The sequence below is a fragment of the Pogoniulus pusillus genome, chromosome 41 (genome assembly GCF_015220805.1).
Source record: "Pogoniulus pusillus isolate bPogPus1 chromosome 41, bPogPus1.pri, whole genome shotgun sequence".
Classification (NCBI taxonomy): domain Eukaryota; kingdom Metazoa; phylum Chordata; class Aves; order Piciformes; family Lybiidae; genus Pogoniulus; species Pogoniulus pusillus.
In genome coordinates this window covers 598691-713546 of record NC_087304.1, presented here as the reverse complement: position 1 = coordinate 713546, position 114856 = coordinate 598691, and the positions used below count along the sequence as shown (strand labels likewise).

Here is a 114856-nt window from a genome sequence, read left to right as displayed (position 1 = left end):
CCAGGGGCAGGCTCAGGGCTCAGGGGACGGCTCAGGGCTCAGGGCACAGCTCAGGAGCAGGCTCAGGGCTCAGGGGACAGCCCAGGGGCAGGCTCAGCTGTCTCTTGCCTCCCCACTGCCACACGAGCACCACCTCCTCCGAGGCATTTCCCTGGTCCCTGCCCCCCCCAGTTCAGCACTGGCCCTTACTGGGCACACACAGGGAGGCGTCCACGTGGCCTGGGCAGTGCCAGCCCTCACTGTGCCAGTCAAGCTGCTTGTGCTTGGGTGTCGCAGGCACAAATGCAGGTCCTGCTGCTGGAACTCTCTGGAGGGGTCACAGGACCAAGCCCAGGGCTGCACGGGAGGCAGAGGCTGGCACACCTGGGCAGAGGGCATCGGAGCTGCGTCATGACTCCATGGACAGCTGCTGGCAGCTGCCTGCTCCAGGCACGGCTGGGCAGAGGCCCTGCTGCAGCATCAGGCCACAGGTTCAGCAGATCTCCTCCGGGACACATCCCCCGGGGCAGGGCAGTGCCTGCTTGCCACAGGCTGCCTCCGAGCACCTCCCTCCGTGCCAGTCCCAGCAGCAAGCAGGAGACTCCAGCAGTGGTGTCCTCCAGGCTGCCCAGTCCTTGCCACCTCCCTTCTCAGCTGCTCCCTCCCGAGAGCCTCACAGCTCCCCCGCGCTGGGGCACAGCTGCCTGCCTGTCCCCAGAGGCACACAGCAGCTTCCCCTCTGCTCCTCCAAAGCTTTGCTTCACCATGCCAGGGCTGGGGGGCACCTGTCTTGTCACACATGTCCCCTGCTGAGGATTCAGTCTCACACTTCTCTGGTGGCCACGGCCAGGGCCAGGCCCTCCAGAGGTCGATCCAGGCTAAGAGACTGCGCAGACCCCAGCAGGTGGCTGAGCCTTGGCAGTGCCAGAGCTCCGGCACGGCTCTGCTTTGGGCATCGAACAGCCACGCTGCAGAGCAGCGCAGGCCACCCCCTGCAGCCCTGCCCAGCTGCTTCGAGGCTGCGACCCACAGCGAAGCTTTTATTGAGGCCAGAGCCAGCTCCTCCGCGCATCACTGCCCGCCGCGGCGCTGCTGCCGGCCGGCAGGGCTCAGCCTGCTGCTGCTGCACTCGAGGAGCAGAACTGTCTCTGAGGAGGGTGGAGGGGCCCCAGCAGCTACCGCCCCTTGTGGTGGCCGTTGGGGAGCTGAGCTCTGCTGCCCAGCGCCTCAGAGCCGTTCCTCTGCCTGCAGGGGCTGCTCGGGAGGCTGCCGAAGTGGCTCAGCCCGTTCTGCTCCTTCTCCCTCACCTGCTCCTTCTCTTCATCCTTGTCACTCTCTTCTGTGTCACTTCTCATGTCCTTCTCCATCTACAGAGACAGAAAGGAGTAGCAAGACAAACACAGAAGTCTGCCAACGCCATCCTGGCTGCAGGTGGGCAGCAGGGGCAGGAGGTGCCCATCCCCTGTGCCCAGCGCTGCTGAGGCCACCCCTTGAGTGCTGTGCTCAGCTCTGGGCCCTTGCTGCAGGAAGGACACTGAGGGGCTGCAGCCTGTGCAGAGCAGGGCAGCGAGGCTGGAGCAGGGCCTGGAGCAGCTGGGGCTGAGGAGGGGCTGAGGGAGCTGTGGGGGGTCAGGCTGGAGGAGAGGAGGCTGAGGGCAGAGCTCACTGCTCTCTGCAGCCCCTGAAAGAGGCTGCAGGCAGGTGGGGGTTGGGCTCTGCTCCCTGGGACCAGGGGACAGGAGGAGAGGAAATGTCCTGGAATTGTGCCAGGGCAGGGTTAGGTTGGAGATGAAGAAAGATTTGTTTGCTGCCAGAGTGGTCAGGGCCTGGCAGAGGCTGCCCAGGGAGGTGGTGGAGTGCCCATCCCTGGAGGTCTTGCAGAGCCCTGTGGCCATGGCACTTGGGGCCATAGTTTGGTGCTCATGGTGGGGTTGGGTTGGTGTTGGACTGGATGAGCTCTTTCAACCCAAGCAGTTCTCTGGTTCCATTTCCAGACACATTAGGGCAGAATTTGGAGCTGCTTCAGTACTTTTCTCCCTGCTGGTTCCTGCTCATTGCCTCATCCCCTTCATCCCCTCACTGCTCCAGCTGCAGTGCTCAGCCCACAGCAGAACCAGCAAAGCCATCCAGGGGCACCTTCAGGGCAGTGCCTGCACTGCCTGCTTGCTGAAGTTCCTCCTTCCTAACTTGCGAGGGATTTGCTCTGCACTACCTCAAGGGGAGACAGACAAAGATCTCTGGGACAGCACAGCTGGAGATGAGCCTTGAGCAGCTGTGCTCAGCTCCTGTAAGGCCAAACTCCCCCACTGGTGCTAATGAAACAACTCCCCCTGGGCTAGGAGCTCAGCTCCCATGAGGCCCTGCCCGGCTACCTCTGGACTGTGTCCTTGGCACCTTGCCAGCCTAATGCCATCAGCTCACACCTTTGCCTTGGGGCATGGACCTGTGCCAGCTTGCTGAAGACAGAGCTGGAGGAGAGGCTGAGGCGCCACGGGATGGTGCTGCCACCCAAAGGGCATCTGATCAGAGCTCAGCAGGACCTAAAGGGGCAGTGCAGGGTGAGAGGCTGGGGCCGGGCTCTGCTCAGTGGTGCCCAGGGACTGGTCAAGGGGCAAAGGGTACAGACTGGAAGCCAGAAGGTTCCACTTCAGCACACAAAGCTGCTTTGGTGTGAGGGTGCTGGAGCCTGGAGCAGGCTGCCCAGAGAGGTTGTGGAATCTCCTTCTCCTCAGAGCTTCCAACCCCCTCTGGCCACTGTGTCCCTGGGCAAGCTGCTGTGGGTGCCCTGCTGGGGCAGGGGCTTGGAGTGGCTGCGCTCCAGAGGTGCCTCCCCAGCCCAGCAGCTGGGACACTGCGTGAGGAACAGGCAGGCACAACTCCCCCGGGGCAGGAAGGAGTCCAGCCCAGAGCTCTGCCTGCGTGGAACCTCCCAGCGTCATCTGCAGGAGACTACAAACTGGTGCAGTGATGCAGGGGGCACTGGAGACTGTGCAGTGATGTGGAGGGCACTGGGGACTGTGCAGTGATATGGAGGGCACTGGAGACTGTGCAGTGATGCAGAGGGCACTGGGGACTGTGCAGTGATATGGAGGGCACTGGAGACTGTGCAGTGATGCAGGGGGCACTGGGGACTGTGCAGTGATATGGAGGGCACTGGAGACTGTGCAGTGATGCGGAGGGCACTGGGGACTGTGCAGTGATGCAGAGGGCTCTGGAGACTGTGCAGTGATGCAGGGGGCACTGGAGACTGTGCAGTGATGCAGGGGGCACTGGAGACTGTGCAGTGATGCAGAGGGCACTGGGGACTGTGCAGTGATATGGAGGGCACTGGAGACTGTGCAGTGATGCAGGGGGCACTGGGGACTGTGCAGTGATATGGAGGGCACTGGAGACTGTGCAGTGATGCGGAGGGGACTGGGGACTGTGCAGTGATGCAGGGGGCACTGGGGACTGCAGTGATGCAGGGGGCTCTGGAGACTGTGCAGTGATGCAGAGGGCACTGGAGACTGTGCAGTGATGCAGAGGGCACTGGAGACTGCAGTGATGCAGGGAGCACTGGAGACTGTGCAGTGATGCAGAGGGCACTGGGGACTGCAGTGATGCAGGGGGCACTGGAGACTGTGCAGTGATGCAGGGGGCACTGGGGACTGTGCAGTGATGCAGCAGGACAAAGTGCTCTGTACCGTGCCATGGAGGATGAACTTGTAGACCATGCGAATGATGAGGCAGGACCAGAAGACGTGGAGCAGCTGCAGGATTACCAGGAGAGCATTCACGAAGTAGTATCCAAAGAAAGGCTGGAAGATCTCCATGGAGTAGTAGTAGGTGTTGTAGAGCACTCTGCAAGAGAGGGCATTGCAGGGCAGGGGCAGTGTGCTGTTAGCAGGGCCAGCACTCAGCCCCAGAGAGCTCTGGTCATAGGAGACTCCTGGAGTGCCTCAGGTTGGGAAGGCTCTCAGAGATCATCTGCTTCAGCCTCCTGCAGGCACACCTCCACCAGCCCAGATTTCCCAGGGCCTCATCCAGCCTGGCCTTCAACACCCGCTGGCAGGAGGCAGCCACAGCCTCCCTGGGCAGCCTGTGCCAGGCTCTCACCACCCTCACACTGCAGAACTTCCTCAGCTCCAGTTTCACCCTGCTCTGCCTCAGCTCCAAACCATTCCCCCTTGGCCTGTCTCTAGGCACCCTCAGCAGAAGTCCCTCTGCAGCCTCCCTGCAGGATGCCTTCAGGCACTGGCAGCAGCTCTGAGGTCCCCTGGACTGTGTCTAATTAGGACCTTTTAGGAAGTCTGGAAGTGGAGAAGTTTCCTATCAGCCATCTCCTGCCAGACACCACAGGACCCAACTCTTTGTTCCCAGCAGAAACAGGCAAGGCAGAGCCACAGGCCAAGGCCTCCTCCTCTGCAGTACTTTGGTGCCCCACGGCAGACCCCCGCAGCTACCCCTGCCTGCTGCAACAGCCTCCTGTCACCACAGCCTATGCAAAGGCAGGGGACTGAAAGCAAAGGCTGCAGGGGAAGGTTCAGTGCCCAGCTGAAGGAGCCAGTGCCTGAGGAGCAGCTGCCCAAGCAGACTCACGTGTAGGGGTAAACCAGCAGGCGGCTGATGAGGAACACAGCAGAGAAGATGATGAAGAGGCTGTCACAGGTTTTCTTCCACTTCATGTAGTTGAAGATCTTGGTTGGCTGGAAGGAGAGAGAACAATGAAAGGGCAGCCCAAGGCAGTGCAGCTGCAGGGGCTGCAGGAGATCCTGCGCCAGATGCATGCAGCTAACCACAGCTCTTCCTGGCTCTGCAGGACACCACAGGCTGGGTCTGCCAAAGCTGCACCTCCACTACTGTGTTCAGGCCTCTCAACTACTGGTTTGGGCCCCAAGAATGACATTGAGGGGCTGGAGCAGGTCCAGAGAAGGACAACCAAGGGTCTGGAGAACAAGGCTGGGGAGGAGCAGCTGAGGGAGCTGGGGGTGAGCAGTGCGGAGCAGAGGAGGCTGAGGGAGACCTCATTGCTCTCTGCAGCTCCCTCAGAGGAGGCTGCAGGCAGGTGGGGGTTGGGCTCTGCTGCCTGGGACCAGGGGACAGGAGGAGAGGAAATGTCCTGGAATTGTGCCAGGGCAGGGTCAGGTTGGAGAGGAGGAAAAATGTCTTTGGTGCCAGAGTGGTCAGGGCCTGGCAGAGGCTGCCCAGGGAGGTGATGGAGTGCCCCTGGCTGGAGATGCTGCAGAGCCCTGTGGCCATGGCAGCTGGGGCCACCCATTTCCATGGCTCCAGCTCAGCACTGACTTAGCTGTCAGACACCATAAGGCATGGCCCAGGCTGTGCTAGAGCAGAAGCCAGGCCAGGGCTGAGGGGCACCCTTGATGAGGAGACTGTGGCTGGCACAAGCTGTGAGCTCACCTCCAGGAAGCAGTCGGAGGCATCGTGGATCACCAGCACCAGCGTCCCGATGCGGATGTAGTTGGCACAGTAGGAGAAGCTGATGAGGAAGATGGTTGCAGCATGGTGAACTATCTGCTCCTTGAAATCCTGGGGAAGGGGCACAGCACAGGGTAAGGCAACTAATGCACCACTGAGGAGCCTGGGGAGGGGAGAGAGACTGGCAAGGAGGAAGAAACTGTTGGTAGCGAGGGTGAGGAGAGACTGGCACAGGCTGCCCAAGGAGGCTGTGGCTACCTCCTGCCTGGGGGGGATGAAGGCCAGGCTGGATGAGGCCTTGAGCAGCTGTGCTGGGGGAGGTGTCCCTGCCCATGGCAGCAGTTGGGGCTGGATAAGCTTTGAGGTCCCTTTCAACCCAACCCATTATGTGCATCTGTGAATCTGGCCTGGCTGGAGCAAGCCTCCTGCAGGCAGCACTGACACCTCCCGGCCAGGTGGCTGAGAAACTTCCCTCCCCAGAGCCTTGCCCAAAGCCTCCTCCAGAGACATCCCAGGAATGTGGGCAACCAAGAGAGCCAGGGATGGAGCTGATGGTGTCAGCAACGAACTCTCTCTCCCTCCACCAGCAATGGTCTGATGATGATGATGGTGCAAAGCAGGAGATGGAAGAGGCTGATCAGAGAGCTTCCTGAGTGTCCGTTTCTGCTCTGTGCCAATCTCTTTACACCATCACCTTACACCTCCAGGCTCACTGATGGAGCTCACAAGCACCTTGCACTTGTCAGGAGCTGCTCACAGCCTGGGTGCATGTGTCAGGTGTGGCAGGGCTCCGAGCAGCCTGGGCTGCTGGAGGATCTCCTGCTCCCTGCAGGGGCTTGGACTGCATCACCTCTGCAGGTCCCTTCCAACCCTACCCACTCTCTGACTCTGACTCTCTCACCAGCACCCTGGCTGGGGCATGGGCACCAGAGACACCTACAGCTGCACTGGCACAGAACAGCTCTTCTCTTGCCACTATCACCTGTGCAGCCCAGAGGAGGCTCAGAAGATTAACTTCAAGTTTGGATTGAGACATCTGCACAGGTTTGCAGCCTTCTGTGCTCTCCACCTCTCAGAGGAGAGAGCAGCCAGCGACAGGAGCAGGCCGAAGGACAGAGTGCTCCAAGCCCTCAGGCCAGCACCACCCCCCTGCTCTTGGAGATGCTCTCTTGAGTGCTCAGCTTGGGCCCTTTGTGCTGGGCTCTCCCCTGAGGCTGCCACTCACCTTCCTCTTCACGTCGAAGGGCAAGGTGAAGACCAGGGACCAGTAGAAGGAGAGCTCCAGCATGTAGTACCAGAAGAGGGAGGGCTGGAGAGGCTGTGAGAGGGAGAGAGAGTGCAAATCCCCCAGGGAAGGCAGAGCAGTGAAGCCTTCCTGGCCAGGGCAGTGCCAGTCAAACCACCCTGCCCAGCCCTTGCAGCTGGAGAACACTTGCCAAGGAGGTGAGGCACCAAATGCCACCTGTGCTGAGGTGACAGCAAAGAGCAGAGGGCATTTCCCTTTGCCACCCCAAACGCTGAGGGAACCCCTGGGGACCCATTGGATGTCTCAGGCTTTGCTCAACACATCTCTTGCCGGGGGAGAGCTGCAGAAGCTCCACTTCACCGTGGGACAGACAGGCAGGAGCTGAACAAATCATTCCCTTTCCAGGACTCAAGGAGGAGAAACTGCTTTGGTGTGAGGGTGCTGGAGCTGCTGCAAGACAGTGCTCAGACCATGGCCTCTGCTCTACAGATGCTCCCCTGAGGTCTTCACTTCTCCCCAGGGAACAAATCCTTCCGTGGCTCTCTGGAGAGCAAACAGCCCTGGAGCATTCCCAGCTGCACTTCCTCAGCTCACCTCTCACAGCTCTCCCTTTCTGCAGCCTTCTCCTTGCCCTGCTGGCTCCTCCTCGGCTGCCAAGGTGTCCTTCTGGCTTTGAACTCTCCACGCTCCGGAGTCTGACTTCACTTCAGTGCCCTCCCCCGGACCTGCTTTTCAGCAGGTATCTGCCTGCAGCCCTGGCTCAGAGCAGCAGCTGCCCTGCTGCAGCACTCACCTGCTGTGGATACCCTGTCCAGCACTCTCTGTGGTCCCAGAACCAAGGCTTCTGCAAAGGAACAGCACCACCGTAAGCATGCCAGGGGAATCCTCCTCTTGCCAGCTGCCAAACTCCTGCCCTTGGCTCCTCCTGAAGACTTTGCAGTGGCTGGTGCCAAGCAGAGCTGGCCACGCTGCCTGCAGTTCAGCTGCTGGGAGCTTCCCACTGCCAGCAGCTGCAGTTCCCTGGGACACTGCCAAGCTGTGGCTACTGCACTTGGATTTCATCTGCTGCTTAGCCCAGTTCCAAAGAAAAGCACTCAGAGAAGGTTTGCAGCAGCATGTGGCAGCCTTCTCCTGCCCGGGGAGGATGCTCTGAAGGCATTAACAGATTCTTACAACCCACTCATTGAGAACTTCTGTGCTCTGGACAACCACAGACGGGGAGAGGGCTGAGAACTGGCAGGAAGCTGCTCTCTGCCCTGCTGGTGAGGAGCATGCTGCAGTCACTCTAAGGAGCTCCTCAAAACTACCTGAATTGGTAGCTTAGGACGTGGCAGCCTCCAAGGTGTTGCAGAAAGAAGGCAGCTAAAATCCCCAGGAGCTCTGCCTCTCCCTGCTGTGATCAGCAGCAGCTTGCCCCAGAGCTGCTGCAGATGTGCCAAGCCTCACCTGTAAGGTGAATTTCCTCTTACCCAGAGCTGAGTGCATGAGGGAAGCACTGCCTGGCACATAGGGCCCTGGGGGTGTTGGCTGAGAGTGGCTGCAGGAGCAGGGCAGGGATTATGCCCCTGGACTGGGCACTGCTGAGGCCACAGCTCAAATACTGGGCTGAGTTTTCATAGAATCAACCAGGTTGGAAGAGACCTCCAAGCTCATCCAGTCCAACCTAGCACCCAGCCCTGGCCAGTCAACCAGACCATGGCACTAAGTGCCCCAGCCAGGCTTTTCCTGAACACCTCCAGGCACGGTGCCTCCACCACCTCCCTGGGCAGCCCATTCCAACGCCAATCACTCTCTCTGACAACAACTTCCTCCTAACATCCAGCCTAGACCTGCCCTGGCACAACTTGAGACTGTGTCCCCTTGTTCTATTGCTGGTTGCCTGGGAGAAGAGGCCAAACCCACCTGGCTACAACCTCCCTTCAGGCAGCTGCAGACAGCAATGAGCTCTGCCCTGAGCCTCCTCTTCTCCAGGCTGCACCCCCCCAGCTCCCTCAGCCTCTCCTCACAGGGCTCTGCTCCAGGCCCTTCCCCAGCTTTGTTGCCCTTCTCTGGACACCTTCCAGCACCTCAACATGTCTCTTGAGCTGAGGAGCCCAGAACTGGACACAGCACTCAAGGGGTGGCCTGAGCAGTGCTGAGCACAGGGGCAGAAGAACCTCCCTTGTCCTGCTGCCCACACTGCTCCTGATACAGCCCAGGATGCCATTGGCTCTGCTGCCCACCTGGGCACACTGCTGCCTCCTCTTCAGCTACTCTCTATCAGTACCCCCAGGTCCCTTTCCTCCTGGCTCCTTTCAGCCACTCAGTCCCCAGCCTGCAGCACTGCTTGGGGTTGTTGTGGCCAAAGTGCAGAGCCCTGCACTTGGCCTTGTTAAATCTCATCCCCTTGGCCTCTGCCCACCCAGTCAGCCTGGCCAGGTCCCTCTGCAGGGCTCTGCTACCCTCCAACAGCTCCACAGCTGCTCCTAGATTGGTGTCATCTGCAACCTTACTGCTGCTGGGCTCAATCCCCTCATCCAGGTCATCAATAAAGATATTGAACAGGACTGGGCCCAGCACTGATCCCTGGGGAACACCACCAGTGCCAGCTGCCAACTGCATGTGGCACCATTCACCACCACTCTCTGGGCTCTGCCACCCAGCCAGTTCTTGATCCAGCACAGAGTGAATCTGTCCAAGCCAGCAGCTGCCAGCTTGGCCAGGAGCTTCCTGTGGCACACAGTGCCAAAGGCTTTGCTGCAGTCCAGGCAGACTCCATCCACAGCCTGCCCCACAGTCACCAGGCAGGAACCTGATCATAAAAGGAGCTCAGGTTGGTCAGGCAGGACCTGCCCTTCCTAACCCCCTGCTGGCTGGGCCTGAGCCCTTGGCTATCCTGTAGGTGCTGTGTGATGGCACTCAAGGTGACCTGTTCCATGCCCTTGCCTGGCACTGAGGTCAGGCTGACAGGGCTGTAGTTTTCTGGCTCCTCCTTACGACCCTTCTGGTTGATGGGATCACATTGGCAGCTTCCAGTCTTCAGGGACCTCTCCAGTGAGCCACTTAGTCCAAGAAGGACATTGACAGGCTGGAGAGAGACAGACCTGAGGCCTCCCTCAGCCTCCTCTCCTCCACACTGCTCACTCCCAGCTCCCTCAGCTGCTCCTCCCCAGCCCTGCTCTGCAGACCCTGCCCCAGCTCTGTGCCCTGCTCTGGGCCTGCTCCTGCCTCTCAATGGCCTTCTGGGACCGAGGGGCACAGAACTGACCCCAGCACTCAAGCTGTGTCCTCACCAGTGCCCACTCCAGGGGCACCACAGTCACCTCCCCAGTTGCTGCAGCAAGGAGAAGTTCCCAGCTGCTCTGTGCCAGCTCTTTGGGCACCTCCAGCTTTTCCAGTACTTAACCCTCAGGAGGTGCCAGTGGAGAAGACTTCTGCAAAGCTGACCCAGAGAGCTGGCTTCAGCCAAAGAGCAGTGCCAGGGGAGGCCTGCAGCACTGCCGAGGGAACCCTTCAGCAGTGCCAGGGGAACCTCTCAGCAGTGCCAGGGGAACCCTTCAGCAGTGCCAGGGGAATGTTTCAGCAGTGCCAGGGGAACCTCTCAGCAGTGCCAGGGGAACCCTTCAGCAGTGTTAGGGGAAGGTCTCAGCAGTGCCAGGGGGCAGCTGGTACTCACATCGTGGAGGACAGCGAGGCCAGTGGAAAAGGAGATGATGTAGAAAAGAAACCTCCAGCTACAAAGACAACAAAGCAGGTTAGAAACCAGCCCTGAGCCACTGAGCTGCGACTCAGTCACAGAATGGGTTGGGTTGGAAGGGACCTTAAAGACCAAGGAGAGTTTTCATTGATTCATAGAATGGTTTAGGTTGGAAGGAACCTTAAAGACCGTCAAGTGCCAATGTCCCTGCCATGATAATGACTTCAGCAGACCTCATCCTCCACCTCCACCAGCACAGCTGCTCAAGGCCTCAGCAGCCTTCCCTTGAAGACCTCCAGGCAGGAGGCAGCCACAGCCTCCCTGGGCAGCCTCTGCCAGTTTCTCCCCAGCCTCACTGCCAACAATTTCTTCCTCCTCCCCACTCTCACTCTCTCCTCTCCCAGCTCAAAGCCATTGGCCCTTGGCCTGGCACTCCCAGCCCTTGTCCAAAGTCCCTCCACAGCTCTCCTGCAGCCCCTTCAGGCACTGCAAGGCTGCTCTGAGGTCTTCCTGCAGCCTTCCCTTCTCCAGGCTGCACAGCCCCAACTCTCCCAGCCTGTCCCCACAGCAGAGCTTCTCCAGCCTCTGAGCATCTCTGTGGTCTCCTCTGGAGCCTCTCCAGCAGCTCCAGGTCCTTGTGCTGGGTTCCCAGAGCTGGAGGCAGTGCTGCAGGTGAGGGCTGAGCAGAGCAGAGGGGCAGAATCCCCTCCCTGTGCTGCTGCTCTCCCTGCTCTGGCTGCAGCTCAGCGCTCAGCTGCCTCTGGGCTGTGACCAGTGCTGGCTCCTGGGCACTCTGGCACTGACTGACAGCTCCTGTGGAACTCAGCACCTCTCACAGGCCCCTTTTTTTCCTTACAGAAGGTGCTAGGTTTTGACTTTCAGGATGTTGAAGCCAACAGAGAGCAGAACACAACCTAGCCCTTTGCCTGTGACCTTTGGAGGCAACAGGATGCAAAGAGAAGCAGCAGAAGGAATCAGTTTGCAGTGAAGCAAAGAGAAGCTGTGGGAAAAGGCAACAGGAGGCTGAGTGCAGCAGCAAAGCAGTGAGGTGCAAACTGCAAAACCAAGGGAGCTTGTCAGGCACAGCTCTGCTCCCCAGCAGGGTGCCAGCCTTACAGAGGGCTGGGGGCCCCCAGCACAAGGAGGAGAGGGTCCAGAGGAGGCCACCATGATGATCAGAGGGCTGGAGAACCTCCCCTGTGGGGACAGGCTGGGAGAGTTGGGGCTGTGCAGCAGAGGCTCTGTGAGGAATGAATCACAGAATCAAGCAGGTTGGAAGAGAGCTCCAAGCTCCTCCAGCCCAACCCAGCACCCAGCCCTGCCCAACCAACCAGACCATGGCACTAAGTGCCCCAGCCAGGCTTGGCTTCAACACCTCCAGGCACAGCCACTCCACCACCTCCCTGAGCAGCCCATTCCAATGCCAATCACTCTCTCTGCCAACAACTTCCTCCTGACATCCAGCCTAGACCTGCCCTGGCACAACTTGAGGCTGTATCCCCTTGTTCTGTTGCTGCTTGCCTAGCAGCAGAACCCAGCCCCAGCTGGCTACAGCCTCCCTGCAGGTAGCTGTGGAGAGCAATGAGCTCTGCCCTGAGCCTCCTCTTCTCCAGGCTAAACGGAGGGCAGCCAGGAGTGAAAGGAAGCTTGGAAGCAGAAACCAAGGGGGAGAGCCAGGAGGGTTTCAGTCAGGGAGAAGCAGCAGAGAGTGGCAGAAGGACCCTGTGGGGCCGGGAAGGCTGAGACGCTGTCTGCGGAGGGCAGGAGGGCAGAGCTGGGCTGTGGGGAGAGGCTGCTGCCCTGCTGGGTGCGCTGCTGCTCACCAGGCCTCGCAGAACTTGGCGGAGAGGCAGGCTCTGTCCGCGTTCCTGCGGCGCCGGAACCAGCGCTCCACCGTGCGCGGTGCCAGCTCGCTCCGTGTCGCCAGCCGCAGCAGCTCCGCCTGCAAGAGACGCCAGGGTGGCACAGGGCACTGCCACGGCACTGCCAGGCACTGCGAGGCACAGGGCACTGCCACAGCACCGTGAGGCACAGGGCACTGCCAGGCACCGCCAGGCACAGGGCACTGCCACAGCACTGCCACGGCACTGCCAGGCACAGGGCACTGCCACGGCACTGTGAAGCACAGGGCACTGCCACGGCACTGCCAGGCACAGGGCACTGCCACGGCACCACCAGGCACAGGGCACTGCCACTGCACCACCAGGCACAGGGTACTGCCGTGGCACCACCAGGCACAAGGCACTGCCACTGCACCGCCAGGCACAGGGCACTGCTGCCCCACAGAGCCAGGGCATCCTGGAGCTTCTCCTGCCACCCTGCTGTGGCCCACTGAGGCCACCCCTGCAGTACTGTGCCCAGCTCAGGAGGGTGACTGAGGGACCTGAGCCTTCCCCCCGGGGAGAGACTGAGAGCCCTGCGGGGGTTAGTCTGGAGAGGAGAAGGCTGAGAGGGATTTGAGCAATGGACTCCTGCAGCAGGTCCCTGCCCCTCTCGAGCTGGGGAGCCCAGAGCTGGGCACAGCATTCCAGGTGTGGCCTCACCAGGGCAAAGCAGTGCAGGGACAGAAGCTCTCTAGCCCTGCTGGCCACACTGCTCTTGCTGCACCATCTGCCTCCTTGGCCACAAGGGCACTTTGCTGCCCCATGGACACCCTGTTGACCACCAGGACTGCCAGGTCCATGCCCCTGTGGCTGGCTGCTCTCCAGTGCCCGAGGTTCTGCTGCCTTGGTGGCTGCAGTACAGGTGGCATTAGCAAACCCCAGAATCCCAAAGGAGGTGCCCTTGGGCAGCAGACAAAAGGCTGCTCCGGGGAGAGCCAAGGCAGGAGGGACTCACCTCTTCGGGGTTCTTGCAGTGCCTGCTGTAGAAGGCTTCCAGCACAGGGTTGGGCTGAGCTTTGGGTCTCTGCTTGTCCTTCACACCCAGCCTGCTGCCGAGGGGCAGGGCCACAGCTCTGGAAAGGAAAGAATCACAGAATCATAGAATCAACCAGGTTGGAAGAGACCTCCTGGATGATCCAGTCCAACATAGCACCCAGCCCTAGCCAGTCAACCAGACCATGGCACTAAGTGCCCCAGCCAGGCTTTTCCTGAACACCTCCAGGCACGGTGCCTCCACCAGCTCCCTGGGCAGCCCATTCCAATGCCAATCACTCTCTCTGACAACAACTTCCTCCTAACACCCAGCCTAGACCTACCCCAGCACAACTTGAGACTGTGTCCCCTTGTTCTACTGCTGGTTGCCTGGAAGAAGAGGCCAACCCCCACCTGGCTACAACCTCCCTTCAGGTAGTTGCAGACAGCAATGAGCTCTGCCCTGAGCCTCCTCTTCTCCAGGCTGCGCACCCCCAGCTCCCTCAGCCTCTCCTCATAGGATTTGTGCTCCAGGCCCCTCCCCAGCTTTGTTGTCCTTCTCTCAACACCTTCCAGCACTTCAGCATCTCTCTTGAACTGAGGAGCCCAGAACTGGACGCAGCACTCAAGGGGTGGCCTGAGCAGTGCTGAGCACAGGGGCAGAAGAACCTCCCTTGTCCTGCTGCCCACACTGCTCCTGATACAGCCCAGGATGCCATTGGCTCTGCTGCCCACCTGGGCACACTGCTGCCTCCTCTTCAGCTACTCTCTATCAGTACCCCCAGGTCCCTTTCCTCCTGGCTCCTTTCAGCCACTCAGTCCCCAGCCTGCAGCACTGCTTGGGGTTGTTGTGGCCAAAGTGCAGAGCCCTGCACTTGGCCTTGTTAAATCTCATCCCCTTGGCCTCTGCCCACCCAGCCAGCCTGGCCAGGTCCCTCTGCAGGGCTCTGCTACCCTCCAACAGCTCCACAGCTGCTCCTAGATTGGTGTCATCTGCAACCTTACTGCTGCTGGGCTCAATCCCCTCATCCAGGTCATCAATAAAGATATTGAACAGGACTGGGCCCAGCACTGATCCCTGGGGAACACCACCAGTGCCAGCTGCCAACTGCATGTGGCACCATTCACCACCACTCTCTGGGCTCTGCCACCCAGCCAGTTCTTGATCCAGCACAGAGTGAATCTGTCCAAGCCAGCAGCTGCCAGCTTGGCCAGGAGCTTCCTGTGGCACACAGTGCCAAAGGCTTTGCTGCAGTCCAGGCAGACTCCATCCACAGCCTGCCCCACAGTCACCAGGCAGGAACCTGATCATAAAAGGAGCTCAGGTTGGTCAGGCAGGACCTGCCCTTCCTAACCCCCTGCTGGCTGGGCCTGAGCCCTTGGCTATCCTGTAGGTGCTGTGTGATGGCACTCAAGGTGACCTGTTCTGTGACCTGTTCCATGCCTTTGCCTGGCACTGAGGTCAGGCTGACAGGGCTGTAGTTTTCTGGCTCCTCCTTACGACCCTTCTGGTGGATGCTTCCCACAACCAGGGAAGAGACAACCCCCTCAGACCTGCAGCAGCAGTGAGCCTTGTGCTGCCCTGAGCCCTGCACTGCACAGCCCAGGGTACAGGAGCTGGGCAATGCTGTGCTCTGCTGCCACCTTCTGCAGCCACACTGCGGTGGCACCAGGAACGCACGGGCAGCAGCCAGCCACGGCCCCAGCACTGCTGCTTGGCTCACTGGCAGCCTGCATGGAGAACCACACTGCTGCTAGGGCCTGCGGAATGCTGCCTGCTGCACCCACTGCACTGACCTGCACCCATGGCACTGACCCGCACCCACTGCAATGACCTGCACCCACGGCACTGACCTGCACCCATGGCTCTGACCCTGCACCCACTGCAGTGACCTGCACCCACGGCACTGACCTGCACCCACTGCAATGACCTGCACCCACGGCACTGACCTGCACCCATGGCTCTGACCCTGCACCCACTGCAGTGACCTGCACCCACGGCACTGACCTGCACCTACGGCACTGACCTGCACTCACTGCACTGACCTGCACCCACGGCACTCAACTGCACCCACGGCACTGACCTGCATCCACTGCACTCAACTGCACCCACTGCACTGAACTGCACCCACATTACAGACGTGCACTCACTGCACAGACCTGCACCCACGGCACTGACCTGCACCCACGGCACTCACCTGCACCCACTGCACTGAACTGCACCCATGGTTCTGACCTGCACCCACTGCACTGACCTGCACCCACAGCACTGACCTGCATCCACTGCACTGAACTGTACCCACGGCACTGACCTGCACCCACTGCACTGAACTGCACCCACGTTACAGACGTGCACTCACTGCACAGACCTGCACCCACTGCACGGACCTGCACACACGGCACTGACCTGAACCCACGCACTGACCTGCACCCATGGCACTGACCTGCACCCACTGCACTGACCTGCACCCACGGCACTGACCTGCACCCATGGCACTGACCTGCACCCACTGCACTCAACTGCACCCACTGCACTGAACTGCACCCATGGCACTGACCTGCACCCACTGCACTGACCTGCACCCATGGCTCTGACCTGCACCCACTGCACTGACCTGCACCCACTGCACTGACCTGCACCCATGGCTCTAACCTGCACCCACGGCACTGACCTGCACCCACGGCACTGACCTGCATCCACTGCACTGACCTGCACACACGGCACTGACCTGCACCCACTGCACTCAACTGCACCCACTGCACTGACCTGCACCCATGGCACTGACCTGCACCCACTGCACTCAACTGCTCCCACTGCACTCAACTGCACCCATGGCTCTGACCTGCAGCCACTGCACTGACCTACAGCCATGGCTCTAACCTGCACCCACGGCACTGACCTGCACCCACTGCACTGACCTGCACCCACGGCACTGACCTGCACCCACTGCACTCAACTGCACCCACGGTTCTGACCTCCACCCACTGCATTCAACTGCACCCACTGCACTGAACTGCACCAACTGCACTGACCTGCACACACGGCACTGACCTGCACCCACGGCACTGACCTGCACCCACTGCACTGACCTGCACCCATGGCTCTGACCTGCACCCACTGCACTGACCTGCACCCACTGCACTCAACTGCACCCATGGCTCTGACCTCCACCCACTGCACTGACCTGCACCCACTGCACTGACCTGCACCCACTGCACTGGCCAGCACCCATGGCACTGACCTGCACCCACTGCACTGACCTGCATCCACTGCACTGACCTGCACCCATGGCTCTAACCTGCACCCACGGCACTGACCTGCACCCACTGCAATGACCTGCACCCACGGCACTGACCTGCACTCACTGCACTGACCTGCACCCATGGCACTGACCTGCACCCACTGCACTGACCTGCACCCACGGCACTGACCTGCACTCACTGCACTGACCTGCACCCATGGCACTGACCTGCACCCACTGCAATGACCTGCACCCACTGCACTGAACTGCACCCACGTTACAGACGTGCACTCACTGCACAGACCTGCACCCACTGCACTGACCTGCACACACGGCACTGACCTGAACCCACGCACTGACCTGCACCCATGGCACTGACCTGCACACACAGCACTGACCTGCACCCACGGCACTGACCTGCACCCATGGCACTGACCTGCACCCACTGCACTCAACTGCACCCAATGCACTGAACTGCACACACAGCACTGACCTGCACCCACGGCACTGACCTGCACCCACTGCACTCAACTGCACCCACTGCACTGAACTGCACACACAGCACTGACCTGCACCCACGGCACTGACCTGCACCCACGGCACTGACCTGCACCCATGGCTCTGACCTGCATCCACTGCACTGACCTTCACCCACGGCTCTGACCTGCACCCACTGCACTGACCTGCACCCATGGCACCGACCTGCACCCATGGCACTGACCTGCATCCACTGCACTGACCTTCACCCACGGCTCTGACCTGCACCCACAGCACTGACCTGCACCCACGGCACCGACCTGCACCCATGGCACTGACCTGCATCCACTGCACTGAACTGCACCCATGGCTCTAACCTGCACCCACTGCACTGACCTGCACCCACAGCACTGACCTGCACCCACTGCACTGACCTGCACCCACTGCACTGACCTGCACCCATGGCTCTAACCTGCACCCACGGCACTGACCTGCACTCACTGCACTGACCTGCACCCATGGCACTGACCTGCACCCACTGCAATGACCTGCACCCACTGCACTGAACTGCACCCACGTTACAGACGTGCACTCACTGCACAGACCTGCACCCACTGCACTGACCTGCACACACGGCACTGACCTGAACCCACGCACTGACCTGCACCCATGGCACTGACCTGCACCCACTGAACTGACCTGCACCCACGGCACTGACCTGCACCCATGGCACTGACCTGCACCCACTGCACTCAACTGCACCCACTGCACTGAACTGCACCCACGGCACTGACCTGCACCCACTGCACTGACCTGCACCCATGGCTCTGACCTGCACTCACTGCACTGACCTGCACCTACTGCACTGACCTGCACCCATGGCTCTAACCTGCACCCACGGCACTGACCTGCACCCACGGCACTGACCTGCATCCACTGCACTGACCTGCACACACGGCACTGACCTGCACCCACTGCACTCAACTGCACCCACTGCACTGACCTGCACCCACGGCACTGACCTGCACCCACTGCACTCAACTGCTCCCACTGCACTCAAGTGCACACACGGCACTGACCTGCACCCACTGCACTGACCTGCACCCATGGCTCTGACCTGCACCCACGGCACTGACCTGCACCCACTGCACTCAACTGCACCCATGGCTCTGACCTGCAGCCACTGCACTGACCTGCACCCATGGCTCTAACCTGCACCCACGGCACTGACCTGCACCCACGGCACTGACCTGCACCCACGGCACTGACCTGCACCCACTGCACTCAACTGCACCCACTGCACTCAACTGCACCCACGGTTCTGACCTCCACCCACTGCACTCAACTGCACCCACTGCACTGAACTGCACCAACTGCACTGACCTGCACCCACGGCACTGACCTGCACCCACGGCACTGACCTGCACCCACTGCACTCAACTGCACCCATGGCTCTGACCTGCACCCACTGCACTGACCTGCACCCACTGCACTCAACTGCACCCATGGCTCTAACCTGCACCCATGGCACTGACCTGCACCCACTGCACTCAACTGCACCCACTGCACTGAACTGCACACACAGCACTGACCTGCACCCACGGCACTGACCTGCACCCACGGCACTGACCTGCACCCATGGCTCTGACCTGCATCCACTGCACTGACCTTCACCCACGGCTCTGACCTGCACCCACTGCACTGACCTGCACCCATGGCACCGACCTGCACCCATGGCACTGACCTGCATCCACTGCACTGACCTTCACCCACGGCTCTGACCTGCACCCACAGCACTGACCTGCACCCACGGCACCGACCTGCACCCATGGCACTGACCTGCATCCACTGCACTGAACTGCACCCATGGCTCTAACCTGCACCCACTGCACTGACCTGCACCCACAGCACTGACCTGCACCCACTGCACTGACCTACACCCACTGCACTGACCTGCACCCATGGCTCTAACCTGCACCCACGGCACTGACCTGCACTCACTGCACTGACCTGCACCCATGGCACTGACCTGCACCCACTGCAATGACCTGCACCCACTGCACTGAACTGCACCCACGTTACAGACGTGCACTCACTGCACAGACCTGCACCCACTGCACTGACCTGCACACACGGCACTGACCTGAACCCACGCACTGACCTGCACCCATGGCACTGACCTGCACCCACTGAACTGACCTGCACCCACGGCACTGACCTGCACCCATGGCACTGACCTGCACCCACTGCACTCAACTGCACCCACTGCACTGAACTGCACCCACGGCACTGACCTGCACCCATGGCTCTGACCTGCACTCACTGCACTGACCTGCACCCACTGCACTGACCTGCACCCATGGCTCTAACCTGCACCCACGGCACTGACCTGCACCCACGGCACTGACCTGCATCCACTGCACTGACCTGCACACACGGCACTGACCTGCACCCACTGCACTCAACTGCACCCACTGCACTGACCTGCACCCACGGCACTGACCTGCACCCACTGCACTCAACTGCTCCCACTGCACTCAAGTGCACACACGGCACTGACCTGCACCCACTGCACTGACCTGCACCCATGGCTCTGACCTGCACCCACGGCACTGACCTGCACCCACTGCACTCAACTGCACCCATGGCTCTGACCTGCAGCCACTGCACTGACCTGCAGCCATGGCTCTAACCTGCACCCACGGCACTGACCTGCACCCACGGCACTGACCTGCACCCACTGCACTGACCTGCACCCACGGCACTGACCTGCACCCACTGCACTCAACTGCACCCACTGCACTGAACTGCACCAACTGCACTGACCTGCACCCACGGCACTGACCTGCACCCACGGCACTGACCTGCACCCACTGCACTCAACTGCACCCATGGCTCTGACCTGCACCCACTGCACTCAACTGCACCCATGGCTCTAACCTGCACCCATGGCACTGACCTGCACCCACTGCAATGACCTGCACTCACGGCACTGACCTGTACCCACAGCACTGACCTGCACCCACTGCACTGAACTGCACACACTGCACTGAACTGCACTCACGGCACTGACCTGCACTCACTGCACTGAACTGCACCCATGGCTCTGACCTGCACCCACGGCACTGAACTGCACCCACTGCAATGACCTGCACCCACTGCACTGAACTGCATCCACTGCACTGACCTGCACCCATGGCTCTAACCTGCACCCATGGCACTGACCTGCACCCACTGCAATGACCTGCACTCACGGCACTGACCTGTACCCACAGCACTGACCTGCACCCACTGCACTGAACTGCACACACTGCACTGAACTGCACTCACTGCACTGACCTGCACCCATGGCTCTGACCTGCACCCATGGCACTGAACTGCACCCACTGCACTGACCTGCACCCACTGCACTGAACTGTACCCACTGCACTGACCTGCACCCACTACACTGACCTGTACCCTCTGCACTGACCTGCACCCACGGCTCTGACCTGCACCCACTGCACTGACCTGCACCCACGGCTCTGACCTGCACCCACTGCACTCAACTGCACCCACTGCACTGACCTGCACCCATGGCTCTGACCTGCACCCACTGCACTGACCTGCACCCATGGCTCTGACCTGCACCCACTGCACTGACATGCATCCACGGCACTGACCTGCACTCACTGCACTGACCTGCACCCACAGCACTGACCTGCACCCACTGCACTGACCTGCACCCACGGCACTGACCTGTACCCACGGCACTGACCTGCATCCACTGCACTGACCTGCACCCACAGCACTGACCTGCACCCACTGCACTGACCTGCACCCACTGCACTGAACTGTACCCACTGCACTGACCTGCACCCATGGCACTGACCTGCAGCCACTGCACTGACCTGCACTCACTGCACTGACCTGCACCCACTGCACTCAACTGCACCCATGGCTCTAACCTGCAGCCACTGCACTGACCTGCACCCACGGCACTGACCTGCACCCACTGCACTGACCTGCACCCATGGCACTGACCTGCACCCACGGCAGTGACCTGCACCCACTGCACTGACCTGCACCCACTGCACTGAACTGCCTCCATGGCAGTGACCTGCACCCACTGCACTGACCTGCACCCATGGCTCTAACCTGCACCCATGGCACTGACCTGCATCCACTGCACTGACCTGTACCCACTGCACTGACCTGCACCCACTGCACTGACTTGTACCCACCGCACTGACCTGCATCCACTGCACTGACCTGCACCCATGGCTCTAACCTGCACCCATGGCACTGACCTGCACCCAGTGCACTGACCTGCACCCAGTGCACTGACCTGCATCCACGGCACTGACCTGCACCCATGGCTCTGATCTGCACCCATGGCATTGATCTGCACCCACTGCACTGACCCGCACCCAATGCACTGATCTCCACCCACGGCACTGATCTGCACCCACGGCACTGAACTGCATCCAGATGTCCTGCTGCAACAGGAGGCCACTTGGTCTCTAGTGGAGAACCTGACCCTGGGGTGGGGAGAGCCTGGCCCTGGTTGCCCAGAGAGCTGGGAGCTGCCTCATGCCTGCTCTGGTTGCAGGTGTCCCTGCTGGCTGCAGGGCACTGGATGAGCCTGGAAGCAGGCTGAGTCCATTAGTGTTTAACATTGATGCTGTGCTAAGAACAGCACAGAACTTCCATGAGTGCTGTAACTGCAGTGAAGCTGAGAACACATCAACCTCAGACTCTGCAGCAGGACTCAGGTCTGTGAAGCACTTCCTGCAGTTGGGCCTGGCCTTTCTTTTATAAAGACAAAGTCACTCAACACAAACTCCCTCAGGAGGAAGAAGGTGGTCAAGGAAGGGTACCAGCAGCCTGGCCTGGATCAGCACTGGTGTGGCCAGCAGGAGCAGGGCAGGGATTGTGCCTCTGGACTGGCACTGCTGAGGCCACAAATGGAATCCTGGGTTCAATTTTGGGTCACTCACTCCCAGAAGGACATTGAGCGGCAGGAGCAGGCCCAGAGAAGGGTACCAAAGGTGGGGCAGGGTCTGGAGGACAGGGCTAGGGAGGAGCAGCTGAGGGAGCTGGGGGTGAGCAGTGTGGAGCAGAGGAGGCTGAGGGAGACCTCATTGCTCTCTGCAGCTCCCTCAGAGGAGGCTGCAGGCAGGTAGGGGTTGGGCTCTGCTGCCTGGGATCAGGGGACAGGAGGAGAGGAAATGTCCTGGAATTGTGCCAGGGCAGGATCAGGTTGGAGAGGAGGAAAAATGTCTTTGGTGCCAGAGTGGTCAGGGCCTGGCAGAGGCTGCCAGGGAGGTGTTGGAGTGCCCCTGGCTGGAGGTGCTGCAGAGCCCTGTGGCCATGGCAGCTGGGGCCATGGTTTGGTGCCCATGGTGGGGCTGGGCTGGGGTTGGACTGGATGAGCTCAGAGAGCTTCTCCAAGCCAACCAAGCCTGTGATGCTGTGCAGTGGAGTCCTGCTGCTGAGGAAGAAACTCTCTGCAGCTTCTTTCAGCCCACGTCAGGCACTGAAGGCTTTGGAGTCTCACAGCACAGCCCAAGCCCAGAGGATTCTGTGCCCGGGGTCAGGGCCCCTTGCCAGGAGGTCTGGAATGAAAAACTCTCTGAATTCTCCTGACCGGTTCCTTCATTTTCTCTAACTGCTTTCTTCTGCTTCTTGCCTGCTGCTTTGCTATGGCCCTGGCACAGAACCCCTCCTGTCTCAGGGGGAAGCTGCTGAAGACAGACAGGCTGCAATTAATCACACTTTGTTGTTGGGATTCTGAACTGATCCAGCAAGGCTGGGACCAATCCTACTTTTATGAACATCTTGGGAAATCAAAGCCTGAAACCTTCCCCAGGAAGGTTTGTACATGTTGGATGTAAGCTCTGACTCAGGTTTCAGTTAAACCTTCCTCCAAGCACAGCCCTGGGAGGGTGATGATTGTCCTGATTGCCACATCCCAGACACCAGCTCAGGCTGCAGGGATGCTCTCATCAGACAGCTTATCAGATCCATGCAAGACAGAAGGAGGCTGAGGATGAACTCCACCACTCTCCACAGCCAGGCAAGGTAAGGCACAGGCAGTGAGATCATCCAGGCCCACAGCATGTCAGGGATTGGAAGGGACCCACAGAGCTCTTCCAGTCCAACCCCCTGCCAGAGCAGGACCACACAGTCTAGCTCAGGGCACACAGGAACACATCCAGACAGGCCTGGAAAGGCTCCACACAGGGAGACTCCATAACCTCTCTGGGCAGCCTGTGCCAGGGCTCTGGGACCCTTCCAGGCAAGAAGTTGCCCTTGTGCTGAGCTGGAACCTCCTGTGCTGCAGCTTCCATCCATTGCTGCTTGTCCTGTGCCAGGGAGCAGTGAGCAGAGCCTGTCCCCCCCTGCTGACCCCCAGCCCTCAGAGAGTTACAGACATTGATTCAATCCCCTCTCAGGCTTCTCTTCTCCAGAGTCTCAGCTCCAGGGCCCTCAGCCTCTCCTCACCAGGCAGGCTCCAGTCCCCTCAGCATCCTCACAGCCCTCCCTTGGACTCTCTCCAGCAGTTCCTGACCCTCTGCAACTGGGGAGCCCCAAACTGAAGGCAGTGCTCAAGATGAGGACTCAACAGGGCAGAGCAGAGGGGCAGGAGAACCTCCCTGGCTCTGCTGGGCACACTGCTCAATGCCCCCCAGGCTCCCACTGGCCTCTTGGCCCCCAGGGCACATTGCTGCCCATGGATGTTCTCCCCCAGCACTCCCAGGTCCCTCATTGTCTCCTCAAGCTGCCTTCTCCCACCGGTGAGCTCCTGTCCCATCACAGCTCATGCAGGGAGTTCACATCAAGACATTTTACTCAGTAACCACCACAGAACAAACTGCTGAGGCTGCACCTGGGACCCTGGGGTCAGTCCTGAAGGACACTGAGGAGCTGGAGCAGGTCCAGAGAAAGGCACAAAGCTGGGGCAGGGTCTGCAGAACAAGGCTGGGGAGGAGCAGCTGAGGGACCTGGGGGGGGGTCAGGCTGGAGGAGAGGAGGCTGAGGGAGACCTCATTGCTCTCTGCAGCTCCCTCAGAGGAGGCTGCAGGCAGGTGGGGGTTGGGCTCTGCTGCCTGGGACCAGGGAATAGGAGGAGAGGAAATGTCCTGGAATTGTGCCAGGGCAGGGTCAGGTTGGAGAGGAGGAAAAATGTCTTTGGTGCCAGAGTGGTCAGGGCCTGGCAGAGGCTGCCAGGGAGGTGGTGGAGTGCCCCTGGCTGGAGGTGCTGCAGAGCCCTGTGGCCATGGCAGCTGGGGACATGGTTTGGTGCCCATGGAGGAGTTGGGTTGGGGTTGGACTGGGTGAGCTCAGAGAGCTCTTCCCACTCAAATGATTCAGGTTCTATAGCTGCTAAGTTGAATCTAAATGGATTCATAGTGAAGGGCTCCAAACTGCAACTCCCCACCCTGCCGAGGGGCTGCAGACCTTTGGCAGAGGCTTCCAGAGCCAGAGACGAGAAGCAGCAACTTGGGAGGGGGTTGAGGTTTCTCTTCCCCAGGGTTGCCAACTCTCCCACTACCTCCTAGCACTAAGAAGTGCAGAAGAGTGAGGGCAGCACCTGGAACATCCACCCTGTGGACTCTGAGGAGGGCAGACTGAGGGTGGGGAGTAGGAAAAAGTTGTTGCCAGTGAGGGTGGGGAGAGCCTGGCACAGGCTGTCCAGGGAGGCTGTGGATGCCTCTGCCTGGACGTGTTCAGGGCCAGGCTGCATGAGGCCTTGAGCAGCTGTGCTGCTGGAGGTGTCCCTGCCCATGGCAGGGGCTGGAGCTGGATGAGCTTTGAGGTCCCTTCCAACCCAGCCCATTCTGTGACCATCAGCCTCAGCCTCTGCCCTCTGCTTGCCTCTGGCCGAGGGCGGTCCCTGGGCTCCCTTCTCGCTTACAGGAGGATGCTCCACACCACGGCTGAAGTCTGCTGCCAGGTGGCACAGTGCTGCTGCCCAGCCCCTGCCAACACTGCCTGGTGTCCACAGCCTGCACACTGCCTGCTACAGCCCGGACAGGAAGGTGCTTTGAGACCCTTCCTGGCTACTGATCAACCACAAAGGCCTCTGTGCAAAACGAATCACAGAATGGTTTAGGTGGGAAGGGACCCCCAGAGCTCAGCCAGCCCAAACCCTGCACTCAGCAGGGACATCCTCAGCCAGAGCAGGCTGCCCACAGCTCTGCCCAGCCTCACCTTGACCCTCTCCAGGCCTGGGGCCTCAGCCACCTCCCTGGGCAACCTCTGTAGTGTTGCAGCAGCCTCCTGGTGCAGAACGTGTCCCTCACAGCCTATCTCAGTCTGCTCTGCTCTCTTCTCAAATCATTGTCCCTTGCCCTGTCCCTGCAGGCCTTTGGGAACAGTCCCTTCCTGTAGCCCCTTCAGGCACTGGAAGGAGCTCTAAGGTCTCCCCAGAGCCTTCTCTTCTGCAAGGTCACAACAAACTCCCCAGGGCAGGCTGAGCCTCCTGGTGCAGAGCTGTTGCTCGCAGCCACTCTCAATCTGCCTCTCTCTGTTCTTGGTGCCAGGAAGCTACATTCCCCAGTCAGACACCTCCAAAGGCTCCTCTCTGCTGCCCTCCCTCTGCTCCCACGTTCAGGTGTCTGCTTCTTGAAGTTTAAAGCTCTTTCTTGAGGCACAACCCATGGATTGTCACAACGCTCCCCAGAAGAGCCCCAGATCAGACTGAAAGCCTCCCCCAGAGCCACCTGAGCACTCTCTGCATTCGGATTCACTGCCATTGGCTTTCAGCTGCCCTGCTCAAGCCCTGGAGCAGATGATTAAACTGTGTGGAGCTTCTGGTCCTCAACTTGCTCTTCTGCCCCTCAAAGTGCTGCAGCTGCCACATCTTCCTCACCAAACAGGCAAGAGACACTGCAGGAGAAGCTGTCGACTCCTCCAGCATCACAGCACTCCTGGACTGGGGCTCAAACAGCACAGAAGTTTGGAGAGGGCCCAGAGGAGGCCATGAGAATGCTCAGGGGGTTGGAGCAGCTCTGCTACACAGACAGGCTGAGGGAGCTGGGGGGGTGCAGACTGGAGAAGGCTCTGGGGACACATCAGAGCTGCCTTCCTCTGCCTAAAGTGGGCTGCAAGCAGGCTGCAGAGGGACTGCTTGCAAAGGCAGGGATGGGACCAGGGGCAATGGCTGCAAACTGGAGCAGAGCAGACTGAGATAGGCTGTGAGGGACAAGTTCTGCACCAGGAGGCTGCTGCAACACTGCAGAGGTTGCCCAGGGAGGTGGTTGAGGCCCCAGCCCTGGAGAGGGTCAAGGTGAGGCTGGGCAGGGCTGTGGGCAGCCTGCTCTGGCTGAGGATGTCCCTGCAGGGTGCAGGGCTTGGGCTGGCTGAGCTCTGGGGGTCCCTTCCAGCCCAGCCCACTCTGTGATTCTACAACACTAAGTAGCAGAGCAGTGAAAGCCTCTGCTGCCCCCCAGGAGAAGCTCTGCTGTGGTGCAGAGGTCCCTAAAAGAAGGCTCCAGGACACATCTCCTGCTCACACAAGCACGAGGTGGGACCATCAAAGGCAGAGGAGAGGCTCCCCCCTGCTGCCAGCCTCCCCCGGCGTGCCACAGCCTGGGATCACTGCTGGCTGCTCCCCAGCACTGCCTGCTCCAGCTCCCCACCCTCCCTGGGACTCAGCAGAGTTGCTTCACCAAGTGTGAGCTGTTTCTTCTCCCCCAGGGCTGCACCCACAACCTCCTGGGCACTCCCAGGCCCCACCCAGCCCCACATGTCCTCTTCCCACAGCCACCATCCCATCCACAGAGCTCCCAGCTTGGATCCAGCTCAGGCAGCAGGTGCCAAGGAGAAGCCAATCCATGCTCAGGGCTTCCTCTGCCAGGTTTCATCTCCAAACAGCTCCGACCATGGAGGGCGAATGAGAGGCTGAGGGAAATCCTCTGAGCTTCTCCTGTCTGTCAGCTTTTCCCTGGAGGGCTGGCACAGGGCAGTGGCATGGACATGCCACAGCTCCTCTGAACTCCCACAGCACAGCACCAGGAGCTCAGGGTGTGTCCAGAGGAGAGCTCTGCACTGGCTGCAAGGATCCAAAAGGGTAGAATCAGCTGTCAGGGACTAGGCTGAAGCCACCAACCCCACATCTATACCCCAGCTGAGACTCACAGAGTGCTTTGGGGTGAAAGGGACCTTCCAGATCATCCAATTCCAACCCCCTGCCATGGGCAGGGACACCTCCCACAAAACCTCATCCAGCCTGGCCTTGAACACCTCCAAGCAGGAGGCAGCCACAGCCTCCCTGTGCCACAACCTGTGCACAGCCCCAGCTCTCCCAGCCTCTGCCCCACAGCAGAGCTTCTCCAGCCTCTGAGCATCTTGGAGGCCTCCTCTGGACCTGCTCCAGCATCTCCAAGTCCTTCTTGAGCTGGGGGCACCAGAACTGGACACAGACTCCTGTTGATGCAGGGACCAGAAGTACAAAGCTACAAAGCCAAAGACATCTGCATGAAGCATGAGAAACCCCAAACACAGCCTCTGGGTCTGCAAGACTCCAACTTTGTGCACATTCACAGGGCCAGAGGATGTCAGGGCTGGAAGGGACCTCTGGAGATCTTCCAGTCCAACCCCTGCCAGAGCAGGGCAATAGAACCCAGTGCAGGTCACACAGGAACACATCCAGACAGGGCTGGAAAGGCTCCAGAGAAGGAGACTCCACAACCTCTCTGGGCAGCCTGGGCCCAGCTCTGGACCCTTACAGCCAAGAAGTTCTTCCTCATGCTGAGCTGGAACTTCCTGTGCTGCAGCTTCCATCCAGTGCCTCTTGTCCCATGGCAGGGCACAAGTGAGCAGAGGCTGTCCCTGTCCCTTCCTTCCCGACCCCAGCCCTCAGCTACTTGCAGACACTGCTCAGATCCCCACTCAGCCTTCTCCTCTGCAGGCTGAGCAGCCCCAGGACTCTCAGCCTCTGCTCACAGAGCAGTGCTGCAGTCCCTGCAGCCCCTTGCAGCCCTCCCTTGGGCTCTCTCCAGCAGATCCCTGTCCCTCCTGAGCTGGGGAGCCCAGACCTGGGTGCACTATTCCAGGTGGGGCCTCACTAGGGCAGAGCAGAGGGGGGGAACCTCCCTGGATCTTCTTAATTCTTCTCGGGGGAGGCAACAGCAGCAGCAGCATGCAGAGCAGGGGCAGCAGCAGTGTGCAGAGCAGGGGCAGCAGCAGCAGCATGCAGAGCAGGGGCAGCAGCAGTGTGCAGTGCAGGGCAGCAGCAGCAGCATGCAGAGCAGGGGCAGCAGCAGTGTGCAGTGCAGGGCAGCAGCAGCAGCATGCAGAGCAGGGGCAGCAGCAGCAGCATGCAGAGCAGGGGCAGCAGCAGTGTGCAGAGCAGGGGCAGCAGTGTACAGAGCAGGGGCAGCAGCAGCAGTGTGCAGAGCAGGGGCAGCAGCAGCAGTGTACAGAGCAGGGGCAGCAGCAGTGTGCAGAGCAGGGGCAGCAGCAGCAGTGTGCAGAGCAGGGGCAGCAGCAGTGTGCAGAGCAGGGGCAGCAGCAGCAGTGTACAGAGCAGGGGCAGCAGCAGTGTGCAGAGCAGGGGCAGCAGCAGCAGTGTACAGAGCAGGGGCAGCAGCTGCATGCAGAGCAGGGGCAGCAGCAGTGTGCAGAGCAGGGGCAGCAGCTGCATGCAGAGCAGGGGCAGCAGCCCAGGAGGACCTGGCTCACCCCTCCAGCGACCAGAGCAGCTTTCTGCTCCAGAATGCACTCGATGTGAAGCAGCAAGGCTGGAGCAAAGGCCATGCTGCAAGAAACGGCAGCAGGGAGGTGGGACAAGGAGCAGGCACTCAGAAGTGCTGTGACTGAGGAAGGCAGAGGCTGACTGCAGGCCTGGCCCTGGCAAATGGGCTGCAGATACTATCTTTTTGTCAGGGTGTGACCAGAAGCTTTCATTAGCGAAGTTTGTGAATCAAAACCGCTCCCAAGCAATGAGCAGAAGCAGAGCTGTGGGAGCTCTGCCAGCTGAGGCAGCACTTGGATGGAGAAGAAAAAACCATCACGATCCTTTACCTGCCATCAGCAGCTTAAATGGGCTGGGAAAGACACTGAGGTGCACTGGGGGTGGGGTGGCAGGGGGAGGAGGAACAAAGGGACAGCACCAGAAGCACTGAACTGATGCTGAAAGGGATCTCTGAGGTCCCCCAGCCCAGCTCTGCTGCCCAGACAGGGTCAGCTCCAGCAGGCTGCCAGGACAGTGTCCCCCTGGCTCTGCAGGGGCTCCAGACGAGACTCCACTCCCCCTCTGGGCAACCTGCTCCTATGCACCTGGAATGTTGTACAGTGGAGACCTGGAATACTGTGCCCAGTCCTGGACTCCCCAGTTCAAGAAGGACAGGGAACTGCTGGGGAGAGCCCAAAGAGGCAGTGAAGGTGCTGAAAGGCCTGGGACAGCTGTGGGAGTGGGCTGGGGACAGGCTGAGAGCCCTGGGGCTGGGCAGCCTGGGCAGAAGGCTGAGAGGGGTCTGAGCAGTGTCTGTAACCACCTGAGGGGTGGGTGTGAGGGTGCAGGTGCCAGGCTCTGCCTGGTGGTGCCCAGTGACAGGACAAACTGGAACCCAGGAGGTGCCTCCTGCACAGGAGAAGGTTCTTTGGTGTGAGGGTGCTGGAGGCCTGCAGCAGCCTGCCCAGGGGGGCTGTGGAGCCTCCTGCTCTGGAGACTTTCCAGCCCCACCTGCATGTGCTCTGTGTGCCCTGCCCTGGGTGCCCCTGCTCTGGGTGCCCCTGCCCTGGGGGTTCTCCAGAGGTCCCTCCCAACCCCAGACTTTCTGTGCTTGTGTGGCCTGAGCACCTGCACAGCACAGAGTGTCCTGTGCCCAGGTGGAGCACCACACACTTGGGCCTCCAGGAAGGCTGCAGAGGGACTGTGTGCAAAGGGCTGCAGGGGCAGGATGAGGGCAATGACTGCAAACCAGAGCAGAGCAGATTGGGACTGGCTGTGAGGGACAAGTTCTGCACCAGGAGGCTGCTGCAACACTGCAGAGGTTGCCCAGGGAGGTGGCTGAGGCCCCAGCCCTGGAGAGGGTCAAGGTGAGGCTGGGCAGAGCTGTGGGCAGCCTGCTCTGGCTGAGGATGTCCCTGCTGGGTGCAGGGCTTGGACTGGCTGAGCTCTGGGGGTCCCTTCCAGCCCAGCCCACCCTGTGGTTCCTGTCTGTGCCTGCTGCCCTGGCTCCTGGCTCTAGGCACCATGGAGCAGAGTTTGGCTCCAGTTCATCTCCTGTCCTGAGGATCCCAGAACTGGACAGCCTGAGCCAGAGCAGGCCCCAGGGGCTCATCTCCCACTTCGTGCTGCAGGTGAGCCCAGGGCACCCCCTGGCAGTCCCTGCTGGAGGAGTGCTGCATCCAGCCACATCCTGCAGAGCAGCAAGGAAGAGAAGTGCAGCAGCTGTGCTTTGACAGTGGCCTGCAAGCACCTTGGTGCCCACATCTGCAGAGCCAACCCAGGCAGCTGTGCCCTCGGGAAGCAGCAGAATAGAAGTGATGGGACTCATGGAATCCACAGCCACCACCTTGCTTTCAGGGAAGGGATCTGGGTTCCAGCTCTGAATCCTCACCAAAGCCTCACGTAAAGAATTAAGCACACCCGGGGGCCTCACTCAGAGAGCTCTGAAGCACTGCAGCTCCTACAGGCTCCCCTAAAGCCACAGAGGGGTTTAGGTTGGAAGGGACCTCAAAGCTCATCCAGCTCCATCCTGCCCACCCATGGGCAGGGACACCACCATCAGCCCAGGCTGCTCAAGGCCTCATCCAGCCTGGCCTTGAGCACCTCCAGGGAGGCTGTGGATCACATTCTGTGACTCTGTGCTCCACAGCCTCCCTGGGCAGTCTGTGCCAGTCTTTCCTCACCCTCACTCTCAACAGTTGCTTCCTCCTCTCCACTCTCAGTCTCCCCTCTCCCAGCTCAGAGCCACTGCCCCTCAGCCTGGCACTGCCAGCCCTTGTGAGAGGGCTCATCTACTGCAAGCCCCTGCCATGGGCAGGGGCACCTCCCAACAGCAAAGGCTGCTCAAGACCTCATCCAGCCTGGCCTTGAGCACCTCCCTGGGCAGCTGTTCCAGTGTCTCCTCACCCTGCTACTGAAGAACTTCTCCCCAAGCTGCAGGTTCAGTGCCCTGTAGCACAGAGGGGCTGCAGGACCCTCCCAGCCTGCAGTGACTCCATGTCCCTGTGCAGCCACTGCCCATCTCTCCAGCTGCCTTTGCCCCTCTTGCTGACCTGCAAAGCTCTGCAGGCTCTGCCCAGGCTGGCTCACACCAGCAGCCCTGCAGAGTGATCTCAGGCACTCAGAGCATGCCAGGGACTGCACTGGGCAGCCTGGGCAGGGCTGGCAGCGGTGAGGCTCAGCAGGTGTCTGGGAGCAGAGCACTGCTGCCTGTGGTGCCCACAGGAGCAGCACTGCTGGGACACAGCCCCGGGCAGCCTGCAGGGCCTGCAGCTCCTCCTGCCACAACCCCCAGGCTGCCTCTGCCAGAGGGCACTGAGCAGCACACTGCAGGGCCTCTGACCTGGGGCCACCAACTTCTCCTTGGCAAGGAACTTCTGGTGCCAGCCCTGCAGGATGGTAGCCCAGAGCCTGCAAAAAGCAGCAGCCAAAGCAAGTCTGGGAGCAGAAGGAGAAGGGGAGGAGAGATTTTGGCAACCCAGAACTGGAAGAGTCTTCAGCAGGCTTCAGAGGAGTCACAAAACGTTAGGGGCTGGAAGGGACCTCTGAAGATCACTGAGTCCAAACCCCGTGCCAGGGCAGGGGCACTCAGGCAGGGCACACAGGGCACATCCAGGTGGGGCTGGAAAGTCTCCAGAGCAGGAGATTCCACAGCCCCTCTGGGCAGGCTGCTGCAGGCCTCCAGCACCCTCACACCAAGGAAGCTTCTCCTGTGCAGGAGGCACCTCCTGGGTTCCAGTTTGCATCCACTGTTGTAAGTCCTTTTAGTGGGCACCTCTGGAAAGAGCCTGGCTCCAGCAGCAGAGCTAACCAAGCCTCTGCATGGCACTGCCAAGCAAAGGACACTGAAGCCAGAGCTGTGGTGCTGTGTGCTGCTGATCCTGACCTCAGAAGGCCCAGCCCAGCCCAAAGCATCTTCCTCAGGCTTTGCCAGAGGCAGTGCCTCAGACCAGCCCTCCCAGGCCAGCACAGGGGCTGAGCTCGGGCAGCCTGCACAGCATTGCTGCTGCACTCAGCCAGCAGCTCACAGGCAGAACCCAGAGCAGTAACTCTGCCTCCTGAAACAGGCAGAGAGCTCAGCTAGGACCTGCTGAAGCACAGGGAGTGGCTGATGGTGATGGCATGAGGGCAGAGGTTGTGTTCTGTGGTCACAGCTGCAGAGAATCCAGAGGATGACAGAGAGGGTTGGGTTGGAAAGGACCTTCGAGAGCATCCAGCTCCAAGCCCTGCCATGGGCAGGGACAGCTCCCCCAGCACAGCTGCTCAGGGCCTCAGCCAGCCTGGCCTTGGACAGCTCCAGGCAGGAGGCAGCCACAGCCTCCCTGGGCAGCCTCTGCCAGGCTCTCCCCACCCTCACTGCCAACAATTTCTTCCTCCACTCTCACTCTCTCCTCTCCCAGCTGAAAGCCATTGGCCCTTGGCCTGGCACTCCCAGCCCCTGCCCAAAGTCCCTCTCCAGCTCTCCTGCAGCCCCTTCAGGTCCTGGAAGGCTGCTCTGATGTCTCTCTGCAGCCTTCCCTTCTCCAGGCTGCACAGCCCCAACTCTCCCAGCCTGTCTCCACAGCAGAGCTTCTCCAGCCTCTGAGCACCTTGGTGGCCTCCTCTGGACCTGCCCCAGCAGCTCCAGGTCCCTCTCACGCTGGGGACACCAGAACCTGAGGCAGTGCTGCACAGAGCTGGAAAGAAAGAGTTGGAAATTGCAGCCCAGCAGACTGTGCCCTGGAGTTTCTGTGCAGCTCTTCAGCCATGCCCTGGCACAGAAACCAAGCAGCAGCCGAGAGCCCCCAGCCCCCAGGCACTCACCTCTCAAAGGCGCGGCGCAAGGCGACCAGCAGCAGGGCGAAGGGGATGCTGAGCAGGAGGTCTCGGGGCTGAGGGTACTGAATGTCTTCAGACTCTTGCATGTCCTCCCAGGTGATGCCTGGAGGCAGCCAGAACTCGTGCTGCCACAGCCACTGGTACAGGGAGTGTGCCATCCTGCAGGGGAGGCAGAGAGCAGAGACTGAGCGCAGCCTGGCACCCGGGAGCCTGTCAGCACAGGCAGCAGGGCAGGCTCACAGCCTGCTGAGCTTGCAGCTGGCTGGGACAGCAGAGGAGGTGTGGAGCACAGCACCCCAGGAAGTGATAACCTGCTCCAGGCTGATGCTTGGTGCTTGGTGACTGCTGGCAAGGAACCAAAGCAGGGCTGAGAGGGAGCTGAGTGCCTCAGGACCCAGCAGGACACAAATTGCTGCTCTCAGCAAGGGGCAGCAGAAAGCTTCGAGTTTAACACTTTGAGACTCCTCAGGCTCCAGCAGGAGGAGGACACAGAGCTGTGGAGAGAGGCCAGAGGAGGCCACAAAGGTGATCCCAGGGCTGGAGCAGCTCTGCTATTGGGATGGGCTGAGGGAGCTGGGGGGGTGCAGCCTAGAGAAGGCTCCAGAGGGACCTCAGAGCTGCCTGTCTCTGCTGAGGGAATCCTGCAGGAAAGCTGCAGAGGGACTTGCCCTGAGAGGGCCTGAGACAGGGCAAGGGGAATGGTTTGGAGCTGACGCAGAGCACGGCCAGAGTGGAGCTGAGGAAGAAGTTCTGCAGTGTAGGGGTAGTGAGAGCCTGGCACAGGCTGCCCAGGGAGGCTGTGGCTGCCTCCTGCCTGGGGGTGTTCAAGGCCAGGCTGGATGAGGCTTTGGGCATCCTGAGCTGGTGGGAAGCTCCCTGCCCACGGTAGGGCTGGAACTGGATGAGCTTTAAGGTCCCTTTCACCCTAAGCCATTCTGTGATTCTTTCTTGGTGCCAGCAAGACGAGGCAGAGCTGCTGCAGCTTTGGATCCACACAGGCTGATCTCTGAGCCTTTGGTCTTCTGGACTCCCACTGCACTCCCACTGCATCCAGCTGTGTGCAGCCACCAGAACCAATCCTGCCTGAGCCTTCTTCAGACACAGAGAGATGAGAAGATCTCCCTCTGCTTTAAATGATGAAGGAAGCATTGCCAGGTCCAAGTGGAACTCTGAAGGCCAGGCCTGAAGGCAGGAGCCACAGCAGAGGACCCAGCAGCACACAAGGCAGAGGAGCTGTAACAAAGCCTGCACCAGTGCAACCCTGCTGGAGATGATGGAGCCTCCTGCCCTGCCCTGCCCTGCCCTGCAGGCTGCTCACTGCAGCTGCTAACAGCAAATAAATCCCAGAAGGGCTCAGGTTGGAAGTGGCCTCAGAATTCATCTGCTCCAACCTCTGCCATGGGCAGGGACAGCTCTCAGCCAGACTCAGCTGCTCCAGGCCTCACCCAGCCTGGCCTTGAACACCCCCAGGCAGGAGGCAGCCACAGCCTCCCTGGGCAGCCTGTGCCAGGCTCTCACCACCCTCACACTGCAGAACTTCCTTCTCAGCTCCACTCTAACCCTGCTCTGCCTCAGCTCCAAACCATCCCCCTTAGCCTGTCTCAGACATCCTCAAGCCAAGTCTCTCTGCAGCCTCCCTGCAGGATCCCTTCAGGCACTGGCAGCAGCTCTGAGGTCCCCCTGCAGGCTGCACCCTCAGCCTGTGCCCTCGGCAGAGCTGCCCCAGCCCAGGTACCTTACACCAAACACAAGCTCTGGACGGAAGCAGAGACTCTGCAGGGGCACAGCAGAAGGAAAGGGAAGCCTGGGAATGAGCTGCTCATGGAGATAAGCAGAACAGCAGCTGGGAGCTGGCACCTCAGGAACCAGAAGGCAAAGCATGGCAGCTGAGGGTCTGAGCAGCAGGAAGCTCCTTGGCAGGAGAAGCCCAGAGCCTGAGCCATGTTCTGTGAGGAGGTTGCCTAACAGCTCCAAAATGAATCACAGAGCTGCCTGTGAAGGCACCTTCAGAGCAGGTGCTGCTGTGCCAGCCCAGCTGGGCAGCTGCAGTCTGAGGCTGGCATCTGAACCACAACACCTCCTCTGGGTTTGCACTTTGGCTGCAGCAGAGGAGGACAGGACCCAGCTCCTGCCAGCCTGGCTGCAGCAGGCAGAGCCAGCTCAGCAGGGTGACAAAGCTGAATCCAAGGCCCTGGACCAAGGGGTGCAAACTTCTGACCTTTTAAAGTGCCCAATCAGGACCCCCCTCTGGGACCTCCAGAGACCATCCAGCCCAACCCCCTGCCAGAGGAGCACCCAGGGACCTGCTGGAGGGAGTCCAACAGAGGCCAGGAGGCTGATGAAGGGACTGGAACATCTCTGCTGTGAAGAAAGGCTGAGAGCCCTGGAGCTGCTTAGGCTGGAGAGGAGAGGGCTGGGAGGGAGCTGAGCAATGGCACTTTTGGGGCCCTCACTCCCAGAAGGACATTGAGGAGCTGGAGTGTGCCCAGAGAAGGGCATCAAAGCTGGGGAAGGGTCTGGAGAACAGGGCTGGGGAGCAGCAGCTGAGGGAAGAGGAGGCTCAGGGGAGACCTTGTTGTGTTCTGGGGCTCCCTGAGAGGAGGCTGCAGGCAGGTGGGGGCTGAGCTCTGCTCCTTAGCATCAGCTGAGAGGAGAGGAAATGGCCTGGAACTGTGCCAGGGGAGGCTGAGGTTGACCATTAGGAGAAACTTCTTCCCTGAAAGGGTTCTCTGACACTGGCACAGGCTGCCCAGGGAGGTGGCTGAATGCCCATCCCTGAAGGGCTTCCAAGAGGCAGAGCTGTGGTGCTGAGGGCCATGGCTTAGCCCCAGCCTTGGCAGACAGAGAATGGTTGGAGTGGATGAGCTCAGAGGTCTCTCCCAGCCCGAGGCATTCTGTGGCAGACTCCCAGAGCTAAGGCAGGACACAGCCACTCTGCTCTGCTCTCCTGAGCTGGCCCTGCACAGCCAGGACCCTGCAGGGCTCCTTTCTCTCTGCTGCTGTCTTTGGTCTTTAAGCACACAGAGAGGGTCCAGTAGGAGCCATTCATCTGCTGCAGCCTGCAGAGGCCAAGGCAGGCAGCTGGGAAGCTGAAGACAGCAGTGAGTGGCCTGAGTGTGCCTGCAGCACCCACAGGCAGCCTGAGCCTCTTCCTTCCAGCAGCCCCTCAGGCCTGCAGAGCACCCTGCAGAGCTGCAGCATCACAGATGGCATCAGGCTGCAAGGGACCCTCCAAGGGCATCCTGCCCAGCCCCCTGCAGGCAGCAGGGACAGCTCCAGCCAGAGCAGGCTGCCCAGGGACACAGCAGGGCTGAGCTGCAGCATCTCCACATCTCTGACCAGCCTGTGCCAGTCTCTCCCCACCCTCACTGCCAACAGTTTCTTCCTCCTCTCCAGTCTCAATCTGACCTCCTCAAGCTCCAACCCATTCCCTCTCATCCTGGCACTCCCAGCCCTTGCCCAAAGTCCCTCCACAGCTCTCCTGCAGCCCCTTCAGGCACTGCAAGGCTGCTCCAAGGTCTCCCTGGAGCCTTCTCTTCTCCAGGCTGCACAGCTCCAACCCTCCCAGCCTGTCCCCACAGCAGAGCTTCTCCAGCCTCTGAGCATCTCTGTGGCCTCCTCTGGACCCTCTGTAATTGCTCCATGCCCTTCTTGTGCCAGAGGTGGTGCTGAGGGACATGGTTTAGGACTAGAGGTGATGAAGTCAGATAATAGTTGGACTCTATGATCTTAAAGGCCTCTTCCAGCCTAAATGACCCTGTGGGCCCTGACCCACCACAGCTGCTCTAAGCTGGCACAGATGATAGCTCTTGCAGCAGTTGGGCTGGGTGCACCCTGGGCACTCAACTCTGCCCAGTCTTGCCTCTCTTGATGCCCTTTTGGCTCATGTGGTGCTTCTGCCTGAACCCTCAGCTACCAAGGTCCCTGCAGGCTGCCTGCTCTGGGCTGCCCCAAGGAAAGCAGGACCCAGAGTCATGGAAATGGTTGGGTTGGTAAAGCCCTCCAAGATGATCAGTCCAACACCAGCCCAGCCCCACCATGGGCACCAAACCATGGCCCCAGCTGCCATGGCCACAGGGCTCTGCAGCACCTCCAGCCAGGGGCACTCCACCACCTCCCTGGGCAGCCTCTGCCAGGCCCTGACCACTCTGGCACCAAAGACATTTTTCCTCCTCTCCAACCTGAGCTTCCCCTGGCACAACTCCAGGACATTTCCCCTCCTCCTATCCCCTGATCCTAAGGAGCAGAGCCCAACCCCCTCCTGGCTGCAGCCTCCTCTCAGGAGCTGCACAGAGCAGTGAGGTCTCCCTCAGGCTGCTGCAGGCTGAACCAGCCCAGACAGAGAGCAGCACTGCAGGGCTGCCAGGGCAGGAGCCACCACTGCACCCAGAGCCCTCCAGGACATATTCAGAGCTTCACTTTGCAAGCAGTTTGGGCAGCAGCCTGGCACAGAGCTGGGAGGCTCCCCTGGTCCTGCCAGCTGGAAGAGCCGAGCAGGTTTACCCAGAAACGAGGCTGCTGCTTACACCTTCAAAGAGCTGCTCTGCTGCTTGGCTTGCAGAGCCCATTCCAGGCAAAGGGCAGTGTCTGGCCACGTGAACCCCCCTGGCAGTTCCCAGAGGAGCACCCAGGGCAGCAGAGTGGAGGAGGAGACAGAAGCCTTGCAAGTGTCTGCAACCACCCACTGCAGGGAGGCACAGAACGCTGGGGGCTGGCAGGGACCTCCAGAGATGCCCCCGGGCAGGGCACACAGAACACAGCCAGGTGGGGCCTGGGAGCCTCTGAAGGAGGAGACTCCACAGCCTGCCCCAGGCCTCCAGCACCCCACACCAAACAAGTTTCTCCTGCTCAGATGGAACCTTCTGGGCTCCAGACTGTATCCATCACCACTTGTCCTACCCCAGGACACCACTGTCCTGTGGAGGTTAAACACTGATCAGGCTCAAGACCATCGCAGGGACCTGAAGCTGCCCAAGCCCAGGGGACTCAAGAGGAGCACCCACAGGTCCTGAGGGAGCTGGTGGCTGAAGTGGCTGAGCCACTGCCCACCCACCCTGAGCAGTCATGGCACACTGCTGGCATTCCCACCGACTGGAAAAGGGGAAGCAAAGCTAACCCCCACCTTCAAGAGGGGAAAGGAAGGAAGAGCTGGGGAGCCAGAGGGCAGTCTGACCTCTGTGCCTGGCCAAACCCTGCTGGAGGACATGGAAACCAAGGAGGCAGCTGCTGACAGCCAATGTCTGCCCTTCCCTTCGGGCCAAATCCTGCCTGGCAGCCCTGCTGGGGAGGGTACAGTGGTGGTGCACAGAGGAAGAGCAGCTGGTGGCATCTGCCTGGACCTATGCAAAGGTTATGACATCATCCTGCACAGCAACCTTCTCTCCAAGCTGGAGAGGCAAGGACTTGCTGCATGGGGCACCTGGGGGGTGAGGATCTCACTGCTCAGCCTGAGTGTCCCCCCCAGGGGTCAGCACTGTCAGGCAGCTCTGTCAGCAGCATGGGCAGTGGGCAGCAGGCAGTGGCCCCAAGCTGTGTGGTGTGGCTGGAGGGGCCTGGAAAGCTCCAGAACTGAGCCTGTGTGAATCTCACAACATTCCAGAAGGCCAAGTGCAAGGTCCTGCACCTTGGGGCAGCTCCAAGCACAAACACAACCTGGGGCTGAAGGGCTGAGAGCAGCCCTGAGGAGGACTGGGGGGTGCTGGGGGTGCAAAGCTGGAGGTGAGCTGGCACTGAGCGCTGCCAGCACTGCCCCAGCCCTGAGCTGAGCCCCAGCAGTGGGCAGCAGGGGCAGGGAGGGGATTCTGCCCCTCTGCTGTGCTCTGCTGAGACCTCCCTGCAGGGCTGGGGCAGCTCTGGAGCCCTCAGCACAGCACAGGCAGGGACCTGCTGCAGCAGGGCCAGAGGAGGCCACAGCAGTGCTGGCAGGGCTGGCAGGGCTCTGCTGTGAGGCCAGGCTGAGAGCTGGGCTTGGGCAGCCTGCAGGAGAGAAGGCTCCAGGGAGCCCTTCTGTGGCCTTGCAGTGCTCCAAGGGCTGAGCAGAAAGCTGGGCACAGACTTTGGAGCAGGAGCTGTTGGGCCAGGCCAAGGGGGGATGGGTTGGAGCTAAAAGAAGGAGATTCAGAGTGGAGAGAAATGTTTGGCACTGAGGGTGGTGAGAGCCTGTGCCAGGCTGCCCAGAGAGCTGGGAGCTGCCCACCTCTGGCATCACTGCAGGTCAGGCTGTCTGGGGCTCTGAGCAGCCTGCTCCAGTTGCAGCTGCCCCTGCTGGGATCCTGACTCTGAGCAGGGAGTGCAGTGCTGGGGTGAGGGCTCATGGCTGGAACAGCAAGAGGGGAGATTCAGACCAGCTGCTGGGGTAGTGTGTCCAGCCCTGGGCCCCCAGCTCAGGGACAGGAACTGCTTGAGAGAGTCCAGCACAGAGCCACAAAGATGATGAAGGAAGTTGAATATCTTCCTTATGAGGAGAGCCTGAGGAGCTGGGAGCATGGAGAGGAGGCTGAGAGGTGACCTCAGCAGTGGTTATCAGTGTGTAAAGCTGAGTGCCAGAGGCTGGAGCCAGCTCTGCTGGGCAATGCCAGTGCCAGGCCAAGGGCAGGGGTGGAAGCTGAGGCAGAGGAAGTGCCATGGAAACAGGGGGAGGAATTTTTTCCCTGTGAGGGTGACAGAGCCTGGCACAGGCTGCCCGGGGGGGCTGTGGAGTCTCCCTCCCTGGAGATATTCAAGAGCTGCCTGGATGTGTCCCTGTGTGACCTGCTCTGGCAGGGGCTGGAGCAGATGAGCTTTGGAGGCCCCTTCCAGCCCCTGACACTGTGACTCTGTGATCTCAGCAAGCAGCTCTCCACTGTGAGGGTGCTGAGACTGCAGCAGGTTGCCTGTGGATAAGCTCATCCCTGGACCCACTCCAGGGCAGGCTGGCTGGGGCTCTGGACACCCTGGTCTGCAGGAAGATGTCCCCATCCATGCCAGGGGGGGTTGGACAAGATCAGCTTCAAGCTGCCTTCCAACCCAGCCCAGCTGTGATTCTAGGAAGCACAGAACCCTGCAGGCTGTGCTGCCCCAGGTGACCTCCTTGCTCTGCCTGCAAGGTTCTTGGTGATGCCAGGGATGTGTCATTGTCTGCCCCTGCCTCATCCAGCTCCGGGGGTGGGCAATGCCACAGGCACAAACATCCCCACAGTGGCTCTAGGCCAAGCCCTTTAGGTCTGCCAAGTGTTATTAGCTTAACTGCAGCCTCATGCTAAGGAGCTGCTGCCAGAGCCAGCAGAGGACTCCTGCAGGCTTCCTGGTGCAGCCAGTTTGCCCAGCTGGGTGAGCCAGCAGCTGCAGGTTGCTGCCAGAGGGGAAAGGGCTCCTGGCCAGGGAGGCACCGTGGTGAGGATGCTTCCCACTGCTCCTCCATTCCAGAGCCATTAGTCTGACACGGGGCTGGGGCTGGCAGAACTGGAGGCACAAAGAGCTCCTTGGGTCCTGGTCTGCTGGACAGCCAAGTGGGGAGGCTTGCCTGAATCACAGCATCTCGATCCCAGCACAGTTCAGGCTGGAAGGGACCTCTGGAGCTCAGCCAGTCCAAGCCCTCTGCTCCAGCAGGGCACCCACAGCAGCTTGCCCAGGAGCACAATGGCCAGAGGAGGTTGGAAGCTCTGCAGAGAAGGAGACTCCACAACCTCTATGGGCAGCCTGCTCCAGCACCCTCACACCAAACAACTTTCTCCTCCTGTTGAGATGGAACCTCCTGGGTGCCAGTTTGTGCCCAGTGCCCCTCGTGGGGGACACCACTGAGAAGAATCTGGCTCCATTCTCTTGACCCTGCCCTTTAGATGCTCATGAGCATTGTTCAGAGCACCTCTCAGCCTCCTGTTCTCCAGGCTAAGCAGGCTCAGGTCTCTCACCCTTTCCTCCTCTGAGTTGCTCCAGGCCCCTCAGCATCTCCACAGCCCTCAGCCTGGATCCAAGTTTAGAACCAGAAGCCCTCAGAGTATCACTGAGAGCTTCTGGAGCAGCTGGGAACGATCAGAGCTCACCACAGAGAACGTTTGCAGAAGGCTGCTCTGAGCCCCCACGAGTCTGGAGCACTCTCAGCCTTGCTCCTGCCTTCCTAAGAAGCAGAGTCCCTGCAGGAAGGTTCTCTGTTATGTCACACTGGAAGAGCCACTGTGCTCCACTCACACTCTGCTGCAGCCCTCCTGAACCTCCACGTGGGACTTCTGAATCCTTCATGAGGCTAAGAAACCAGTTCCTGTCTGCCCTGCCCTGCTCAGACACAGCTGCAGCCCTGGGGCCAGCTCTGGCTCCCCAGGGCAGGAGAGAATCCAACAGAGAGCCACAAGGATGCTGAAGGGACTGGAATGTATCTCTGAGGGAAAAGGCTGAGAGCCCTGGGGCTGGGCAGCCTGAGAGGGCATCTGAGCAGTGCCTGTAAATCTCTGAGGGCTGGGGGGCAAGAAGGGGCCAGGCTGGGCCAGGCTCTTGTCAGTGGTGTCCTGGCACAGGACAAGGAGCAATAGACACAAACTGGAGCCCAGGAGGCTCCACCTCAACATGAGGAAAACTTTCCCTGGGAGGGTGCTGGAGCCTGGAGCAGGCTGCCCAGAGAGGTTCTGCAGTCTCCTGCTCTGGAGACTTTTCAGCCCCTGGACGTGTGATGTGTGCCCTGCCCTGGCTGCTGCTGCTCTGGCAGGGGGCTTGGACTGGATGATGTCTGGAGGTCCATTCCAACCCTTCCCATCCTGTGACTCCAAGACTGAAGAATTCCAGAGGTACCTTCTCCCCTGACAGCTCCCCAGGGCAGCTCTCACCTGTCTGACACTTCCTCAGTCCTGATGGCTTCAGCTGAAGCTCCCTGACAGCTAGACCAGGCACAAGGTCAGACATGAAGCTTACTGCACCTCTCTCCTGCAGAAAGAAATCCTTCTGACCAGGCTGGAGTCACCTCTAGAAGACTCAGGGGACATTCCCTGTCTTAGCCTGTGGGAATTGTTCTGTCCCTTGCTTGCTTTGCCTACAGAGCCCTGACGCTGCAGACCCAAGGCTGGGACTGCACTGCCTGAGCTCAGTTTCCCTTCCTCTGTTTCCTCTGACAGTTCTCATCCATTCATCAAACACTTCAGAGGCACAGAATGGTCTGCTTGGAGGGGACCTCAACGACTCACAGCTGTTTGAGCTGGAAGACAGCTCCAAGGTCACCCAGTCCAACCCCAACCCAGCCCCACCACGGGCACCAGACCATGGCCCCAGCTGCCATGGCCACAGGGCTCTGCAGCACCTCCAGCCAGGGGCACTCCAACACCTCCCTCTGCCAAGCCCTGACCACTCTGGCACCAAAGACATTTTTCCTCCTCTCCAACCTAACCCTGCCCTGGCACAATTCCAGGACATTTCCTCTCCTCCTGTCCCCTGATCCCAGGCAGCAGAGCCCAACCCCCACCTGCCTGCAGCCTCCTCTTGGGGAGCTGCAGAAAGCAATGAGGTCTCCCTCAGCCTCCTCTGCTCCACACTGCTCACCCCCAGCTCCTGTTCTGCAGACTCTGGCCCAGCTTTGTGCCCTTCTCTGACCTGCTCCAGCAAGTTCCAACCATCCAGATCCAGCCTCAGCCCTGGGCAGGGACAGCTCCCCCAGCACAGCTGCTCAAGGCCTCAGCCAGCCTGGCCTTGAGCACCTGCAGGCAGGAGGCAGCCACAGCCTCCCTGGGCAGCCTGTGCCAGGCTCTCCTCTCTCTTGATCCTAACAATTTCTTCCTCCTCTCCACTCTCACTCTCCCCTCTCCCAGCTCAAAGCCACTGTCCCTCCTGGCACTCCCAGCCCTTGCCCAAAGTCCCTCCCCAGCTCTCCTGGAGACCCTTCAGGTCCTGGAAGGCTGCTCTGGGGTCTCCCTGCAGCCTCCACTATTATCACTGAAGATTTTGAGCTATAAATTTTACCTTTGCTCCCCAACCCCTCCTGTCCTGTGCCATCATTTTCAGCATGCTCAGACAGACCTCAGCTAGCTCCAGGCTCCTGCCTGAAGGGCACACATTACCCTCCTGAGGCTTCTCCTCAGCTCTGATGTGCTCATTCCCATGCCTGCTTCCTGATCTCATCTCTAGCATTTCCTTTGCTTCACATCCAGCTCCTTCCCCGTGCTGGTGCTGCTCCCTCAGCTCAGCCTTTCACAGAACCAGTCAGGGCTGGAAGGGGCCAGAAGGATCAGGCAGTTCCAGCCCCCTGCATGGGCAGGGACCCCTACCCTGGAGCAGGCTGCCCAGAGCCAAGAGACCCCAGCACAGCAGAGCAGTGCCCAAGGGCTGGAACTGGACAGCTAAAGAACCTCTCTCCAGGAATGGTCTCCCACAGCTAAAATTCCCAACCCCACAAAGTCAAAACCTGCCCTTCCCCCTCCAGCCCAGGAACCACCTATGGACCTCCCCCCTGCTGGCCTGGGTGCTCCTCACTCTGCAGAGCAGCTCCTGCAGACCACAGCAGCTCTGCCCCTCCTGCCCTCCCCACTGCTGCTGAAGCTGTGCCTCAGGCCAGAGCTGCTGCAGAGTCTCCAACCACCTGGACAGGTCCTGGTATGAATCCCAGAAGGGCTCAGGCTGGGAGGGACCTCAGAGCTCATCTGCTCCAAACCCTGCCACGGGCAGGGACAGCTCTCAGCCAGACTCAGCTGCTCCAGGCCTCACCCAGCCTGGCCTTGAACACCTCCAAAAATAAGGCAGCCACAGCCTCCCTGGGCAGCCTGTGCCAGGCTCTCACCACCCTCACACTAAAGAACTTCTTCCTCAGCTCCACTCTCAGCCTGCTCTGCCTCAGCCCCAAACCATTGCCCTTGGCCTGGCTCAGACTCCCTCAGCACAAGTCCCTCTGCAGCCTCTCTGCAGGCTCCCTCCAGGCACTGGCAGAAGCTCTGAGGTCCCCTGGAGCCTTCTCCTCTGCAGGCTGCACCCCCCCAGCTCCCTCAGCAGTGCTCACAGCAGAGCTGCTCCAGCCCTGGCAGCATCTTGGTGGCCTCCTCTGGCCTCTCTCCAGCAGCTCTGAGTCCCTGTGCAGGGACAGAGCTGAGGCAGGATTGCAGTTTCTGCCCTGCAGGGCTCTCACAATCTGGGCTCGAAGCTCTCTGCTCTATTTCTCCTTTCTCAGCCTCCTCACCTCCTTCTCCTGCCCTTCTCTTTCCCCTGAAACTGCAACTTCTGCCAGGGTCTGCTCTTTGTGCAGGAACTGAGACTGCTCTGCAGCTCTGCAGCTCTGCCTGCCCAGCGCTGAAAGAACCAAAGCCACAACCTCCTTCCCTTGGTACTCATAGCACTACCTTCTGCAGGCTCCCCCTCCTCACCAGAGCTCTTCCTTCCCCCTCTCTGCTCTGGAGCAGGCTGAGAAGCTGCCCTCAGCTGTGCAGCTCTGCTCTCCCCCGGTGAGCCTGAGCTGCTCTCCTCAGCATCCTGCCTCCCAGGTGTCCTCCTCACCTGACACCCCCTGGCCAGCCCAGGAGTCATTTCACTTCAGTGCTTCTTCAGCTGCTTCAAGGAACCTTCCCTACTTACACTGAACTTCAGGGGCTGGAAGGGACCTCCAGAGATCATCCAGGGCAGGGCACACAGCAACACATCCAGGTGGGGCTGGAAAGTCTCCAGAGCAGGAGAACCTCTACCACCCTCACACTGCCAAAGTCCTGCTCCTGTGGCACCTCCTCTGCTCCAGCTGGCACCCAGTGCCCCTTGTCCTGTCCTTGGACAGCCCTGAGCAGAGCCTGGCTCCAGCCCTACACATCTTTGGCACAGCACTGAGGGCAGTCCTCAGGCTCCTCTGCTCCAAGCTCCCAGCCCCAACTCCCTCAGCCTGGCCTACAGGAGATGTTCCAATGCCTGCAGCAGCCTTGGGCTCTGGGCTGGACTCTCTCCAGCACTTCCCTGAGGTCCTTGAATTGAGGGGCCCAGAACTTGTCTGCTTTCCCAGCTGCTCCAGCAGAAGCTTGAAAGACAGAATTCACCTCCAGGACCCCCTAAGGGCCATCCCTTCCCAGCCCACTGAGAGCTGCTTTGCTCTGCCTTGGCTCCTTGACTTTCACCCTGCTCTGGTGCAGGCTGCTTGTGTGCTGCTCTGATCAAAGGCAACATTTTCATCCACACCCACTTTTGGGAGCCCTCAGTCCCAGAAAATCAGAGAATCATGGAATGGGTTAGGTTGGAAGGGAGCTCAAAGCTCAGCCAGCTCCAAACGCCAGCCACAGGCAGGGACACCTCCCACTAGAACAGGTGGCTCAAGGCCTCATCCAGCCTGGCCCTGAACACCTCCAGGGAGGTGATCTTCGATCACATTCTGTGCTTCTGTGCTCCACAACCTCCCTGGGCAACCTGTGCCAGTGTCTCACCACCCTCATTCCTCCCCAACACTCAGTTCCAATTTCCCCCCTGCCAATTCAAACCCATTCCTCCTCCTCCTGCCATTCCCAGACCTTCTCAGCAGTCCCTCCCCAGCCCTCCTGCAGCCCCCTGCAGACCCTGCAAGGCCACTCCAAGCTCTCCTGGAAGCCTTCTCCTCTGCAGGCTGCAGAGCCCCAACTCTCTCAGCCTGTGCTCAGAGCAGAGCTGCTGCAGCCCTCTCAGCATCTTGGTGGCCTCCTCTGGACTGGCTCCACCAGTTCCATGTCCTGCTTGTGCTGGGGGCTGCAGAGAATACCCAAGCAGACATTAGGAGCTGCAAACAAAGGCCCAGCAAGCAGCCAGACTTGCTGCCCCAGCTCTGCAGTGACCTTACCCACTGTGAATTGCCTCCTGACTTCCACACCTTCTGCTCCTCTTGCCAGCTCCTTTGCTGCTGGACTGCTCTGCCTGCCGCCTGCCTGGCTCCCAAGCTGACTGCCAGCTGCGGCCCGGGGCAGGAGCTGCAGGCTGGTGCCACTCATCCACGTCAGAGCTCCTCTCACTCCATCTGCCCTGCAGCTCCTTGGCTTGCCCAGGACAAAACCAGGACTGGTTTAACTAGTTAAAAACCAGGCCAAAGCAGGCAGGAGTGCCTCGGGCAGTGCCAGGTCTGTGCTACTCAGAGCCCAAACCTGCCTCATCCTTCCTCCTGCAGCACAGAAGCCCTCCTGGCTGCCCTGCACAGCCTCCAGCTGGGCTCTGCCTTTCCTGCCTCCAACCTTCCACACTCAGGCAGCACTTCCACATTCTTCCTGGCCAACCATCCCCACTTCCACCTTCCTGAGACTTCCACTCTCTGTCTGAGCTCAATCCATGCTTCTATGCACATCCCTCCTGGCCTCTAACAGGGTTTTTAACCTCTTGCCTGTTGGGGTGGACTACCTTTGGGTTTGAGGAGGCTGTCCTGGAGCCTGCTGCCTGGGCCCCTTTGCCTGCCAGGAGAGTCTCCCATGAGATCCTTGAACAAGGCCACAGCTCCCTCCTGGAACTTAAGAAGCCCCCAAGAACTTCCATGCAGACTGCAACACCACAGCTGCTTCTGCCACATTCCTCTTCCAGGCCCCTGCTGGGGCTGGAGAAAGCTGTGCTGAGGCAGCAGCAGCCTCAGCCAAAGCAGCCTGCAGAGTGAGTGCTGGGCTCAGTGTGCACTGCAGCTGGGAAGCAGCACAGCACCAGCTGAAGGCTTCCCAGGCTCTGCCTGGCACTCACCTCACAGAGCCACAGGGTGGGCTGGGCTGGAAGGGACCCCCAGAGCTCAGCCAGCCCAAACCCTGCACCCAGCAGGGACATCCTCAGCCAGAGCAGGCTGCCCACAGCCCTGCCCAGCCTCACCTTGACCCTCTCCAGGCCTGGGGCCTCAGCCACCTCCCTGGGCAACCTCTGCAGTGTTGCAGCAGCCTCCTGGTGCAGAACTTGTCCCTCACAGCCTATCTCAGTCTGCTCTGCTCTCTTCTCAAATCATTGTCCCTTGCCCTGTCCCTGCAGGCCTTTGGGAACAGTCCCTTCCTGTAGCCCCTTCAGGCACTGGAAGGAGCTCTAAGGTCTCCCCAGAGCCTTCTCTTCTGCAAGGTCACAACAAACTCCCCAGGGCAGGCTGAGGTAACCCAAACCCTGCTGCCCTGACACTCAGGCACAGGCAGCACTCTGCTGCTGGGGCCCAGCTCCACCAACACAAAACCTCACTGCAGGCTGCAGGCTGAGTGGGGGTGAGGCACCTGAACACCAGGTCCTGCCAGCACTGTGTGTGGGGAAAATACACCTGAGGAAGAGCCTCAGACGTGACTCCTGTCCAAGCAAGACAAGAGGCACCTAAAGCACCAGACAAAACATCTCCAGCAAGCAGATTCCTGCCAGCCCTATGAATGCTTCTAGAGACCATGAACGCAAGCTGCAAGGCAGCTTCTAACCAGTCAGTCATGTCCTGGCATCTCTTCCTTCATTCCTTCTCCTAATGCCTGCTATTTCCTCCTGTCTCACTGCAAAGGCAGCAGCCACTGCCTGACATCACCTGACACAACTGAGCAAGAAAAACTCCTACCTGCCTCAGGCCACAGCAAGCCAAGAGCTCAGGCTGGGTGAGCACAGAGAGAGGAGGAGGAGGGAGCTCCCCTAGCCTGGTCAACAGGCTGGGAGTGCTGAGGCTGAGCCTGGAGAAGGCTGCAGGGAGACCCCAGGGCAGCCTTCCAGGACCTGAAGGGGCTCCAGGAGAGCTGGGGAGGGACTTTGGACAAGTGCCATGCTGAGGGCCAATGGCTTTGAGCTGGGAGAGGGGAGAGTGGGAGCGGAGACACAGTCTCAAGTTGTGCCAGGGCAGGTCTAGGCTGGATGTTAGGAGGAAGTTGTTGGCAGAGAGAGTGATTGGCATTGGAATGGGCTGCCCAGGGAGGTGGTGGAGGTCCCTGGAGGTGTTCAAGCAAAGACTGTATGAGGCACCGAGTGCCATGGTCTGGTTGACTGGATAGGGCTGGGGTATAGGTGGGACTGGATGAGCTTGGAGGTCTCTTCTGACCTGGTTGACTCTATGATGCTAAGCAGTCGTTGAGAGTGAGGGAGGGCAGAGACTGGCACAGGCTGCCCAGAGCTGTGGTCGAGGCACCCAAGCCCTTGGGTGCTTGCTCTGGCTGGACAAGCTGATTCCAAGCGCAGGCGAAGGGCGCTGGGGGTGAGCGGGTCCGCGGGACGCGCAGCGCCCTCCTGCCGCGCAGCCTGCGGGAGGCAGAGCGCTGCGGAACCGCTCCGGCTGCAACTGCCGCTGAGCTGCTCCCACCTCCACTATCAGCAGCCCCATCGGGTTCCCAGGCTGCTGTTCCCACCAACTCCCCACTCCCCAGGCACCTCCAGCGCTTGGAGGGAACAAAATAAGTTAATTAGCGCCAAACGAAGGGGATCTTTAACGCTGCTGTCCCGCCCCGAGGAGCAGCAGGTGTGGTCACTGTCCCTGCCCCACCACACACCCCCAGGCTCTCTCTGAGGCCAGCAGCTGCCTTCCCAACGCCGCCGCAAAATCCAAAGCCATTAAAGGCATTGAGAAAGCAACAGCAGCTGCGGCAGAGGCTTCCTCCTCTGCAAGCTGAGCGCAGCTGTGCCTGCCGCTGCACAGCTGCTGCGCCCCCAGCACTGCTGCCCTCCTGCAGGGGACAGCTGCTGCCAGCCCCACCTGCAGGGGCACCGCTGGAGCTGGGCTCCTGGCTGGCCTAGAAAGCACAATCCAAACCCGGAGCTCCTGGAGCAGCCACTGAGCCACCCTGCTCCGAGCTGCAGGAGCAGCTCCCACCAGCACAACCTGCCTGCACCTCCTGCACCCACAAACCACCCAGGGACTTGGGGCTGCTGAGCCTGCAGAGGAGAAAGCTGCAGGGAGACCCCTGAAGGGGCTGCAGGAGAGCTGGGGAGGGACTCTGGACAAGGGCTGGGAGTGCCAGGCCAAGGGACAGTGGCTTTGAGCTGGGAGAGGGGAGAGTGAGAGTGGAGAGGAGGAAGAAATTGCTGAGAGTGAGGGAGGGGAGAGACTGGCACAGGCTGCCCAAGGAGGCTGTGGCTGCCTCCTGCCTGGAGGTGCTCAAGGCCAGGCTGGCTGAGTCCTTGAGCAGCTGTGCTGGGGGAGCTGTCCCTGCTCCTGGCAGGGGCTGGAGCTGGATGATGTTGAAGGTCCCTTCCAAGCCAAGCCACTCTGATCTGTGCCACTGAAGGCTGCAGTCAGCAGGAGATTCTTTCTGGATCTGAATGGGCCCCTTTGGTGCAGCAGCCCTGCTGAAGCAGCCGGAGTGGTTCCTGCAGCCTGCTCAGCCTCTCTGGGCTTCTTGGTCTCCCCCTCATGAACGAGGGCACTCCTTCAGCTGCAGAGTCCCCTCCTGCTCTGCTGACCAGGGGCACTGTGATAGCTACAGCACATCCTACACACTGGGCCAAGCTCTCTGCACTGCCTCCAGTCACAGATCACAGAATCACAGGAAAAGCCTCTCAAGTCCAACCCAGAACCCTGCTCTGCAAGGCTCATCCTAAACCATACCATACCCCCAAGCACCATGTCCAAGGGACCTCCAGACACACTCAGGGTTGGTGACTCCACCACCTCCCTGGGCAGCCTGTGCCAGTGTCTGACCACTCTTGCTGGGAAAACTGTTCTTGGGGCAGCTTGAGGCCATTCCCTCTTGCTCCACTGCTAATGCCCTGTGAGCAGAGACCAGCACCAGCCTCTCCACAGCCTCCTCCCGGGGAGCTGCAGACAGTGGTGAGCTCTGCCCTCAGCCTCCTCTGTTTCACTCTAACCATCCCCATCTCCTTCAGTCTCTCCTCATCAGATTTATTCTCCAGGCCCTTCACAGCTTCCTTGCCCTCCTCTGCTCTCACTCCAGCACCTCCACATCCCTCTTGTATTGAGGTGCCCAGAGCTGAACACAGCACTCAAGGTGTGGCCTCACCAGAGCAGAGCACAGGGGCACAATCCCCTCCCTGCTCCCGCAGGGCACATTTCTAATCCAGACAGGATGCCTCTGGCTCTCCTGCCCACCTGGGCACTGCTGGCTCCTATTGAGCTGTTCACTGAAACTCTTCCAGTGAGCCACAGTGAGAACATCTTTCCCTGTGAGGGTGACAGAGCCCTGGAGCAGGCTGCCCGAGGGGGCTGTGGAGTCTCCCTCTCTGGAGATACTCCAGACCTGCCTGGATGTGTCCCTGTGTGACCTGCTCTGGCAGGGGCTAGACTGGAGGAGCTTTGGAGGTCCCTCCCAGCCCCTGAGGTTCTGTGAATCACAGAATGGTTTGGGTTGGAAAAGGTCTCTGAGGTCATCCAGTCCAACCACTCTCCAACTCCACTAAGCCTGGTGCTCACCATGGCCCTCAGCAACACATCTCTTTTAAATGTGTCCAGGGATGGGGACTCAACCACCTCCAGCCTCTGAGAACCCTTCAGAGGAGAAGTTTCTTCCAATGCCCAACCTAAACCTCCCCTGGTGCAACCTGGGGCCATTTCCTCTCATCTGATCATCAACCCCCACCTGGCCCCAACCTCCTTTCTGGCAGTTGAAGAGAGTGAGGAGGAGGTTTCCGCTCAGTCTCTCCAGACCACCCCCCCAGGCCGTTAGCTGCTCTGCCCTGCCTGAGCCAAGCCCCCCCGAGGGGCACCAGGCTCTGAGCAACAGCCCCAGGCAGCAGCAGCCCCCTGCAGCATGCCAGCAGCTCCTGCTCCCCCAGCACAGCCCCAGCCAGGCTGGCTGAGCTCAGGGGCTATTTTTAAACCAGAGATACTGAGGGTCACTTTCTCCTTGCTGCAGCTCACACAAATAGCTCCAGGAGCCAGGCTCCCACGGGCATTAGTATTTTGGGCATCTGCCTTTGTGCTGCTCCTTAGCTGCAGCTCCACACAGAGAACTCCTCAGAGCTCTCCTCTCCAGACACCAACTCCCAACCCTGAGACATCTTCCCGGGCCTGCCAAAGGAGCTCTGCCTCTCTGAGTACTGAGGGAAGACAGGTGAACCATCATAGAATCACAGAATGCTTTGGGCTGGAAGGGACCCTCACAGGATCCTGTCCAACCCCTGAAGGCGGCAGGGACAGCTCCAGCTGGAGCAGGCTGCACAGGGACACAGCAAGTTTGACCTTGAATGTCTCCAGGGATGGAGCCTCAACCATCTCCCAGGGCAGCCTGGTAACAATCAGAGTCATGGAACTGGTTGGGTTGGAGAAGCTCTCTGAGCTCATCCAGGCCAACCCCAGCCCAGCCCCTCCATGGGCACCAGACCATGGCCCCAGCTGCCATGGCCACAGGGCTCTGCAGCACCTCCAGCCAGGGGCACTCCACCACCTCCCTGGCAGCCTCTGCCAGGCCCTGACCACTCTGGCACCAAAGACATTTTTCCTCCTCTCCAACCTGGCCCTGCCCTGGCACAATTCCAGGACATTTCCTCTCCTCCTGTCCCCTGATCCCAGGCAGCAGAGCCCAACCCCCACCTGCCTGCAGCCTCCTCTGAGGGAGCTGCAGAGAGCAATGAGGTCCCCCTCAGCCTCCTCTCCTCAGGCTGAACCAGCCCAGCTCCCTCAGCTGCCCCTTGCAAAGCTCTACTGGCAGCCACATACCCTGCAGGTTATCTCGGCCAAGATTATTTTCTCTGCCTTATCTACTCTGGTCCACAGCTTTGGCACTCACTGGGTTGGAAGGCACAGCCCAGAGCCATGTCTGTGGCCACCTCTGCAGCAACCTCCCAAAGCAAAATCTTTGAGGTATGTCTGGATTTTGGAATTGACTTTTAGAACAAAGAAACTGTTTGGAACCAGACCCAGCTCTGGTAAAAGCTGAATCACAGAATCTTGTAACAGCTCAGGTTGGAAGTGGCCTCAGAGCTCATCCAGTTCCAGCTCCTGCCATGGGCAGGGAACCTTCCACTGGCCCAGGCTGCTCCAGGCCTCATCCAGCCTGGCCTTGAACACCTCCAAAAATAAGGCAGCCACAGCCTCCCTGGGCAGCCTGTGCCAGGCTCTCACCACCCTCACACTAAAGAACTTCTTCCTCAGCTCCACTCTCAGCCTGCTCTGTCTCAGCCCCAAACCATTGCCCTTGGCCTGGCTCAGACCCCCTCAGCACAAGTCCCTCTGCAGCCTCTCTGCAGGCTCCCTCCAGGCACTGGCAGCAGCTCTGAGGTCCCCTGGAGCCTTCTCTGCAGGCTGCACCCCCCCAGCTCCCTCAGCAGTGCTCACAGCAGAGCTGCTCCAGCCCTGGCAGCATCTTGGTGGCCTCCTCTGGCCTCTCTCCAGCAGCTCTGAGTCCTCCTCCTGCTGGGGACAGCTGAGCTGGAGGCAGGACTGGAGGTGAGGTCTCAGCAGAGCAGAGCCAAGGGGCACAATCCCCTCTCACCCTCTGCCCACACTCCCCTGGCTGCAGCCAGCACACAGCTGCCTGCTGGCTCCTGGGGAGCTGCTCAGCACCCAACACCTGCAAGACTCTTTTCTCAGGGCTCCTCTCAACCCATTCTGCCCCAGCCTGGGTCTGTGCCTGGCAGGGGATGGAACTGCTGCAGTTGGTCTCTCTCAGGGTGTTCCCTGTTTTGTCAAACGAAAGCTGCCCCTTCAGTGCCTCCTGCCAGAAGCAGCAGTGAGGCCAGGCAGTGGGTTCCTGGCACTGCTGAGGTGCACTCTGCAGCAAACATAACAACCACAGGAATTATCCTCAGCAGCACAAACAACCCTCAGAGGATCTTCAAAAGTGGGAAAAGGAAGACATGAGATTTCTCTTGAGTTAAAAGGAGCCTGCTGTGGGCTGCTGCTGCAGCAGCAACCTTCTGGTGCAGCTGCACCACAGGTCCATGCAGGCACAGGATGGAGCTGCCAGGGAAGGGAAAGCTTTCAGCTGAAAGGGCACGGAGGGCAAGGACATAAACCGAGGGGCTTAGCAACCTGCAGGGGCAGTGTGGGAGGGCAGCCCCAGCACTGAGACACATCCTGAGCCAGAGCTGCTCTGTCCTGCTCCTCTGAAGCAGCACTCCTGACAGCTCTGCCCCTTATGGCAGCTCCACACCAGACACCACAGCCACAGACTGCATCTGCTGGAAGGGACCCTGCAAGGGCATCCTGGCCAGCCCCCTGCAGTCACAGCAACAGCTCCAGCCAGAGAAGGCAGCCCAGGGACACAGCAAGGCTGAGCTTGAATGGCTCCAGGGATGGGGCCCTTGGGCAGCCTGTGCCAGTCTCTCCTCACCCTCACTATGCACAACTCCCTCCTGATGCCCAACCTAATTCTGCTCTTGTCCACTGCCAAACCACTGCCCTCAGCCTGTCCCCACAGGCCCTTCTGAGCAGTCCCTCCCCAGCTGCCTGCAGTCCCCTGCAGATACTGACCTGCAGCTCTGAGGTCTCCCCAGAGCCTTCTCTTCCCCAGGCTGCACAGCCCAAACTCTCCCAGACTGTGCCCACAGCAGAGCTTCTCCAGCCTCTGAGCATCTTGGTGGCCTCCTCTGGACCCTCTGCAGCAGGTCCATGCCCCTCTGTGCTGGGTCACCACAACTGGACACAGCACTGCAGGTGAGGTCAGAGCAGAGCAGAGGGCAGCCACCTCCCTCCAGCTGCTGTGGATGCAGCCCAGGCTGGGCTGGGTCATGGCTCCTGGCACTGATCTCCGCAGCATAATGCAACTGGAACCTGCACTGGGGAATTCTGGAGCTTTACACCCTGCTGGGCACAGATGCAGTGCCCAGCTCCTGGCCGAGCTTCCTGCACAGCCCTATCAGCTGTGTCCAGGTTAGAGAGCCTGGCAGCTGGAGCCTGCCCAGCACAACCTGCAGTGCTCTGCAGCGAAAGCAGTGGAATCAACTCCCAGCCTGTGCCAGACGCCACTGAAGTGCTCAATCACTCAATAACAGTCACTGGGATGAGGATCATCATTTCACTGCTAGGAAATGATTCCATGGGTTTGGCTCCCCAGAGAGGTCTGGCTGAAGCTCTTGTCTCAGATAAAGCTCTTGGCTCTCCCTTCCCTTAAGTGACAGCATGGGGCTGGGTCTTCTCCCACAGGGAGGAAATCTGGAGCAGGCCTTGGAAATGCAAGCAGGAGATAAACCTTGGAGCACAGTGAGCAGCCCTGAGCCTGGACATGGAATCAGAGAATAGCTTGGGCTGGAAGGGACCTCCAAAAGGTATCCAGTCCAACCTCTGCACTCAGCAGGGACATCCTCAGCTAGACCAGGTGGCCCTGAGCCTTTTCCAGCCTCAGCCTGAACATCTCCAGGGCTGGGGCCTCAGTAACCTCCCTGGACAACCTGTTCCAGTGCTGCACTACCCTGCAGTAGAGAAGCTGCTCCTCACAGCCAGTCTCAGTCTGCTCTGCTCTAGTTTGCAGCCACTGCCCTCATCCTGCCCCTGTCTTTGCAAGCAGTCCCTCTGCAGCCTTCTTGTAGCTTTTTCTGGCAGGCAGCCCTAAGGTCCCCCTGGAGCCCTCTCCTCTCCAGGCTGCACACCCCCAGCCCCCTCAGCCTGTCCTCATAGCAGAGCTGCTCCAACTCCATTTTGGTGGCCTCCTCTGGACCTGCTCCATCAGGTCCATGTCCTTCCTGTGCTGAGGACACCTTACTACACCTTTGCTCTTGTGCAAAGGCTTTGAAATCACAGCTGAAGCAGAGGCAGCTCCAACCCCCACTCCCTGCAGAGTGGACCTGAGTGTGCAGTTGCTGTGTCACAGCCATGGTTGGATTTCAGGTTGAGAACTGTGATTTTCCTGACTCTGTTGTGGGAGAGCTTCAACTGTCAGCACTGCAGAGCACAGGCACACAGGAGCCACAGCCCAGAACAGCAACAGGGCCTCTCAGCTCTGACTTGGGGGTGTCACTGCTCCCAGGCTCCCTAACTCCATAATCTCATTGTTGGGACATTTGCTTGCACCTGTCTCTAGCCTGGAGCAGAGAAGCCTGAGGGCTGCCTTCACTGCTGCTGCTAAAGATGTGCAGAGCTGGAGCCAGGCTCTGCTCAGGGATCTCCAAGGACAGGACAAGGGGCAACTGGGGCAAGGTGGAGCAGAGGAGGTGCCACGGGAACAGAGACACTTTGTCCCTGTGAGGGTGGCAGAGCTTGGAGCAGGCTGCCCAGAGAGGTCTCCTGCTCTGTTGTGTTGCTGTGTGCCCTGCCCTGGCTGCTCCTGCTCTGGCAGGGGCTTGAGCTGGACGAGCTCTGGAGGTCCCTTCCAACCCCGTTCTGTGGTCCTGTGGCAGCCAAAGACTGGAGCTGTGCTCAGGGGGACCTGTTCCCTTCCAGATGACATCAGTGGGTGGAGAGAATCTTACAGCCCTTAAAACGAAACTGCTGCTGCAGCCAGGGTGAGAGGAGTCCCTGCTGGGGCAGGCTCCTTGCAGCCAGGAGCCACTGAAAACCAGCACCAGCCCCACAGGCCAGGCCTTGGCCTCCACCCATTCCTGCCCAGCACTCCCTTCTCATGCCCACGACCTCCCCATGCTCAGGACAAGAGTTTATGAGGCTTCATGGAGGAAAAAAACCACATGGCTGAAAACTTCATCTTCTCTTGACTGGGAGCTGCTTGCAGCTGACACCAGCTGCTCCTGCACGGCTGCAGGGGCACTGTGCAGGCTGCCTGCAGGGCAGGAGGGCAGAGCAGGCACAAGGGAACCGACAGGAATTGGGTTGGCAGGAACCTTCAGCATCATCCAGTGCCAGCCCCTGCCATGGGCAGGGACAGCTCCCCCAGCACAGCTGCTCAAGGCCTCAGCCAGCCTGGCCTTGGACAGCTCCAGGCAGGAGGCAGCCACAACCTCCCTGGGCAGCCTGTGCCAGGCTCTCCCCACTCTCACTGCCAACAATTTCTTCCTCCTCTCCACTCTCACTCTCCCCTCTTCCAGCTCAAAGCCATTGGCCCTTGGCCTGGCACTCCCAGCCCTTGTCCAAAGTCCCTCCCCAGCTCTCCTGCAGCCCCTTCAGACACTGCAAGGCTGCTCTGAGGTCTTCCTGCAGCCTTCTCCAGGCTGCACAGCCCCAACTCTCCCAGCCTGTCCCCACAGCAGAGCTTCTCCAGCCTATGAGCATCTCTGTGGCCTCCTCTGGAGCCTCTCCAGCAGCTCCAGGTCCTTGTGCTGGGTTCCCAGGGCTGGAGGCAGTGCTGCAGGTGAGGGCTAAGCAGAGCAGAGGGGCAGAATCCCCTCCCTGTGCTGCTGCTCTCCTGCTCTGGCTGCAGCTCAGCACTCAGCTGCCTCTGGACTGTGACCATTGCTGGCTCCTGGACACTCTGGCACTGACTGACACCCCCAAGGCCTTCTCCTCAGGGCTGCTCTCAGCCACTCCTCACCCAGCCTGGCTTTGTGCTTGGGTACCACAGCCAAGCTGCATTTAGTACCAGCCTCTTAGTGTCTTTATCTTGGCCCCTCACAGCCAGCAGCTCCCTCTGGCAGCTGCATCTTTATCTGGGCTCAAGAGATTGCCCTGACCCAGCTGCAGGAACCTTACCCTTGGCCTTGTTGAACTCCAGGAGGTTGGCTTGGGCCCAGTTCTGCAGCCTCCCATGTCCCTCTGGTTGGATCCCTTCCCTCCAGCACTGCCAACAGCACCACACAGCTCTTGGTGTCACCCATGAACTGCCTGAGGGTCCTACCTCTCCCTGCAGGAACTGCTCCAGGTGATCAAGCTGTCCTGTTACAGGACAGACCTGTCCCCTGAGCTCCAAGTGCCCAGCTCTGCACCATACCTGGTGATCTCTGGATTCATGGCAGCAGCTCCTTGCTGGCCTCTGCTAAAGGAACCTGGGGAAAAACAAAAACAAGAAAGCAGAAAATTCAACCTAAAGGCATTACACAGGCAGCCCAGAGAGCCCTCACTGGGCACACCCAGCTGCCTAGCAGGGGCACCTAAAAGGGGGAGGGGAAGAGGATGGGGCCAGGCTCTGCTCAGGACAAGGGGCACTGGGCAAAACTGGCACCCAAGAGGTTCCATCTGAAGGGAAGGAGAATACTCCTTGTGTGAGGGTGCTGGAAGCCTGCAGCAGGCTGCCCAGAGAGGCTGAGGAGTCTCCTTCTCTGCAGAGCTTCCAGCCCCCCCTGGCCACTGTGAAGCTGGGCAGGCTGCTGAGGATGCCCTGTGTTAGCAGAGGGCTTGGCCTGGATGACCTCCAGCTCCTGCTGTTCTGATTCTGTGATGCTCATCACATCACATAAACCACTGTGCCTGAGCCTGTCTTCTCTTTCCCTTCCCCAGGTTTCTCTTTGGAACTGAGTAGCAGCTTATAAAACCTGCCCCTGGACACCTTAGGCCTGAAGAGGAGTGAACAGGAACATTCAGGCTGCCTCTGCCTCCCTTCAAGAGAAACAGGCTCAGAGTGAAGGTCTGGAGAGGCCTCTGAGCTCTTCCTTTTAACACAACTGCTTCCAGAGCCTTGACAACTCAGCATAACCTGAGAGGGGGGAACCAACCTGAACAGGTCTGCTTCAAGCAGTGCCCACAAACCAAACTCTCCCATGCCAGTTCTGTGCACAGTGCCCTCCAGAGAGAGAATGCTCAGGGCTGTGAATCACTCGGGAAGAGCCTGAGCCAAAGCGCAGAGGTCTTAGCCAGAGACACTCAGCCCCAGAGTGAGCAGCAGCACAGGGAGGGGATCCTGCCCCTCTGCTCTGCTCTGCCCTCACCTGCAGTACTGCCTCCAGCTCTGGGAACCCAGCACAAGGACCTGGAGCTGCTGGAGAGGCTCCAGAACCTCAGCTATGGGGACAGGCTGGGAGAGTTGGGGCTCGGCAGCTTGGAGAAGAGAAGGCTCTGGGGAGACCTTGGAGCAGCCTTGCAGTGCCTGAAGGGGCTGCAGGAGAGCTGGGGAGGGACTCTGGGCAAGGGCTGGGAGTGCCAGGCCAAGGGACAATGACTTTGAGCTGGCAGAGGGGAGTGAGAGTGGAGAGGAGGAAGAAATTGTTGGCAGTGAGGGTGGGGTCCAAGCCCCTGCACTCAGCAGGGACATCCTCAGCCAGAGCAGGTTGCCCACAGCCCTGTCCAGCCTCACCTCGAGTATCTCCAGGGCTGGGGCCTCAGCCACCTTCCTGGGAAACCTCTGCACTGTTCAGCAGCCTCCTGGTGCAGAACTTGTTCCCCACAACCAGTATCAGTCTGCTCTGCTCTAGTTTGAGATCACTGCCCTCATCCTGTCCCTGCAGCCCTTTGCAAGCAGTGCCTCTGCAGCCTTCTTGTAGCACCCCAGCTCCCTCAGCCTGTCCTCACAGCAGAGCTTCTCCAGCCCCTGATCATCTGCATGGCCTCCTCCAGACCCTCTCTAGCAGGTCCAGGTCCTTCCTGTGCTGGGGTCCCACAGCTGGCCCCAGCCCTGCAGCTGAGGTCTCCCCAGAGCCCAGCAGAGGGGCAGGATCCCTCTCTCCAGCTCTGCCCACACTGCTTTGGGTGCAGCCCAGGCTGCCCTTGGCCTTCTGTGCTGCCAGTGCCCACTGCTGGCTCCTGCCCAGCTTCTCCCCCACCAGCACCCCCAGGTCCTTCTCTGCAGGGCTGCTCTCAGTCTCCTCACCCCCAGCCTGGACTGACAGGGAGGGTCTGCACAGCCCTAGCTGCAGGACCTTGCACTTTGCCATCTTACACTTCAGGCTTTACACTTCTGCACCTTACACTTTACGCTTAAGATCCTCATCAGCTGCTTTCTGGAAGCCTCCTCAGCTGCAGGCCTGTCTGACATCCCTGGGTCTGTGCTCAGTGGGCACTGCACAGTCCACCAAATGTGGCTGTCGCAGCAATATTGACTCTTCAGAGCTCAGCTCCTCCTTCCAGGGCAGGCAGCGCCTCAGTTCCGCACGCCAGAGGATGTCAGCGAACTGTTAAGTGGCCTTCGAAACCGCAGGAGCAACATGAAAGCCTTCCCATGGAGCTGGTGGCTCTCACCAAGAGAAGAAAAGCAACTCCCTCAAGTGGGGAAGCTTTAAAAAGAAGCCTTCATCAGCTCCTTCTCTGCCACCGAAGTGCATGCCACAAACCCGAGCATTTAAGCACCAATACACAGCCTCAGGACCTCAGATCCCAGCCAGGTTGGTGTCCCCGAGTAGACCTGAGAGGTGAGAACAGTTTGGACACTCCCAAGGACCACAGCTTTTCTCTCTTGCTAAAGCCTCTCCAGACACCATTTAAGAGCACAGGGAAAGGGCAGCAGCTCGGAGAAGTGATTTTGGTTGTGATTAGAGCTGAAATCTACCAAGCACAGCCTGGAGAGCTGGCAGCAGGAGCCCCCTCTTGGCCACACGCGAACAGCGGAGCCAAGTGGCTCTGACCCGCCTGTGCCACACTGCTCGGACCCAAACCCCTCTGGATTTAAGCACATTTCTTTACAGCAGTTTGTTCTCCTTCCTGCCCAGAAGCAGCCAGCCAGGTGAGAAGACTGCTCTGGCTTATTTCCCTAACATCATTCCTGACACAAGACATCAGTGTTTACGTGCATGCCTCCAGCTGACAGCAGCTACCACCGACCCAGAGCACAGCTGCTCGCTCAGCAGCAGCGATCCGAGCAGGAGCGCTCCAGTGCCTGAGCGCCGCCGGAGCCCTCACCCCCCACAGCACAGCTGCTGCCCAGGGAGGCGCTGGAGGCTCCATCCCGGAGGTGTTTAAGGCCAGGCTGGCTGTGGCTCTGAGCAATCTGATCCAGGGTGAGGTGTCCTGCCCGTGCAGGGGGGTTGGAGCTGGATGATCCTTCAGGCCCCTCCCAACGCTGCCAGTTCTGCGACTCTAGGAACTGCAGGTCGCACAGAAGCTTTCTTCCCTTGGAATGCTTAAAGAGAAACGGAGGAAATCAAAACTCCTCTCCGTTTCTCACGTCCCTGAGCCTCCGGACTCGCCAGAGCAGAGCCTGCGGACACATCATTCACTCAGCCGCGGCGGCCCAGGGCTCACAACCAGCTGCTCCTGCTGGCCCAAGAACAGCCTCGGTTGCTGTGGAGGGCAAACACCCCCGCGGCTTCCCCTGCCTTCCCTTGCCTTCTGCCTGCCTTCCCTTGCCTTCCCCTGCCTTCTGCCTGCCTTCCCTTGCCTTCCCTTGCCTTCTGCCTGCCTTCCCTTGCTTTCCCCTGCCTTCTGCCTGCCTTCCCTTGCCTTCCCCTGCCTTCCCCTGCCTTCCCTTGCCTTCCCCTGCCTTCCCTTGCCTTCCCCTGCCTTCCCTTTTCTTCCCCTGCCTTCCCTTGCCTTCCCCTGCCTTCTGCCTGCCTTCCCTTGCCTTCCCTTGCCTTCCCCTGCCTTCCCTTGCCTTCCCCTGCCTTCTGCCTGCCTTTCCTTGCCTTCCCCTGCCTTCTGCCTGCCTTCCCTTGCCTTCCCTTGCCTTCCCCTGCCTTCCCTTGCCTTCCCCTGCCTTCTGCCTGCCTTTCCTTGCCTTCCCCTGCCTTCTGCCTGCCTTCCCTTGCCTTCCCTTGCCTTCTCCTGCCTTCCCCTGCCTTCTCCTGCCTTCCCTTGCCTTCCCCTGCCTTCCCCTGCCTTCTCCCTGCCTTCCCCTGCCTTCCCTTGCCTTCCCCTGCCTTCCCCTGCCTTCTCCCTGTCTTCCCTTGCCTTTCCCTGCCTTCCCCTTGCCTTCTCCTGCCTTCCCCCTGCCTTCTGCCTGCCTTCTCCTTGCCTTCTCTGTCTTCCTTTGCCTTCTCCTGCCTTCTTCCTGCCTTCTCTCTGCCTTCCCTTGCCTTCTCCTGCCTTCCCCTTGCCTTCTCCCTGCTTTCCCTTGCCTTCTCCTGCCTTCCCCTTGCTTTCTGCCTGCCTTCCCCTGCCTTCTCCCCACCTTCCCCTTGCTTTCTGCCTGCCTTCCCCTTGCTTTCCCCCTGCCTTCCCCCCAACCCACCTCAGACGTGCAGAACAGAGAGTTCTCTTCAGCTGCTGACAAGTGCTGCAGACAATCAGCAACTGCTTTCTGCTCTGCCTGCCTCGGCTTCGGATGTCGGCACCACACTCCATGGTCGGTCCCAGGAACACTGTTTTATGCTACAAGAGTTGCATAAACTTTTCAGGCTATGAGAGTCGGAGCTCTGCAGCCTGGAGAAGAGAAAGCTTCCAGGAGTGACCTTCCAGTATCAGGAGGGCTGGGGAGGGACTACTGACAGGGTCTGGGAATGAGAGGAGGAGGAGGAATGGGTTTGAACTGGCTGAGGGGAGAGGAAGAGAGTGGTGAGACACTGGCACAGGTTGCCCAGGGAGGTTGTGGAGCACAGAAGCACCCAACGCGATCAAAGATCACATTGGGTGCTTCTGTGCTCCACAACCTCCCTGGAGGTGTTCAGGACCAGGCTGGGGTTTGGAACTGGCTGAGCTTTGAGGTCCCTTCCAACCTAACCCATTCCATGACTCCATGATTCTATTCCATGCTCTGCTCTCTAATGCACTCTTAGTCCATTTCCTAAGACCTAACCATCTGGTCCAGCTTTAAACGACTCCAGGGGAGAAACTCCTCAGCAGACACGGGGATGGGGCTCTGGGGCACCTTCCCCTAGGCTCAGTGAGAGTTGGTTCGCTTTTTTTGTGCTGCTTTGAATTTCAGCCACGACACAAATCTTTTCTTTTTCTTTTTTCGAAACACAATCAGATTCTTACAGCCTCCTGGGCAGGTTTTTTTTTTTCACTCCCCTCCCTGTTTTTCCTGTTCCTGGGAAGTTTTCATCCCCAGCATGAAAATCCTGCCTCAGTCCGAGAGCTTTTCACGCCGAGGGCTGCGGGAAGCGCCGAGGCTCGGAGGGGCCAGAACGGCTCCTGCCGCGGCACCGCTGCCTGCTGTGCCCTTGCTCCCAGCCGGCACTGCCCCAGAGCTCCCTTCAAGCCTCTATCGATTTCATGCGACCTGGCGGCGCTGCCAACTCCTCCGGGTCTCTTCGCCCGCCGTCGGCTGCCGCAGCCAGCAGGAGCCTGCCCGGGCGCTTCCCTTCCCCGCCCGGACCCTCCGAGCACGGCTCAGCCATGAGGGGCCAGTCCCCGAACCCGCCTTGCACCCCGGGGCTCGGCAGGCCGAGCTGGAGCCCCCCCCCCGGCCGCGATCGCAGCGCGGGAGCCGCAGACCCCCGGCGCCGCCGCCCGCTCCCTCCGCCGCCCTCCGTCACCTCTCCGCCGCCCGCTCCCCGCTGTGCCCTCAGGCGGCCTTCGAGTCGCTGCCGACCCTCCCGGCGCCGCCAGCCGCCAGGGTCCCCGCTGCTCCTCCGCCTGCTGCCCGCTCCCCTCCGGCCTCCCCCGCCGGGGCGGTCCCGTCCCGGTCTCCGCGGAGACCGCACCGCGCCCGGCCCCTGCGCCCGGGCGGGGCGATAGGAGGCGGCGGCCGAGGGGAGGGCTCGGGCGGGCGCTGCTCCGCTCCCCCGCCCCAGGGCGGCTGTGACGGAGCCAGGAGCCTGAGCCAGGAGCCTGAGCCGAGGAGCTTGCGGCCTCCGGGGCCGCCTCTGCCCCGCGCAGGGCCCGCAGCGGGGACAGCCAGGGGCGATGGGGCCGGGCACGGAGAGGCACCGAGGGGACAGGCAGGTTCTGGCGGCCCTGGGGTGCTCGACTGCGTCTGAACCTCGGCAACAGAGGGGCGGTCTGGGTGCGCTGCCGCTGCGCCTGCTCCCTGCCCCGGGACCGGGGCGGGGCGGCCTGGGGGGCACAGCAGCCCCGCACAGACCCAGTCCTGCCAGCGCTGGGAATCGGAGAACGCTCTGGGCTAGAAGGGACCTTTAAACTCAGTGTCAAATACTCCTCCCTTCTCTCCGCTCCGACTCTGCCTCTTACCATGCTAACCCATCCCCCTCATCCCCCTTACCCTTTCCCGACGGACCCTGCCACGGCAGCATCCCCCGCGAGGGCCTTTGTGTCCTGCGCCGCTGGCGTCTGCTTGGTGCCATTTGGAGCTGCCCAGGTGAGGCCCCAGTGCTAATGGGTGCTTATTTGATATGCAAATCACAGATAAGGTGAATCAAAGAACCGGGCTGGAAGGGACCCCAAGGATCATCCAGTCCAAACCCCCTGCCATGGGCAGGGACACCTCACACTGGAGCAGGTTGCCCAGAGCCACATCCAGCCTGGCCTTAAACACCTCCAGGGATGCAGCTTCCAGCATCTCCCTGGGCAACCTGTGCCAGGCTCTCACCACCCTCCTGCTGAACAACTTCTTCCCAACACCCAATCTGAATTCTGGTTTTGCTCCTTTCCCCCCAGGCCTATCCCTACCTGACAGCCTACAAAGTCCCTCCCCAGCTTCCCTGCAGCCCCTTCAGATACTGCAAGGCCACAGTAAGGTCTCCTCAGAGCCTTCTCCTCTCCAGGCTGCACAGCCCCAACTCTCCCAGCCTGTCCCCACAGCAGAGCAGCTGCAGCCTCTGCTCATCCTCGGGGCCCTTCTCTGGGCACCTCCAGATCTTTCCTGTCCCAGGGGCTCCAGAGCTGGGCACAGGGCTCCAGGTGGGGTCTCAGCAGAGGGTGCAGAGGGGCAGAATCCCCTCCCTGGCCCTGCTGCCCACACTGCTCCTGATGCAGCCCAGGCTCTGCTTGCTCTCTGGGCTGCAGGTGCACACTGCTGGCTCAGGCTCAGCTTCTCCTCCACCAGCACCCCCAAGTGCCTGTGCTCAGGGCTGCTCTCAAGGCAGGCACTGCCCAGCCTGGATCAGTGCTTGGCGTTGCCCCAGCCCAGCTGCAGGACCTTGCTCTTGGTGTTGCTGAACCTCAGGAAGTTGGCTTGTGCCCAGCTCTGCAGCCTGTGCAGGTCCCTCTGGATGGATCCTTCCCTCCAGCTGTCAGCTACACCACACAGCTTGGTGCTGAGCCCCTTGCTCCTGTTGTGCTCAGATGGAAGGCAGAGCCCTCAGCTGCCCTGTGAACCAGCTCCTGCTCTCTCCCTGCCATGCTTGCTTCCCCTCTGTTATTTTGCCTGCAGCCTCTTCTTTCACCTCCACTACTCTAAAGCTCTTTACACATCTGCCAGACTCATCCCCTGCCCCTCGTGTACAACTCCACACCTGAGTGGGCACACACAGCAATACCCCAAAGTGCAGACATGGAGCAGGGCACAGAGCAGGCTCCAAACGCCTGGGAGGGTGATGCCAGCCCCCATGTCTGCAGCTCCACCTGTCACCTCCTGCCAGCAGCGTGGGTGCTGTGGGCCCAGCTCGCTGCTGGAGAGATCCAGCTGGACTCCACAAGAAAACCTTGCCCTGGGAAGTTAGAGGTTGGATCACCTGCCAGGGGAGGAGGTGGCTTGCCCTACCTGGGTCACTTGTGAGACTCGGCTTGCCAGGGTGCTGGGCCAGCCGGTTTTGGGAGAGAGGCCAGCAGAGCTCTGAGGAGGACAAGGGACTGGAATGTTTGTGCTGTGAAGGAAGCCCTGGGGCTGGTGAGCCTGGGGAGGAGGAGGAGGAGGCTGAGAGGGGATCTGACCAGTGTCTATAAATATCTGAGGGGAAGGTGCCAGGCTCTGTTTGCTGATGCCCAGTGACAGGACAAGGAACAAGGGGCACAAGCCAGGAAGTTCCATCTCAGTGTGAGGAGAAACTTTCTTGGTGTGAGAGTGCTGGAGGCCTGGAGCAGGCTGCCCAGAGGGGCTGTGGAGTCTCCTGCTCTGGAGACTTTCCAGCCCCACCTGCATGTGTTGATGTGTGCCCTGCCCTGGGTGCCCCTGCTCTGGCAGGGGGCTTGCACTGGATGATCTCCAGAGCTCCCTTCCAACCTCTCACTCTGATTCTCTGATTTATTATTTCCACTCTGCTACTACCTTGAAAGCTCAGACCAAGATGATCCTTGGAGTCTCTTCCAGCCTGGCATTCTGTGACTCTGTTCCTTTTAACACAGGATTTTCCTCATAAGGCAATAAAAAAGGGGAAAGGGAAGGAAGGGGACAAAAGGGAAAGAGGGAGGGGAAAGGGGAAGGGGAAAGGGAAAAAGAAGGGGGAGGGGGACGGGAAGGAGAAGGGAAGAGGGAAGAGGGAAGAGGGAAGGGGGAAGAGGGAAGAGGGAAGAGGGAAGAGGGAAGAGGGAAGAGGGAAGAGGGAAGAGGGAAGAGGGAAGAGGGAAGAGGAAGGGGAAGAGGAAGGTAAAGGGGAAGGGAAGGGGAAAGAGAGAGGGAAAGGGGATGGAAAAGGGAAAGGGGAAGAGGAAGGAGAAGGGGAAGGGGAAAGGAAAGGAAAAAGAGGAGGGGAAAGGAAAGGGAAAGGACAAGGAGAAGGGGAAGGGGAAAGGGAAAGAAGGAGGGAAAAGGAAAAGGAAAGGGGAAGGGAAGGGAAAGGGAAAGGGAAAGGGAAAGGGAAAGGGAAAGGGAAAGGGAAAGGGAAAGGGAAAGGGAAAGGGAAAGGGAAAGGGAAAGGGAAAGGGAAAGGGAAAGAGGTCCTTCAGCAGACCACAGCTGCTGTGTCTGGAAAAGCAGTGGTTAAAGGATATTGTTCCATTCAAAGGAAGGCAGAAGAGCGAAGTCTGCAGCCCACAGCTTTGGAGTCACTGCGGTACAGCTGTGGAGATTTTAAGGCCAGAAGAAAACATCCTTCAGATGATCTCTTCTGTCCTCATGGGTTGCATAGGCCAACAAAAACTCCACCCCATCGTTCTGGCTTTCAAGTCCGGGAGCCAGATCATGTGCACTGCTGTTGTTTGCCAGCCAGCCCTAATGCATTCCTGGAGCACTTCAGCCCCTTCTCTCATCTGGCTAAAATGCTGCCCATCAGCTCTTTGTGTCCAGGCTGCTGCGAAGCTGCCCTCAGGACGGTTCTGAGCAGCCTGGTTATAAATACCTGTGCGGAGTGAAACCCGAGCGGCTCCAAAGCAAACAGCTGCCCTTAGGGTTTCTCACTCAGGCATTTTTAACTCCACATGACCCATTCCAGCCGCGTCTGCAGCACGCTGGTGGCTTGGAAAAGTCCCTCCTCCAGCGGCCAGGTTGCCGCAGGCAGACCGTAGCATGGTTTGGGTTGGAAGATCATCTGGTTCCAACCCCCCAGCAGCAGAGAACAGTGTCAGAGGCCGGCGGAGGACATGAAAGCATCTGCGGATCATTCGTGTCAGCCTTCCCTGGCTCTAGGACGCAGCAGCTATGGGTTGGGGCACACAAGGCAAGCTGCAAGGCAGTTCTCTGTGCTGGTGGATTATGGTTGTGCTAAAGGAGTGTTCAGTCAGCACAGCTGCAGGTGGTAAGATCATAGAATGGGTTGGGCTGGAGGGGACCTTCCAAATATCCAGTGCCAAGCCCCTGCACAGGCTGCTCAAGGCCTCATCCAGCCTGGTCCTGAACACCTCCAGGGAGGTGTTCAGGGGGTAATGAAGCCTCCAGGGAGGTTATGAAGCCTCCACAGCCTCCCTGGGCAGCCTGTGCCAGGCTCTCCCCATCCTCCCTCTCAACAATTTCTTCCTCCTCTTCACTCTCACCCTCTCCCAGCTCAAAGCCATTGGTCCTTGGCCTGGCACTCCCAGCCCTTGTCCAAAGTCCCTCCCCAGCTCTCCTGCAGCCCCTTCAGGCACTGCAAGGCTGCTCTGAGGTCTTCCTGCAGCCTTCTCCAGGCTGCACAGCCCCAACTCTCCCAGCCTGTCCCCACAGCAGAGCTTCTCCAGCCTCTGAGCATCTTAAAATCATAGAATCAGCCAGGTTGGAAGAGAGCTCCAAGCTCATCCAGCCCAACCTATCCCCAGCCCTGTCCAACCAACCAGACCATGGCACTAAGTCACCTCCAGGGATGGGCACTCCTCCACCACATCTCTGGGCAGCCCATTCCAATGCCAATCACTCTCTCTGGGCAGAACTTCCTCCTCACATCCAGCCTGTACCGCCCATGGCACAGCTTGAGGCTGTGTCCCCTTGTTCTGTTGCTGGCTGCCTGGCAGCAGAGCCCAACACCCCCGGCTACAAAAATTAAATTAAATTAATGAAAATTAATTAAGTCTTGGTGGCCTCCTCTGGAGCCTCTCCAGCAGCTCCAGGTCCTTGTGCTGGGTTACCAGAGCTGGAGGCAGTGATGCAGGTGAGAGCTGAGCAGATTGGAGGGGCAGAATCCTCTCCCTGTGCTGCTGCTCTCCCTGCTCTGGCTGCAGCTCAGCACTCAGCTGCCTCTGGGCTGTGACCAGTGCTGGCTCCTGGGCACTCTGGCAGGTGAGTATCCATGCAGACAGATCAGTGACTGTTTGCACCAAGGCAGCAGGACTCAGTCATGCCAGGAAGCTCTGCCCCTGTCGCAGCCCCTCGCAGGGTCCCCAGCGCTCCCTCACGCAGGTGGTGGTGCCACAGCTCATCGTGTGGCATCACTGACCCCGCTCCAGGCAGTGCCTGCATTTGCCAGGGCAGCGTCTCTGGCTGGCATCCAGAGCCCACTGACGTCAATGAGAAGCTCCCACTGACTTCCAAAGGCTTGGGATTGGCCTTCCAGGAGCAAAATCCTGCTCGCTGCAGCCTGTGCAGAGGGCGGAACAAAAACACCTAAGGTCAGTGGAGCAGAGGAAGGGGAAGGGTTCAGGCTGCGATTTGGCTTTCTTTGCCACTGGCTTAGGTGTGACTGTCAGGCACAGGAGTCTGAGTCCTGACACTCAGGAGGAACAGCCTCGGGGGCGTCGCCAGCAGCACCGAAGCGCATCTCAGACCTGCGAAGCTCCACTAAAAGCACCTCAGAAGACAAAGCCTTGCTGGGCAGCCCTGCCCCAGGGCAGAGGGCTGTGGTCCCTGCCTGCTTCCTCAGCTGTGGCAGCCGCCGCCAATTTTGAGCCGCGTCTGAGAGCCAAACACTGCCCCTGCAGAGTGCTCCCTTGGAGCCGTAGAATGTCCCAGTCTTTGGGGGGTGGACACCTTGGGACCCCCAGGGGGGTCTGAAACACAGAAATGGACACAGTCTCTATGGCCAGGCTTCTTCAGGCTCTTCCATGAAATAATCAGGATCCGAAGGACCTGAAGCCATAAATAAATGCAGATAATTGATCCCTTCAGAACAGAGCCTGCTGAAGCCCTGCTGAAGCCCTGCTGGGTTAGTACTTACGTCACACTATGAGTAAGAGAAAGAGAGGGGTCAAAAGTGCCTAAGAGGAGGGTGCAGGGCGGTAGGGTCAGTTCTGCTCCCTAGGACCAGGAGATAGGAGAGGAAATGTCCTGGAATTGTGCCAGGGGAGGCTTAGGTTGGAGAGGAGGAAAACTTTCCTTACTGCCAGCGTTGTCGGGGCCTGGCAGAGGCTGCCCAGGGAGGTGGTGGAGTGCCCATGGCTGGAGGTGCTCAAGAAGGTTGTGCCCATGGCACTTGGGGCCGTGGTTTGGTGCCCATGGTGGGGTTAGACCTGATGCTCTCAGAGGGCTTTTGCAACCCAAACAGCTCCCTGATTCCAGCAGCTGCCCCTGCGAGCGGGGCGATTTTCTGTTCGGATGCCGAGCAGCTGCTCCAGCTGCGGTGCGGTGAAGATTGCCCCTGCGGAGTCCCGCCCGGGGAGCACCGGCGGCGGCTGCGCCACTCAGGCCTTTGCCAATGCGGGCAGCGCCCTCGTGTGGAGCGCGCAGGTCCCTGCAGCCTGGCGGGCACGGAGCCTGGAACGCTTCTCAGGGCAGCCAACCCTTAGCCCAGTGCCGCTAAACCTTCGCCCTCAGCACCACATCTCCACATCTCTGAAACCCTTCCAGCGATGGGGACTCCACTGCTGCCCTGAGCAGCCTGGGCCAGGCCCTGGCAGCCCCTTAGGGAAATAAATTTTTCTTCATGTCCAACCTAAACCCTCCCTGGGGAAGCTTGGGGATGTTTCCTCCTGAGAAGACTCAGACCTCTCTACAGCCTCCTTCAGGGAGATGTAGCAGCTGATGTGATCAAACCCTGAGCAGAAATGAATGCTGATGAGCACAGAGCTGGGTGTGCCCCAGGATGAGTGCTGGCAGAATGAGTGCTCCTGTGAGATGTAGCACAAGGTCCTGGACAGAACTGCTGGGCACCACAGCCTCACTAACGCAGGGCACCACAGCCTCACTAGCCCAGGGCATCACAGCCTCACTAGCCCAGGGCACCACAGCCTCACTAGTCCACCTTCCCAACACCAAAACTGACTTTGGCTGTATGTGGAAAAGAGCTGGATTCTGATCCCTGAGCTCAAGTCACTCTCGAGTCATGATTCATACATTTGGAGAATGGTTTGGGTTGGAAGAGACCTTAGAGATTATCCAGTGCCAGCTCCTGCCATGGGCAGGGAGTCCTCCCCCAGCACAGCTTCTCAAGGCGTCCTCCAGCCTGGCCTTGGACAGCTCCAGGCAGGAGGCAGCCACAGCCTCCCTGGGCAGCCTGTGCCAGGCTCTCCCCACCCTCACTCTCAACAATTTCTTCCTCCTCTCCACTCTCACTCTCCCTCTCCCAGCTCAAAGTCATTGTCCCTTGGCCTGGCACTCCCAGCCCTTGTCAAAAGTCCCTCCCCAGCTCTCCTGCAGCCCCTTCAGGCACTGCAAGGCTGCGCTGAGGTCTCCCTGCAGCCTTCCCTTCTCCAGGCTGCACAGCCCCAACTCTCCCAGCCTGTCCCCACAGCAGAGCTTCTCCAGCCTATGAGCATATCTGTGGCCTCCTCTGGAGCCTCTCCAGCAGCTCCAGGTCCTTGTGCTGGGTTCCAGAGCTGGAAGCAGTGCTGCAGGTGAGGGCTGAGCAGAGCAGAGCAGAGCAGAGGGGCAGAATCCCCTCCCTGTGCTGCTACTCTCCCTGCTCTGGCTGCAGCTCAGCACTCAGCTGCCTCTGGGCTGCCAGCACACATTTGTGCCCCCTCACCCTGCCCCCTGAAGATGCATCCCTCAATGCTAAGATGCCAGAGACAGTACAATTCAAGGACACAAACTCTCCATGGAGTTAGTTCATTACTCAGAAATACCTCCTGATCCTGTAGAGAGGGGGAGGCTGTCTGCAGGAGTTCTTGAGAGAGACATGCAGTGCCAGTGAGTCTCACTGCAGCCTCTTAAGACCAGAGGAAGAACCTGGTGTTATTTAGCCCCCAAGCTGCTGTTGCTATCTTGACTGTCCCTTTGCACCTGCTTTTGTGACTGTCACTTGGTGTCTGTCCCAGAGCTGGGCTGCTGGATGGAGCCATCAGAACTCAGCAGTCTGCTCTCCTCTAGGTGTTGTGGTCAGGCAGTGAGGAGATGCTGCAGAGATGCTGTGGCCAACACCTCAGCTGTGTTTGCTCCACCATGGCTGCACCAACTCTGCCTTCTCCTTAGCAAAGCTGTTCTGAATTGGTGACGTTGCTCACCCAGCACTTGCAGCCCCAACAGGCTAAGGAGTCTTAAAGCCTTTACCCCATCATCTGAGCCAACCCATTCCAAATAAACCCTCATGTGCCTTCAGGGGGAGCAGAGGGCCCTGGGCCCAGTCTGCTGACCACCTCTTTTTGAGAGACTGCATTCCAGCTCCACTCAGGTTGGAAAAGGCCTCCAAGATCTGTGGCTCCAATGATCACCAGAGAACTGAACTGTCAGGGCTGGAAGGGACCCCAAGGATCATCCAGTCCAAACCCCCTGCCATGGGCAGGGACACCTCACACTGGAGCAGGTTGCCCAGAGCCACATCCAGCCTGGCCTTAAACACCTCCAGGGATGCAGCTTCCAGCATCTCCCTGGGCAACCTGTGCCAGGCTCTCACCACCCTCCTGCTGAACAACTTCTTCCCAACACCCAATCTGAATTCTGGTTTTGCTCCTTTCCCCCCAGGCCTATCCCTACCTGACAGCCTACAAAGTCCCTCCCCAGCTTCCCTGCAGCCCCTTCAGATACTGCAAGGCCACAGTAAGGTCTCCTCAGAGCCTTCTCCTCTCCAGGCTGCACAGCCCCAACTCTCCCAGCCTGTCCCCACAGCAGAGCAGCTGCAGCCTCTGCTCATCCTCGGGGCCCTTCTCTGGGCACCTCCAGATCTTTCCTGTCCCAGGGGCTCCAGAGCTGGGCACAGGGCTCCAGGTGGGGTCTCAGCAGAGGGTGCAGAGGGGCAGAATCCCCTCCCTGGCCCTGCTGCCCACACTGCTCCTGATGCAGCCCAGGCTCTGCTTGCTCTCTGGGCTGCAGGTGCACACTGCTGGCTCAGGCTCAGCTTCTCCTCCACCAGCACCCCCAAGTGCCTGTGCCCAGGGCTGCTCTCAAGGCAGGCACTGCCCAGCCTGGATCAGTGCTTGGCATTGCCCCAGCCCAGCTGCAGGACCTTGCTCTTGGTGTTGCTGAACCTCAGGAGGTTGGCTTGTGCCCAGCTCTGCAGCCTGTGCAGGTCCCTCTGGATGGATCCTTCCCTCCAGCTGTCAGCTACACCACACAGCTTGGTGCTGAGGCTGCCTCAGGCCACTGCCCATGGCACCAACAAAGATGTTCAACAAGACAGGTGCCAGTAATGATCCTTGAGGCATGGACCCACTGAGAGTGCTCACCAGCACTGCCCCCCCCCCCCCCCCCGCATGCCCCCGTGGTGAAATCTTTGTTTCAGCAACCTGGGCCCAAAGCTTTGATTTGTTCTCACCGAGGGCAGCAGGCAACACGAGCACACCAAGAGCTGCTCTGTGCCTGCTCCTTGGCACCTCCACACTGCCCTCCCAGCTGCCTAACGCAGAAGTAGCTGGAGAGGCAGAAGGGAGGTCTTGCTGAGGAAGGGCTGATGCCTGTTTGCAAACCTTCTGGCTCCCTTTCTCTCTCCACCCCCAGCTCTTGTTCCTGCTAAAGCAGTATCTTAGGTGAATTTCCTGCAGCTGCAGCTGCCCTTTGCCAGCCAGCACCAGCCCAAGGGATGCCAGCAGCACTGATCCCCTTGTGCCCCAGGAAGAGTCACGGAACCACAGAGCTTCCTGCTTGGAAAAGACCCCAAGAGCCTGGAGTCCAACCTTAACCCAGCAGCTCCCTGTACACAGCCACCAGACCATGTCCCTCAGCACCTCACTCAAAAGTCCTTGAAGCGTCTCCAGGGATGGGGACTCCACCACCTACCTCCGTGGGCAGCCGGTGCCGGTGCCCAGCGACCCTCTGGGGGGAGACATTTTTCCTGCTCTCTAACCACGACCTCCCTCGGTACAACCTGAGGCCATTTCCTCTTGTCCTGTTGCTTGTTTCGTGGGACAGCTCCGGCCTGGCTCCAGCCTCCTCTCAGGGAGCTGCAGAGAGCAGTGAGGTCTCCCTCAAGCTCCTCTTCCCCGCACTGACCAACCCCAGCTCCCCCAGCTGCTCCTCGCAGGACCTGTGCTCTAGACCCCTCCCCGACCCCTGCAGGTTCCCCCACTGCAGGGATGTTTTGTTCCTCTGCTCTCCCCCCGGGAGCTCCTTTCAGCTCTTGGTGCCTCAGTTTCTTCAGCTCTCTCCAGCCCAGCACAGCATTTTTCAGCCGGGGCCATCAGGTCCCTTCCCTTCTCTGTCCCTCGGCAGCTTCTGCTCCCTGGGCTGTGCCCCGAGTGCTGCAGGTGACAGGCGATGGCCCAGTGACACAGCTCCAGCTGCCCTCTTTCACACAGCCCTCGGGCACCAGTGCCAGCCCCTCCTGTGCTCCTGAGCTCTGCTTAGGCTGCCAGAGGGACCTCACCCCCATACAGGGACAGCAGCTGCCGGCCAGTGCCCGCTGCCACCTGCCCACCCTCTGCTGCTGCTGCCATCCCCCGTGCTCCTCACTCACCTTTCCCTTGTCGTGCCCAACTGGCTCGTCCTGGGGTACCCTTCCAGCCCTGGCTGCCTGCAGGTCGCTTCCTTCCTGCTGCCGAAGCTCTGCACCTTGAGCCGCGGTTGCAAGGTTCCGAGTGGCACAGCGCAGGAGGGGGCGCGGCGGGGCCGGGCTGTGGGCAGCAGCGGGGGGCAGCTTTGCTCCTCTTTCATCACAGCCCACAGCAGCCAGGAGCAGCTTTGCCTGCCCTGTGCACCAGGCAGGGTTTGTGCTCCAGGCCCCGACGGACTGCTCCGGAATGTGCTGCCCGCGGGGATCAGCGGCAGGAAGCTGTCCCTGGAGCTCTGTCCTTCTTGAAAGAGCTTCTGAAGAATACGACCTGTAGCTAACGTTAGACACTGCACCCCAGAGCCCAGTCCGCTGCTGCCCAGCCCTGCCCACTCCTGCTGCCAGCCCAACCTAGGCACCACCTTCGGGGTGAACGGCAGGACCCAGGACCCTCATCACCGGGCACTTGGTCCCTGCTCCTTCACACCCTGACGAGAGGGCAGAGCTCCGGGAGCCCAGCAGCAGCCTCTGAGCATCCTCCTCTGCCCTTGCACAGCCTCTGTGCAGCAGCCCTCGGGCTGATCACTGACGGCTGGAGCAGAGGAGGCTGAGGGAGACCTCATTGCTCTCTGCAGCTCCTTCAGAGGAGGCTGCAGGCAGGTGGGGGTTGGGCTCTGCTCCCTGGGATCAGGGGATAGGAGGAGAGGAAATGTCCTGGAATTGTGCCAGGGGAGGCTTAGGTTGGAGATGAGGAACAATTTCTTTGGTGCCAGAGTGGTCAGGGCCTGGCAGAGGCTGCCCAGGGAGGTGGTGGAGTGCCCAAGAATCCTGTGCCCATGTTGAGGCCGTGGTTTGGTGCCCATGGTGGGGTTGCTGCTTGGACTGAGTCTTGGAGAGCTTTGCCAACCAAGACAATTCCATGACTCTAAAAGCTGATTCTACACAAACCTGGTCTCAGTCCCTGCTGCTGCTGCTCCCCCAGGGCCGTGACAGATGTGTGCAGGTGGTTTGGGCAGGGTCACTGCCAGTGACACCCAGCCCAGGCAGCACTTCTCACTTCCCCTGGCTCTGTGTCACACAGCCTGCCCACACATCGAATCCCAGCACGGGTTTGATTAGCAGGGACCTTCAAGGGCATCCAGTGCCAACCCCTGCCATGGGCAGGGACACCTCCACCAGCACAGCTGCTCAAGGCCCCATCCAGACTGGCCCTGAACAGCTTCAGGCAGGATGCAGCCACAGCCTCCCTGGGCAGCCTGTGCCAGTGTCTCCCCACCCTCACTGCCTCAGGGGGGTCAAATACCCCTTGGTGTGGCACTGGCAGTGTCCCAGGGCCAGGCCTGGGCTCAGGACAGACAAGAAAGGCCAAGGTGAGGCTCTCAGGGCTGTGGAGCTTGTCCAGGTGCAGCAGGGAGCAGGTGCACAGAGCTGGCTGGGGTGCACCAGGAGCTGGCTTCAGAGCCTTGAGCTGCCACTGGGCAGCTTTAGTCTGGACACCAGGAACAGTTTTTTCCAGGAAGGAGTGGTCAGAACTGGCACAAGTGCCCAGGGAGGTGGTGGAGTCACCAACCTGGATGTGTTCAGAGGTCCCTTGGATGTGGTGCTCAAGGCTGTGGTTTGGGGTGAGCCTTGCAGGGACTTAGTGATCCTGAGGGGCTCTGCCAGACTGTTTCTGTGCTCCTGTGAGTCCTTCCCCACACTGCTCCTGCTGCAGCTCCTGTGTGGCTGCCAGACTTGTGCTCAGAGCTGTGCCAGTGAGGGCCTCCCTGCAGCACTGTGCCCCAGCACCCTGCAGACCTCAGCACCCTGCTGCAGCTGTGCCCTCCTGCAGCCCCACAGCTGGGCTGTGAGCCAGGAGGGTCTGCACAGCCTGGAGAAGATGGTGGGGACCATGACCAGGGAAGGGCTGGGCACACCCAGACACTGCTGGGCATGGCATGGTCCATCCCCAGTGCATCCCTGGTGTGCCCAGAGATGCCAGGGGGTCCCAGGACAGGACGAGTGCCCAGCAGGCAACAAGCCCCAAACTCCCAGTGCCTGCTGGGGTGACAGCACTGAGCAGAGGCTGCAGAGAGCTCCCAGTCCTCCAGTGTCACCTTCTTTGCCTGCAGCAGTTGGGCAGCCTGGACCAGAGGCTCCAGCATCCCTCAGGCCCCACTCTGCTGAGTCCTTGTGCCCACTACTCCAGCTGGCAGATGTTGCTCCTGCCAGGGACAGGGGGTGAGGGGGAGGTGAAGGCCATGCCCAGCCCCCAGGGACCTCCATCCCACCCTGGGACTGACCTGAGCTGGATGCCAGGGCTCCAGGAGCACAGTGTCCTCCCTCAGCAGCAGGGAGTTGAGTGGTGCCACTGGTGAGGAAGAAGAGCTGGCACAGGACTGGTGCCCCACACTGAGGGCCAGCTTGTGGCGATCCAGCACTGCACAGAAGGTGCCCAACTGCTGCAGAGCTCAGGCAGGCTGTGGGCAGGGGCTGCTGAGGAGCAGGAGGCAGGAGGCAGGAGGCAGGAGGCAGGAGGCAGGAGGAGGACAAGGCCTGCATGGGCTCCCTCTCCAGCACTGCAGCAACTGCACACCCAGGCAGAGACCCAGCACACTGCTCCTTGCCTCTGTCCCAGCTGGGGATGCCAGGAGAGCTGGCCCAGGCTAGCCCTAGAGCTGGGTCTGCTCCATAGAGACTCAAGGCCAGGCTCAGGGGAAAAGGCCTCCCCATGGGCACAGCCCAAGCTCCCCTGGGCACTGAAGCAGTTTTAGCTCCCCAGGTCCCTCCAAGCCTGGATGCTCAAGGAGCACAGAAGGAAGCCTCCAGCTCAGAGGCTGCCTTCTCCCTGAGCAAGCAGCAGCAAGCAGCCTCTGCTGTCGCTGGAGGAGAGGAGCACAGGAGGAAGGCTGCTGAGGAGGCTGCTGAGGAGGCTGCTGAGGAGGCATTTCTGCCCTGGAGCTTCAGAGCTGAGAACTCTCTTCCTGCCCAGACCCCCTGGGACTGCACAGACCCAGCCGTGCCAACAGAGCACCTGCCCTGCAGCTGCACTGAGCCGCCAAGCACAGCCCAGGACCAGGCTGCGTCAGCCCTGCCTCTCTGGAGGCTGCTCTCGATCCCAGGGCATCCACCTGCCCATGCCTGTGCCCAGCCCCTCAGGATGGCACCACTGCAGAGAAGGGAAGCAGAGCAGGGATACTGCAGACAGTGCCCACAGCATGTGAGGAGGTGACTGCTTCCAAGAGGATTTGCAGCTGCTCAGCAGCACAGGGCCCAGGCAGGCAACTCAGGCCAGGGCTAACAGCAGGGAAAGCCTCCCAGCAGCATGGGTCCAGCAGCCCACTGTGGGCAAAGCAGCCTCAGCTGGGGACCTTACTCTTGGAACCACACTCAGCTGTGGGCAGCCTGCGTGGCACCATGTGCATGCTTCAGGTCATCCACTGCCACTTTCTCAGGGCTCATGCCCAGCCCAAGCAGCTCAGCTGTGTTCTGCAGGGAGAGGAGAGCAGGATGAGGCCAGACCCAGCAGCCTGAACCTCCACAGCACCTCCTGGCTCTGGGCCAGCTCCTTGCTGGCAGCTTTGAGCTGCTCCAGCAGGAGCAAGGAGGCCTTCTCAAAGGGCTCTTGAGCCACACCACCGTTCAGCAGCATCTCACCACTGGGCTGTGGCCCCTCTGGCACCAGCTGCAAGTGCTGATCTGCCCCCTGGGTACAGAGACAGGCACCACCCCTCCTCAGTGGGACCAGCTCCCAGCCAGGAGCTCCAGAGCACAGGTACCCCATAGCCAGAGGAAGGGGAAGTCCACCTGGCACCTCCCACACTGGCACCACCTGGCACCCCCCACACTGGCATCTCATGTCTGCTGGACAGAGGCATCTCACGAGGGAACAGAGGACAAGGAGCTGCTCTCAGGGCACAAGAAGCTCTCTGACAAAGGAGCCCTCCTCAAGGTGCTTCGCTGGGTGGAGAGAGGACAAAGCTGCTCCCCACAGCCCAGCAGCAGCCTCAGGAGGACCCCTGGGCCTGGGACAAGCTGAGGAGCCTGCGTCCAGCCTGGACCAGCCACACTGCCTGCTGCCCACGGGGAGCCAAAGGAGAGGTTGCCCTGAGTGTCCCTGGCAGCTCCTCAGCCTCAGCCCACAGGTCCTCACAGCCCTGCCCGGGTGGGCCTGCTCCTGCAGCAGGCTCCAGCCCCGCTCGGGTACCTCCCTGCTCCTCCAGCTCCTGCTGCAGCCTCTGGCTGCCCTGCGCCGCACACTGCTGCTGCTGCCCTGCACTGCACACTGCTGCCGCTGCCCTGCGCCGCACACTGCTGCTGCTGCCCTGCGCCGCACACTGCTGCTGCCCTGCGCCGCACACTGCTGCTGCCCTGCGCCGCACACTGCTGCTGCTGCCCTGCGCCGCACACTGCTGCTGCTCTGCACTGCACACTGCTGCTGCTGCCCTGCGCCGCACACTGCTGCTGCCCTGTGCCGCACACTGCTGCTGCCCTGCGCCGCACACTGCTGCTGCTGCCCTGCACTGCACACTGCTCCTGCTGCCCTGCGCCGCACACTGCTCCTGCTGCCCTGCGCCGCACACTGCTGCTGCTGCCCTGCGCCGCACACTGCTGCTGCCCTGCGCCGCACACTGCTGCTGCTGCCCTGCACTGCACACTGCTGCTGCTGCCCTGCACCGTACACTGCTGCTGCTGCCCTGCGCCGCACACTGCTGCTGCTGCCCTGCACTGCACACTGCTGCTGCTGCCCTGCAGAGAGCACAGGCACGGACAGGCAGAGGCACAGCAGGCAGGACCTCAGCCAGGGACAGGCGGGGGCACAGCAGGCAGCAGCATCCAGGGGACAGGCAGAGGCACTGAAGGAGCATTTCCCTGCCCCAATCCTGTGGCTGCTGCAGCAGGCACTGGCCCAGGCCATTCCTCTCCTTGCCCACCTGCCCCTTCATGGCTCCCACCTCTGCCAGGTGTGGGGGGAAGCAGAGTGGCAGCTGCAGGCAGAGTCCTGCCTGGGGACAGCCCTGGCAGCAGGATTGTCCATCCTTGCTCCCCCCAGCCCCTAAGACAGGCTCACACCACAGGAGGCCTCCCCTGGCCCCCAGACACCCCCAGACACAGGGTGGTGACGGCCCAAGCAGAGACCCACCCAGATGGTGCCAGCAGATGCTGCCAGCAGGAGCCTGGTGGGAGAAGACATCGTGGCAGAGCTGTTCCCAGCACAGGGCACTGCTCAGCCTGCTCCCAGTCAAGCACCCAGGAGGGTACCCAGCCCCAGGCCACCAGCCCACAGGTCTGTGGGAAGCACTAAAATTCGAGAAGTGAGGCCCAGAGGCACCACTCCTGCCTGGGGCACACCGGATTGTGCTCTGCCCCCAGCCCTGGGGAGGCTGCACCTCAAATCCTGGGGTCAGTTCTGTGCCACTCACTCCCAGAAGGACACTGAGAGGCAGGAGCAGGTCCAGAGGAGGGCACAAAGCTCTGCAGAACAGGGCTGGGGAGGAGCAGCTGAGGGAGCTGGGGGTGAGCAGTGTGGAGCAGAGGAGGCTGAGGGAGACCTCATTGCTCTCTGCAGCTCCCTGAGAGGAAGCTGCAGGCAGGTGGGGGTTGAGCTCTGCTGCCTGGGACCAGGGGATGGGAGAAGAGGAAATGTCCTGGAATTGTGCCAGGACAGGGTCAGGTTGGAGAGGAGGAAAAATGTCTTTGGTGCCAGAGTGGTCAGGGCCTGGCAGAGGCTGCCAGGGAGGTGGTGGAGTGCCCCTGGCTGGAGGTGCTGCAGAGCCCTGTGGCCATGGCAGCTGGGGCCATGGTCTGGAGCCCATGTTGCTGGTGGGTCTATGGTTGGACTCCATCCTGGGAGGCTTCTCCAGCCCAAACCATTCTGTGAGGCTGTACCAGGCAGGGTCAGGTCCCACCCCAGGGCTGGCAGAGGGCTGCAGAGGAGGGCAGCCTTGGCACAAAGACACTGGTAAGAAGTGATCAAGCAGAAGGCAGCAGCCCTCAGCCCCATGCCCTGGAGGCAGCACCCCCTGCCCACCCAGCCTGCGTGCAGCTGCACCACTTTGCTCTCCCTGCAGTTGGCAGTGTGCCCACCACTGGCAGTAGCAGTGCTGCAGGAGGATGCCCCCATGCAGGCGGGCACAGCAGGTCCATGCCAGCCTGCCCCTGACAGCAGCCCAGGTCACCACGGCTTTCTGATACCTCACCATCTGTGGAAGGAGAGATGGCACAGTGGCACCACCAGCACAACAGTCCCCCCAGGTGGCACTGGGGCAGCCATGGCCCTGCCAGGCTCTACCTGTTGGTAAAGACACTGGGCAAAGGTGCCCCAGGCAAAGGCTTGGATGGCAATGGCAGCCTGGCATGGGCAGGGGCAGGAGCTCCAGGCCAGCACCATCCTCAGGTTCTTCTGCAGTGGTCTTTCCTGGTGAGCCTGCAAGGAGGGCAGAGAGCTGAGCAGGGGATGCCATCCCATAGCCCAGGGACACCCAGATCGATGCCCAGCCCACAGCCAACCCAACTGCCAACTCACCCCAAAGTGAGCACCTGGGTCTGGGCATCCCTCACTGTCAGCCCAGGCTGGGGGTGAGGAGACTGAGAGCAGCCCTGCAGAGAAGCACCTGGGGGTGCTGGTGGGGGAGAAGCTGGGCAGGAGCCAGCAGTGGGCACTGGCAGCACAGAAGGCCAAGGGCAGCCTGGGCTGCACCCAGAGCAGTGTGGGCAGAGCTGGAGAGAGGGATCCTGCCCCTCTGCTCTGCTCTGGGGAGACCTCAGGTGTGGGGCTGGGGCCAGCTGAGGTCCTATGCTGGGGCCAGCATAGGAAGGACCTGGACCTGCTAGAGAGGGTCTGGAGGAGGCCATGCAGATGATCAGGGGCTGGAGAAGCTCTGCTGTGGGGACAGACTGAGGGAGCTGAGGGTGTTCAGCCTGGAGAAGGCTCCAGGGAGACCTCAGAGCTGCAGTTCAGTATCTGCAGGGACCCTGCAGGCAGCTGGGGAGAGACTTTTGACAAGACCTTGTGGGGACAGGCTGAGGGACAATGGCTCTGAGCTGGAAGAGGGGAGGTTGAGGCTGGAGGTTAGGAAGATACTCTGGGGAGAGGCTGGGGAGAGGCTGGCACAGGCTGCCCAGGGAGGTGCTTGAGGCCTCGTTCCTGGAGACATTCGAGAGCAGACACAGTGTGGCCCTGGGCAGCCTGCTCTGGTTGGAAGTGTCCCTGCTGCCTGCAGGGGGTGTTTAAGATGCCCTTGGAGGGTCCCTTCCAACCCAGTCTGTGAAGCTATGAGCTCTGTCCCAGTCACTGCAGCTCCCTGCAGCACCTCTGTGCTTGCTCACTTCCATGCCAGCAGCCCTGGGCGCGGCACTGCAGGCAGATCACTGCAGCAGGGAAGGCTGCAGGTGTCTCTGTGCCAGCCCCACAGGTGCCCCTGCAGCAGGGTGCAGGCTTCCCCCAGCTCCCCCAGCTGAGCCACTTGGCCAGCCCAGAAAAACAACTTGTGAAGGTGGGCAGAGAATCAGAGAGCTGCCAGGGCTGGAAGGGACCCCAAGGATCATCCAGTCCAAACCCCCTGCCATGGGCAGGGACACCTCACACTGGAGCAGGTTGCCCAGAGCCACATCCAGCCTGGCCTTAAGCACCTCCAGGGAGACAGCTTCCAGCATCTCCCTGGGCAACCACCCTCATGCTGAAGAACTTCTTCCTAACCTCCAGGCTGACTCTGCCCACCTCCAGCTTGGTTCCATTCCCCCCAGTCCTGTCACTCCCTGACAGCCTAAGAAGTCCCTCCCCAGCTTTCCTGCAGCCCCTTCAGATACTGCAAGGCCACAGTAAGGTCTCCTCAGAGCCTTCTCCTCTCCAGGCTGCACAGCCCCAACTCTCCCAGCCTGTCCCCACAGCAGAGCTTCTCCAGCCTCTGAGCATCTCTGTGGCCTCCTCTGGAGCCTCTCCAGCAGCTCCAGGTCCTTGTGCTGGGTTCCCAGAGCTGGAGGCAGTGCTGCAGGTGAGGGCTGAGCAGAGCAGAGGGGCAGAATCCCCTCCCTGTGCTGCTGCTCTCCCTGCTCTGGCTGCAGCTCAGCACTCAGCTGCCTCTGGGCTGTGACCAGTGCTGGCTCCTGGGCACTCTGGCACTGACTGACACCCCCAAGGCCTTCTCCTCAGGGCTGCTCTCAGCCACTCCTCACCCAGCCTGGCTTTGTGCTTGGGTACCACAGCCAAGCTGCATTTAGTACCAGCCTCTTAGTGTCTTTATCTTGGCCCCTTCCCGGCCAGCAGCTCCCTCTGGCAGCTGCAGCTCTATCTGGGCTGTAGCAGTGCTCAATTAAAGCACTTTTCTTTATGTCTAGAAACCTCTCTGTCGTGCTAAGACTCCTCTCTGACACTTCTGGGGCAGGTTTCCAACAGGCAGGAATTGTGCCGGGAGGAAAAGCACTCAGTGGCCAGCAGGAGCGAGGGTCCCGGGGCTGCTGCACAGCAGGGCCACAGGTAGGCTCCGAGGCTCGGCACAGAGAGGAGAGCTGCAGCCTGACTGCTGCCTGCTCGCAGCCCCAGGGGCCTCGCAGGCGGAGCTGGACCGAGGCAGAGGGAGGAGGATTTGGACCAGGATGCAGGGGATGGAGGCAGGCAGGACAGATGGCAAGGGGCAGAGAAGGCTCTGGCCTGGAAAAGAGTCCAACCACTCTCTAACTGCCCCAACGCTGCAGCTGAGCCCTGACCCTGACTGCTGAGCCCTAACCCTGACTGCTGAGCCCTGACCCTTACTGCTGAGCCCTGACCCTGACTGCTGAGCCCTGCCCTGACTGCTGAGCCCTGACCCTGATTGCTGAGCCCTGACCCTGACTGCTGAGCCCTAACCCTGATTTCTGAGCCCTGCCCTGACTGCTGAGCCCTGCCCTGATTGCTGAGCCCTGACCCTTACTGCTGAGCCCTGACCCTGACTGCTGAGCCCTAACCCTGATTTCTGAGCCCTGACCCTGACTGCTGAGCCCTGACCCTGACTGCTGAGCCCTGACCCTGACTGCTGAGCCCTGCCCTTACTGCTGAGCCCTGACCCTGATTGCTGAGCCCTACCCTTACTGCTGAGCCCTGCCCTGACTGCTGAGCCCTGACCCTGATTGCTGAACCCTGACCCTGACTGCTGAGCCCTGACCCTGATTGCTGAGCCCTGACCCTGACTGCTGAGCCCTGACCCTGATTGCTGAACCCTGACCCTCACTGCTGAGCCCTGACCCTGATTGCTGCGCCCTGACCCTGACTGCTGAGCCCTGGCCCTGATTGCTGAACCCTGACCCTGACTGCTGAGCCCTGACCCTGATTGCTGAGCCCTGACCCTGATTGCTGAACCCTGACCCTGACTGCTGAGCCCTGACCCTGACTGCTGAGCCCTGACCCTGATTGCTGAACCCTGACCCTGATTGCTGAGCCCTGACCCTGATTGCTGAACCCTGACCCTGATTGCTGAACCCTGACCCTGATTGCTCAGCCCTGCCCCTGACTGCTGAGCCCTGCCCTGACTGCTGAGCCCTGACCCTCAGCTGAGCCCTGGCCCTCAGCACCACATCTCTGAGGCTTTTCATCACCACCAGGGATGGGCATTAAACCACCTCCCTGGGCAACCTGTGCCAGGCTTCGAGAACCCTTTCAGTGAAGAACTTTCCTCCCATGTCCAACCCAAGCCTCCCCTGGGGCCAACTTGATGCCATCTCCTCTCCTCTCATCACTTGCTCCTTAGCAGAGGAGCCCAACTCAACTCCCACCTCGCTCCAGCCTCTCCCAGGAGTTGTGGGGAGCAGGAAGGTCTCCCCTATGCCTCCTTCTCTCCAGGCTTCCTCAGCTGCTCCTCTCCAGACCCTTCAGGAGCAGGGCAGATGGACACCAGGTAGCACCCAGCCCCTCTCCCCTCTGATGAACGCCCCCATGAGCTGCTGTGCCTGCCAGGCTGTGGTTCCCTGGGTGCCAGGGAGCCCTCTGAGCAGCCCGGATGGGGGGCAGTACTCACCCAGGACAGGCAGCCCATGGCTGGACCCACAGCAAGCCAGGGCACCTGCACAGCATGGCAGCCAAGGGGCAAGGCTCAGCTGAGCCCCGGGGGAAGGGCAAGAACTCCAGACCAGCGGCAGGGGCTTGTGGTGCCCACCCCCACCCTCCCAGGGACCTCAGGTCAGCTGCACAGACAACTCCCCACAGCCATGGCAGCCCCCCTGCTGCCAGCCCTCTGCCCTCAGCTCCTTCACTGCTGCTAACTGGAGGCAGGGGGGAGGGGGTACAGGTCCCCAGCTCCCCAGGCCGGGGCAGATCCTGGGGAGGGGGCATTATTTGCCCCCCCAGCTGCAGCACCCCAACATCCATCCCAGCTCGGGCAGCCCAAGGGGCTCCCCTGCAGGGCACCTGCAGACCCCTTGCTGGAGACATGCCCCAGAAGGGGCCTCCTCAAGACCACACTTGGGGCACCCTGAGAAGCTTTACCATGAGCCCCCTGCAATGCCTAAAACCCCTTCTGGGCTGGGACACCTCAAGAGCACCCAAGGACCCCTCCTATCTAGGGCACCCCAAAACTCCTCCCATCCAGGGACCTCTGCACCCCGACCATGGGCACCCCCACTCCCGAGGGCACACCAAGCACCTCAATGCCACCACAGCCCCATGGCACAGGCCCCTGCTACCTGTAGTTAACACTGAAGAGCTGTGGCACTGGAGCTGCACTGGCAGACGTCTGTGGGTCTCCAGAGCACATGGGTGCCACCCTCTGTGGGTGCTCACTGCCCATGGGTGCTGCTGTCTGAGTTTGGGCAGGGATTGGCACAGGCTGCTCAGGGAGGTGGTGGAGTCCCCACCCCTGGAGGTGTACCAAAGCCATGTGGCCATGGCACTTGGTCTGGTGCCCATGGTGGAGCTGGGCTGCTGTTTGGACTGGATGATCTCAGAGGGCTCCTCCAGCCTTGGCTCTAGGATCCACCATTCTGGATGCCACTCTCCATGGGTGCTGCCATGTGGAGGTGGCTGCTGGTGGATCCTACTCTGGGGACAATGCCAAGGGGATGCCCGAGCAGCACCTGTGGGGACAGGTTGGTGGCCAGACCCACAGCAGGGTCACCAAGCCTGGACAGGGACAAATCCAGCAGGGGAGAGAAGGCAGGTGCCACCGTTGGTGCCTGCTCCTGTCCTGGCACTCAAGCTGGCACCTCCTTTTTTCCCAGAGCCTTGGCAGCCTGGCACAGCTCTGGGGGTGCCAAAGCCATCCCAGTGGGTGCCAGCTCTGTTAGCCTGGCACGGTCCTGCAGCTCAGCACAGCAGGGCCAGCAGGGCTGCTGCCCCCAGGAGCAGGCACATCGGCTGGAGGGAAGCCAGCAAAGCCTCTGCCGATGGAAGCAGAACCCATTCCTGAGTGCCCAGGGGCTGCCAGGGGCATGGTGCAAGAGGTTCATGCCACCTACAGCCTATAGAGAGACTGGAGCTCCACAGCCTGGCCTCCAGCCGGGGAGGAGTGGGGTGCCCAGGGTGCTTTGTGGTAGTCACTGTGCCCTCAAGGCTCTTGCTGACAGCTGCCCCCAGCCCAGCCTGGCCAAGGTGAGACCTGCAGCAACCCTGGCACGAGAGACACGATGGCAAACGGCACTGTGCTCACCCGAGCTGGGTGATGGCACCCAGGGAGTGCTGCAGCCCCAGGCTGCCTGAGGGGTGCTTGAGGAGTGCTTTTTCCCCATGCCCTCCTGCACCCAGTGAGTCACAGCCCAGCTGCAGTGCCCTGGCACAAGGCAGCAGGGAGGAAATGCTGCTGGAGAGCTAAGCAGCAGCACATGGGTGAGCAGCAGAGCTCACAGCACCGCTGGGGTTGGGCTCGATGGTCTCTGGAGGTCCCTTCCAACCACCAAGGTTCTGTGATTCCACAACATCCTGTGCTCACAGCATCTTAAGGCTTGGAAGGGACCTCCAGAGATCATCGAGTCCAACCCCAGGGGGTGCCCAGGTGGCCAAGAAGGGCACCAGCAGCCTGGCCTGGATCAGCAGTGGTGTTGCCAGCAGGGATTGTTCCCCTGGACTGGGCACTGGGGAGGCTCAAATCCTGGGGTCAGGTTTGGGTCCCTCACTCCCAGAAGGATATTGAGGAGCTGGAGCAGCTCAGAGAAGGGCACAAAGCTGGGGCAGGGTCTGCAGAACAAGGCTGGGGAGGAACAGCTGAGGGAGCTGGGGGTGAGCAGTGCGGAGCAGAGGAGGCTGAGGGAGACCTCATTGCTCTCTGCAGCTCCCTCAAGAGGAAGCTGCAGGCAGGTAGGGGTTGGGCTCTGCTGCCTGGGACCAGGGAATGGGAGAAGAGGAAATGTCCTGGAATTGTGCCAGGGCAGGGTTAGGTTGGAGAGGAGGAAAAATGTCTTTGGTGCCAGAGTGGTCAGGGCCTGGCAGAGGCTGCCAGGGAGGTGGTGGAGTGCCCCTGGCTGGAGGTGCTGCAGAGCCCTGTGGCCATGGCAGCTGGGGCCATGGTCTGGTGCCCATGGAGGGGCTGGGCTGGGGTTGGCCTGGATGCTCTTGGAGGCCTCTCCCAAGCCAAACGTCTCAGAGTCTGTGCCCAACCCCTTAGCAGAGCAGGGAGGGGCAGGAGTAGGCTGCAGGCGGCGAGACAGCAGCAGGGAGCAGAGGGCTTCGTATATAGTAAAAAGTCTTTATTAAGAAGGCTTTGAAGTCAAAAAATAAAACTCTTGATACAATTTTCATAACGGTCAAGTCAGCTCAGCAAATATATAATCAGTACTTTAGCCATGTAAGGTTAAAGGTCCGTTATTTCTTCTTATTTTAAAATAAAATATACTTTAGTCTTTAAAATTTATTCAATAAAGTACATATTTTCCTATAAATTCCCTACATATACAGAAAGAGGTAAAAAGTAACAAAAGAAAAGTCTAAACTGAAATGAAATGAACAAAAAAAAAATCAAAGAGAAAAAAAAAGAGAAAAAAAAAACACAAAGAGAAAAAAAATTAAAACCCATTCAAAAAGAGACTAAAGAGACAAAGAGATTAAAGACAAAAGGACCACCAGAAAAGAGCAAAGATGAAAAGGACACAAAAAAAAAAACCCAGAAAGACCCCAAAAAAGGACAAAAAAGACAAAAAAAAGACAAAAAAGACAAAAAAAAGGACAAAAAGACCCCCCCAAAAAAGGACAAAAAGACCCCCCAGAAAAAGGACAAAAAGACCCCCCAGAAAAAGGACAAAAAAGACCCAAAAAATGGACAAAAAAAGACCCAAAAAAAGGACAAAAAGAACCCCAAAAGAGGACAAAAAAGACCCCAAAAGGAGGACAAAAAAGACCAAAAAAAAAAGATAAAAAAGACCCTAAAAAAAGGATTTAAAAGGCCAAAAAAAGGATGAAAGTGACCCAAAAAAAGGACAAAAATACCCCAAAAAGAAAAGACAATTAAAAAATTACCAAGGCTAAAAAATGCCACAAAAGAGGAGAAAAGGGGAGCAAAAAGAAGACAAAAGGACCAAGAAGAGGGATAAGAGACAAGAAAAGGAAGGAAAAGGGACAAAGAACCAAGGAAATAATAACAACAAAAAGACAAAAAAAAAGGACAAGAGAGAAAAAGACCAAAAAAAAGCCCAACAAAACATACAAAAAAAACCCCAGACACAAACCAGCCCCAAGCAGGAAAGAAAAGGAGATCAGAGCCTGCCTGGGCTTTGCACCGTGGTGTCTTAACCGTGCCCCCCGCCCCGAGCCGGCTGGCCCGGCCCCTGCGGCCGCGACCCCCACCTCGACCCCCGACGCTCCGGGGGCACTTTTCACATTGGCAATAGACAAAAAAATAACCAAACCCAGCTACAAAAACGGCCAAAAACCACCCAAAGGAGCTCTCGGCAGTTACAGAAACCACGGAGAGTGCTCCAGAAGAGAGAAACAAAAACCCTCTGCGTACAAACAGCGACGACGACGACGACAAAGTCTTTAGAATTATAATAATAATAATAAAGATTTGTTAAAAAAAATTAACAAAACCCAAAATGAAACAAAAAAAAAAATCCCAAAGGAAAAAAAAAACCTACATAGAAAAAAAAAAAAGAAGAAACCAAACCAAACGCAACCAACCCTTGTGTGTCCTTAAAACAAAAAGTGCAACCGGACCTTTTCGTTTGGGTTTATTTTGTCTGCAGACTGAATACTGTTAGTGGGGGGTGGAGAACAGCTGCGCCCCCTCCCCCCAGCCGCCCCAGCCGGGTGAAGTTAAAGCTATTCTGTAAACATCGGAGTCGCCTCCTCTCCTCCCTTCCCTTCCGCGCCCCCCTTCTCCTCATCCTCATTGTCTTCATCAGCCCCTTCTCCCCCAAGCCCCCTCCCCTCACGCCCCACCCCCATCCCCAAGTTATTCCGTGTCGGCCTCCCTCCCGCCCCCGCTGTCCGTCTGTCCGTCCCTCTCCAGCGGCAGCCTCTCCTGTTCCCCGCCCGCCCCAAGCCCCTCCCTGCGCCCCTCGGATCCGTCGTTAAATAAAAGGTTGAGTTTTAAACAGTTTCCAGTCCTTTAAAAAGCCGTTCTGGGGGTGGGGAGTGGAGGGCAGGCGCGGGTGCCCCTGCGAGCGGCCAGCCCGGCTAGGAGAAGATGTGGATGGCTTGGGTGGCAGGCGTGTGGCACGCAGGGCACTCGGGATCGGCCTTGCCGCAGATGCGCATGGCGCATTCCATGCAGAAGAGGTTGTGGCCGCAGGGCACCAGGGCGGCGATCACCTCGCTCTCGAAGCACACCATGCACTCCCGCGAGCTCTTGCGGTGCCCGTCGGAGCTGCTCGAGTCGGTGGGGGAGCCCGAGGTGGCCGAGATGCTGCCGGGCAGGGAGGAGGAGGAGGAGTAGCCAGTACTGTTGGAGAAGGAGGACAGCGAGCCTTGGGTGGGCAGCCAGGACAAGGTGCTGACAGGGTCGCTCTGGATGCGGCGTGCCAAGGGATGGTCCAGGGCCATGCCGCCGCCGCTCTCGGGCAGGGTGGGTGAGTGACGTGGTGTGGCCGTGCTGCTGTTGCGTCTCTGCGAGCTGTTGATGGAGGAGCAGCTGCTGAAGGCCTGCAAGGGGTTGCCTGCGCGCTCGAAGGGCGACCAGATGGTGGTGGGTGTCGTGAGGTCGAGGGCCAGGAAATCAAAGCCAAAGTCGCACTCCTCCGAGCCCAGCGGGGCCGGGGGCTCACCGAAGGTGAAGCCGCTGCTGGTGCTGTAGGGGCTGGTGGGGCTGGCATCAGCCACCCGCGCACTGTAGTAGGACTCGGTGGAGGCACTGCCCAGGGAGCTGAGGCTGTCGTTGCGCAGGGCGGCCGAAGGCCGGCGGGCAGGGTGGGGAGCCTTGGCCCACAGGCTGGCCGGGCTGCCCTGCAGGTCGAGGCAGACGTCGGTGCCGTTGGAGTGGAAGTCGTTGTCGGCGTTGACGTCGACAAAGGAGCCTGTCCGCATGGTGATGTGCGCCTCGATCTCCTCGCGTGCGCGGTCCACGTTCTCGGGCATGCCTGTCACCTCAAAGACCGGCTCCTTGTCCCGGCTGGGCGTCACGATGTAGGTGTGCGTCTGCTGCTGGATCCGCTTGATGGTGGCTCCCTTGGGCCCCACCACCAGCCCCACCACGCGGTAGGGGACCCTCACCTGGATGGTGGTCTGGCCCGGCAGGTTGGGGGGCCCCTGCATGGCTCCCGCCAGCCCGTTGACCTTGTTGCGCGTGGCCCGGATCATGGAGAAGTGCTCAGCGGCCGACAGGATCTCCCTCTTGGCCATCTCCACATCCTCCTTCCTGCCGGTGACGATGAAGACAGGCTCCTCGCCCCTGACCGGCGTCTTGATGTAGGTGTTGGTCTTGGCACGGAGCGCTTTGATTTTGCAGCCTGCGGAGCAAGGACAAGGGAGAAACACAGTGACACAGAGCCGAGCCCTCGCAGGGACCCCCTGCCCGGCCAGCGTGGGCAGATGCAGCACCAGCAGGGCCCTTAGGTTCTGCACAGCAGCAGATGCCCTCGGAGGGGGCATCCTCCCACCTCGAAGGCAGCCAGGGGCTTGGTGCTGGAGGGCTGTGCCAGTTCGTCTGAGACACACCAGGCACTGGCCTGACCTTCTGCCACCACATCCCTCACAATGGTGAGGACCAAAGACCTGACGGCTGGGACGATGTGGGGCAGAGTGGGGCCAGGGCAGCAGCCACGGGGACACTTCCTGGGCCGCTACTCCCAAGGTGTTTAAGGAGGTGCAAGGAACAAGGAAGGCGCTGAGGGCAGGGAAGGAAAAGGCTTGTTTGGATCCTGCACTTTGTCCACACCTCTCCGCCAGCAGCTAAACGCAAGAAACAGCCCTGGCCACACCCCGGTGGCAGCGGCCATGGCCCTGGAGGGACAGAGGAGCTATGGGGACACCCCCAGCCACCACCTCCCTGCCCCGAGGGAGGAAACCCCAGAGCAGGGCTGGTCCCCGGGCACGGCGCTCCCCGTTCTGGAAAGACCTGCTTCCCCCGAACGTGATTCAGCAGGCAGAGCCCAGGCTGGGACGCAGAGAGCAGGGCTCTGCTGCCAGCTCTGCCTTCGCCTGGCACAACCCTGGGCAAGTCCCTGCCCTCTTCTTTCCCCTCCGTGGGCGAGCAGGGCTCCAGCTGCACGTCCCCGCAGCGCCCAGCCAGCGAAAGGCTCCTGCACTCCTGTTCCTGCTGCTTGGGCAGCGGACACGGAACTCCTCCCTGCCAGCTCCCACGCCTCCGACTGTGCCCGCTCGGCCTGCCCTCCAGTGTGCCCCTTCATCAGACCCACGAGTCCAGGCACCGCACCGGGAGCTCGACCTGGCACATGAGGGCGAGTCACCTCCCGAGCCGCGCAGGGCACCCAAAGCAGAGCCTGCAGGGGTGGATCAGGCCCGGGTGTCCCCCGGCCCTGCTGCTGCAGATCCAGCTCGATAAGCAGCTGCACGCCGCGGGCAGAGCGCAGCTCCTCCGCACGCCGCTCGCTACGGCCACTCCTCCTCCTCATCCTCCCAGGCGCTCCCTGAGGAAGGCAGGGCTGCTCTTCCAGGCAAGGCTGGAGGAGGGAGCGCCCTGGGAAGCTCAGCCAGGGGCTGGGCTTGCACAGGACCTTCAGACGGGTCTGTCCCAATTAGCGAATCGGCTGCAGAGCAGAGCTCCAGCAGGGGCCATGCTACTGCTGGAGCCCCCAGCACGGTGCGTTTGAGTGTTCGGGACCAGGCTGGATGAGGCCTTGGGCAACGTGGGCCAGTGGGAGGTGTCCCTGCCCATAGCAGGGGGTTGGAACTGGATGAGCTTTCAGGTCCCTTCCAGCTCGAACCGTTCTGTGACTCATCAGGGCACAAAGCATCACAAACAGCGAGGAGCAAAAACCTCTCCAAGTGAGTGAGCAGCAGCAGCTGTCCCGGGCTCACCACCTGGCTTCTTGGCTGCACAAACCCTCCCACAGCCACTCGCAGAGCAGGGTGGTGACACGGGTGGCTCCAGACACTTCCTCCAGAAACCCTCGAAAGCAGCTTGGTACAGCCCCTGCCCAGCTCCAAGCTGCCCTGGGGGTGCTGGCAGCTCTCCGTGTGCCCTCTCTGCCTGCAGAGCTCCCAGGACAGTGACAAGCAGTTGAAGGGGGAAAGAGGATACGAGCAGGCAGAGAAGCAGGCAGGCAGAGCCGGGGAGGCAGGACACCTGCCCAGATCTCCCTCCAGAGGGGGGAAATCCTCTGGATTCCATACAAGCCAGGCTGAGAGCATCTGAAGGCCACCTCCGAGCACTTGTTGCAATCATACAAACGTTCCCCCTGCCTTGCACTGCCCCTGAGATCCACCCCCGGGTTGGGACCAGCCCAAACCCAACCCTCTCTGCAACCAGGCAGAGCCTGGGTTTGGGATGGCACACGGCTGCCCCTTCCCAGGAGCTAAGGAAGCTGCCGAGCGGCTGTGGGGCATGCAGAGGAGCAATGTGGGTGGAGGAGGCTTTGCCCAGGCTTCCTCTGATTTAGAACCCGTGGAAGGTGTATTTATGGCTGGGGGCATACAGTCACCTGGGCAGGGCAGAACCAGCAAACCCCAAAGGTGAAGCTCTTCTAAGCAGGTGCCAGCTTCTTGTGAGGCTGTCCAGAGCGAGGAGGCTGCTGCAGCTCCCACGTTTCCCTCCCCAGTTTATTCTGATGACTGCCATCAGCTCTGCCCTGCCCCACTGCCTGGCAAACTGAGATGAGCACAGTGGTGTTGGGCAAGGGCAGCTGAGGTGGAGCCACTGTGGGGCTCTGCTGGTGCCTTCCACAGGCACCAACCTCTCACCCAAGGTCTGAACTCCACTCTGCACAGCAGGAAGTGGCTATGTCAAAGATCCAAAGGTATCAGCAGCTGCCGACAGCTGCAGACAGGAGCTGCTCAGGAGCCATATCCCATGGGGGGGGCATGGCACAGCAAGGCTCTTCCTCGTCCTGCTCCAGCTGCTCCAACGGGACCAAGGTGATGCTATGGCAGCACAAGATGGAGGAAGAGCTTATCTGACTGCTCCTAGCAAGCCCTTCCTGGGGGCAAATCTGGGTTAAAAATTAAAGGGGTGCCTGGTTGACCAGCTCCACTCTTCCTCAAACAAGCAGGGCAGGAAAAACACACAGGGCCCAACCTGTGGCTGCTGCCGTGGGCACCGCACCCACGCTGTGCCAGGGCGCTCGTGCCATCGCGAAGGGCACCAGGCACCAGAGCTGGGGTTTCCAACCCTTACACAAAAGTGTACGGCAGCAGGTCAGGGGGCGCTGGCAGAGCCAAGCAGGGAGCCAGCGCAGTAAAGGTGGCACTGGCCGGAGGAGCTGCTTGCCCAGGGCCAGGCGCTGGCATCTGCTGTGGAACCGCGGAAGAGCCTTCGGCATCACCGCGCCCTGCTGAGTGCTGGGAGCAGAACTGGGACAGCACCGTGGCCACAGCCACAACAGACCTGTTCTGCTGCTGCCCCCAGCCTCAAACTGCTCCTAAGCCACCCCCCCAGGCCACCGACCAGGAAGGATGGGCAGCAAAGTGCTTAAACCCCCAAGGCTACAGCGCTGCAACACCAGAACTGGTGAAGAGATTCAACCTCCCCGCAGTGCAGCCCCTGTCCTCCACCTGCACCCCGGAGAGGTGGCAGAGCCAAGGCTGCTCCTGTCCGTGCTTGGGGAGATGCTGACACACTATGGCCAAGCCCCTGAGAGCCAAACGCACCCAAACCTCACCGCACAAGCGGTTTAACCAGCAGCCTGCCACTGGGGGAAGCATCTGCAGCAGCACAGGCATTTCAGATGAGTCTCCACCTGCCCCCCACCACACAGGCTGTGGAAATGCCATCCCAGCTGGCTGCATCCCTCTGAATCTGGTGCAGCAAAACCCCGCTGGAATGAGGCCATCGAGAGGACCACAGAGGTGGTGAGATCCTGTCCCAGCGAGGTGGGAGCTGCCCCATCCCTAAGCCATTCCAGGTCAGGTTGTTTGGGGCTCTGAGCAACCTGCTGTAGCTGGGGATGTCCCTGCTGACTGCTAGGGGGTTGGACTGGATGACCTTTAAGGGTCCCTTCCCACCCAAACCAGTCTGTGACTCTATTCTGTGATTGTAAGACCAGAAGCCACTCAGCACTGCCAGCGAGCCCCACCAAAAGCGTGCCCTCACCCTGGCATTGCCAGACCAAGCACCTTACCAAGTGTCAAGGGTTGGCATTCCCACGTTTTACCTTGCCATGGGCCAGCACAGAGCATGAATGCCAAGAGAAGAGGAAAAGAAGGTGGCAGACTTTTACTAACCTGCATGCCAGGTGGCTTTAAAGGCACTCCTCAGATTCAAAAGAAAACACCCCCAGAATGAGGTGAGGACAACAGAGCAGGGAGCAGACCTGGGGGTGCTGTAGCCCAGCAGTTCCCTTCTCACCACCCAGCTCAGAGCCTCATGGGCCCAAACTCACCATGGCAACCCATGGCTGTGCTCAGCTGCAAACACCCTCCTCATTCCAGGGATCTCCAGCACATGGAACTCCACCAAGTCACGGCCCCTCACCCCAGCTCTGCCTACTGCCATAGCACTAGCAGAAGGGCCCAAGCTGGGAACTTCCACCTCCAGACTCCACAAACTTCCCTTCCTCCTGGATGGCAGCCCTGCAGAGATCCTGGCACACTCCACTCCACAAAGCTGCCCCACAGAGCTGCAGTGGACCCGTCCCAGCTGCCCTCAGGCTGAGAAATCACAAGTTCCAGACAAGAAACAGAATCCCAGGAGATCCTCCCCAGGATGGAGGCGGCACTCCAGGAAAGTTCAAGCTGCTCTCTTGGCACCACCAAAGAGGACTTTGCCATCTGCTAGGAGCCCCACCACAGACCAGGGCTGTAACTGCTGCAGGAGCCAATGTAACCCAGCACAGCACAGGCTGGAAAGGGCCTCTCCAGCTCTGTGCTGCCCAGGCAAGAGATAAGAGGCCAGACGCAGCTCCTCCGCTTGCCGATCCCCAGCGCAGCCTGGCCAGCACCGGCGCTGACATGAGGTGGCCGCTTCCACATGAGGGCAAAGCCAGCCCTTGGCCAGACCACCAGGCAGCTTTGCACTTGCAGCAGTGGAGGATTCATCACAGTCCCAGCAATCCACTGAAGTTTGCTGGTGCTCAGCCTGGCCCAGAACCTGATCCCTGGAAAATCCAAGGAAGAGCAAACAAAGCTTTTCTGGAGGAGGCTTTGTTGGCATCTGCCAGGAGGACTGAGCTCATCATGGCCCAGCAGCTGGCTGCCACCTTGCACCCAGCCCTCTGGAGCAAGCTACCCGCTGCAGAAGGATGCTGCTCTTCCTCTTCCCCAGCTCTGCAGCATCTCCTGGCCTCCAAGCTAGCAGCACAGAGCTCCTGGTCCTGTTACAGGGAAACAGCAGAAGATGCACCAGGACTGGGGCCAGATGTGGAGGAGAACACATCACACCTCCACCACATCTCCCCTCTCACTGAGTGCTTCTTCCCACCTCTCTGCAAGCAGTAACGAATTCATGCTTGCAGCCACATCACACCTTTGTGTCTTCTCCAGGCACTGAGAGCAACCAGGCAGGGAGCCTGGGCTGTGTGCGCTGGGCCAGAGGGGAGGACGCCAGTGCCAGAGCCGAGACGTGCAGCAGAGGCTTCAGCGCCCGATCAATCCCTGCCACTGACTTCAGGAGCTCCTGGCTCTGCTGCCACCCGGAGAGGTGGGAGGAGGCAGCCAGGCCAGCCTCTAGGGACGTGGCATGATGGGCAGAGGACAGCAGAGAGCAGCAGCACAGGGCTCAGAAGCAGCAGAGGACTCATGGCAGCCCACAGCAAGTCTACAGATGCTCAGACTGTGGTTCCCCTGAGCATCCTCTGGGCACCAAAACACACCTGCCGTGCTCTGGTAGGGAGCAGCTGCCAGATTCCATCCTCCCCTGCATCTCCCATCCCAGCATCTCCTGGCAGGACTTTTCCCAAACCCTCTGAGAAGCTGCACACAGGCCCCAAGGGTAACAGTCAGGGACATGGAGCCCGGGAGAGGAGCTGTGGCTGGCTCCATCCCATAACAAAGGAAGGCAGAGCAGAGCCCCAAGCTCTCGCCTGCATCATCACCTTCTTGGCCTCCAGAAGCTGCTGGAAATGCACCTCCCAAGCTGGGACAGCAGGGAGCAACGCTGGCCCCGTGCTGGCACACAGGAGCCAGAGCAACACTAACGGCCAGCCCTCGCTCTGCTCCCCATCGAGCTCCGTTATCTCCCCTCTCTTTGCTGGTTAGCAGGATGAGCCCACAGGCTGCACCTGATGCCCACAGCACCTCCCAGAGATGGTTCCTCCCACGGCAGGAGTCATGAATGGGCTTGCAGGAGAGGGCACCGCCACACAACCCCACCTGGCCACGCTGCTGTGTGGGCAGGGAGCAGAAAAGCTGCAGATCCCAGGGGTCAGGGCGGTGCTCAGCCACGAAAACACAGGTTTGCTACAGCACAAAGATTCACCTGCTGAGCTCTGCTGCTCCTCCAGCAAAGGGTTAAATGAGTGGCTCTGGAGGACAGAGACTGGAAGAAAAGGGAGAAGAACCCTTTGTGTCCAACAATCACCGTCCCAGCCCAGCCCACGCCACGCCAGACAGTGTGCATTGCTCTGATGCTGCCAGGACCCCCCAGCCATGTCCCTGCTCACCTGATGGCAGCAAGGGGCTGCTGAACTCTGGGGGCTGCAGGACCAGTCCTAACGCGCCCTGAGAGCTGCTCCTCAGCACAAGGTGTTTGGGGCGAGAAGCCCATCGCAGCCACAACTCCAGGCCCTCCCCAGGCACCCCATGTCCATGCCTGCATCCCTTCCCACGCTGGCTCCGAGGGCGGCAGCACAAGCACCCGCTGACAGGTCACGGCTGGGCAGTGCAGAAAGGCAGGAGTGACGGAGCCAGGGCCCGAGGGAGCCCAGCCAAGCCCCACGGTGTCACCAGCAGCACTTCTCACTGCCAGAGGGATGCCAGGCCCAGTGAACACCCCAAAACTGCACAGCCTGAGTCCTGCAGCCACAATGCAAACAAAGACCAAGGCAGACTCACATGGTGGGGACCTGGGGACTACAAAGACCTGGAAGCCAGTACACACGGAGGAGGAGGAGAGTGAGAAGAGTTCTGCTCATTTTTGAGCTTGATGTGAGACCTGGCAAGGTGGACAGCTGCAGAGTATTGCTCCTGCACGGGTGGCACTGGCCTTGCACATCCCGACTGAAAGCAGCTGCCAGCAGTGCCAGGGAACAACCAGAGCACAAAGACCCTCTGCTGACAGCCCTGTCCCCTTCAGTGCTGCCCAACCACACCAGCCACCAGCAAGAACTGGGGTGCCAAATGCTTCATGCCAAACCCCAGCACAAGAGGGCTGCAGCACACACACAGGCTGGGAGCTGCAAGGTGGCAACACCAGGAGAGGGCCAGGAAACACCCAAATCCCTGGGGAGAGCTGCTCCTGCCCAAGGCTGTGACAGCACCAGGTAGCTCCAACCCCAGGTGTCCTCTGAGCCCACCAGTGAGGCAGTGCCACTCGCAGCTCCCCTCCCCATGCTGATTTAACTTTTCCCTTTCCAGCTCTTTCCCAGCAGCCCCACATGCCCGTGGAGCTTACTGAGCACCCAAACTCCACATGAGGTATCCGGGCAGGCACCTGGGTGCACAGCAAACTTGTCAGGGTGCTGGAGAAGCAGTGCTGGCCAAAGCACCCAAGCCCAGGTCCTGCAAGAAGAGGTGCCAACCAGCAGCCGTTCCTCCAGCCTCCCTAAACAGCTACCCCAGTGGAGGCCAGACACCATCATGGGTTTGCTTTCAAGTTGCTGGACCCTGGAGCTCTGCGGGGCCCACCAGCGAGGCCACCACATCCAGGTCCTCAGCCAGCCCAGGCAGCAAGCAGCAGGATCCTCCTGGGCAGGGCGCGGCACCAAGCTCCCCTCCTCCGGCAACGTATCGGGCATCGCCACGCCACAGCGGGCATCGCCACGCCGCTCGCCAGCACCGGCAGGGCTCGGCGGCCAGGTGGGACCTGGTAGGACCCCAGGGCCAAGGCGGTGGGACCGGTGAGGGGTGTGCGGAAAGTTGGGAGGCCAGGAAGCGGGGCCGGCTGGGAGGCAGCGCAGGCCAATGGGAAGCGCAGAGCATGATGTCACCGCGCTCATCACAGCATGGCTCTGGCTAACAAAGAGAACAATGAGGCTGCCCAGCTCTCCGCTTCCCCCCGGCAGAAAAATGCCCCCCGGCCCTGCGCCCCGCAGCCCCGCGGCCAGGGAGGGGTGGGGGTCCCGGCAGCGAGGGCGAGGCTGGGGTGCCAAAGCTCTCCGCGGCCAAAACGGCCGGCAGCTTGCGTCCCCTGCCTGCCCCGGCTGCCCATCGCCGCCGGGATCCCCGCAGGGCGCAGCTCCCTACCCTTTTATTGTGGCTTTTCGTCTCAAATCCGCCCCCCGGGGTCCTTCCCTGGTGCTTCCCAGGGGTGAAACTTTGGCGAGGGCTTCTTTGGGAGTCCTGCAGACAAAGCCCACGCCGGGCACACCCACCCGGGCCGGGGCTGAGGCGTGCCCGGGTGTCCTTTTGTGACAGCTGAGGGAGCGGGGGGCTCCGCACCCCTCCGGAGCCGCCGGTTCTTTGTCACTTCGGGAGGGAGCACGGCATGTGGAGCAGCGTTCGCGGGACCGGGGGCGCGGAGCCGGGGAGAGGCGGCTACAACTACAATAAAACCCGAGCCTCGCGTCCTGCGGCTCCCGTGGCACCGGGGAACCCGCGGCACACACGGGGCCGGTCGCTGCCCGTTACACCGCGCGACTGACGACTGCAGCAGCGCCCGCGAACGGCCCCGGGAGCAGCCACTGATGCCCGGAGCCCGGCCCGAGGCGCGCCCGCGGGAGGAGTTTCAGGGCCGCGGGAGCCGCCGCCGTTAAGTTTCCGCCTCCGCGCTGCCGGGCGCGGAGACAAAGCCCCAAAACTGACCCAAATCCGCCGGGGCCGTCCCGCGGGAGGCGGCGCCGCAGCACCCTCCCGGGGGGGCGGACAAAGGTGCCCGGGGGTGGGGTGTCCCGTTGTGTCGCGTCCCCGTCCGTGTCCCAGTCCCCCCATCGCGCGGGGCGGGGGTTACCTTGCCGGCCCACGATCTCGGCGACGTGCTCGGAGCTGGGCACGGGCACGCACTCGGTCATGTTCACGCTCTTCTTCCTGCTCCCCAGCGCGCCCAGCGGCTCGGCCAGCAGCGCCCCGGCCGCCGCCAGGTGCGGGGCGAAGTTCCCGAAGGCGGCCGGGGGAGAGCCGGCACCGGCGGCCGGGGGAGAACCGCCGCCGCGCTCCCGCGCCTGCAGGCCGCCCGGCCCCGCGCCTCCCGCCGCCGCCTCCGGCTCCTCCGGCCCCGCGCCGCCCGCCTCCGCCGCCCGCAGCCCGCGCTCGCCCGCCTCCTCCAGCCCCAGCAGCGAGAGGTGGTCCAGGGCGAACCTCAGGGCGGCGGCTTCGTCCTGCGCCGGCGGCGGCCCCTCCCGCTCCCGCTCGGGCTCCAGCGGCGGCTCCTGGCCGGCGGGCGGCGGAGGGCTGAGCAGCGCCAGGCAGCGCGGCGGGCCGCGGGCGGGCTGCCCGCCCTCGGGCTGGTAGATGGAGCCGGGCATGGTGGCGGCGGCGGCGGCTGGCCGGGAGGGAGCGGAGCGGGCCGGGGCGGTGGCGGTGCCCGGTGCCCGCCGCACGCCGCCTCTCTGCGCGCCCCCCCGCCGCCCCGCCCCGCCCCGACAATGGGCCGCGCCCCGCCGCGCGCATGCGTGCGCCGCGCCCCCGGGAGCCGGCCCCGCCCCGCGGCGGCGGGCACGGGCAGGCGGCGGGGCTCGGGGCACGGCGCGGCGGAGCCCGAGGCAGGCAGGCGGCTCCGGTGTGCGGCGCATAGTCAGGGGGCTGTGGGGGTGCACCGTGGACCGGAGGCGCTCGGGGAGAGGAGGGGTCGAAAGAGGAGCGGACGCTGACGATGCTCCGGGATGCCCTCGGGGGTGACCCAGGCGGTGCTGCGGGCGGGGTGCTCGAGCGGGGGACACTGAGAGTGTGCCGGGGTGGGGGTGCCGGGCAGGGTGCTCCTGGGTAACACAGGCAGTGCCCCGGCGGGCGGTGGGGCACGAACAGGGTGCTCCGGGGGCACGAACCGTGCTTGGGAGTGTGAGCAGGGTGCTGCAGGAGGGGGCACAGACATGACACGGAAGATGCCCCACTGAGGCGGGCAAGGGGCTCTACGGGGACACAGACGGGGCGTCGGAGTGGGGCGCAGGGAGGGTGCCCCGAGTGGAACTGGCAGTGCCCTAAGGGAGTGGGCAGGAGGGCCCGGGGGGTGGGGGCACACGGGCCCCGGTCGTACGGCAGAGCCACAGCAGCAGCCCCTTCCCCGCGCGGCTCCCAGCCGAGTGTGTCCCTCGCAGCACCCCCGGCCCCCACTGCCTGCACCCAAGGCCAGAGCGAGGCAGGCGACAGGAACCAGCTAGGCACTGGCAGCCCTCAGTGGCTCACAGCACAGCCTGTCGCAGCAAGGTCCCTTCGCAGCGACCTCCCGTCGGAGGGCCAGCTGGAGGCGCGGGATGGGCGCTGCCCGCACGACCCTTGCCCAGAGCCGCGTGTCCCTGGGAAGCGCCTGCTGAGCGCAGGGCAGCTCCCGATGGCATCCTGGGGACTATTCCCGGCCTCCCGCTGTGCCATGCACAGCTTACACCAAGCGCTCTGCGGAATTTGGGCTCCAGCACAGCTGCACTTTGGCCACTGAAGGGCATTTCCTTCTTCCCGAGTTACAGAAGTGAGGAAACAAACTCTTTGCCCTTTCTCCCACCTTTCCCCTTGCTTCTCTGGTGCTGTCCTGCCAGGGCGATTCGCTGCTGGCACACTCAGCCATCCTCTGCTGCAGACAGGGCCACCGCAGCTTCAGCACACCATGGGGACCGCAGCCACCTTCCCAAGCCCCCCCAGCAGAAAGCCACCAGCGCAGGTCTCTGCTGCGATGGTTTCTCCCCCACAGAAGCTTACCACAAAACACCTCCAAATCCCTCTCTTCCTCCCAGGCCACTGCAGAGAGACCTTCTACAGGCACAGCTTTAGGGATCCATCGTGGCACAGGACACAAATTCTCCCTGACGGTCAGCAGCTCATCCACTACACCTCAAACAGGTGCTCCAGTTCCACAGCTCCTATTCTACACCTTCATTTTCTCTGTCCTCACAGAACTGTTTTTCCCAAAGCCTGTTTTTGGGACTACTTCAGGCCCTGGGATTGTTCTCCTTTGCCAGAAGCAGCAGTGTCTGGTCTTGGCGCCCCCACCCCCGCTCTGCCCAGCTCCGGGGAAACATTAACTCCTGCTGGTCGGTGCCCCAGACGCCAGCCCCCTGGGCTGTCCTTGTGCTTCTCAGCTCTGCCCTTCATCTGCCGAGTCCCCTGGGTGCAGGAGGACTTCCACCCTCTGGTGCTCCAAATGGGTCACCTTAAACTTCCATGGGATCTTTCCAGGGAGGTGACACCCTCCGGGAGCTACCACTTTGCTTCCTTCCCTCTCTTCCATGCCAACTAAATCCAGCCCTTCCCAGCTGCTAAAAGGTTTCACGGAGGCAGGTAAGAAGCTTCCTCTGCTCCTGTTTTACCTTCGGTGAACTCCCAGCAGCTCTTTCTGGATGGCTGCTGCAGAGGATTGCAGCAACTTCTGCTTCCCCCAGAGCGTTCGCGGCTCCATTTCCTGGAGATCCATCCCTGCCCATCCAGACTCCTCGGTGCCTGCATCGGCGTGAGCACAGCTCCGGAATCCTCCCACTTCACTCCTGTCTTCCCTGTGCCATGAGCTGTTGGAGCTGGCAGGCGCCAGGCGTGCTCCGGAGAGCTCACACCTACTGTGGAATGAAGCTGCTCCTGCGGGGCCAAACCAGCAGGGCTTGAGCCACAGGAGCTGCCTGTGAGGCATCTTCCCCTCTCACTTCCCAAAATAGTTAACCCAGCAGGTGGGAACACCCCGCTGAAGCAGCAGAAATAGTTGCCTTCCGCAGCCCCACCCCTCCTGAGCTGCTTCCACCTCCAGCAAACTCCTCCATGCCCAGCACCAGGTCTGGGTGAGCTCCTCTGGGCAAGCTCCAAGAGTGAGCAGCTCCTCTGGCCTGTTCGGTGGGAAGGAGCTCGCTGGGCTGTGCTCAGTGGCTTGAAGTCCAGCTGAGAGCGGTGCCAAGTGGTGTCCCTCAGGGGTCTCTGCTGGCACCTGTGCTGTTTAATGCTTTTATCACTGCTACAGACAGCAGGACCGAGGCACCACCAGCAGTGTGCAGGTGGCACCAAGCTGAGCGCTGCTGTCGATATGCCAGAGGGACAGGATGGCATCTGGGACCTGGACAGGCTGAAGAGCTGGGCCCAGGGGAACCTCTGGAGGTTCAACCAAGCAGCTGCAGGGTCCTGCAGCTGGGCTGGAACAATCCACACTGCCAGTGCAGGCTGGAGGAGGAGGGGATAGAAAGCAGCCCTGAGGAGAAGGACTTGGGGGTGCTGATGGACAAGAAGCTGGACGTGAGCAGGCAGTGTGAGCCTGCAGCACAGAAGGGCAATGGCAGCCTGGGCTGCATCCAGGGCAGCACTGCCAGAAGAGGATCCTGACACTTTGCTCTGCTCAGACCTCACCTGCAGCACTGCCTCCAGCTCTGGAGCCCCCAGCACAGGAGGGACATGGACCTGGTGGAGCAGGGTTCAGAGGAGGCCACCAAAATGACAGGAGCTGGAGAACTTCTGCTGTGAGGACAGGCTGAGGGAGCTGGGAGTGTGCAGTCTGGAGAGGAGAAGGCTCCAGGGAGACCTCAGAGCTGCCTGCCAGTGCCTGAAGGGGCTGCAAGCAGGCTGCAGAGGGACTGTTTGCAAAGGCAGGGACAAGGACAATGGCTGCAAACCAGAGCAGAGCAGACTGAGACTGGCTGTGGGGAACAAGTTCTGCACCAGGAGGCTGCTGAACACTGCAGAGGTTGCCCAGGGAGGTGGCTGAGGCCCCAGCCCTGGAGATACTCGAGGTGAGGCTGGACAGGGTTGTGGGCAACCTGCTCTGGCTGACCCTTGCTGAGTGCAGGGCCTGGACTGGCTGAGCTCTGGAGCTCCCCTCCAGCCCAGCCCACTCTGTGATTCTGTGATTCACACATACAGAGGACCACAGCTGTACCCTAGCCTGTCTGAACAGCTCCTCCTGTCCTTGCTGCAGCTTCAGGACTGACTGACATCCTCTTTGCCATCTCCCAGGCCCCACCAGCAGAGCTGTACCTGGGGGTTTCTCCCCACCTGGGGAGCTGCACTGCCACCTCCAGACGCTGCTCCCCAGGCTCTGCTCCCGATGCTCCTGGGAGTTTGCTGCATCAGCTCCAGCAACAGCTCAGGAAAGTGCCAGTTGTTATTTTAGGAGCTTTTGGCAAACCTGGATCATGGCTGTGATCTGTTCCATTCCAGCAGAACCAGCTCACACTTCCCTCTTAGATTCATTTCACTCCTGACACCAAAGTGCCTTTGGGCTTTGGGTTTGGTGTTTTTCTTAACCTGAGCAGTGAGCAGCCCTTGAAGAGCCTCTGTGTCTTCTGTGAGCAGAGAAAATGCATTGCACACATTGGAGAAGTTCTTCAGGCCAATCCCATTTCCCTGCCACGGAATCACAGAGTGGGCTGGGCTGGAAGGGAGCTCCAAAGCTCTTCCAGTCCAACCCCTGCACTCAGCAGGGACATCCTCAGCTAGACCAGACTGTCCTGAGCCCTGTCCAGCCTCAACCACCTCCCTGGGCAACCTGCTGCAGTGCTCCAGCAGCCTCGGGGTGCAGAACTTGTTCCTCACTGCCAATCTCATTCTGCTCTGCTCTGGTTTGCAGCCATTGCCCTTGTCCTGTCCCTGCCTTTGCAAACAGTCCCTCTGCAGCTTGCTTGTAGCCCCTTCAGGCACTGGCAGGCAGCTCTGGGGTCTCCCTGGAACCTTCTCTTCCCCAAGCTGCACACCCCCAGCTCCCTCAGCCTGCCTTTGAACCAGAGGTGCTCCAGCCCCTGAGCATCTTCATGGGCTCCTCTGGACCAGCTCCACAGCGCAACCCTGCATAAGGTTCACCTTTGCTGGCCACAGGAGGAGGGAGGTGCTTGCTAGCTGCATCCAAGCCCACCCCTCTGGGTGGTGTCCCCATTTCCTATCAGGGCACATCCGCAGCTGCTGCTTCTGCTCTCTCTTTGTGCTCTCCTTCAGTCCCTGTGCATCCACATCACCGAGATAACCCCCCCCCCAGGTGAGCACCACAACGCCCTGTATATGGACAAGCAGTTCCGTTCCAGAGCACTCTACTGAGGCAAAGCAGGAGGTCACAGCCCCTCAGGCTGTTTTCTGGGTGAGGGGGGGGACACGACACAGAGAGATGTAACCACAGCAGATCTTTGGTGCCACCAGAGCTGTGCAAGCTCTCAGTGCTCTGCAGCTGCCTGGGAGGAGGCTGCAGCCAGGTGGGCGTTGGTCTGTTCTCTCTAGGAGAGGAAATGGCCTCAAGCTGCACCAGGGGAGGGTTAGGTTGGAGAGGAGGAAAAATGTCTTTGCTGCCAGAGTGGTCAGGGATTGGCACAGGCTGCCCAGGGGGGTGGTGGAGTGCCCTTCTCTGGAGGTGGCCAAGAGATGTGTGGCTGTGGCACCTGGTGCCCATGATGGGGTTGGGTTGAAAGTTGGAGTCAATGATCTTAAAGGTCTCTTCCGATGGAACCAATGCTCTGATTCTGTGGCACTGATCCTGCCAACCCCCACTCTGACTGCAGGCCAAGTGCCCCGAGGCAGAGGTGGCAACAGCCCAAGGGGGATATTTACTCTCCTCTAAAAGGGTCCCTTTTGGAGACCAACCTGGCGAGAGGACTGCAGGCACCTCCAGCTCACAGCCCCGCAGCCACCAGTGCCCCAGATCCCAATCACACCACTTCAGCCAAGTGCTACCACAGTGACCCAAGGTTTGAGGGCAAAGAAAAGACTTCTGTAGAACTCCTGCAGTCACTGCTCTGCTTCTCCAGGAACCAGGACTCCACTTGCTGTGCTGTTCCCCAGGCTCTTGCAGACAGCAGGCAGAAGCCAAGCTCTGAGCACAGCACAGCAGAAGAGGTGGTGCAGCCTGGAGAGGGATTCTAAAAAAGCCCTTCCTCGTGTGTGGGAAGGCTTAAGGGAATATTTCAGCACATCAGGAGCTGAATCACTGCATGTAGGTGGAGCCAGACAGATTGACAAGATCTGTGAGGTGAAAAATGACCTAAGCCTGAGATCAATCATCTCCCAAAGTCGCTGACTGAGGGAGCTACATATGGAGGCAGCTCAAGGTGACAGGGCTCAATGTCAACATGACATGCAAAAAGTGCTTCCTGCTACAACTGACCAGGCACAAAACCAGGCTGGGTAAGGAGTGGCTGAGAGCAGCCCTGAGGAGAAGGCCTTGGGGGTGTCAGCTGGTGCCAGAGTGCCCAGGAGCCAGCACTGGTCACAGCCCAGAGGCAGCTGAGTGCTGAGCTGCAGCCAGAGCAGGGAGAGCAGCAGCACAGGGAGGGGATTCTGCCCCTCTGCTCTGCTCAGCCCTCACCTGCAGCACTGCCTCCAGCTCTGGGAACCCAGCACAAGGACCTGGCGCTGCTGCAGAGGCTCCAGAGGAGGCCACAGAGATGCTCAGAGGCTGGAGAAGCTCTGCTGTGGGGACAGGCTGGGAGAGTTGGGGCTGTGCAGCCTGGAGAAGGGAAGGCTCCAGGGAGACCTTGGAGCAACCTTGCAGTGCCTGAAGGGGCTGCAGGAGAGCTGGGGAGGGACTTTGGGCAAGGGCTGGAAGTGCCAGGCCAAGGGCCAATGGCTTTGAGCTGGGAGAGGAGAGAGTGAGAGTGGAGAGGAGGAAGAAATTGTTGGCAGTGAGGGTGGGGAGAGCCTGGCAGAGGCTGCCCAGGGAGGCTGTGGCTGCCTCCTGCCTGGAGGTGCTCAAGGCCAGGCTGGATGAGGCCTTGAGTAGCTGTGCTGGGGGAGCTGTCCCTGCCCATGGCAGGGGTTGGAGCTGAATGGTCTTGAATGTCCCTTCCAGCCAAACCCATTCCATGGCTCTGAACTGTCCACACAACTCAGCCCCACAGCTGTGCTCCTCTGCCCCTCAAGGGCTCAGCAGCCTTTGTTCCTTTACCTCTGCCTATCCCCACCAGGCTCTCTTCAGGGGGTTCCCTGCTGCAGCAGCTCACAGAAAAGGCTCTTTGGGTGCAGCCATTAGCAAAGAGCTTCTTCATGCATCCCATTAATGCAGAACCTGCCTTCAGGTAGTGACTTCTGAGAAGATGTGGAGCAGCCACTCGGTGGCAGGCTAAGAATTAATTGCAGATCAGACAAAAGCTTGGCAAATAAAAGCTGCTTCACCAAGCTTTCAAGTTTTACAGCCCTTCAGCTCCCTGAACCCCCAGCACAGCCTCTGCAGGCTGACCCAGCACATCAGGCTGCACCCAAACCACACCACCACCAAGCAGCAACTCCTTTGTGCCCATCTCCTTTCAGCAGCTCTGACCTGGAGGTCTCTTTAGCTGCCTCTTGTGTCATTTGTGTCTGCAGATGACAGCAGATTCCTCCAGCTAAGCAGCTCCTGAGCCTTTCAACTACAGCCAGACCAGCTCAGAGGTAGTTTACTGCCCAGCTCTGGGTGGTCTGAACTATTTAATAAATCCATAGAATGGGTTGGGCTGGAAGGGACCTTCAAGGTCATCCAGTGCCAACCCTGCCATGGGCAGGGGCACCTCCACCAGCACAGCTGCTCAAGGCCTCAGCCAGCCTGGCCTTGAGCACCTCCAGGCTGGAGGCAGCCACAGCCTCCCTGGGCAGCCTGTGCCAGGCTCTCCCCACCCTGACAAGAATTTCTTCCTCCTCTCCAGCCTCAATCTGTCCTCCTCAAGCTCCAACCCATTCTCCCTTGCCCAATTGTCCACTACAGTTCCACTCATGACTCTGCAAGGTAAGAAGAGCTCAGGGAACATCAGGAGGAACCAATTAATATCTAAATACCTGTGGCTGTACCATTCTCACTGCCCACTACTTATCACCTCCTGGCCTGGCAGTACCCACCAGGACCAGATAAGGTCCCTGACAAACTCAGGTCCAACCTGGTGGGGCTGAAGTTCAAGATGGGTTTTAATTTCTCCTCAGTGCTTCATCCCTGCAAACACCTTTCAGCAGATGCTGCTCTGTGCTGCTCCCAGACATCCAGCAGGTCACAGAAGCCCAGGATGCCACCATGGTGGGCTTGGAAGGGACCTCTGGAGACCATCCAGTCCAACCCCCCTGCTAAAGCAGGGCACCCACAGCAGCTTGCCACTGGCACCTTGGCACCTTGCTGGCTCAAGGTGAAGTTACTGCCCATCACCCCTCCAAGCCCTTCTCTGCAGAGCTGCTCTCCAGCAGGTCCCCCCTCACCTGAGCTGCTGCAGGGGTGGCTCCTCTCCAGGTGCAGGACCCTCTGTTGCCCTCCTTGACGCTCATGAGGTTCCTCCCTCCCCAGCTCTGGAGTCTGCCCAGGTCCCTCTGAACATCAACATGGCCTGAGGGGGTGCCAGCCACTGTGCCCAGCTTGGTACCTGCAGCAGACTGGATGAGGTCCACTCTGTGCCTTCATCCAAGTTGTTGGTGAAGATGCTGAACAGGCCTGGAGCCAGTCCTGGCCACAGTCTGAAGGTTAATGACTCTGCCTCATTTGAGCTGATCCCTGCTGATCTGAGAACAAATCCAAGGGGTCATCTCCCTCCAGCCCGTGCAGGACATCGTTTGCTGTGCTGCAGCCAGTCCAGGACCTTCTCACAGCTGCACTTGAAGCAGGGAGGTCAAATATGCAGCACTGGGACCCACTACCAGCCCCAAAGGAGAAGGCTCTCAGGAAGCAGTTCCAGGGGTGCAGAAATCTCTGCTCCGAGGGACAGCAGCTGAGAACTCCCTGTCTGAGAGGGCATAAGGGCAGCAGCCAGGGACAGGGAGGGCACTGGAGCCTGCCAGCATGGCTGCACCACGGGCAGGGCCAGAGGAGGGCTATGAAGGGGCTGCAGGGACTGCAGCACTGCTCTGTGAGCAGAGGCTGAGAGCCCTGGGGCTGCTCAGCCTGCAGAGGAGAAGGCTGAGAGGGGATCTGAGCAGTGTCTGCAAATAGCTGAGGGCTGGGGTCGGGAAGGAAGGGACAGGGACAGCCTCTGCTCACTTGTGCCCTGCCATGGGACAAGAGGCACTGGATGGAAGCTGCAGCACAGGAAGTTCCAGCTCAGCATGAGGAAGAACTTCTTGGCTGTAAGGGTCCAGAGCTGGGCCCAGGCTGCCCAGAGAGGTTGTGGAGTCTCCTTCTCTGGAGCCTTTCCAGCCCTGTCTGGATGTGTTCCTGTGTGACCTGCACTGGGTTCTATGGCCCTGCTCTGGCAGGGGTTGGACCCAAAGATCTCCAGAGATCCCTTCCAGCCCTGACATCCCTGATCCTAACGTCCTGCCTCACCAATCTGGTGGCTTTCTACAGTGCTGTGACTACAGCAGTGGCCAAGGGAAGGCCAACAGATGACATCTGCCTGGGCTTCTGGAGAGCCTCTCACACAGTCATGGAACCGTGGAATGGTCCAGGCTGGAAGGCACCTCTGAAGGTTCAAACCCCCCCTGCAGTCAGCAGGGACATCCTCAGCTAGATCAGGCTGCCCAGAGCACCTTAGAGCCTCACCTGGAACATCTCCAGGGCTGGGCACCAGCCCCCCTCAATTCCCTTCTCACCAAGCTGGGAGCTGTGGGCATGGTGGGTGAGCTGTGCCACAGGTGAGGAACTGCTTGGATGCCTCATCCAAAGGAGAGTGGTCCACAGCTCAGTGTCCAGATGGAGACAGGTGACAAGTGGTGTCCCTCAGGGGTCTGTGCTGGGACCAGTGCTGTCCAGTAGCTTCAGTAATCATAGAGACAGAGACTGAGACACCCTCAGCAAGCCTGGAGGTGACACCAAGCTGAGGGATAGAAGTGGCTGAGGAGAACCTCATGAGGTTCAGTAAGGCCAAGGGCAAAGTCCTGCACCTAGATCAGTGCAGACCCTCCCTGTCAGTCCAGGCTGGGGGTGAGGAGACTGAGAGCAGCCCTGCAGAGAAGGACCTGGGGGTGCTGGTGGGGCAGAAGCTGGGCAGGAGCCAGCAGTGGGCACTGGCAGCACAGAAGGCCAAGGGCAGCCTGGGCTGCACCCAGAGCAGTGTGGGCAGAGCTGGAGAGAGGGATCCTGCCCCTCTGCTAGGCTCTGGGGAGACCTCAGCTGCAGGACTGGGGCCAGCTGTGGGACCCCAACACAGGAAGGGCTGTTCAGAAGGGCTGTGGGGATAGGCTGAGGGAGCCCAGAACTGGACACAGCACTCAAGGGGTGGCCTGAGCAGTGCTGAGCACAGGGGCAGAAGAACCTCCCTTGTCCTGCTGCCCACACTGCTCCTGAGCCAGCCCAGGATGCCATTGGCTCTGCTGCCCACCTGGGCACACTGCTGCCTCCTCTTCAGCTGCTGCCAACCAATACCCCCAGGTCCCTCTCTACCTGGCTGCTCTCAGCCACTCTGGCCCCAGCCTGCAGTGCTGCTTGGGGTTGTTGTGGCCAAAGTGCAGAACCCTGCACTTGGCCTTGTTCAGTCTCACCCCACTGGCCTCTGCCCACCCATCCAGCCTGGCCAGGTCCCTCTGCAGGGCTCTCCTACCTACCAGCAGCTCCACAGCTGCTCCTAGCTTGGTATCATCTGCAGACTTACTGCTGCTGGACTCAATCCCCTGCTCCAGAGCATCAGTGAAGATACTGCACAGGACTGTGCCCAGCACTGATCCCTGGGGCTCACCACTGGTGGCAGCTGCCAGCTGGATGTGGCACCATTCACCACCAGTCTAGTTCAAGAGGAGAGCTGTTGAGGTGCTGGAAGGTGCCCAGAGAAGAGCAGCAAGGCTGGGGAGGGGCCTGGAGCACAGCCCTGTGAGGAGAGGCTGAGGGAGCTGGGGGGGTGCAGCCTGCAGCAGAGGAGGCTCAGGGCAGAGCTCATTGCTGCCTGCAGCTGCCTGCAGGGAGGCTGTAGCCAGGTGGGGTTGGGCTCTTCTGACAGGCAACCAGCAACAGAACAAGGAGACACAGCCTCAAGTTGTGCCAGGGCAGGTTCAGGCTGGATGTTAGGAGGAAGTTGTTGTCAGAGAGAGTGATTGGCATTGGAATGGGCTGCCCAGGGAGGTGGAGTGGCTGTGGCTGGAGGTGTTGAAGCCAAGCCTGGCTGGGGCACTTAGTGCCATGGTCTGGTTGGTTGGCCAGGGCTGGGTGCTAGGTTTGGCTGGAGGAGCTTGGAGCTCTCTTCCAGCCTGGATGATTCTCTGATTCTGTGATTCAGTGGTTTGGCAGTGGAGCAGGGCAAAGTTAGGTTGGACATCAGGAGGGAGCTGTGCACAGTGAGCGCTGCCCAGGGAGGTGGTTGAGGCCACCCCTGGAGACATTCAAGCTCAGCCTTGCTGTGTCCCTGTGCAGCCTGCTCTGGTTGGAGGTGTCCCTGCTGCCTGCAGGTGATTGACCAAGAGGCCCTTGGAGGGTCCCTTCGTCCTAACCCATTGTGTGTCACCTGCCTGGGGGCATCTGGACTCTGGGAGGTTGTTCCCGCAGATGTAATCCCCAGTGCCCAGGGCTGACTGCAGAGTGAATCCTGGAACCTGGCAGCTTCTTCACGAAGCAAACACTCTGCCACCCCTCCCCCTCTGAACACCTCCTCCACCCTCTCTCACACCTTATCCCATCTTCTCTTCCAGGGTGGAGAAGGGGGCTTGGGGGGGTCTAGGGAAGGTTTCCCTGCCCAGGGTGGGGGACTGAACTAGATGATGTCTAAGGTCCCTTCCAACCCAACCCCTTCTGTGAATCCACAGATCCATGAATCAACCTGTGCAGAAGGGACTCTTCCAAGCCAGGCAGGAAGGAGCTGATCAGAAGTGCTGAGGGCTCAGCTGTGCACTCACAGGTTCTGCTTTAGCTGCCTCCTTGCAAAGTGGTAAAGAGTAGGGGAGAAGAAAAACCAACCCCAAGCAACCAGGTAGGGTCAGAAGGAAGAGCTGAATCTGTGGGTGGGTTATCAGCCCCCAGGGAGATCAGGCAGTGAGCAGTGGGGCAGGGGACACAGCGCCAGACTTCAGTTAAATGCCAGCACTTCCTTACTTCCTTGCTCTCCTGCTCTCCTTCACAGCCATTCGGTGGCTGCTGAGCTCTTCATTTGCCCTTAGTTGAACCCCAGTGCACTGCAGGCTGGAAGGACACCACAGCCTGGGGGCTGTGACACTGTGATGCCCTGAATGCCAAGGTGAAGTTAGTGCCAGCCTGTGGGCCAAGCTGGGACTGTCGTGTCCAGCTCTGGGCTCCCCAGTTCTAGAGGGGTAGGGAGACACTGGACAGTGTGCAATGGAGGCTGTGAGGATGATGAAGGGAGTGGAACATGTGCTAAGGAAGGGCTGAGAGCCTTGGGGATGGTTAGTCTGGAGAGGAGAAGGCTGAGAGGGGATCTGAGCAGTGGCTATAAACATCTGCAGGGTTGGGGGTAAGAAGGGGCCAGGCTCTTGTCAGTGCTGACCCAGGACAAATAGCACTGGACACAAACTGGCACCCAGGAGGCTCCACCTGAGCAGGAGGAGAAACTTGTTTGGTGTGAGGGTGCTGGAGGCCTGGAGCAGGCTGCCCAGAGAGGTTGTGGAGTCTCTCAAGACCCACCTGGATGTGTTCCTTCCATTGGGGTCCCACAGGTGGCCCCAGCCCTGCAGCTGAGGTCTCCCCAGAGCCTAGCAGAGGGGCAGGATCCCTCTCTCCAGCTCTGCCCACACTGCTCTGGGTGCAGCCCAGGCTGCCCTTGGCCTTCTGTGCTGCCAGTGCCCACTGCTGGCTCCTGCCCAGCTTCTGCCCCACCAGCACCCCCAGGTGCTTCTCTGCAGGGCTGCTCTCAGTCTGAACATGCATGAATCATAGAATCATGGAATGGTCTGGGTCAGAAGGGACCTCCAGAGTTCATCCTGCCCAAGCCCTGCAGCCTGCAGGGACGTCCTCATCAGTCCAGGTCACCCAGGGCCCTGTCAAGCCTCACCTTGAATGTGGGCAGGGAAGGGACCTCAATCACCTCCCTGGGCAACCTGTTCCAGTGCTCCACCACCCTCACAGTAAAGAACTTGTTCCTAACATCCAATTTAAATCTGCTCTTCTCAAGCTTGAGGCCACTGCCCTCGTCCTGTCCCTGCAGGCCTTTGCAAACAGCTTCTCTGCATCCCTCCTGTAGCCCCTTCAGGCACTGGCAGGCTGCTATTAGGTCCTCCTCTCCAGACTGAACCCCCCCAGCTCCCTCAGCCTGTCCCCATAGCAGAGCTGCTCCAACCCTCTGATCGTTTTGGTGGCCTCTTGTGGACCTGCTCCATCAGCTCCATGTCCTTCCTGGCAGGAGGGCTCCAGAGCTGGAGGCAGTGCTGCAGCTGAGGTCTGAGCAGAGCAGTGGCAGGGTCTCCTCTCTGGCTCTGCTGCCCACACTTCTTTGGATGCAGCCCAGAATGTGCTTTGCCCTCTGTGCTGCAGGCTCACACTGCCTGCTCCTGCCCAGCTTCTGCCCCCCCAGCACCCCCAGGGCCTCCTCTGCAGGGCTGCCCTCGCTCTCACCACCCCCAGCCTGGCTGCAGGACCTTCTCCATTGCCTTCTTGAACCTCCTGAGGTCCTGAGCTGCTGCGGAGGTGCTGCAGCCGCGGGACCCTGGGGCTTGCGCTGCCGTTTGCCCTCTGGGTGCTTGCCCCTGCAGCAGCCGCCGCAGCTCCGCGGCCGTGTGGGTGGCTGAGAGAGCTCAGCCCTCGGCGATGAGCTGCGGCCCCGACACAGACCCTGCGGGGAGGCTCCCACCCGGCACCGCCAGCACCTCGGCCCCGCAGGCAGCGCAGCTGGGACGGGTCCCGCCGGGGCCGGGGCTGCCTGCTCGGCGCTGTGCCGTGCCCGGGCTGGGCTGGTGTCGTCCGGCGGCAGCAGCTTGCCTCTGGGGGACACCGCCTGGGCTGGGCTGCTGGGGGTGCTGTCAGCAGAGAGCACCAGAACCCTCCGGGGAAGGCAAGAGCACAGCAGGGGACTTTGGCTATGCAGGAGCAGCTCTGGCAAGAGGCTCCCTGCGGCTTCAGAGCTGCTCCGACCTGCTGCGAGCTGCTGGAGCTGCTCCGCGGAGCTGGCCCCAGGGCGGCTCTCTCCCAGGGCTGCTGCAGCTGCGTCCCAGGAGGAGATTTGGGGCAGCAAATTAAACAAAGGGGAAAACTGAAAAGGAATTGGCATGATCTGGGCTCAGTTTGGGCTTAGCCTGCAGAGCTGCTGGGGGTGACTGTGCCCAGGGAGAGCAGCACTGCCCTGTGCGCTGGAACGCATCCTCAGGGCTGCAGCACCTCCAGCCAGGGGCACTCCACCACCTCCCTGGCAGCCTCTGCCAGGCCCTGACCACTCTGGCACCAAAGACATTTTTCCTCCTCTCCAACCTAACCCTGCCCTGGCACAATTCCAGGACATTTCCTCTCCTCCTATCCCCTGGTCCCAGGCAGCAGAGCCCAACCCCCACCTGCCTGCAGCCTCCTCTCAGGAGCTGCAGAAAGCAATGAGGTCTCCCTCAGCCTCCTCTGCTCCACACCCCCAGCTCCCTCAGCCACTCACAGGGCACCCTGCCAACCCCTCATCACCTTCACTGCCCTTCTCTGGGCCCCTCCAGCCCCTCTATGTCTTTCTTACCCTGTGGCACCCAGAACTGCCCCCAGCACTCAAGCTGTGGCCTCCTCAGTGCCAGTCCAGGGGCACAATCCTTGCCCTGCTCCTGCTGCCCACACCAGTGCTGAGCCAGGCCAGGCTGCTGGTGCCCTTTTTGCCCACCTGGGCACTCCCTGGCTTACCTTCAGCTGCTGTCACCCAGCACCCCCAGGGCCTTCCCTGCTGGGCAGTTTCAGCCACTGTGCCCCCAGCCTGGAGCCTTCCTGGGGTTGCTGTGAGCCCAGGGCAGGACCCAGACCTTAGCAGTCCCCACATGTGGAGGGTTTGGTGTCACAGCTGTGTGGTGTTTTCTAGTGCTATTGCAGCAGAAGCACCGTGCTGGGGGGTGCTGATGTTCCTGCTCTGCCTCCCAGGTGAAGTGAGCCTGGCAGGAATGAGGTCTCCCAGTCACAGAGTCACAGAATCAGTCAGGGCTGGAAGGCACCACAAGGACCATGCAGCTCCAGCCCCCTGCCATGGGCAGGGACACCTCACACCAGAGCAGGCTGCCCACAGCCTCAGCCAGCCTGGCCTTAAACACCTCCAGACGTGAGGCTTCCAGCACCTCCCTGGGCAACCCCTGCCAGGCTCTCCCCACCCTCCTGCTGAACAACTTCTTCCCAACCTCCAGGCTGACTCTGCCCATTTCCAGCTTGGTTCCATTCCCCCCACTCCTCTCACTCCCTGACAGCCTAAGAAGTCCCTCCCCAGCTCTCCTGTAGCCCCTTCAGATACTGCAAGGCCACAAGAAGGTCCCCTGGGAGCCTTCTCCTCTCCACCCTGCACAGCCCCAGCTGCCTCAGCCTCTCCTCCCAGCAGAGCAGCTCCAGGCCTCTGCTCATCCTCCTAGCCCTTCTCTGGACCCCTCCCAGCACCTCCAGAGCTCTCTTGTCCCAGGAGCTCCAGAACTGGATGCAGTGCTGCAGGTGGGGTCTCAGCAGAGGGGCAGGGTCACTTCCCTTGCCCTGCTGCCCACACTTCTGCTGCAGCCCAGGCAGAGACCCCTTCGGTCCCTGTGGGAGCTGCAGCAGAGCCCTCGCAGGAGGCAGTGCTGAGCCCCAGCTCTCATCTGCACTGCTTCAGCATCCACTGCTCCAGGTTGGGTTTGCTCTAACCTTAGAGCTGCATCTGCAGGGGCCCTGCAGGCAGCTGGGAGGGACTGCTCAGAAGGGCCTGTGGGGACAGGCTGAGGTTTGGCAGTGGAGCAGAGTTAGGCTGGACATCAGGAGGGAGCTGTGCACAGTGAGAGCGGGGAGAGACTGGCACAGGCTGCCCAGGGAGGTGGTTGAGGATTCAAGCTCAGCCTTGCTGTGGGCCTGGGCAGCCTGCTCTGGTTGGCGCTGCCCTTGCTGCCTGCAGGGGGTTGGCCAAGATGCCCTGGGAGGGTCCCTTCCAACCCCATGCAATCTGTGATCCTGTGACCAGTGTGGTGCTGAGGGCCATGGGCTCGTGGTGACCTGGCAGTGCTGGGCTAAGGGTTGGACCTCACAGTCCTAAACGTCTTTTCCAGCCAAGCTGATTGTGTGATTGTGACAGTCGAGGCTCTGGAGACACTCCAGGTGAGGCTTGCTGTGTCCCTGGGCAGCCTGCTCTGGCTGGGGCTGTCCCTGCTGCCTGCAGGGGGTTGGCCAAGATGCCCTGGGAGGGTCCCTTCCATTCTAATGCAATCTGTGACTCTCAGACACTGCCCTGCACTGTCCTGCTCCTTTCCCACACAGCCAGAAAGGTTGAGTTACAAATGTGGGTGCAGGTTTGAAACAAAAATCCCTTCAATTTCTCAACCCTCATCTGAAAGCTGCTCTCAGGCTGGCTGGGGAGGTGAGGAGAGGAGGGAAGTGGCAGCAAGAGATCCTGTTTGTTTCCCTGTTTCCCTGACAGAGGTTCTGTAGTGTGAAACCAGTGCCTGTGGCTGCACAGCTGCTTTAAAGCCTCTGCTGCTGCCTCCCCTTGCACAGGGGCACTGTGCAGCCATCCAGGAGCAGTGCCCCTGCTTAAAGGCTTCAGAACACAGAAGCTGTTCACCTAAAGCTCTCTCACCAGGCTTGGATGTTGCTTCTCCTCGCACAGTTCCTGCCCTGGTACCAATTCATCCCTGGCTGACTTGGTTTGGGCTCCTGCTTACCAACCTCTGATTGTTCTTTCGTGTTCATTAGGACAAATCCAACCCCCCCTCCTCTGCTGCTGACACTGGAGGCTACCTCTGGCAGCTGCATCACTTCTCTGCCTGGGACTGTTCCTCAGTGACTTACCCTTGGTAGCTCTTGCTGGTGACAGGCAGCAGCATGTCCAACCTGGCAGCTTCCTCCAGGCTCCCCAGCAGCAGGCTCAGAGCAGCCACTGACAATGGCAAGAGGCCTTGGGACCTGCCCCAGCAGCAGGAGTGCCGAGGGGCAAAGAACACCTCCGGGAGGGGCAACAAACTGCTGGAGATGAAAGGACCACACCAGGAATTAAAGCAAGCTGGGGACAGACTTTGGAGCAGGGCCTGTGGGGACAGAGAGGAATGGGTTGGACCCAGAAGAGGGAGATTGAGAGTGGAGAGAAGGGAGAAATGTTTGACACTGAGGGTGCACAGAGCCTGTCCAAGGTCGCCCAGAGGGGTGGGAGCTGCCCCATCCCTGCACCACTGCAGCTCAGGCCGTTGGGGCTCTGAGCAGCCTGCTGGGGTAGGCATGGCCCTGCTGGCTGCAGGGGCTGGGACGGGATCAGCTCGGAAGGTCCCTCCCCACCCAACGCAGTTCGGGACTCTGCGACATCAGCCAGCAGCTCCTGGCAGCCAGGATACAGCAGGACTGCAGCAAGCACAGATTGGCTCTGCCCAGGGGCCACTCCCTGCTGCCCTCCGCTGGGTGCCAAACCTCAGCAGGGAGCCCACCAGAGAGAGCCTGCCCAGCAAGGAGAGGCAGGGGCAGGGCAGAGCCCAGGCAGGGGCAAAGCAGAGCCCAGGCAGAGACAGAGCAGAGCCCAGGCAGGGGCAGAGTCCCGGCAGGGCTGATGCAGAGCAGAACTATTTAATCGCTCAGCAGGGACCCCGAGGGCAGAGACTGGCAGGAGGAGAACCCAACAGAGTGCTCAGACTGGGAAGCTGCAGCTGCCTGCAGCCCAGCTCAGCCTCCCCACAGCTGAACCTGGGCAGAGCAGCAGCGAAGTACAGCTGAGTCCTCCTGCAGCGCTCCAGATGTGCAGTGCCAGGGACTGACTCCTGTGAGCAGCTCGCAGAGCCTCAGCCGCTCGGGCAGGGCACAGCTGCCGAGGAGCTCAACCCTGCCAGCGTCACTGAGCTGAGCTCTGTGCCAGGTGCTTCCCTGGGCACTCTCTCCGTGTTTATGTGGTCGGGGCCCTGGGAGCTGCTTTCTTCCCCAAGGTCTGGGATACCAACAGCTTGCACACTTGGTC

The 114856-nt window shown here is 60.4% G+C and overlaps 2 protein-coding genes across 2 annotated transcripts; both read right to left on the bottom strand.

Annotated features, from left to right (window-relative positions):
* Positions 1–999: 999 nt before the first annotated feature.
* On the bottom strand, positions 1000–61958 carry LOC135192134 (ceramide synthase 4-like). Its single transcript, XM_064175034.1, has 12 exons — positions 61790–61958; positions 56440–56494; positions 32855–33028; positions 13155–13272; positions 12140–12258; positions 10296–10353; positions 7434–7484; positions 6620–6712; positions 5377–5505; positions 4558–4664; positions 3663–3819; positions 1000–1346 (listed from the first exon to the last, which is right to left on the bottom strand). The coding sequence occupies exons 2-12, from the start codon at positions 56457–56459 to the stop codon at positions 1155–1157; spliced, it is 1218 nt and encodes a 405-aa protein (XP_064031104.1). The 5' UTR covers positions 56460–56494; positions 61790–61958; the 3' UTR covers positions 1000–1154.
* Positions 61959–86714: 24756 nt separating this feature from the next.
* Positions 86715–97395, bottom strand: MEX3D (mex-3 RNA binding family member D). Its single transcript, XM_064174792.1, has 2 exons — positions 96823–97395; positions 86715–88111 (listed from the first exon to the last, which is right to left on the bottom strand). Exons 1-2 carry the CDS (start codon positions 97334–97336, stop codon positions 86844–86846), a joined length of 1782 nt encoding a protein of 593 aa, XP_064030862.1. The 5' UTR covers positions 97337–97395; the 3' UTR covers positions 86715–86843.
* Positions 97396–114856: the final 17461 nt, after the last annotated feature.

Excerpts from the sequence above, each read along its gene's own strand:
- LOC135192134 (XM_064175034.1), bottom strand. The coding sequence starts at position 56,459 with ATGAATCCAGAGATCACCAG. Across the intron at positions 5,506-6,619 it reads CCTTCGACGTGAAGAGGAAG|GATTTCAAGGAGCAGATAGT; the intron begins GTGAGTGGCAGC and ends CCCCTTCCCCAG. Across the intron at positions 1,347-3,662 it reads AGTTCATCCTCCATGGCACG|ATGGAGAAGGACATGAGAAG; the intron begins GTACAGAGCACT and ends CTGTCTCTGTAG.
- MEX3D (XM_064174792.1), bottom strand. The coding sequence starts at position 97,336 with ATGCCCGGCTCCATCTACCAGCCCGAGGGCGGGCAGCCCGCCCGCGGC. Across the intron at positions 88,112-96,822 it reads CGAGATCGTGGGCCGGCAAG|GCTGCAAAATCAAAGCGCTC; the intron begins GTAACCCCCGCC and ends CTTGCTCCGCAG.